We start from the raw sequence: 144,179 nt of genomic DNA on the forward strand, positions 1-144,179 counted from the left end.
GCATAGGTCCCTAACTGCCTAACCCCAGGGATCTACAGCTTCCCCAGAAGTCGGGTTAGGATCAGACAAAAGTCTTTTTCCATTAGCGCCGCCCACCCAGAAGTCAGCCATTTTGGAAAAACTAAAATGACTAAAGGAACTAGTCCTAGCACGTTTAAGCTAGCCCCGGCCCGCCAAACTTAGTACATGTGTTCTAGAAAAGTTAATGATTAAAAGTTGTTCAGGAATTTTCTCTACCTCAAAAGGCATGGCCTCAGTGGTCCAACAAAGTTGACCTTAAATGTGCACTTTTACATTTATTTTCTCCAAATTTGCTCTAATTTTTGAGGGGGTTAACGTGAATAAAAACCCATGAAATGTGGCATGGACGTGGGGTAGGCAAACAATTAGACAGTGGACATAGGGCTCAACAGCGCCCCCAGAAGTCAGGTTATGGTCAGACAAAACTAGTCCGATCGGGATGAAATTTGGTGAGTGTGTTAAGCTTAGCCCAAATTTTCTTGAGGAATTTTTTGGGAATTTTTTAAATGCTAAAATGCAAAAAATGTTGTTTGTCTAAGTCGCACATAGTTGTGCAGTTGTTGCTCTTATGATTCCAAACAAATTTCTAATGTACTTCCATTAGCTCCGCCCACCCAGAAGCCAGCCATTTTGGAAAAACAAAAAATGACTAGTCTTTACATTTGAAGGAACTCCTAGCATGTTTGAGTTAGCCCCGCCAAACTTAGTACATGTGTTCCAGACAGGTTAATGATTAAAAGTTGTTCAATAATTTTCTCTACCTCAAAAGGCGTGGCCTCAGTGGTCCAACAAAGTTTACCTTTAAATTCCTTTTTTATATATATATATATATATTTAAAGGTCACATAGAGTGGTCCTGTTGCACATATATGTTAGTTATGGAGGTCTACTTACATACATGAACTTGTTTTTATGGTCAAAAACCTCCTAGTTGCTGTAAACGAGCCAATAGAAATCTCTCCTTACTGACACTGTCCTCAGCCGCGGTGTTTCAGACTGAACTCTCACACCCAGAAGACAGACTGTGTTGTGATTGGCCAGCCAGCGTAGAGCCTCCCCAACTGTCTTGTGATTGGCCAATACCCGGAAGTGACATAATTAACACACCAGCTCTCAGAAGCGCAGCTCCCCCCTCTGGAACGGTGGATGCACTGCTACTCATTATCAAAACATTGTTTTAACAATGTTTAAAATGTCACGACTCCCCGCCGCAGTCCCTTTCATGACTTTGACCCGGAGTCAGACCCAGAGTCAGAAGACACTGTCGCTCGTGAAACACCTCCACAACGGACGTTATTCTTCTTCTGTGGTTCAATGTACGCAACTGGATGAGCAGGAGGATCTCCTTGTTTTTTTTTTCAGAGATCTCAGCAGTGGCTGAACTGTTTGAACCTTCAGGGCTTCATAAACGAGGATATGGGGCAGATACAGACCCGGCTGCAGAAAAACATTTAAGGGGGGGCATTACATTTTTTCAGGGGGGCAAACTTTTTCAACCTATTTTTTATAGCCTATTTTATTTATTTATTTGCTTCAGGGTGAACAATATGGCTCTGTGACCACTCCTACAGTGTGGAGAAATAATTTTGCTCTTACTAAAAAGGGGCAGTTCATCACAAAATCTACAAAAAAAAAATGTGTCGTGCTGTGTACATTTATCAAATAAAGCATGTATTCAAGAAGATAGCACCATACAGCAGCTTCACTACTGGAAAAAGAAGCACGGATGTCAACCTGAACACTGAAGTAAACATTCATACTGGAAGAAGTAGCTAAAGCAGCTGGGGAGCACAAGGAGCAGCACAAAGCAGTGTTACCCTTCTGCCTACACGTAACCTAAAGTTTGTGAGTGAGTGTGAGTGTAACTCACCTGCATCATGCAGGCGAGTTACACTCACTCAAACTAGGCTCACCTGGAACCTAGTTTTAAGGAGTTTTTTTGGCAAATGGAGCAGAGAAACCAGACAATATTCACATTTAAGAAGACATATCACAAAGTTTGTATTAATTGTAAAAAAAAAAACCTCTCTAAAGATTTATTCATTGTTGCAGCCCTACTGGTTACCTAAATGTTTCACGAATATTACATGATAACAAAAAAATCTAAAAAAATATTTTGGGGCGCTGGGCACTATACGCCGCATGACACGTTTCCATGGCAACTGACCGGAAAAAGATGCGTGTGACGTCATGTTTACGTGCTCCCGATTGTTAAAATGTGTCTCTAAAGTAACGCTAAACTTTAAAAACAGAGGCACACATACGCAGTTACACAGGTACGCTCGTTATTTGTAGCGCTGCTGTTTTCCTTTAATAAACAGACCGCTCCAGTTCCACTGTAGGCGCGCTAAATGACACAAGGAGCTTACGGAGCTAACTGGTGGACAGCGAATGCTGCGAGCGAAACGAAGACTTGTGGCACCCCCTGATGAATGTTTACGCCAGTGTTACTCTTTACTTCAGTGCTTCGGTTTCCAGTAGAAGTGAATGGCGCTGCTAGTAACTAGCGACCATAAACGTCAAGTGCTAACAGCGTACCATCTCATCGGTGACCCGCCCACACCACCTGTGATTGGCCAGCATGTTGCCTTCGTTCGTTGGTTGGATTGGTTGAATTGTATGATCGATAAACCAAGATAGAAATAATAGAGAGCTGGCCACTCCGATGTAAAAAACAAAACCCAAATAAAATAAAAAGCTCCCAGCCATGGACTGTATAAAAAGCCCAGGGGGGGCACGGCTGACTCTGTGGGCGGGCACGGCCCCCCAATGCCCGCCCATGCCGCCGGGACTGGGCAGATACACACCAAAAAATTGGAACTTCCAGTCTAGGTCCGCTTTTAAGTGAACAGAACTACATGATATTTCTCAAGGTCATCAAATATGATGAGTCAGTTGATATTTAATGGTTCATTTTGAATTATTTGCGGTTTTTGCGGGGGGGTGAGGGCCCTTTCATGACCACAAGCGGTCCTAGTTATTATTATTCTTCCGCCAAATGAATTGCATTTTTGAGGCCTTTCCCATGCCCCAAAACTGACGGAGAAAAAGCGAGGAAAATTGGAAGTGGGAGGGGCACATAACTGCTCCGCCTCACAAAAGAGGTTGTCCAGAACATCAGCTTTAAAGTACATGCACAAAACTTGGTACACGCGTTCCTTAAGTCAGATCGGTCTAAAAATCTAGTGAAGACCTATGCTCTAAAACTGTATGACATAGAAAACAGAGTTTGCTCTTATTCCTCACTGTCAGTGTCAGAGCAGTCATCTTTTTCTTCCTCTGTTTCTTTTTATGTGCACAATTTGAGCAAAGACATATATCAGTGCAACAGAGTCCTGCAGAGAAACATGAACATCTCTTTGCAGCTGCACTGTGTAACATTCATAACACTGACAGGGGCTGGATCTCTTGTCATCCAGGTGACGTGTAAGTTCCCATCCTCTATGTGCCAACCATATCCAGCAGGTGATAGAGCATTTATTTTTGCTTTGAGACCTCATTATTGCAGCCTGGTAGGTTGCCATTTTGCAGTGCTTATGGGGAGCATCAGTAGTAGGGGGAATGCTTAATTCTGGCAAGGCCAATGATGCCATACAGAAAGCCTTGTACCTAGCCTCATTTTTTCAGCAGCTGACTGATCACATAATTTAATTGACATACATACTAGCAACTGCAGCTGCCAAGAGGCTGCCTGTGAGAAAGGCAGATGTTCATGTTTCTCTGCAGGACTCTGCTCAAAGTGTGCAAATAAAAAGGAAACGGAGAAAGATGACTGAGTAAATATCAATAGTAAATTAATCAATAGTCATTGGTATATGTAAAATGAATGCCTTTTATTGATCTAAATTACTTAACATAACAAGTTAATCTTCTTGGACGCAGCTATGTATGCAATCAAGTCATGTTTATTTTCAGAGTGCATTTAACGTGTAAAGGGTACAACTCAATGAACAATAACAACAACAGATAGACAGACAAAAAAGACCTCAGTCTAATGCAGGGGTCTGCAACCTTTAGGATGAAAAGAGCGATTTTTGTCGTCTCTCCACCCAAAAATTAATTTGGAGCCGCAAAAAAACCCACAGATGAAGATAATAACACATATAAAGGGCTTTTATACAGACAAACTATATACACTAGTAATAGTCTCTTTCATTGATGACATTTAAGAACTACAACATGTTCAGTTTATATCCAACCTCTAGACTCCATAGACCTGGTTCTTCCATTGTTTCATTGTTTGTAGCAAATTAAAGAAATTAAAATGAACCCACTTTGAAATAAATGAAGCAAATATTTGGATTGTATGTTGTTCGTGTTCAAGAAAAACGGTATGTGGATCCAAAGATGGACAGGAAACATCCAAACATGTACTGAATATTGCATTTTACGTCGACATTGGATGTTGCACAAGATATTAAAACACTTTTATTTGTCGCCTTGATCTCTAAAGCTACAAGGAGCCACTGCAGAGTGGCTGAAGAGCCACAGGTTGCAGACCCCTGGTCTAATGGAATAATCCACAAGCTCAGTCAATAAACCTAGCAATGCGAACATAGTAGTCCAGAATGTTGTCGCTGATAAACTCTGCTGGTCAATGTTGATGGTCAACTCTACTCTCCGTGAAGGGAGTTAGCATGGCAGCTAACGGCAGCCAGGTGGATATCTGACGGGGCAGCAACAGATGTTTCTCATCTCAGGTGCTTCTCCGTTCAGTGTCCCTCATGTCTCAGGAAGGTGGTTTAAGATGAATTCATCTCGATGGCATAATGAGAGACGCTCAAGTTAAACACAAAATAGGACTAGCATCAGCAAACTGACAACGGGATAGTGCTTGTTAACAGTAAAAGTAAAACGGTTTTACTATCAGTATTTGTGAGAGGTTTTACTAAAACCTCTCACAAATACTGCCTGTACAACGCAAATACATATGGACGTAGTGAGGTATTAAATACTTATGACAAAAATGACATAAAACAAGCATACAGCACTGTTTAGAATCCAGTTTTTTTCCGACATCGGTAACCACGGCGGCCGCCATGTTTCAGTTCTGTTGACAAAATACAGCCACCCAATTGGTGTAGAACGATCACGTGACAAACCGTGGCACTACTTTTGCCCAAGATCGTATTACGCCGTGAAGGGACTAGTTCAGTAAAAAACAACGTCGCTAGAAGAATAGCCTGGGAATGTGGCGAATAACATTTTCTTGGTGGATGAGCGTGACTTGTTCTTTTTTATGAACTAAACATTATGTAGTTCCACGCTTGTGGAACGGGATTCATCGATAACAGGGTTCCCCTTGTGGCCATGTGACTTTTACCATGGTCCGTGCTGTTTACATTTACTACCGCCATCTGGTGGTGGGACTCGTGTTTGTCACTGCCAGGAAGTGGCGTAATGAAAGCAAGTGTTGAGGCGCTAAGGCGTGTGGGACACAAATGAATGGACAGCGGGACTCATCATGTCTCATTTAAAGTCTTAAAGAGCGACCCGTATTTTGTCAACTGTCGGAGCGAGTCAGTGATATTCACACAGCAACCAGGCGAATCACTTTGTTGAAATAGGTGAGCGGTTTTTCTGCACGCATCTCTAGTTAACCAGCGTGTTAGCAAGCCTGCTACTATTGTGTTAGCCTAGCCCGGTTAGCTACACGGGTTAGCTTCTGTCTCTCAGTCATTCAAACGCGCCGCCTTTCTTTTCTCAAGTTAACTGCGACACAAATGAAAGATTTAGCCTTGCTTTTTCGTTAACATGCTCGGTTAACATTTCACGCCTGACGTATAATATCGTTTTGAAGTTTAAATAGATTCGAAGTGACAACTGTTAACAGTGGATGAATGTACAGTAAATACGTTCAATTGAAAATTACATTCGCGTTTTTGAAAATGTTCGTGGCCTTGTTGTCACTGTACTTCCAGGATACGTATTTACTTCACTGCAGTTGTTTTGCAGCCTCAGCTTCTTGTTGAGACAATTAATCACTCAGACATTTAGCATTTCTGAAGCGTGCATAAGTTAGCAGGAGGTTTGATATTCGTTTTCGAAAGACATTTTCTCAATCAACAAATAGATATAGACATTTTCTCATTCTGATTGCTGCAGTAGTTACCAATGGTAGACAGCTACTTACTACAGGTGAAGATTTGTTGATATTTGCCATAATTGGCATTAATGACAAAATGTCTATTTGTTGATTTTTGGTGAATTTTTTCAAATATTTAATCTCGTACTATTTCACAATAATGGCAGATATCAACAAAACGTCACCTATAGTAAGTAGCTGTCTGCCATTGGCAACTACTACAGCTATCAAAATGAGAAAACATCTATTTGTTGGTTGAAAAAATCTCTTTCGAAAACGAATATCCAAAAAAAGTGATTATAATTGTCCTGCACTTTCATTTAGGAACAGTGCCTTGAATATCTGGAACACAATGTTTGCAGTTCACACTGTTATTATCATTGTAAAGATATCATCTGTTACAATAGTTGCAATAGGACTTTATGATTTAGATTCCCAAAACAAAAACATTTTACTTTGCAAAATGAAAGGGAACCTGACTGTCACATGATACATTTTAAAATGGAAAAAACATGACTAATAAGGTCATTATAAATCATGAATTCTTTAATTGACTGGGAAGATAAAGTTTACTCCCCCTTGTGGTAGTATAAAATAAATTAATACACAGTATATCTCAGTAGGAGAAATTTGGTTCTATCAATTTGGTGTGAGTGCATTTTATTGCAATGTGTAATGTTTTCCACCCCTAATTTAATCTTGTTTTTTTTTTTTGTTTTTTTTTTTTGTTTTTTTTTTTTTTTGTACGGCGACCTTGAGTGTCTTGAAAGGCGCCTTAAATATAATGCATTATTATTATAATCTTATCAGTAATGACATAAAACTCACAATTATATACTTTCACATAAGTGAAAAATACTTCACAGTATGTCAAAGTGTCACCTTCATCCTGTCCCCCACAGATTTGTGTCGTGATGGCAGCGCCCTTATCCCAGAAGCCGGGGATGACTGGGTTGCCCCCTCAACAGCAGCAGCAGCAGCAGCAGCAGCAGCAGCAGCAGCAGCAGCAGCAGCAGCCCCACCTGAGCGCCAGCACAGCTGCTGCTCAGGGTCAACTTCCTCTGCCACCTCAAGGCGCTCTGAGAGAAATCTCCCCAGTCTTCCTCTGTCGTATCGGACAGGAAACTGTACAGGACATTGTTACTCGCACCATGGAGATCTTCCAGATCACACGAGCCACGCAAGTAAGGGACATTGCCATGTCTTTTTTAATGTTTTATGTTGTAACCCGTGATAAAATAAAGAGCAAATTGTTAATTGTAAATTGTATTTTTTAACAAAATGAAACATATTCATATATCAGTTATAAGCCATATTGCCCAGCCTTAACTGTAAGTCACATGTGTTTCCTTACTTGTTGTGCTGCCAATCTGTGACACCTCCTTTTATGCTAACCGGTTAGTCCGTAGATCTGTTCCTCACTGTCTCATTTAATGAGTAGAACTCAAAATTCCTCCTCACACCGCTTTGCAGATGCTGCTGTGTCTAGTATTAAATAAGCTTATGCTTCTTTCGACTCTGGACTGAAATACAGCGGCAGTGTGATCCTCTGTCAAATATTGAGATTTTCCCTGGTTAATCCACCTTTTTAGCTGAGCCGAGAGACCGCAGTAAAAAGGAAAATAAAATAGATTTTAATTTTTTTAACATCTTCCAAACAAATAAATCCGATAATTGCCCAGCCCTGATGTATTATATTCATGTGTTCAAAATAAAGCCTTCACTCATTCAAATGTGTGTAAATAACTATCGAAACTTGAACTGTGTATGCACATGAAGTAGATGGTTGATGTATTTCCAGTGTACAGGGTCCATCTGTCCTCTGTTTCACTGGCATTCAACTCATCTATAAATCTCTCCAGGCAAAGAGTAATCTGCATATTACGCTGCCACCTGAGCACAAAAAATACAATCCACATGGTGCTGTAACTGATGAGAGGTCCTCTGTGTCTGTGTGATGTATGCAGCTTCCTAATGGTGTGACTCAGAGCCAGGCCATGTACCAGGACCGCTTTGGGAAGCTCCAGGAACACCTACGACAGCTCGCGCTGCTCTTCAGAAAGCTGCGGCTACTGTATGAACGCTGTGTGGAGATGACCTCTGACCTGCAGGAGAGCCCACCAGAGGTCGGGATGAAGCACTGACTTTATTATGTAACATAATGAAATAGAGGAAAGCTATCAAAATAGACCTTTCCTCTCATTTTATTATTTTTATTTTTATTTTATCCATTGTTATACTATCCACTCTAACCACTATCATTCATACAAAGGAAAAACGGTACATATTTATAACTTGTTTCTATTTTATCTTTGTCCCCAGCTTGTGCCATATGTCGGAGATGAGCTGGTCTCTGTCAGAGTGGAGTCCTGCAGTTCTTCTGTTGTTCAGGAGAGGCAACAAGTACTTGAGGTGAGTTTTCTGACCAGATTTGTCTGTTTTTTTTGTTTTTTTTCCCTGACCTTTCCTTAGTATGAAAACTTTCTGGTCAAAAGAGCCTGGTTGGCACAGTAGGTAAAATCAGAGGAGAGCTTCCCCTGTGCAAAGACGCAAATGCTGCTGTTCACCACACAGGTGCTGAAAAGTGACAAGGCATCACTCACCGTTAGGGCTGAACGATATGGACAAAATGTCATATCTCGATATTCATGCCAGATATCTCGATAACGATACGATACGATATGACTACAGGTTTGGTGAAAACCAAGCATTTTTCAGAAAAATAAAAACATAATACAAAAGATTGTAGAAACTTTCCACATGGAAAGTGCAGTTTTATTGACGAGAACTCACTGCCAGTCATCAACATTAACATAAAGTCACCAAAGAATAAATAAAAAATCTAACATTTTACTGCAGCTCCGCTTTAATGTTTGATGTGATCAGTCATCACGCAAACCTGTTGGTCCTCCTTCAAGTCCCAGTGTGCTAACCGTTAGCAGCTAACACACCTCTCATCTCCTGCGCTATATTATCACCTGTATGCTGCCCGGGGAAGAAGGTCTGCAGACAGCGGCTCTTGAGTTTGGAGTTTGTTGTAATAAAATGGATCCACAGGTCCGTGGTTGTGGCGAAATGATCAATGATTTATGTTTTGGCACAAAATCGCCACCGGCCTCATTATCTTCCTCACTCATGTCACTTTTTTCTCTTTTTTTGGTTTTCCCACTGTATGTCGTGTGTGTGAGAGTGTGTCTCAGTCTCCGTCTCCCTCCCGCCCTCCTATGTTTGTCATTGGTTTGCTTCAGCTGTCGATCCACAGCAAGCATGAAAAAAGGTTTGTGGTTGTCTGGCCGTAGTGGTTCATTCAAGGGCAATCGTAAAAAAGGTGTTTATTGTGACTTGTACATGCAGGGCGAGCGCGGGGGGGAATCAATATCGTTTATATCGTCGCTTTTTCGATATTAATATCTTGAATGTTCATATCGCGATATCTATACGATGACGATATATCGTCTAGCCCTACTCACTGTCTACCAGGGCAAACCAAAAGAAAACATTTTGAGCACTGTCCACACAGCTGTGACCATCACAAGTGGGGAAAAGGCTAAACTAGACACTGTTTACAATTGAAACTGCTTTCCCTTCAGTAGCCACTTGCAAATGGCCAGTGGCAGTGTTTTATAATATCCTCAACCTGGCTGCAATAAATGCTTCAGTTCTTTATCAAAAAAAATAATAATAATAGGGATAAACTTCATCATGTGCCTCGCAACTGAGCTGTGTTCTGTCCACACGAGGGCAAAAGCCTGACACGTCATGGTGTGCGATAGTGATGCGCGGGCCGACCCGTAACCCGCGGGTCTCGCGGGTTACCCGCGGATCGGGTTGGGTCGGGTCAAGAAATGTTCACTTTATTGGCGGGGCGGGTGGGGCGGGTCATGAAGGATTAAATATGTCTGGTAAATCCACCTGCGACCTGACGTCACAAAAGCGCCAAGCAGCGGCCACAACAAACCAGTATCAAAAGAAGCGGGGAAGATGGAAGAAGTGAGGGAAAGATTACCGTCGGGAGAATACAAAGTTAAAAGAAAAGAAGGACAAGCTGCTAAATCTCATGTTTGGGACAATTTCTGTGAGGTAATTAGTGCAGTACACGACAGCAGCATTGGTTACATGAAGTGCAATTCTTGTGATACGCTATCCAAGCATGAGAGCCACAAGACGGGTACGTCCAGCATGACACGACATGATTGTGGGGGGTCTCAGAGTAGTGTAACCGGCTTCCTAAAAAGTAACAAAATTCCAACGCAAGTCATTATCATATTATTTTATGATTTATTTAATTATTTATTGTTTATTTTGTATACGTAGGCTATATATATATATTTTATTAAGATTTTAATTTGTCGTTTCCAGTGCCGCTGTGTTCAAGCACATTTGTCAGACAGAATAAAAGCCTTGTTCAATGACATATTTAACGTGTATTTAATAGCAGCGGGGCGGGGTGGGGGCGGGTTGTGAAAACAGATGCGATTGTGCATGCGGGATGGTGCGGGTCAAATGATTAAATAAATGCGGGACCCGCGGGTTGGAAAAAAACCCGACCCGCGCATCACTAGTGTGCGAGGCCTAACTTGAGTGGCAAGAGATGAGGAGAGAAAGCAGGGAAATGCTTTGATATACATGTGTTTATGCATTAATTAATGACACAGTTTTAAGGTTAAAGAAAGAATTCATTTCTATTGAGTTATAAATGAAAATAAAATAATAGGGGATTTGACATTTTAGCTGTGATTTCAAGAGCGGATTCAATTTCGGTTTCACTTAACACATTTTCTCACTTCACATTTTGCTTCCACATACTATCACCTGTATTCACATTACACATCTATTTATTTTCACTTTGTACTTTCATTATTGAAATGATATGCAAATTAATTATGAACAGTCAAAATGACCACAAGGTATATTTAGTAGGTAGTACATCATTTCCAGTAGTTCTAGTGTTAATTGATTACTAAACGAATCGATTAATTTGATGTTTTTTTTTATAATTAAAACAAGCTTTCTGATTTTGATTTGCTTCATTTAACATAGAAATCCTTTAAACCGATGAATTTTGGTTTGTGGTCAAAACAGTCAGACATTTAAGATTTGGGAAACACCGATCAACATTTTCCATTTTCTGACATTTTATGGACCAAACATGTAATAGATAAATGGATTATGAAAATGATGTGGAGTAGATGTAATAAGGTGAGCAGTGGCATGTCCAACCCTTTGTGCTGCAATTTATCTTCACTTTCATAATCAATTAATCTTAATTATCAATTAGTTTCTTTGTTTCAACCCCCAACTAAAAATTAATTAATTAATTAATACTAAGTTTTTTAATACTACGTTTAATATTCAGAAAAACCTGAGTCGTCTTTCTTTACCTTATTTGTTGAAGTGATGAATCAGGTTATGAAAGTAGGTGGCGATTGATTGATTGTAGCTCTACACGTAGCATAAAAAGCAGATTGTCATTGACTGTATGTATTGGTAATACATTGTTTAAAGCTCACATAGTGGTTTATTGCACGAGTTATGGAGGTCTACTTACATACATTATCTTGTTTTTATGGTCAAAAACCTTCAGTTGCTGAAATCTCTCCTCACTGAAGCTCTCGTCAGTCTCGTATGAAATATTAAGGCTGGTCCATGAATCCTTCTCATTATTTATAAAATAAATGAAAAATATATAACAGCAAAATCCTCTAGGTGGCAGCGTTGAGATTGACCAAAGAGGCATGTGCTGGTGTTTGTAGCTTAGGTATGTTTTCAAAATTGGTGTATTTCTTTACTTTTGGGGATGCTGTTTTGAAATTGTTATAAGGGAGTTGTTCCAAAGGAACATTACTAATTTTGTAATGTTCAAAATTAGTAATGCTCTAAACTAAAAAATTAGTTACTCATCTTTTCCAAGCCAGTGAGACATGAATTTACTTTTCAAATTAATTATTGATGTTTGTGTTTTTGTGGTTCACCTGCAGAAGGTACGTCAAAAGAACCAGGAGATGAAGGTTCTGATGGATCAGATGAGGAACCTGCTTTGGGATGTCAACGCCATGCTGACACTCAGGAAATGACTCAAATCATCAAATCAAAGGAGTTTCTGTTGGATGCTGTCGGACATTCCACTCAGCGGCTCCTCCTTTGGATCCAAACTGACACATTACTCACGTCTTGTCCCACAATTGTTATATTGAACCTTTTAAAGGGAAATGACATAGGAGAAGGCTTCCATGAAAGGTAAATAAGAATGAGCATGTTTCAACTCGATACACTCCACCTTTGTTTTTGTACAAATTAGCAGACAACCTGTTTTGTCACTGCCAAGTTTATTTTTTTTTCCTACCGTTTATTCAAACAAGATATAGTCCTGTGCATTCACACTATTTAAATAATGGGTCGAAACTTGTGTTGCCTCAGGTAAATAAAAAAAAAAAAAAAAAGGTAAACACATTTATGGTGTTTTACCCCCAGGTTCTAACTTGACACCAGACAGACTTGATTTCACTGCAGGTTCATTCTTACAAAGCACAGATGCTCATCTGATGACTGTGTTTACAATACAAGCAGTTTTTCCCCCAGACTCGTACCTGTTGTAACACTACACTTTCACAATTCAAATTTGCTCCTTGGCAGCTATGTATCTCAGGTGGTGTGTGTGTGCGTGTGTGTGCGCGTGTGCATGTGTGTGTGTGTGTGTGTGCGTGAATGAGTGGGCACATGTGCTTAATGAGATAAAGCTTCTGGAGTGTCAGACAAGCACCTGTTTGCCCTGAAGCTTTTGAGACTTGCTTCGTTGTGAACTTATTTTTATAAACTAAGGGACAAACATTAAGTCTCTTGGGTTTGTGTTTTGAATAAAATAAACTTTAAAAATAAATAAATGTATTCTCGTGTCCTGCTTCCGAATACAAAATTGGTGTTGGGCATGACTTGAGGGCAGATGTGGAAATATATTCAACAAAAATAAAGATGCACAAACTTGACATGGTGAACAAAAATAGAATGTCATGACATTTGCTCAGATTCTTGATGCATTTGTTTATGGAATGATTTGTTTTGCTCAAACCCAGTAGTCCAGTGTCACTTGGTCACTCCTATTGACTACAATCTCAGATTGAGTATTTCAACTCACCAGAGTCATGGAGCATGACAGAGTGGTGGTAAATATGTGTGACCAGTACACAGACACTCCTTATGGTCTGGTCAATAAAAGGGCACACCAAAATGTGGACTTTTGTCACTTGTCAATATGCCACAGATGTCACAAATCATGAGTGAGCGTGTCATTGGCTCATGCTGAGTGCTGGGTTGAGCGTTACAACTGTGGCAACACAACTGAATGAAGCCGTATTCACCACACGTCACCTATCCAACACCTTTGGGATGTTCTGAATAGGCGTGATCAACCTCCATTGTGTTCTTCCTGCCATTACTCCAGAACTTTTGTTTTGAAATTGATCCTAATGCTCGCAAATGAAAGCCACTTTGTTGATAAAGTTTTTCTTTGTGCGTTTATATTTTTGTTGAGTGTGTACGTTGGTGAGTACAAGGTTCCCACGGGTCCTCGAAATCCTTGAACGTTTGAATTATTTCTTTCCCAAGACCCAAAGTTTTTGAAAATCATAAAAATATAGATAATATAGACGTGTCAGAAAGAAGTTGATATTTAGGTAAATGTCTCCCTTAGTCTGTTATAACACCACCTGTTTCATGCACTGCGTTGCTTGATGTGCATAGACTAGGTCAACAGAGTCGTGAGATTTGGTCCTGGAAAGTCCTTGAATTTGAAGCAGTAAGAACCCAGAGTACGTCAAGACACCTACACATAATCATGCATATTCTCACCTTGTCATTTCATATTCTTCTATCTTCATGCAAGAACTATCATAGCTTCAAAGCTTCAAAAAGCATTTTAATCTCTGGAGTCACAAAATAAATTGTATATTTATCCAAGTGCTTTTGTTGGAATTGTGTTCTACTTATTTAAATTGCTGGGACAAAAAAAGTACCAGGATTTCAACTGTGTTTGTCAGGACATGTTTTATACCATAAATGATCAGTGTATCCATCTTAAATGGGCTAACCTCAGCTGGGTTATGTTTACACAGTAGGTTTTCCCCTGTACTTTGCCTATGTATGGGGAAAATATTGAAAGTACTTGAATTTTTCAGTAATTTTCTGTAGGTTGGTTGGACAAGACCATTTTGAAAATACCTTAGTGATGGACAATAATTCCTTTTCTGGAATTTTGTAGAAAAACTAAATAAATAAAAAATAGTTTAACTGGTTGTGATATGTAATATTATTACTAATATTAGATTAGATTAGATTCAACTTTTATTGTCAAGTGCAAGGTAACGAAATGCAGAATCTATTATTTTAGCCAGTGAAATGTATAAGGATATACAAAGTAGTTACAGTACATACTGCATGTACCCAGGCCCAATGTGACATTCAATGTTTTTATCTTCTGTTATTCGTTTATAAAAGGAGAAAGTCACAAGTAATTTCACTGTACATGGCATAATCACAGTGAAGATGATTCTGATTTGATAATAATGTCAGTCTGGGCAATGCAATGTCAAAGGCAATGGGCAACGTGTTGGTTTTTTTCCTGCTACATTTGGAGGAATAGGATATAAATGTCGAGAAATCATTTTGAAAGGTGTCAGCATCGAGCGATTTGACTTCACCATGAAGAAATGCACATCATTTGGTCTTGGTTCAAATGTGGGGATCGGTCAAGGCCTGATGTGCTGCCTTTGTTCACTACTGATGTGTAATAAGGAAGGGTTACATTGGTGTGTGTGCAAAAATAACACATTCTAATTCTAATCCTTGATTTCTAATGAAGTGTGTGTAGAGTAAGTGGTCTACGGCACAGAGTTTGCATTTACAAATCATTTTTATTGATTTTATACTTATCATTTTGATGTGAAATGATCTGTTTCCATAGCAACTGCCCCCCCCCCCCCCCCCAACACACAGTTACATTGAGACAGATCAACAGCTGGAGGGCATGGCACCACTACAGGTCTACCTTAGGTGTTTTTGGCATGAAACTGCCGATTTCCTTCTTACTGTCACCGTGGCAGCTATGAGAAGTGTTCACACATGTTTCTCTACTTGCTGTGCAGAGGAGATTGTTCTTTCTCTGTAAGACGCCCATTTACAGAGGTGGGAGAAACCTCCCTCCAAACTTCATGGATCATTTTTCTTCATATCTAAACATTCCTAGTCCAGAACAGTCCACCAGGGTCTGTCTGATGATACCAATTTGTCCACATCCTTGAGCATCTCAACTGTCAACCAGTGATTGTTCCAATTGCCTGTCCAAGAGGCCACTGGACGAGACCAGACCATGCAGGGTTTCTGTCCATTTCATGCCCTCTCCAGGTCTTTGTATTTCTTCCGAAGAACTGATACTTGATCTTTGAAGAGCACGGGGTCCAAGCGAAATTGAGAGTGAACCAGAGGCATGTAACCAAACCAGCTGGCGAAGGTGTTGACACACTCTTGGCGTTGGTTGAAATGCTCTGGGTTAGCCCACGGGACACTCTTTGTACCCTGCCATGAAGAAACAAGACACATTGGTGAACCATTCCGTCTACTAAAGCAGCAAAAGCAAACTAAATTGTAAAAGCTGCTTAAGCCGCTGCTTAGGGCCCTGTGACCACTAGAGGGCCCCCAAGAGCAATTAACTCAAAAAAAGAGAGAAAAGTTAGGATTGCTGTAGTTAATTTAGAATTTTTCTTCCCATTTTTACCAAAGCTTTTTCACAGTTTTTACATAGTTTTCAGATGTGATTATTTAACTTTATATTTTATTTATAAACCATTTTTATTACCTTGTTCCGGGTGCTTCTGTTGATTTACATTATTATTTAAGTATTTGTTTATTTTATTTAATGCTGTGTTGTTTACATCTAAAAGTCAAATATTTGTAATACAGGAGTGTATTTTGAATCTCCCCCAAAGATTGTGCACATTTTTAGATTTTCAGACCTCAATATCTTAATATTTTATTTATACACCGTGTGGTTTTATGTATTGATTCTCTGTGTCGCCAGTAGGGGGAGTTGCTGAGTTTGCCAAATATTAATTGAAAGATTTTTCTGTAAGTCTGGTGTCTGCTTCCATGCAACAGAAAGTTCTCACATTTAGTTTTACAAGTGTATTCGTATTCGTGACAGGGTAGAATAAGTAGAATAGCTTTATTATAGTAGGTGTGTGAACGATCAATAATCATTATTATTGGCAGTAACAGAGGGCCCCAAAATCACATTTTGCTTAGGGCCCCACGGAGGCTTGGGCCGGCCCTGTGCCTACCTGTGGACTTGGCAACTCTTTGTACTGTTTCCTTTGAGCCACTTTGATCGGTGGCAGGTGAGTGACGGCAGAGACCAGGAAGTTCATGAGGATGTCCTCACAGTTGGACGTACGATCAACCAGGGTTCGCAGAGACTGGGGCAGGTAGTGGGTGAACAGGTGATGATAGTACCTGTGGGACAGGTGAAGGGTAAGAGCTGGTTAGAGCATATTAGAAGAAAATGAATTAAACGACTCACAGGTTCAAATTCATATGCTTTTAAAGTAACATTAGAAATAAAAAAAAAAATAAACCTATGAGTGAAATATAAAGTTCCTGCCTCATAACTTTATTATACACGATAGACTCTCTTTGAATAGACTGCCATTTAGATTTACTGCAGACTTTTATCACCTCGCCTTCGTACAGCAAGAGGAGAGAATCAGATAAAAGAAAATGTTCACAACGAAGCTTCATAGTGAAGAAAAACGGTCCTTTTTTTAAATAATCACACTGATATTACTGTCAAAGGTTATGTTATTCTCTATTATACACCTCACATTCTGCATCCTTAACATTCATAGTGCTGGCGGAGGTCGAGCGGAGGTGTCAAAAATCAATATAAATGATCTGTCACATAAAGTCTGGAAAGGGCTTCAATTTAAAAGCAATTATCTAGAGGATTATTGGGCATCTCAAATGTCAAATATGTACATGGTGTGGTCTTGTTTGTACTTAAATACTTGTACATTGGCCACAAATTGTCTCTCTATGACACATCATGCTATTCTATCATTGCTCTGGCAGGATTAAATCACCGAAGTGAAAATTCGGAGGCTCTGTCTCACACTATCATTTTTATTATTATTGCACTGAAATCATCATTTTGAAGTCTTGTACATTCCCTAACAAAACAATACATTCTGCCAGAGGAGTGTGCCTTTTAAATAAGAAATATATAAAATACAGATTAAAGAGCTTTGCACATGCATTATCACAGGAGGAGGTTAGAGCAACTGGCACTTTTGTGGTAAGCATCAACAGGGGGGAGGAGGTGGTGTGATGTATGTTGATGATATGTATCTGGAACATTTTAACCATTGTATTACCAGAAGGGTTTGATATTTATAGGGATTGACTCACATGTGGCTCAGTGCACATGTTCCCTAGTCCTCTGGTTTTCAATTTGATGCAGTGTTTGATATAGAGCAGGTAATGTTCCGTTGAATTGAACTGATGTGAGGACAAATACACTACACAGTGTCGGAAATTTGTGTTAAAAACACCACTGGGTCTTAACGTGTGGGCTGTAAGAGCCGTTTTTAAAATACCCAGTCTGTGCAATGAGTGCATTTATATTGTATAAGAACTCACAGCCCTGTGCCGTCACACATATCGACTTGTTGTTCAAAACGAAATGCTGGGAAACACTGTCCGCTATAGCCAACGCCTTACCATACCATCAGAAATAGCCACCTCCACCCTAAAACCAGACCTGCTTATGTGCCGTCTACTTCATAGAGCTGTCAGTAACATGGGAGGATGTTGATGCCAATGTGAGGAAGAGGCTGCGTTATGCTGAATCGCAGTAGTCTGCATCTATAATGGCAACATGCACTGTTAGGTGCTTATCAAGGAGACATCGGGGACTGCTGAGCACTGCAGCCATTTGGAAAGATGCCAACTGGTCTCTATGAGACTCTGATCGGCCTCAACAGAGTGTGTTGTTTACAAAAGGAAAAATAAAAACACACGGGGTACACAATAATGACGTGTCCCTAGTTTTATCGATCTTGTGCAAAGGACTTTCAAAGGCTGTAGGGATTTAATTTCAATGTACTAAATTAAAATAAACATATGTTTAGTTTATTGCAAAAATAGGACAATAGAAGTATTGGTGTACCTGTGATAGAAGGCAGCTCCTGTCAGAACAATGGAGTATTCGTTGGTCCATTTGGAGGTGTAACCCCAAGCACGCTTCAGGGGATCCCAGAAGTGGCTCCTGGGAGGATAACCCACGATGCGTTCAGGGAAACTCCGCCACACCAGGAAGGCAAAGTTCACCTACACATGTGGACATGAAACACATGGATATTGTTCTGATCTTTTCTTTTTTATGTGTGAGCATTGCACATCTACTCTGTGCTGATTATTAACACTAACACTGGGCCCATACCTCACTGGTCAGCAGGACTGTATCCTCGTCCAGACTCAGCACTGCCTCTGTCTCTATGGCAACGTGAGGTAGAAACCGACTGGTGGTCTGAGGGGGGAAACACAGTTATATACCACCGTTCTGATACTCAAACCTGTGTAAAGTCTGGTGTGTAAAGTCTGGTGTGTACAGTCTGGTGTGTACAGTCTGGTGTGTACAGTCTGGTGTGTACAGTCTGGTGTGTACAGTCTGGTGTGTTCTTCGAGCTGATCAAGTTACAGTAAATCATGTTGAGTGACTGTGATGAGTGTGAGCAGTGGTGCAGCATTTGCACTGGTAAGAGGAGGAGAAGGGAGGGGGACAGCGATGGTGAAATGGACACCGAAGAGAAACCAAGAGAGTGAGTGACATTTATGAAAGCAAACGTGTATGAGTGCACGTGTCAGATGTACACAGACGGAGAAAAATAGACATCAAGGAGAAAGAACAGTGAGTAATATATCCAGACAGAAGGACAGACACATACACAAACTGAACAACTGACAGTTCTGTCATGCTGTCACTCAGTTTGAGAGGCTCTAGTCCTCACCTTCCTCCTGCCGTCTGTCACAGTGAGAGGAACAGGCATAGGAGGCCATTTGCTCCGACTGGGCGGCGGCTTCTCGCTGTTCCAGAGAATGATGATCTGCGGCAAAATCAAAGGAACAGAATTGTATATAATGCCTTTGCAGAAGCATTAATCAGAAATATCTGCTGGAATCAACTGAGCAGAAGGTTTGGCAAAGGGATTATTTCCAGAATACTGAGCAAGACACATTGCAGCAACTCCAGGGAAGAGTTTCAAAGACTGCATACGTGTTGAAACAGTGTTTTCTCCTACAGTGATTTCATAAAACCTTGACAAAATATACATTACCTGAAAGCACTTGGTCTTCTCATTGTGTCAGTGCAAACCATTATGGGATTATATAAATGCAACGGCTGAATTGGTTCAGACATGTTGCTATGGCTCCAGAGACCTTTTACGATGAAAGGTACGACATTGGCTTTACATTAATATTCTTTCATTTATATAAAGTCTCTGGCTCTATAACATTAGCTCTGCATCTCTTACATTCATCCTGACATTTATAGTGCACATTTTGAAAAATGATCTTTCAAAAAAGGCTGCAGTTAGAACTTCTGCAATGTATATGGTAGAAATGCCAGAACTTTTTTTTTATTTTAAGTGAGATGGCAAGAAACGAGACTTTGATGTTGGGTTTGTTGATTTACCTGTGAACAGTACTTTGATTTGGAGACCACCTGAAGCAGCTTCATGATTGGCTGAGACTGAGAAACCAATGGGGAGACTGCATGTATGACAGCAGTGAACTCCTGACCTGGACTGACCCCTGAGCCATGTCAAGAAAACAGTAGATGAGAGGAACATGATTAAATAAAGGAATAATCAACATGTTCTAATGCCACTGTGCATAAATTAATTACCAAACATCTCTTAGAAATGATTCGTTGACCATCAATATATTAGTTGTTACAGATATGGCTGTGAATTCATGCAGGAACGTGTCAATTTGTATTATGATTTGGGCCACGATAGGTTGCCATCTTTGAAAAGTGGGTCTTTATATTCTATGTTTGGGAAAAACTGGTCTAAAGATTAAGACACAAATGCACTTTGGGTATGTCCTAACCCAGTTATGCTTAAACAGCCATCACCAATTCCTTCTAAAGACAAGGTGTGCTTGTCAATGCTGATGATGCCTTAGGGAAATGTTTGTTGATCACATATTTACCGCCACAAATCACAAACAGTAGTCACATCACGCCCATTCAAATTGTTTGAATTGTTTGTTGAATCAAGCATGTTTTTACCTAATCCCAGGTAGTAAAAGGGGAAATGAGCGAGGTGAGTCGAGTACTCTGGCAGGACCAGCAGACCTCCAGGCAGGGAGTTCCACATGTACTTGTTCCTCGATATATGGGAGAACACACGGTCCTTAATGATCTGGGAAGAGATGGAATAGATTGAGTTTAGACATGTGCTGTGATGTGAGAACATGTTTTTGTTCTTTCTGCTCTTGGAGCTTAATGTAAACACCACTGCAATTCAAGTGCTGATACAGAACAGCAATCCCTGACATGACATGACTCCGTGTACTTCACATTTTCCACCAAAAGGAGGTACCCAAGCAGCAGCAGCAGCAGCAGCAGCAGCAGCAGCAGCAGCAGCAGCAGCAGCAGCAGCAGCAGCAGGATCCTCCCTACATCCTTCTGCCTCACTGACCTCAGGCTTACTGCACAGCTGGCTCTCTGGGAAAGAGGTTCCCCTTCTGCATGCTGTATGTATATAAGCAGCTTATCACCAACCTCCAGAACCTCTCCTTTATTATCTCTAGCATAAATTCCCAGCAGCAAATACATTAGGGGCTGATAGACTTGCCTTCATACACACAAGTGTGCAAAGCCCATCATCGCTGTGTGATTACCTCAGATTTCACCAAGGTTAAATCTGTTGTTTCGTCACACATTTTATGTGCTAAAATTAACACTGGAATTGTGTGCACAAACTGTTCAGAAGGAGGTTTATTTCTTGTCATCTAACCCAAGGCTTCACCTTCAAATGACTTTCTAGCTTGGGAGTACAGTGTTTCTTCTCATCTTGAAACAAGAGTAAAAGTCAAGCAAGAAAGATAAAGGATGATAGAAAGTTACTCCTGTATAATGCAATCATTCTTTCATATTACACCTTTTCTGAAGCCTACCTGGAAAAAGAAACATCAGATAGCAGCGAGCGGTAATGTAGAAATGGCTGAGACTGATATGCATAATGATATATCATTTCTATCATTTCTCTGAGACTTGAGCGGATGCTCAGAGGACCTAGAGTACGACGAGCACAAAGCTGAGATACTGGACTAAAAGTGAAATGTGGAGCACGGGCCGGAAGCCAAGCCCATAATCATAATGATAGAAGGTTGGTTTGACTTAGATGTGAAAACTCGGTGGAGAGAGAACTGATGATGATAGCGCATGAGACCTGTAATACTGAAGAGAGGTAGCAACTGTGGCCACGTGCTGAACACAAAACCTGTGTTTATAGCTGTGGCTTCTTTTTAGCAGACGTTGGAAAGGATATCGCTGCATATTTCTCAACACAATTGTATGGTATTAGAAACACTGGGTATTCAGGGATATGGAACAATTCAAATTGGTTTCTAGTCGTCGCTCAGCAGCCAAAAGCAACACTGGCCAAAAAGTGTTTTTTATGATGATTTGTCCATTAGAACTGTTAACATTTGTGGAATGGGAAAGACAGAACACAATTCTACAACTCATTTTGGTGAGCTAATTCCTGAACAGGTTAGTATAACTAGTTCTGTGCCCTGACCCACTTCAAATGTCACTCCTCTCTAAAGTCTTTTGATTCCTTACCAGTTACTAAGGTCAAGTCTTGGGAACAAGAACTGGGTCTAAACTTGGAGGATCACTGGTGGAACACTGCTCTTACAAATTATCTTCAAAAAAATAACGTTTAAAGTTCTGTTTAGAGTCCATTTCGACTGTGGCAAATCTACCCCAGTATCACCTACAATTGCGACAAATGTCATGCTTCATCCTGCAGTTTAACCCATATGTTTTACTCTTCTTTACTACTTTCTTGCTTCTGGCAGAATTATTTTATTACCATGTCAAAAATACTTTCAAAGATCATAAAAGTCTCCCCCATGTCGCCATATTTGCGCTCAAATCAGAAGACAATAACCGATTTCCCTCTAATTAATTCAATATTTTAGCGTTTACTTCCTTACTCCTTCTTCACTGAAAGTCACCTAAAGCTGCTTCAATGACACTCTGGCCGTTTCTCAATACCCAAGTATGCCAGTATGTACTTGCTTACTTGGAAAGTACATACTTGAGAAGTACGACTGAAGTACATACTTGCCAAGTACGGGAGTACACGAGCACGATTCTTCAGTTGGAACAGCAGCGTACTTCCTTGTTCTACTGTTTGAATGGCGGGTGGCGCAAAGCACTTAAGCCTCATTACCGCCACCTACAGTGTTGATGAATGAACATATAAAATACTTTTGATAAATGCATATATTGTTGTTATTTTCACATTTTAAATATTTTATACACTATAAAATAGTGTCCATTATATGTAAATACATATACAATGACAGTGTGACTAATATAAATCTAAAATTCAAAGTTACAATAAGTTAAACATTAATATTATACAAAAGTTCACACTTTCAGGTCAAAACGTTTGCATTAAAAACAAAACAACACGTCAACAACAAATCTATAGATCACACCAAGTATGTAATGACGGAGCCGTCTGAACCAGCGGATCATTTCATCAGGACAGGCCGAGGTAACGCTGCCCTCTGCTGGACACTGTGAGCACCGAGCGTCCACAGAGGCGGAGCTGATAACCTCCGACAGCGCCGCTGTTATACTATAAATACGTCATATCTTATTACACAAACCACATGTTTGGATTCTAAATGACTCAAAAGAGGGGACACAGAAAAATATTTATTTCAGGATTATATCTGTATTTTATCCTGCTGTGTTCCGCTGAAATGCATTCTGGGATATGTGGCTACACTCAAGTCACCACCCGATGCATACTTGGTTAAATGGGCGGAGCAAGAACACTTCCTGGTATGAGAACCGTACTCTCTGCTCGCGTTCTTGAGAAATGGAACAGAACTTGGACTGAGGCTGATGACGTTTTCGTCGTACATTATGACTCTCAGAGACGCTCTGATTAATTGACTGTTGACCTGGTAGCACCGGTCACGACGTAATGTTGATGTGAAGTTGTGACAGGCTGTATGACCTGTGTATTGTGTTTTATTTTGAAAGGGGGACGGAAATGTTTTACTTTGATTCTGTGTCGCTTTTCCTGTCTGGTGTGATCTGCTCTGTTGGAATTTACGAGGTTCAGCAGCGGCAACGGCAAAAATAGAACTGCTACCTATCGATAGCGATGTGGCGCGGCGAGCCGCTTCTGGGACGCTGCTGAGATGCGCCACAGGCGTCTGGTGGAAATGCTCACATTGATTAGAATGGAAGCGATTTGCAACGGCGACCGCGGCACGTCAGCGGCGCGGTCGCCGTTGCAAACCGTCACTCACTCAATGAGCAGCGCGAACGTACTGCACTCAGGGAGGACGTGAGTCACGTAGCAGGACACTGGGCTCCTGCTTAGCACTGAACGATTCGGTGAACTAATCTTTTGAACGAATCATTTCAATGAACTGATTCAAGTGATTCAGTACAATAAAAATGAACTGCCGATCCCATCACTATTGTTTTCGTATTTAATATATTTAATTGTTATATTTTATTGTTATTGTATTAATGTTCTAGTAATTTGCACATTTTGTATATTTGTTGCTTTGTTGTATGCTTGGTCTATCTTAAATTGGTTTGCACATTTTGCATTTTTTTGCATTCTTGGTCACTTTGTCATTTATTTGTACATCTTGCATTATTTTAATCTATTATTATGTCACTGCCTATGTGTGGCTAAATGTTGTGTGTTTCTAGTAACATCGCAGATTCAAAAATACCAGATCTGAAATAGTCCTCACTTTTTTTTCAGTTTTCTTGGCGATTTAGCAAAACTGACTCAAGTGACTCACATAACCCGGATCAGTTGAGTGAGTAATCTTTTAGTACTTATATTTGGGACTCAGTGGGCCATACCAGTCCCCAAAATGTGAAAAAACAAGACTCAGTCATGTTTTAGTGGTTCCACTTTGTGTAAGTATAGGCGATAAAACACGCGATGTTTACACCTCCCGACCAAGTGACGACAGTGCGGACATTTCACCGTGAATGTTGGCACCCCACCAGGCAGAGTACTTCACAGAGTACTTCACAGAGTACTTCACAGAGTACTTCACAGAGTACTTCACAGCTCCACCGTAGCTCCTTTGTTGTTGATCGTGTGTGTAAATTCCTATGCTGGAGGGACACCTTGAACGCACCAGTTACGTGCCTGCAGTTAGCGAGTGACATGTGTGGATCAATAATATGAAGAGCACGCGTTTGAAAGCACTGCAGAAAGATGTAGATGTTGTCCTACATTTCTTCTCAACCAAAGGCTGCCTTTCTGTCGTGTTTCCACGTTCTCTCCTCGTGTTGTTGATCCACACACGTCACTTGCAGCCGCAGTAACACTGGTGCATTCAGGGTCTTTTTCTAGCATGGGAAATTACATATACGCCGTGCCGCATTAATCGCTTTTCTTCGATTTTAATGTTTTTATGATCGCGAGAAGCCAAAATCATGGTCACTCTATGCATTACGGTGAAACGCAGTAACAACGGGTAAACGGACATTACTATGGGGTATATGGAGCGGGGGTTGTGACGACGGTGCATGACAATAGGTGATAAGTGGCGAAAGTATGGCTGTGGATAGTAAGTTAGATCAACACTCCCCTGGAAGCAGTGGATGTGTGTTTACCTGGGTCTCATTCACATGTAAATGATCAGGCACAAAACCGAGCGTTCTGAAAAAGAGTTATTGAACTGCTATTGTGCTTCATCCTTATGATATTTTGACTAAAGCATGACACAGACATGTTCATTAGGGCACCAGGACCTAGTTTAACTTGGGTTAATAGGGTATAATATGGGACCTTTAACTCTTCTGTAGTTCGATATTTCCAACTTAAAGACACAGTTGCTCATAATTACAGTCTAAACTATGTGACGTGAACACTGCACAACACCAGTCAAAGCTCTTGAAAATGAATTCTGTTGTTGTCAGTTTGTGGTTTGACGGAGCCTTTGTGCTTAGTTGGCGTGTTGAGACTCACCTCCAGTGTGGTGAGGACTATCTTATCCACTGAGGAAAAGTAGGCTTCCCACAGCATCTGGGTCTTCTGTCGGAGGGCCAGGACTCTTTCATTCCCGACTGCTCTCACTGTGGAGGGCACCTGCAGAGAAAAGATGAGACTTTTGTTTTGTTCTTCAAGTGAGCTATGTCTTTTAAAATAAACCTGAAAAGAGACATAGAAGAAAAAAGCATTCAAGTGGTCAAGTGTGTCTAGCAAATGGATTTGTTTTTTACTCAGAGATTAAAGATCATGTTAACTTCAGAAAGACAGTTGACCCTTCAACAGCTTCACTGTCGAGTCGTTCCTCTGTTCATCTCAAGTATCAGTCCACACTCAGCCGGTTCTGTGAAAGCCTCAAACTCCTTAACCTCAAATCCTGGAAAGTGCGATTATTCACAAGTATGTGTGTTACAGTGTGTGTCTATATTAAACAGTTTTGTAGGTCTCCAGAAATGCCACTACTTTTAGGTCATTCAATTCTAACTCTGCCCATATTTGAGAATGTCTCCCCTGGATGGTCTGCGCTCCTGGAGCTTGTTCCTGTTCATTAACACGATGCCAATTCATGTCCTCTGTTGGTCTGAGATCGACGAGGATCAATGTTGAGGAAACATGATGTAATTCGTGTGAGGGAGAGAGATCATGGTTTCAGTGGAGTGAGTGGGCTTTGCTCTCTCTCTGTGTTTGTTTGTGTGTGTGTACAAAGAGGCAGACACACACACACAGGACGGCTGCTTTTCAACAGAAAATGGATTAAGGCTTCTGCAGGGTTTTAATCTCAAAGAGCCCCAACCTGTATCCACACCGTTTGATGTGGGTAATGCCTTCTTTGTAGCCTTAGTGGATATTTCCCAGTGTTCATGATTACATTTAAACCAACTCAGCTTTTTTTGTTTAGTGCCATTGTAACTGGGAAAATATTGGACTTGGACTGGTGCAAAATAACCTTATTAACATACTTCACTTGTGAACGATGACTCCAGGCAATGTCTTTCTGAAACGCTCTGCACATACTGACATACATCTTTATTGTGTTTATTGTCTTAAAGGGATAGTTCGGAATTTTGGACATAAGACCTATTTTACAACTCAGCCGGTGTGATGGAGACGTCTGGAGACGTTTTCAAGAAATTTCATTCAGTTCTTCTAGTTGCCAAGTTCGCTGATGCTATGGCTAGCGCAAGTCGGGGTCGTACCTATGTTCCCCGGGTCCTATGTTCCCCGTTTTACCCAAAAAAGGTCCACTTTGTATGTGACAGGGGAACATAGGACCCTTTTTTTGAAAAAGGGTAGGGTTAGGGGTAGGGTTAGAGAAAGGGTCCTATGTTCCCCGGTCAAAGCGGGGAACATAGGACCTGGGGAACATAGGTACGGTCCCGCGCAAGTCAATGGTACATGCTAGCATAGCATTAGAAACACTCATACCGACTCCACAGTGCACCCGAGGAAAATCGATTGTAACGGCAGACTATCGATGTACATATCTGTGTTGATAGAATAATATTTGAAACAAAACTAACCTCGCATCGCATGAATTTTTGAGGGACTACTTCAAATAGCACCAGCGAACTCGGCAACTAGAAACTAGTCTCCATCACACCAGCTGAGTTGGAAAATAGGTCTTATGTCCAAAATTCCGAACTATCCCTTTAAGTCTTCCTTTTTAGTTTGCTTTGCAATATAGGCAGTTACTGCATATGCTGCAATAGTGACTTTTCCCCCTGAGGAGGCGCCTTTTCGTTCTGAACTGCCCTGTAATTGGTCACAGTCTCCATCAGGGGGCCACATTTTCCCCAAAATGAAAACAGTCTAGAGAAAGTTCAGAAATTAAACTGACCAGACTAGACATTTGTTGGCCCAAGGTAATTTGAGTTTGAGACTCCTGCTTTAAACTGATCTGCATCTATTTTTCCCAAAAAAATATTTTTCATGGAAACTTTATTTTTTGTTTGTTTAGGCTGCGTTTATACGGCTATTATTGTACAGAAGTTGAACTGTGGACAGTCCAGAATTGTTAGTCGGGTTATCAGTATCTTGTACATACTGTATGACTGTGTGTGTTTGTTTATGTGTGTGTGTGTTTAAAGGCTTGTGTGTGTTACCTGCAGCAGTAATCGTTCGTCTCCCTCGATGACCGCCTGGTTCCACTGAATGATGTCAGAGAACGGCAGCTCCCAGCCGTTACTCAGCAACACGGGGACACACGCCGCCTGCACACACAAACAAACACACACATAATAAGAATTTAGAGACAGACAATGACAGTAGTAACCAATTGATTTTGTATTGAAGGAACTATAATATTTGATTTCTGATCGGCTTAAGTTTCGATGTGTTAATTAATTACAAACCACAACTGCATGAATATATATATATAATATATAATACATTCTGTGTAAGTCCAGTCCCAGCTGCTTGGCTCAGTGATATGACAAGCTGAGCGCCTGGTAATATGATCAATGCTCGTGTGTGTGTGTGTGTGTGTGTGTGTTTGCAGCTGTATGTGTGTGCAAGACCCATATAAGGTGGCTCCAATGAGGAAAACCTCCTACCTCCTCTTTCCTGGGAAGCCTCATAGGTTTGTAAAAGACTGTCACCCGTACATATGCAAACACAGACGTGGCTGACGGGCACTGACTCTGTGAACTAGGTACAACTACTGAGAAACATATGCAGGGGTGCAGCTAAACTGAGGGGGAAGAGAGGAGGTTGTGAGGTGAATATGAAGGAACTGGTTGATACAGGAAGACATCATGCTTTATTGAAGATGATTTTTGATGTTGCCTTATCCCCCTGTTCCCTGACAGGTTTTTGATGGAGCTCCACATTTTCTGCCCCCCCCCCCCCCCCCCTTTGGTCTCCCCCATCTGTGTTCCAACCAGCTTTCCCCTCTGTTCTCCTTTTTCCATTTCTCTCCTCTGTACGTTCATATCCCATCCTGCTGTCTGGGTGTTATTCCACCTCCACACACACACACACTTCTCCCGCATAATTTTACCAACAGAGAACAACATTAACCTCAAAAAGGGTGGAGATCAAACAATATCTGTGGCCCGTCCGTGGACCTCCGCACTTCTATATTTCATCTGAGAACACATCTGCTGAAGGACATTCACACAAACAGGAGGATGTGTGTGTTTGTGGGCATGAGGCACTCAGAGGGTGATGAGTTAGCACATACTCATCCCTGGAGATCAGCTTATAGACCCATGGTTCTCAAACTGTGGTATGTGTACCACCAGTGGTGTGTGAGCTTCCTCTGGTGGTACTGGAGGAAAATCTGAAATACTGTTCAACTGTATAAACCAACAAAAATCTAATATCACTATACCAGTGTGTGAAGTATATGAGGAAGAGGAGGATGATGAGAGATCAAATGATCTTATTGGGAATAAATCTGCTTCCTTTGCTCGGCCTTTTTAGGCCAATGTATTTTAACATTGGTGACAATCGTGTTACTTCAAGAGCTCAATATTTTCTCAGGTGGCACTTGGTCTAAAAAGATTGAGGTCAACCCAGGATTAAGAATATACTGAATAGACATCAGGGGGAAACTCTACTGGCTGCAAAAATGAAGTAAATTTGTAAAGAAGACTGTGGGAACTCCTCCATTTTAATCGGTAAACATTTTCCTGTGGAGTTATTATTATTATTATTATTTGTTTATTTCGGGCATGACAGATAAATCAACATCAGCACACATCATCAGTTTAATTCACATGACCGAAAGGGAAAGCGGGAGAAGCAAAAACTTATCTTGCCCCGCCCCCATAATGGCATTAATGGTCTTAATCGCTAGTTTCAGGTCTTTTCCAATAGAATATAATGTCAAATTTGTGAATTATGTTTCCATTTAGAGTGACATAGACGATAAAGCATGGTACATACTGGACACCAGTGTCATTGACATGGCAACGGCCAAATCCTCAATCTCGAGGCCTCAAAACAGGAGTTCAGATTCTTAAAGGTGACGTCACTAGCAGTTACCACTTGGGTATAATATGAAAGACTATGTTTCCTATCATTGGTTTTGTGCAGCGGTCATGTGACTGTGTATGTGGAGATGGGAGTGCAAATGTGTGTCTATTTGTACACTGGAAAGCTGGCAACAGGTTTACCACCACACACACTGGTGATTGCCAGTTCTTTTGTGGCCTTGGCTGACACGAGGAACAAAATATGCATATATATATATATATATATACAGTGTGTGTATTTGTATATATATATATATATATATATATATATGTACAACCCAAGGGGAAAAAAGTTACCTCAATGAAAAAGAGATAGCAGTAGATAAAGAGAGGACAAAGAGAGAGAGGAGGAGGAAAGAAGCAGGACTCCAGCCATGGGTTGTGTTGTGGATTTGTCCATTCAGCAGGCATCAGCAGTGGGGCAGGCAGCCTGCCACTTCTGTGCATGCTTCCGGACCATTCATGCACACACACACACACGCACGCACGCACTAACACACTTGTAGCCCCTGAGAGCAGTGCAGCCAGGGAACAGAGTATCAGCCAGAGAGTTCAACATTGTGCAAATCTAAAAACAGCCACCACTGCTTCCTGCTCTGGTGTGAGACTGTCGACTTGGGTGGCAGAGGGCGAGCTGCACAGACTGACTTGGTTTAAACTGCTCCCTCACTTGAGCACTTGTGGTTTCTTCATTGTTTTCGGTGAGTTGCACATTTCCCTGATGGACCTAAGTGCAGTGTTTGTGTAAGCGTGTGTGTGTGTGCAGGCCTTGACGTGTGCTAACGGAGCTGTCTCAGTTTAAAAGGCTCTACAAATAGCAAATAAAGCCTCTATGGTGAAATCTACACACAATAGTTTGGGGTGGAAAACACTTGCAGATGTGACCATGATGGTGTCAAAAACCAAATGATTACATACACTGTGGCTCTGGTGATAAAGCATTCTGTGTACAACCACGCTGATTTAACTGTCAGGTGGCAAGTCTAATTTGGGCAGGATGACGACTGAGCACACAAGTGAGATGTATTTGTGAGAAATACAAGTGTAAAGTACGACAATGACACTTCAGTGATGAATACTGTTGGTGGAGCATATTCTCATATGCATTTAGTGCATATACCTGTAGTGACTCGAGGAAGCGGAAGGAGCCCAGACGTCGACCCCGAGGAACCAGACAGAAGGTTGAGTTGTGGAGAAGTTCCTGGTAATCAAACCTAACAAAGTGCACACAACAAAGAACAATTAACAAATACATTTTTCATTTCATACATGTATTGTACATATACATATATATATATATATATATATCGTATACAGTATTCCCCCTATTTATAAAGTACATATATATCTTTTTAGCTGGAAACATTCTGAGGAAGGAAATACACTAATCGACCTCAGAATGAAATCCAGTCATTGGCTTGAATGTGGTTCATCAATGACTGTCTGCAGGGATGCTCCTAAAGACTCTGTGGTCCACAGGACAAAAGGGACCTGAGGAGGCTCCAGCAGGGAACTGAATCAACACAAGCTAGTAGCACTGAATCTTTAAAGAAGAGGTTTTTACTGACTATTACAGTTACATTTAGAGTTATTTTTGCACACACACCAATTAGTGATTGTGAATTTGATCCACACTAGACCCACACAAGATGGGGCAACACTGTGGCTGGGGAGCAATGGAGATGCATTGCTCGGGGGCACCCAGTCCTTGATCCACCCCCAGGATTTGAACTGGCAACCCTTGAGTTACAAGCCCAATTCCTTTCCTCGTGGCCATGGGCAGCTAAGAGGTCACTTATGGTGTCATAGCCAAATATAAAATGTAAGTGCATTATTACACAATCATTGTTGCTGTGAATTAACATAAATCGTAGTTGGGGCCCCCCGGGAGTTGCCTATGTTGCAACGCCCCGGATTATCTGTGTTGAAGATTTAATTCAACTACACCAACTATTAATAGTGTGACGTAAAACTTATTTTGTTAGATCCGTTATTGCGCGTGTCTTTATGACATTAATTAATCGAAAAAATAAACTAATCTGCCACAGCAGTAAAACCAGTTTTAGTGTTGTGGCATGGTATCATTTTTACGATATGACTTTTTTTTCTACTCTGCTTAATTGTCCACGTCTTGTGGAGTGATGTGATCGTAAAACCCCCAAATTAAAAAGGGATACGGTGATTTGGACATGCAGATTGTTAAAAGCTTCATAGAGAAAGACAAAGCAATTAGACTGTGGAAGAGCGTCAATCTTTCAAGTTGTAAAGCAAAGTTCAAGAACTGGTTCAATAAGGTGCTGTGTAGAGTGCAGTATGGATTTATTAGCTCCATAAAGATGAATATAAATACATATTATTCGAATGTGAAAGAATTCATTGAAATGACAGCACGGTAATCTAATAATCAGTGTGTGTGCTGCAACCCACTCACTGGGATATGTGATATTCAACATCTGTCGCCCATAAAACAAGATTTGTGTGGCTTTTCATTTCTGATATTTATCCATAATGGCTCAGATTATGCACAGTCATAAATCTTCCCTCCAAAAAAAGTCTTCTCCTTCTCCTGCAAGTTGGCACCACTACAGATAGATACTGTACATGCTCATAAGTGAATATGCCTTAATCTCTGTTCTCTATTGATTTGCTCTGTAAACAAGAAGTCTGAACTTGTGCCAAACATAATCAAACATAGACATTCTGAGTGCACTACTCCCCTGTCTGCTGTCATTCGTCAAGCACCAGTTCATACTCATATTATACACTTGTGTCATATATATATACATACATATATATATGTGTAAAAAGATGGAAACCTCTGAATCAATGCTCTCCTTCATGTGCTGAGTGGAAGAGCAATGGACGAGTGGTGTAACGGTCTTGTGGTGAAGAAGTGCACAGTGGAGTAAACAGATTAGGTAACAAACGGGCTCTTGTGAGAAAAATTCAACTTTTCCTCCACCACACTACTTCCTGTAAGTCCTTCCATTAACATATTAGAGAAGAGACGGACCATTTACATAGTAGCAAAGCGAGTTAGCCTCAACCCTATTGAGGCTAACTCCGCCCAATGTCAGATTTTGAAAAATACGGAGTGTAAAGCAGTTTTGAGTGTTCATCAAGACTGGAAAAAAAATATCTGGTAAGCTGGTGAGGAAATAGTTGCACTGATTTTTATATCATAGGTAATTTCAATACTTCAATTTGAAACTGGATCAGCAAATAACATTAAGTAGATAAATATACATTTGTTTACACCTGAAAAGGGGGGTTTAATGGTTTAGTCACACTTGGAATTTGTTTAACTAATGTGTATTTGTTAGACTTAATGTCCACTTGAAAGCCTTTATACTACAGTTTTGCCATTCACACCCATTCATCCACTATCACACCTCTCTCATACCAACTGACATGTGCACTGTGGCACCTTCAGGGGCAAATTGGGGTTATCTGTGTTGACACACATTCAGACTCGTCCTTCTCAAATCCAATCATCTGCTTTATAACAAACTCTACATACACTCAAGTGAAAAAAGGTCAAAAAATTTTTTTACCCCCATCTCTAGGATTGAGTGACAAAAAATGGTTGGTGTGGTAAAACCATGTGTGTGGGGAGAACATTTTAAATGCTAATGCTAATGTTTACATACAGTACACTCTATGTATTAATCTCCTCGTTCATTTAAATAGGAGCCTGGTAATTGATGAGCGGAGGTGTTTATCAAAAATTGTTGCATTTTCGTTGAAAGACTTTGCTCCCTCTCTCTGTCTTCTACCCTCCCTCCCCAAAGTTCTGCATCAAACACTCTGCTTGTTTATTTCCAGAAAGGATGTCAGTGTAAAATATGTCGGCCCATTAATATTCTCTGTCACTCAGTGGTTTGTTTAACCCTCAGAGAGTGATGATGAGACGCAGGACTGCTTTTACTCTTATTGGGATTTCACTGCTGATGTTGGCATTGATTAACACCGCTTCTCTCGGTCCTGTCAACCCACATCTGAATGGACTTCACTGTGTGTGTGTGAGAGAGTGTGTGTGTGTGTACATTTCTGGGAGTGATTTTGGGGGTAAACACTTGCTGTACATGAGTGAATGAGTCTGTACATTCCTGCATTTAAACATGTGTCTCCCAGTGACAGTTGCTGCTCTTTGAAGCAGGGGAAGCTCAGTTCAGTCCCAGTTATTTGTACATAAATTCTGCCCTTTGAAAATGCTGTGTGTCCCCTGTGTCTGTGTCGATGCTGCATTTTAAGTCGATTTTTATGTTTTTAGATTGTATGGAGTAAAGATAGTATCGGTGCCCTGACCTATATGTGCTGCTGCAACAGAGATCTCTATGAGTTTTTATTTCTGGTTTTATAAAACAATAAATAAAACAACTCATGTGTGTATTCAGGCATTTTAAAGGGAGTAGATGACAGTGCTGTTTGTGGAAGAATGCATTATTGTTATTATTATTTGTGTATGTGTACACAGGTGTGTGTGTGTGTTTGCATGTATATTACCTTTGTTGCAGATGTAGTGAGACTGAACCATTCTCCCTCTGTTGCTGCTGTGTATGTGTATTTTACCCATGTGCATTTGTGTGTATGTCTAATAATGCATGATACTGCAATTCAGCTTGTGCATGTGGTATCAGGCTCATTTTATGCCAGCACACTGTACTAAAACGCCTTAACCGCGTCGCCTACGCCTGCGTAAAGACTGAAAAAGGCGCGTCCGATACACGTGCATACAGACACGCGTACTGAGGGTACGCCAAATAATGAAGGGTGAATTCATTTTATCTAAATGATTATTGTATGTGCACACTGTCCTGAATTTTTTTTTTTGATATTATTGTGATTTGATTTCCACAAACACTACACTGTGTGTGTGTGTACGCTCATGTAGAATTGTACTCAACAGTCACGCGTGGTCTTCACGTCACGTATTTGAGGCGTAGTTCACCCGTCTGTCCATTGAAAGTGAACGGAATCATCGCATAGGCATATAGTGTGCTGGCATAAAATACCCCTGATAGTGTGTGTGTGTGTGTGTGTGTGTGTGTGTGGCATCTCTGCCTGCTGCTATTCTTTAATGAGGGAATGTACTTAAAGTAAATGCAGGCAACACATAAATGATTTAACAGCACTTTGTTTCCAGCTACAAACTGGTCTCTCCTTCACTCTCCTCCACTCTTCCTGTTTTCTCCTTCTGCTTATTGTCTCAGCACTTTTCCTTTGAGTCTGCAGGTATTTGTTTGTGCGCAGAATCCACAGAGACGCAGAGTTTCAGTGCAGGATTGTCTTATCATATGGATGTATATCCTTGATAATTACACAATGATAAATCTGTTGGTCTATAATATACTGTGTGAATCTGTGTACAAAAATGCCAACATGCTATTTGTCTGCTTTTTTAAGGCCGCAGATCATCACTTATCTACAGTGTGTTGCTGCACTGAAGATGGCATGGGAAACAGATGGGAAACATTTGGAATCTAAAGTGTATGTCACTTAATATTTGTGCATGGTTAATTCAATTCAAAATGATGAAGAGAATGTATTGGACACCCTCTAGAATATGTAGAGTTCATCTTGAAAGTGACCCTGTGTGCTGATAATGGCACTTTAAAACGTCCTGTGTTTCTGTCCCAGAGTTCAAGCATTTTGGAAATTAGGTTATGTCTGTATTCAGAGAATTGTTGGTCAAATGGTCCTTTTCTCTATCTGCTTCTTTTTGCCGGGAGACACATCAATCCTGAAGGACACAATTCTCCCTATTTATAGTGAATGGGTCCAGACTGCAGACGGCTGCTTGTACAACTATGGAAATTTGCTTATGTACCATCTCTTACTGACTGTTTCTACAGTCTGGACAAGATAGGGCATTATTATTCAAAATGAGAAAGGTTTGTATTCTGCCTTAATAGCAGTGGAGATAAACTTATTGGAAAGTCCTCCTCTAAGTTTACCTTTACTGATACAACATGCAGCTGTTCTTTGGACTATAAACGCTGGCTTTCAAATCTAAAGCAGATTACATGAAATCAAAAACAGAAGCCATTGAGAAGTCGCCACTGGGTGATGTGACCAGGAAGGAATCTACCTTCATGGAAAATCAACCTTGTTATTATTATTATTATTATTATTATTACTTATGACGCATGAGGAAATATCATCACACTTATGTAAATTCATAAAACCATCTCATTAATTTGCAACATTAGCATGGAAGATATTTAAGATGAACAAGAAATGGATGAAATATCTTGTAGTGTATGTGTGGTAGTTAGACCACACACACAAACAGTGACTCGTGTTTGTCTTTTCATATTTTGTATGGAACAGAATCCACCAGGCCAGACCTTCTGCATAATAGTGTGGGAAAGGCTGCAAAAATGTATGTGTAATGTACACGCACAGACCTGCACTGGGAGTAAAAATGCCAAGAGGGCTTTAATGAATGTGACAGTTTGCTTTGATCATTATCTGGAAGCTCTCATTGAAATGTGCTCAGAGCTGCACGTGGATTATGGTAGATTACATTACAGTGTGAATGGACTATCACTATACTGTCTGCTGATACTAGTAGACTGATGCTGAGTCCATGTGAACATGAACACCGTGGACATAACTCTCTGTGGTACACTGAAAAAAAGTCAATACCTGACAAACTATTACTTTAGCTGGTAAAACCTAAATCAGAGGCGACATGTGGCCCCCAATCGATTACACGAGGCCCTCCACTTAATATCAAAATGACATGTATATATACATGTGTCACACAGAAATGTGAAATGTGAGAAACGGCCACTGTTTCAATGTTATTCAGCTGCAACAACAACAGTCTTTCTCTCTCTGACGCCATTGCTCACTGTAGCCAAAAGCACAACAACCTTTCGTAGCGACCCCTAGTGATTGGGCGGGAAATTGTAATACGTATCCGGCACCGCGACGGAGAACTGTGAAGGCTTGAAGGGTCTCTGTGGAGAAGTATAATGTGGCCTTAAGTCCGTTTAAGTGTGGGATTATTTTAGATTCAGCGCAAACTACGATGAGAATGGTATCAACAAACAAACCACCGTGTCTAAGCATTATGTTGCAAGCATCGGTTATATACCGAAAACTCTCTCAACCAACATGTTTAGAGAGGGAAACTACTTAAACAAGTTACTAAAACATACAAAAAAATGAAAAAATTTGAGTAAAAAAGTTGAAAAATAGAAGACAGGAAAGATGAAGATATGAAAGATGAGTGATAGAAAAGTGTCTGAATTGAATGGGTGAATGGAAACTGTAGTGTAAAGCAGCTGGAAAAGTGCTATATAAATACAAAACCATTTACCAATCAAATGTTTAGTTCCCTTTGGCATTTATACTGGCAGAGCCAGGGAACAAATCCACAACCTGATCCACCACCATTAAAATAACTTGGTGCGTGAGCTATATCCAATAGTTTCTGTTGTTTTCTTTTCTTTTTTTTTTAGTTGTTAAGTTTCCTCATATCCCTCCAGAGATCTCTGCAGTTTCAATTTACCATGATATAAAAGAGAATTCATAACATTTTTATTATTCCCATAAAGGCTATTCATTTTGAACAAGTGGTGCACACACAACTTAGACAGATACAAGCTTTAATAGAACACAAAGAGCAAATGCTAATCTTTTAGAATGATTAATAAGATTATAGACAATAAAAAAGTCACTGTTTAAAGATGGATTTTTGGAGCAGCAGTTGATATAGTAGCAAAAACATAATAACATTCTGATACTCTGTGTTGTCTGAATAGATTTTCATCTCTTGGATTGTACAAACTTTGATTATATATGCTTGTATCTGTAGTCAGCACTGCTTTGTGTGTGTGTGTTCCAGATATTACTCCTGTTGTGGGGACCTAAATCTGTTTACACACACACATTATTGGGACTTGGCTTCCTTATGGGGACAAAAAGCAGGTCCCCATAATGTAAATGATTACATTTTAATGTGGAATATACGTATGGTTTGGATGAGGTCATGGTCAGGGTAGTAGTAGTTATGGTTAAGTTTAGAGTAGGTCAGGGAAACCAGACTGTGTGTGTGTGTGTGTGTGTGTGTGTGTGTGTGTGTGTGTGTGTGTGTGTGTGTGTGAAACACACTGTCTATACCAGTAGTCGCAGTTAATTAAAGAGATCAGCTCATCTGCTGCATCTGTTATTCCCTTAATTACAGCGCTAAAGCGTCTTCTACACAAAGATTGAGACCACGGAGTGAAAACAATGAAAAGTGCGCTCTTGAGAATCTGTCAACAAGTTTTACTAAGATCTACTCTGATCCCCTGTATTTCATCGTGACTGTACTCGATCCTCGTCATAAAGATCATTATGTATGTGTCATATATGGATGTGTGGATACAACTAGAGGAATGATCCAGTCTGCTGCTGCGCACAATGCAGGAGAGTGAGAAGAGCAGAGTCAGCAGGGGCGGTGCAGATAAAAAAAAGGCCCGCAGCAGATGAGGGGCACCCTATATAATTGCAATGCCTTGACTTTAGTGATGTAAGTACACACAGTCCCAGTAATTCATTTCGTTTTTTCTGTTTTTTTTTTTTTTTTCATTTTGAGTTACTTCAAAAGCCTCAGAATTTTACCACAAATTTGTGGCCCAGCCTCACTTGATGCGGCCCAGCCTCACCCGGACTCTAACTCATGCGGCCCACGGGCAAATTGAAAGAGTTTGAGACCCCTGGTCTATACCCTTTTTACAATCATCCAGTCTCACAGAAAGACAGATGTAGTTCAATATTACACATCCAATATGGTGCCAATCTATGTAAAGACATAAGAGTAGTTGATTGTGACGCACCACACACACACACAGATTAAGGCCTGCTGTCTGAGTGTATTGTGTCTCCCACAGAGACAAAGGTAGGTCTGCTCAATTAATGTCAAAATAATCCAAACTGCAATATGACCAGGTGCTATATCCACATCAAAATCTTTGATGAAGATAAAATATATGGCAGTATGAAATTCATCATATCCCCTCCTCTCTTTGCTTAGTAATAACGCTAAGTACTTTGTCAATGGGTGAATGCTGGGGCGATACCATAAAACATGACTATTCTGATTGGACAATGACAGATAATATGTCTACAACACTGATAGTAACTACGTTGCTGGCAGAGACGGCTGAAAGAAATATTAGTGCTAAGGATATTTGGAATTGCGTTGGAAAAAAACACTGTCCGCCCATGATATTTTTACTGCTGCAATAGTGTCCTCAGAAGAACTCGATCTATGACACACACACACACACACACACACACACACACCTAAACCTAACCTACAGCAGAATGTTTGCGTGTGATTCTCCCACAATCAAAGCTACATTTCCTAAAATGGCACCATTCTGCATTGCTGGTAGTTTGCGTGTGTGTGTATTTGTGTTGTCTGATAAGCAGATCTGCTTCTCCTCATCACTGCCTCATCTCCCTCTCCCTCTCATCAGCCCTGCAGCTTCGCCCTCCCCACCTTCCATTTTGTCTGCGTCTGATTTCATGTTTTGCTGTGATGAAAGCACAAACACTCCTTCTCTTCCCTCGTTTCCTCTCTGCTTCCTCCCTTCATGACCTCTGATGCCTCACATGTACTAAGACACTTACCATTTCATGATTATTGAGGGTTATTGAGTTTGGGTAAAAAGCAGAGTGAGGGTGGTGGCTGAGGTTCTCTTGATTGACACAGGAGCTTCCAGTCAGTTGATCTCCACTCTGCTTCCCGTAAAGATCAAGGTGTCAATAAACCCCCCCCCCCCCCCCCCCCCCATTAACACACTTGTGTGGTTGACCGAGTGTATGGATTAGCTGCCAGAATGCTAACAGGCTAATTTCAATACTGTTTATTTTCATACACATGAGCTCAGTATGACCTGAATGACAGACTGTCCTGTCCTGATAATGTCAACACACACACACACACACACACACACACACACACACACACACACACACACACACACACACACACACACACACACACACACACACACACACACACACACATTCTTGTACTTGCTGCATACTGAGGATCAGCAGTTCCACTTCATAAATCAACACAATTACAAATATCTACTTCATGAATGACATCTATATAGAACTACTGGTTGCAGTAACATAAAATGTTTGCAGGTGGAGCCCCAGAGCAAAAAGGGCTTTTAATTTTTGGTCAAAATTTTTACAAAAACATCATACTTATACTATGTCGACCAAAATGTAAAAAAAAAATTTGACCAAATATTTTTGGTCCAAAATTTGACAGAAACGTCCTACTATACTATTTCATCCAAAATTTGAAAAAAAAATTTGGTCCAAAATTTGACAAAAAAAAATTGGTCCAAAAGTTTACCCAACATTTTTGGTCCAAAATTTTACGAAACATTTTTGGTCCAAAACTAGATTTTCTTTTTTTGACAAATTGAGTATAGCATGTTATAGCAACCCAAGGAAGTGATTTCAATGAAAACAAAGTGAGGATTTTACTCTGTAAAAATTACCTCACTTTGTTGGTTAAAATCCCTCACTGATCCTCAGTATGCCGCAAGTACAAGAACACACACACACACACACACACACACACACACACACACACACACACACACACACACACACACACACTACAACATATATATTATATATATGTTATATTTCTAAAAAAATAAATCGAGAATAAATAGCAATGCTGCTAAGATTTCAGGGATGGATTATGAGCCAGTGGGCCCCTGAGTGGAAAAAGGCCTCCAACAGTGGTACAAAGGTTGCAGTAACATTTTAATTCAATAAACTTTTCACTCAGTTTTCTCTATATTCTGACTTCCAAAATAGCTTAATACCCGCCACTCCATTGTGCATTGATCATTACTCATGAATGACCTGCAGCACCTGCCTTTAAAAAAATGTTTGTAACTCGTGCATTGACAAATCTACTCATTAATCAACTCATTTGCCTATAGCTCAAACCTTTAACGTTTTATATTTTGAACAAAAAGGGCATCTGATTTTTGCCAAAAAAAGATTTGTTTTTTTGGTTTTGGTTGTCATGTAAGGAATTCGGACCACACGGTTGGTGTAGTGGTCAGCGCTCTTGCCTTTGCAGCATGAAGTATGTGGCCCATACAAACAACCAGCCTCAGATCGTTCTTGCATCTCCAGTGGTAACGTCTTTGTGATTCTCTTGTGTTTGCTCAAATCGGACTTCCTGTTTTTTTTGACTCACCATTACGCTGCCTCAGGTCGCCACGTCCATTACCTCATGAGAGCTACAGACACCACAGACTTCGTTACCCTGTAGCTCTGGGTTACCCCAATTAACCATTCCCGTGTTGACTCTGGACTCGGGAAGGGTCCAGAGTCAATGTCTTGACCCTTCCCCAAACATTCACTTTTGCCCTTCCCGGCACAGCTGCATCAGCGTCCTTCCTTAGCCTCCATGCTAGCTCCCTTTATAGCCTCACATCATTCTCTGTTATCTTCAATAAATATTGTTCATAATTCTACTATCGTCTCCTCTGCATTTTCGGGTCCAACTATTTATAACTGCATTGTGTAAACCAAGCTGGTAATAGGCCCTTGGGTAGCTGTGGCCAGGCAGCTGTGGCCTACTGGTTAGGGCTTCGAGCTTGAGACTGCAGGGTAGCCGGTTCAATCCCCGACCAGTCCATGGCTGAAGTGCCCCTGAGCAAGGCACCTAACCCCCTCACTGCTCCCCGAGCGCCGCTCAATGCAGGCAGCTCACCCTTTTTCTTTTCTTTTTTGTGAATTTCTCTGTGAGATGAATAAAGTATCTATCTATCTATCTATCTATCTATCTATCTATCTATCTATCTATCTATCTATCTATCTATCTATCTATCTATCTATCTATCTATCTATCTATCTATCTATCTATCTATCTATCTATCTAAAGCAGCTTATAGTATAGAGTTGAGCTCCAACGTTCCTGTCTTCACAATTACCAGCTCATTTATCCTCGTTGCTCCTTAAAGGTCCCCTATTGTGCAAAATCAACTTTTTAATCTTTTAGTACTTATATTTGGGACTCAGTGGGCCATACCAGTCCCCAAAATGTGAAAAAACAAGACTCAATCATGTTTTAGTGGTTCCACTTTGTGCAAGTATAGGCGATAAAACATGCAATGTTTAAACCTCCCTCGGAATGACGACATAGCGAGCATTTCACCGTGAATGTTGGCACCCCACCAGGCAGAGTACTTCACAGAGTACTTCACAGAGTACTTCACAGAGTACTTCACAGAGTACTTCACAGCTCCACCGTAGCTCCTCCTTGTCCCTGTGAAATATGAGACTGCAGGCGAGGGAGGAAGAGTGGCTGCACAGCGGAGCACAGTGTTTTACACAAACTTCCAGCCTCATAGGATTTTTGTGTCCAGTGGATATATTTTATTTATGAAAAAAATGTTCACAAGCTTCACAAGCCCTTTGTTGTTGATCGTGTATGTAAATTCCTATGCTGGAGGGACACCTTGAACGCAGCAGTTACGTGCCTGCGGTTAGCGAGTGGCGTGTGTGGATCAGTGATATGAGGAGCACGTGTTTGAAAGCACTGCAGAAAGATGTAGATGTTGTCCTACATTTCTTCTCAACCAAAGGCTGCCTTTCTGTCGTGTTTCCACATTCTCTCCTCGTGTTGTTGATCCACACACGTCAGTTGGAGCCGCAGTAACACTGGTGCGTTCAGAGTCTTTTTCTAGCATGGGAATTTAGATACACGCCGCGCGGCACATTAACCGTTTTTCTTCGATTTTAATGTTTTTATGATCGCGAGAAGCCAAAATCGTGGTCACTCACTATGCATTATGGTGAAACGCAGTAACAACGGGTAAACGGACATTACTATGGGGTATATGGAGCGGGGGTTGTTACGACGGTGCATGACAATAGGTGATAAGTGGCGACAGTATGGCTGTGGATAGTAAGTTAGATCAACACTCCCCTGGAAGCAGTGGATGTGTATTTACCTGGGTCTCATTCACATGTAAATGATCAGGCACAAAACCGAGCGTTCTGAAAAAGGCTGTTTTGGCAGAGTTATTGAACTGCTATTGTGCTTCATCCTAATGATATTTTGACTAAAGCATGACACAGACATGTTCATTAGGGCATCAGGACCTAGTTTAACTTGGGTTAATAGGGTATAATATGGGACCTTTAATGTCCAGTCACATAAATTCATCACCAATCACTCATTTATTTCTGTTGTCAGTTTTTACATTTGTGGTCTTTCAATGTCGATATTTGTTCATACATTCGCTCTCTCAGGTGCCAAATGTGGTTTCTTGGTGGGAGCCAGTGATGTCAATTTCTTGCCAAGAACCTTCAGGCGTTGTTGAATTTTACAAGACCAGTGGTTACAAATGCGTCCTTTCATCCACTGTTGTGATTATACTTTCAATCGCTTAGTGTACTAAAAACGTGTGTACATTGCCTATGACGGGTGAACTACGCCTCAAATATGTGACGTGAAGACCACGTGTGACTGCTAAGCACAATTCTACATGAGCATACAGACACTCACTGTGTAGTGTTTGTGGAAATCAGTAAAACAGCTGCAAGTTTTACCAAGTATTACCAATTATTACCAAGTATTACCAATTATTACCAAGTATTACCAAGTATTACCACATTTTACAAGCGCAGCTACTTCCATAGACGCTTCCCACAGCAGCGGACGAGCGGTGCAGGTCGACATAGTGCTGTCCGTGTCTCTCAATTTCTCAATTTCACTCGTCGTATGATACATATACAATGATACACCGCAATCTACTGGCGGGAAATGTAGTTTATGGTCAACGCACGCCTTAAAGCAGCATATACCTATTTTAACACAGATTTTTGAGACCAATTAATCAATTAATTTGTTTTTAAAGAGCCGGCGAACACAAGGTGTGTGGAGCCATATCCATGCTGATGGAAGAAGAGCCAACCACCCACCGAAAACAAACCAGCAACATTGTTCATAAAAATGGGCGAGCAAACACCTCCCCAGGTGCCACACTGCAGTATTGGCTATCTTCCCTGTCAGATGTGGGCTTGTGTGTGGGCCTTTTCCACAGTGCCATTTGGAAAGCAATTCATGAAAATATTAAAAATACAAAAATTATTACAAATAAAATAATTTACATTTTGTCTGGTTATAAAGGATAAGAAAGCATGCAAAGTGTATAATGTATGTAGATCATATATGTCAAACTAAAATGACAAAGATCTTTAGGGAAAAAAACATGTTTTTCAATGACACTGTAACATGTTTAAACTAGGGCTGAACCATTATGGCAAAAATATTATTAATAATATTAATCACAATAATTTTTGACTGATATTGAAATCATGATTAATAGACACGATTATTCATTGATTTCAAAACTTGAGTATTTATTGAACCACCAAAACTCAACTTTAAATATAATTTTAAAAAACAGCCATAAATACATTAGTAACAAGCAAAATATAATAATAATTATAGTAAATTAAAATAATGATAGCAATAAAGACAAAAAATAACCGATCTACTTGCACTTTCTAAGGTGTTTTTCTAGCATAGGAATTTACATACACGCATTAATCGTTTATCTCCAATTATAATGTTTTTATGATCGTGAGAAGCCAAAATCGAAATCATGATTAAAATTCAATTAATCGTCCAGCCCTAGTTAAGACCCCCCTCAAATGTTGCCTTTGAGGCTTTCAGGGGGTCTTGAGTCTTAATCAGGGTGGTCTAACCCCCCCAGACCCCCCTGTATTTCACACAGTGATCCCAAACACACTTGCACATGCGACAGCAGAAATGCTAGGTTGGCATCATTATTCTGTGTTTTCCAGTGTTTTCATTCATGATTTCTCACAAGACCTCCTGATTCTTGAAAGGCTGTTTTCCCTAATAGACAATAGGGGGCGGTGGAGACAGCCCCCCCCCCCAATAGCCCCACAATAATACATTTAATCATCACAATGACTATGAAGTTGTTAACTTAGGGTATAAATCCTGCATAATTCTGCTTTAAGTCTCCATATTTCCCTCCACAGCTATGCAATGACATAACTGCTGAGCTATACAACTGTTTCATTGCAGCTACAGACAGTATTTCATTATTTCATAGTGGGAAGGTGTGTGTGTGTGTGACAGTGAAATATGGGGATGGAGAAAAGTGACAGACAGAGAATCAGACAGAGACACAATAAATGCAGATAAAAATATATATGTGACCAGCTGCTGCCTCTGGAACTCACACACACACACACACACACCACTGCAGCTCTATCTAGAGGTAATGGGTCAGGAGCTGGGCAGAAAAAAAAAAAAAAAAAAATTAAAATTGAATTGAGAGTATGAGAGGAGTGAGCAATATCAAAATATATAGATTGGTGGAGGAGATACTGCCTTTATTAATGTTTATTCTACATTGTTTTATCTTTATATATATATATATATATGTATATATATATATATATCTTTATCTTTTATATTTATCTTTGAATGTTCCATTTTAGTTTAGTATTGTATATTGTAGTATTATACACTGTAGGGGTCGAGGGAAATACTATTGTATGTCACGTCAATGTACAGAAGAAATTGACACTTAATAGTGATTTGAGAAGACTCATACTCATCTTTGTCTTATGGAAGCAGCAAAATGTTTTCCTCTTTTCACCTCATTTTCACATCTTTGCTTATCTTTATTCTCATTTCTGTGTGTGTGTGTGTGAAGGTGTGTCCAGATGTTAAATCCTGTCCTGCAGCTGCTTTATGCACATGCTAGGAACTCTCTCTCTGTCTCCGTCTCTCTCTCTCACACACACACACACACACACACACACACACACACACACACACACACACACACACACACACACACACACACACACACACACACACACACACACACACCTCTCAGGGCCCTGCTGCCTGTCCTTGTAGCAGATGGACAGATAAGTCATCTCCTATAATCACTCCCTCTTATTCCTCTTCTTGTCTCTCCTTCTCTTACTCACTCCCTCTGCTCGGCCTCCTCATCCTTCAATACCTTGACAGTGATGAAGTTTCGCTCATATTACGTTGAACTGCAGCTTCACCTTCACCGTGAAACCCGATGAAAACTTTGTCAGTTTTTAGAAACACTTTCAGACAGAGGTTCCTCAAACTTAAAGTTAAAGGTCTGTTTTTGATATGTATTCATTCATTTTGCATCACATCTGAGTTTTTATTGTGAACTGTGTCACAAGTCATAACACTGGGAGCCGTTTGGGTTTGATGGTCTGTGATGTCCTGACATCGTAGTATCGTACTTTAAAGCTCTCTCTGAGTGAAGCTGACACATGAAGTGATATGTGAATCACTGTCAGGACATTGCTCTCCCTCATGAGGACACAGTGTAACCTCTCCCTTGTGTGTTGCCATGGAGATCCGAGTGGTCGTGTCACGCTCTGCTGTTGACTTGAGATGTTTTATTTATTTGGTTATTATTATTCTAGTGCTAAAATGGTGCCATTCATTTAATAATTTAAAGTAATGTCATGTAAAATACATTGATGTTTTCCCTCACTTTGATTAATGCTCAGCTGATCATTAATATTTAAACTTAATTCATACATTTATTTAAACAAAATTAGGCATGTGCATAAGTTTAGGCACCACAAAAGAAAACTGTTGTGCATCCTTTCTTTTTCCTTCTTTTCCACCATGCATAACGCCCCTCGTTTTGCCCAAATAACCCTATTTTAGTTCCATCAGTCAACATCACCTTATTCCAAATGTGCTTTATCATATGTCAAGTGACTCTGTTTGTGGCGGGTGCAGAGAAAAGGCTTTTTCTGCATTACTCTTCCATACAGCATCTCCTTGTGTAAAGTGCACTGAATAGTTGAACGATGCACAGTGACACCATCTGCAGTAAGATGATGTTGTAGGTCTTTGGAGCTGGTCTGTGGGTTGACTGTGACTGTTCTCACCATCATTGACCTCCTTAAATACTCTTTCTCATTATTGGATTAACCTGTGTATGGAGGTCAAAGGTCACTGAGGTTACCAAACCATGTTTGAGTTCCAATAATTAGTGCTAAAGGTATTGAAATCAGTAAAATGACAAGGGTGCCTAAACATATGCATATGCCTAATTTTGTTTAAATAATTATTGCACACTTTCTGTAAATCATATAAACTTTATTTCACTTCTCAAATATCACTGTGTTTGTCTCATATATGATATATTTAACTGACATTTATTATCCAAAAAAACAATGATTTATAAAGGAAAATCATGAACAATTACAGGGGTCCAAACGTTTGCATACCACTGTGTTTGTGATGCCTCTAGTTCAGTCAGCCTCACTGTATCAAAAGCCTCCAGTTCTCTGTCTCTTAGTTATATAGTAGCTGCAGACACTAATGGATTTTTGTGCCATGCAGCTTTGTCTTCCTCAGTTTCTAAAGAATCATTACTGCTGAAGTGCTCGGCCAAAAAGGAATCATCCTTTTTCCATTTGGATCCAATTGTTTTAATGCACTGTACATTAAGTCTGTCACTTTTCATCTAAAGTGGATAACTTGGATATATAATTTCCTCCATATGGCCTAATGATGTGTTTGAACAATCTCACAAAGGAACTAATTCAAATAACACCTTTATAATTAACACTAATTACATGAACAGGCTGACAACACATGCATCATTAAAATCATCACATACTCAGCTGTTATTAGACTGAAAACGCCAAAATCACAATCATGATCTTTATCTCTTTATCACTATGGACTTGACATAATAATAATAATATATTATTATTAGTTATAAAAAAAGTAGGGGTGAGTTGACAGACTGGACGCAGCTATCGCATTATTCTGCCCCCCACAGTCTGAAGACGTATCTGTATTTAAGGGGTGTCCCATTTCTAAGTGACAATTAACCCTCAACACTTGGTTTTGAGGGCCAGTTAAGATAAGGGTTAAGATTGAGGGTTAAGATAGGAATTGGAATTGGCCCTTATTCTTCTCACCTTATTTTATCTTATCTTATTTAACATATTTTTTTCCACAAATACGCACAAACTCTATTCTATTTTGTTATATCACATATTTTTTTCACATAATGTTCCTCTGAATGTCTGAAACAGTTTTTCTATTAAATATAATAAAAATCTGGTCTTCTTGTAAATATTGGTTAGTTCAAAGGCCTCAAAAGCCAAAGTGGTGGAAAAATACTGAGCTTAAAAATAAAAATCCAGGTTACGGAGTAAAATGAGTTACATCGAATCATATGCTCAAGTTAAAAAAAGTTGTTTGCGTACATGCAGGGGTGTTTTTTTGTTGAGGTTATATTTCAGGTTTTCCACCACTACATTCCTGCCACGGTCCAGTTATTGTCCCTGTTGACATTCTCGAGGTCTTGAACTCTGCCTGACAAACCACTATATCCACACCAAGCCTCTTATATCCTGTTGTTTCTACGATCATCATTTACATAAATATACTGACCGACGTTCACCCTGTCATTAAACTAAATCCCTCCACTGCTGAGTATGTTCCTGTGTGTTGGTTTATTTTAATTCCACTCTCCTTACGCTCCTCTTTATCTTTATCTCTTTCTTTCTTTGCTTCCGTCTCTTCTTAATTACACAAAGATGGGACGACTAAGCTCTCTAATCTGAACAGATATGACCCAGACCACCAGCTGATCCCTTAACACTGTTACTTATACCTCAGTCCAACATTTGCAAAACACACACACATAGAGCGGCAGCAGAGAGGCATGTTAAGATGATACATTAATCATGTAATATAAATATAAATATAAATCCATAATATCAGAGTAGAAAGAGTGAGTTTCTAACTTACAGGGTGCTGTTACAGACCTTGAATCCAAGGATACTGTGAGTGTTTCATAAAAAAGAAGGGAACCTTGTCCTTTTTTATATATATAATTGAGTGAACAAATCAGCTGAAACTAAATTGGTGAGATGGGTAAAAAAAATCTTTTCATTTTGACCTCAACTCATCAGAACAGAACAGAACATGGACAGCATTGTTGATTTATACAGCTTAAGGCTACATTAACAGCCACATCTGTTAAAAGGTAGCTTTAATTTTGCATAAATCCAAGTGTAGCTTAAACGAAAGGATGAAATGAAAAAGCAGTAATTGTTGGAGGTGTTTTGCAAAAAAGGCAGTGGATTAAAAGTAAGGGTATTTAGGCCTCATCTCTAGCCCAAATGAATACCGCACTCCTACGTCAGCTGCATGTTGCAGTGAAAGAGAGAGACGCCTGTGACAAACTTCATCATGAGGGGCTGTTGGTTTATATATAGAAATGGGAGCACAGCTGTCTGTCCATTAGGCTAAAAGCACAGCGGCACTGGAACATGAACTGTGAAGTCGTTTGGCCGCTGCTTGCCTCTGTATGTCAAGACTGAGATGAGAAAAACGGAAAACGGGGAAAGAGATCTCAATATAGCAGCTGAGAGACTCAAGGACCTGTGAAGAGGTAAGGATGAGAACTAAGGGCCCTGGACAAACATGGGTTTGAATTCAAGGTCTATGTCTGAGATGTGGATGGGATGAAATGAATCAAACAAAAAGTGGCAACAAGAGAGGAAATAATACTTGATTTTGTATCATGCATCTTGACAGTTTTAAGAAATAATAGTTGATAAGAAAAAACCTCTCCACTAGCATTCATACTGGGCCTTAAACCAGAGACACTCAAAAGCCACTCTCTTATCGGGGTGTGAATCACAGGTTACCTCAAGATACTATAGGAGATAGATGGTTCACTATACCAATCATATCATGATACAATGATTCTGTGATCATTAATATATTGCAAGGCATTCATATAGCAATACATCATGATATCTGTCTAACACACACAACATAGAGAACAAAGTGCATAAAGAATGCAGATCTCTTAACGTAGCTTCCTCCACCATCATCCCGCTGTAAACTCAGCTTCAGGCCAAGTTTGCTTTAGAGTGCCTTAACTTGTTGACTAAAATATCAATATTTGCCCTGGATGACAAAATATCCCAAAATATTGGTAATTAAACAAACTGGGAATGTACCTTGAGAAGAAAAAGCTGAAATCTGAATATTTTCTAGATTATTTCCAGAAAATAAATGTTGATAACTGAATACATGATTCTTATGCAGCGTTCACAGTGGAGTTTAAGGCAAGGCAAGTTTATTTGTATAGCACCATTCTTTTAAATACAATGCCAAGACACAGACGGCGAGAGATGCAAATTGTGTGAAAATCGCGACATCAATTTTATGACTGAAAGTGGCAGAAAATAAAACACAGCATGCGTCTTTTTTGCAAGACAGGATTGGAGGAAAGCTGCATGTCCACCTCCCACAGCATGATGAAGGTTCTGAGTTGAAATCAGGCAAAGCCTCTGCCACTTCTCCTTTTTTTTCTGCACCATGTGAATACACAGGCAACAATTCTCCTTTCATTTTCCATCATAGTTGGAAACCTAATTCAATATGTCTGTGGCAATGTGAAGGGGGGGGGGAGTCCAGAGACTTTCATTACTTCATAACTAATGACGTTTGGAGGGTTGGACACAGGAGGAGGAGGAGGAGGGAAAGAGAGGCAGGAGCAGCAAAACCCCACGCTAAAGACTTTTGGTGCGAGATGAGAGAGGAAATATTTATCATGAATTTACATCAGCGACTATTTTCTCCCCCTTATGATTTCCGTGCTGCAACCTGAAAATAACACATATCGTATAACAAAGGTCTATATGAAAAAAGATGCAGGTAAACTTTTAAATAATATCTGAATATAATATTTTAAGGCATTGGGATATGAAGCTACACATGAAAAGTTTTCTTTGAAGTGAATATACACACTAAAGACACTAAACTACACTATCGACTGTCTATGATCTGTATTAAAATTAAAACTTTAAAATTGACTGTAAATACAGTCAAATTCAGCTATAACACATTTAGGCTTAAAATTAAATACTTAAATAATAATAATAATTGTATTGATAGCATAGATTTTTTAATGTATACATACATAATGTTTCATTTAAAAATATTTAGTGCATTTCACAAATGTATTGAATATAATGAAACCAGAGAGCCTTGATCCCAATATGTTGATATGAAGCCGTTTTCCAACAGTCCTGCCTTCTGTAATGACACATCCCCTCACATCAGCTGCAGTTCTTTCAAAGCTGAACCACCTTTGGGCCTTTGAGCCAAACAGCCGACAACAACAGACGTTACATCAGCGGCAATACAGACCTGCTTTTAAGAGCGCGGCATCAAACACAGTCATTAAAGCTATTTCAGCTCTGAACAAATACTTCTACATATAGAGCAGCAGCTGAACTCATAGGCAGGACTGAAAAGCCCCAAAACAGGTGGGGCTACAATAGGTATGGTTGTCATGTTGGTGGCTCCTTTTGAAGTCTGAACAAGAGGGAAAGTTTGCAGAGGCTGTGTGATCATATGTAGCTGCACACACACACACACACACACACACACAGAGCACCTTTAATGCTCTCACAAAGCTCCAAATAGCTCCTGTGTTAACATGAAAGCCCTGACGTTGTACGATCCCTGCACTTAAGCACATAAGTAATGTTAAAAACCCAACAGACTTTTCAGGTTCAGGTTAAACAGGAGTCCAGCTTGTTTTCAGACATCATAATATCGCAAAAGACTGAATCCCACTTTGGACTTTAAACGGCACCAACTCCGGGTTTTACGAGCAAACGTAAAACGGTGGACGGCCGCTTATTTTATGGCGCAGTCTCTAAATAGAGCCTCTATTCATAAAGTCTGCCCATTTATCATAAAAATTCACTGCCAAATAAGTGGGATGGACTCTTCCAGGTGGCTCAGCTTGACGTATTTTGAGTGGGTATCGCTTGTCCTGCAAAGACGTTTTAGTTTTCTGGAATAACAATCTGAAAATGTAATTTCAGTCCTGGAATCGAAATGTATCACTTACAGGATATAAATAGGCAACTGTCTGGAAAATCACCTTTATTCAATCATTGGATCGTCTACTGCTTTATCCTCCACATGAGGGTCATGGGCTCACTGTAGACAATCCCAGCTGGCGCAGGGTGAAAGGTTGGGTACACCCTGGATAGGTCATCACAGGGCAAACACACAGAGACGTACAATCATTCACTCACATTCACACCTACAGTCGATTTAGAGTGTCATGTGTTTGGATTGTGGGAGGAAACCTGGGAACCTGAAGAACCCGGAATAAACCCATGTGCACAAGGGGAGAACATGCAAACTCCACGCAGAAGGCCCTCAGTCACAAACCTGGGTCTTGTTGCTGTAAGGCAACAGTGCTAGCCACATTTCCACCATGTGGCCAAATCACCTCTGTAAGATGATATACTAGTATACAGTGGTATGATGTTACAAACACAACATGCTGATAAAAAGCAATCGAAACCTCTATAAAAATATGAGCTAAAATGCTCATATTGTGGAATTTGATTGAAATGGTCAGAATCAAAATCCAAAGAGATGGAGGAAGGTAAATATTCTGAAATTATATCCAGGTTCAGGTCAGTTAAGTCGCACATATAGCACAAAAGTAAGCAAGTAAGTCACACAGAAGGACGTTTTTACAATATGCGTCCTGTCTGATCTCCTGATCCCCAAACATTTACTGAAACACATGTGCAGTGTAATCACATGACATTAACCCAGATTGCGGTAGATTGGGACCACTAAAGATCATTGAGGAAAAATTCTCCTTTGAGACTCCCTGCTGTGAGTATAATCTGCCTCCATGATATTTAATCTTCTATTAATAGGACACAGGGTTTAGAGGGTTTTGCATATTTCAGTGAGCTGCATCCTGTAAAAAAAAAGCCTGGCCTGTAACACCAATCTGTCGCAGCATACACTTATTTATCGTACACATATAACAAACATATTGCACACATACACTGACACAGCCCTTATCTTGGTGAGGGTTTAGAGGATATTGGAGTTTGCATTGACCCTCTCACCTGTGAAGTATATGGAACGGACAAAAGAGGAGAGTCTGGGGCCGGGTTTGTTGCAGACGTGTGCAGACAAGTGGGACAGAGAAGACAGAAGACGAGCAGCGGTGAAACAGACAGTGTGTTCCTCTCTGAGGGTCATAAATGTCAGTCAGCGTGATGGCTGAGAGACAATTGTCGAGGAAAGTGGGAGAAAAGACAGGGAGATATGGGGTAGAAATCACGGCAGAGACAAATCCAACGCTCTGTGATGGAGGGAGAGAGGAAGATGCAGAAGAATTAAGCGGCGAGTGTGAAAGAAAAGACAAAATGGTCTGTTTCCAACCGCAAATGTGCGAGCAGTGAGATCCATCACTGGTGGCGCGGCTGGCAGCTCATCTACACCACAGCCTTTGTTTTAAAGCACTGACACTGGCAACTGCTGCTGTGTTTTCATCAGTCACGGCCCTGACACCAGCCAGGGGAGTCGCATATGAACAGGTATATGTGTGTGTGTGGGCGAGCAGATCATCTGCATATCTGTGTGTGTGTGTGAGCATGTGTTTGTCTCAACATGTTTGTCCCCCAGTGTCAAGAGTGATGTAGTGTGTGTCAAGATCTCACAGATTAGGGTGCGAGAGACACAGCGAGCCCCCATCGGCTGCTGATTAAAACCTTAAAATGCTGACGTAATCTGCATAAGAGCGTCTGCAAAGAAAGTTTCTTCTTCTTCTCCATTGTTGAAGATCATATTTAGGTCTTGAAATTATGAAAAAGGATGAGATTTTTTTAACTCCTCACCGTCTGTTACAACCGATGAAAACTGGGCACATGCATAAATGTGACACATAATTGCTCAGTGGCGCCCCCTCATGTGAAACCTAGTATCAGAACGCCCAAACTGTGATGCACCGCAATTCCATAAAACTTGGTGGAAACGTAACAGCCTAAAATGAACGAGAAAGTCTCTGGGGAACATGGCCTCAACTCAACAGGAAGTCGGCCCTTAATTTCGTAAATGAACAAACTTGTCTAAGCACGTTAAACTTAGAACAATCAGGAAGTGCCATATAACTTTGCATTGACCGATTAACTCAAATTCATACGTGAGACAAGGGATGTCTGTGGATATAATCTCCACCTGCTGTGAGGGCCCACACAATGCTTGCAGCTCTATTTTTCTTTGTGGCATAAACACCCTGAAGCCCCAATTCCTCATGCTCTACAGACAGCAGCAATATTTCCCCAAGCAACTCCCATGGGCAACAAGTGTTAGACCGTGTTGAGCACTTACAACCCTGAAGTTTAAAAAGAAAAAACTCCTCACTCATTGTTTAAAACATGGGCGATAAGTGCTGTTGCTGCAGGTAATCTCACTTGTATTTTTCAAAAACCTGACGCATTCTCGTCTTATCAGGATGCAGAAGAGTATTTCGTGCGAGGGAAACACACATATCACTGCTCCATGGTCTCTTAATCTTATTGATCCAGAAAGTTTCAAACAGGCGGTATATGAAGAAAGAAATATTGATAAAAACTCAAGCAAAACTGCTGTATGTGCTTTAAATCCCCAGTAACAAACACAACAAATTCAATTTATATGAAATACAGTGTTCAAAATGCCAACGTCACAGTTTCTTCTTCTGTATCCTCAGACTATGTGCCCCAAGTTTATTATAGAACTTTCAAGATCATTGCATCTATCGCATCATACATCGATTTTTAATTATTAATGCACTATATAATGTTTTATTGTCATAGGCCACACTATTTCTACTACATCAGCACACCTCTCCATTTTATTCACACAGCAAATGATAAATGACACTACATAAGAGCATCTTCTTAGTCTGTGCCCTTGTGGTTCTTTGAAACATTGCACCCTGCTTATTTGGATAATTGTGTCCACAAATCGCAACAAACAACATTTGTTTTTTTAGATTCTTGATTTAACTTTGTTGCACATGCAATAAATGTTAAATTACTGTCCATGCAATATAACACTGTATTTAATTTGCGTTTCATTACTATAAATGTTGTTTTTTAGTTAGATAGCTGCCTGCAGTAGCTGTGTGAAGCCTCTTTTGCTTTGATCCCCTTGGTTTTCACGCTGAAAGCTAAACCTTGTATTCCTATCATCTGCCTTCCTGCATGTACCCTCAGGTTTCTGAAATGTAAAGCCTTTAATTTAACCTGCTGGACCTAAGTGACTGCACACTGACTGCTCTCTGACCATGTTCAGTGTTTCAGACACAGACCAAAAACAGAATAAGTGAAGAGCTTACTCATGCGCGGTCACTGGTTTATGCATGTGTGCATGCTCCACTCTGTAAGGAGGCATGTTTTCAGACTCAGGTTGTCAGGTTGTGAGGTGATTACCTGAGGTCTTCAGAGGATGAGAGAGGCCGTGGCCTTTAAGGCACAGCTCAGCGTGAGTTGAGGGAAGCTCAGGATTTTCAATTTTTCAATCACCCTGACTGCTGCAGCGGACAATCACTCTGTGATTGAAAAAGTTTGGACTTAAAAGTTGCAGCATTCCTGTTCCCTGTGGTGTGTGTGACCTCTCCCTCGTGGGAGGCTGGAGTTTGTGTTCACGCTTGTTTGTGTCTGACATCGAGGCATTCTTGGAGAGTGAACAAGGATAATTGAAATTCCTGTGTGTGTGTGTGTGTGTGTGTTGATGAGCATGTGTTGTGTGTGTGCAGGTGTACGTATGAGCGTGTGGTTCTGTGTGTGTGTGACACCTGCGTAAACACCGATTGCTCAGATAAATAGCAGACACAAGAGGTCGTGTCAACGGAGCCAGTTGCTTTTCTGTGTGTGTGTGTGTGTGTGTGTATTTATGTGTACTATGGCATGTGCATATGTCATTGACACTCACTCACACAGTTTTACAGCTTCCAGACCCAAAGGCTCAGAAACACTATCGACTGCAGACTCTTGACAGTGACGCCAGCTTATCTGTATCACTACACACACGCACGCACGCACGCACACACACACACACACACACACACACACACACACACACACACACACACAAGGAATATGCTTATTGTTTTCCTAGTTTGATAAGAGTACCAAGATCCCTCTTATGTCAGTGGATAAAATTGACTTAAAAAAAAAAAGGACCGATCCAAAGGACCGATCACATGTCTCTTGTCAGTGTTTTATATTTGAAATAGAACCATGAACTGTTAGCTTAGATTAGCATGGATGTTAAGGGAATTTAGGAAGGTTGGACACTGGACATTAAGCACGTACGAAAATCGAAATAAATTATTTGAAGAAGAAAATCACATTTATTTAATTATTTTTAATCTTGTGTTTTTTTCTTGTTAACTGATGCATCTTTGCTTGACTAGTCATAACCTAAAGAAACATGGAGTCACTGAAAACAGGTCAAATGTGTGATTTATTATAATGAACTGCAAGTCCCCCCCCCCCCCAAAAAAAAATGCCTTCTGCCCTAAGCAATGCCACCTCTGCCACATAGCACACATAACACATGGAAGCTTCTGGTATGCTTGTTTCAGTCGCCTCACCTTCAGCTCGGGGTCACCTTCTGCCACCTGACTGGAGCTACAACCCTTTGTGTGACACAAAGCTACAGAGGGACTCGTGTAAATGTAGTTTAATGATACATTTCCTCCTCCACAATCACTGAGGATCCTCAAAAACACCAAAGGCCATGTTCATATCAGCTCCCTGTTGCGACACAATAACTCTTATAATAAAAAGCTTAGCACTGGCCTGTTGTCTTGTGGAGGAAAGCTAAAGGTCAGCTAAAGGTCAGCTAAACGCTGAGCCTGGTGGTAACAAGACCATATGCTCTCCTTTCTACTCTATGGATGTCTGAGAATAGAAACTAACTTCTTTCCTCAAAAATCATCTGTACTGTGCACCATCTCGCAACCAAATAATTACCTTTGTACAAAAACATCAATTCTCTTGTATAAAGTGGATAGAATTCATTTTTAAATTGAGATATGGTTAAAAAATAATCGACACAATTATACCAGACATGTGCTACATTAAAAGGATTTGTTTCTATATGTTCACAGTGCAATCTTTTGTTCAAGGTCGCAGCAACCTTGAACCTCATTCAGGAGAGTAATGCATGGATGATTGGATGCAAAAAGAAAACTAAAAATATAGCTGTGAGCAGTGACAATTCACATGTGCAGGTGAAGGCAGCTGTACACTGTAGATGAATGTGTGAGCATCAGGACCATTCAATGGGAACACACATGTTCAAACAATATTTAAACATTTTGTTTTTCGTGATCTCACCAATGGATAGGATTACAACTGAGAGCACGGCACATTAAAATATGGTATTTCCTGCCACTAGGTGGTGATCTATTCAAAATCTATTATTTTTTCAAAGAAAAAGTTGCAAATTGCTCTCTCTGAATCTGATTGAACTCTGAATCTCATGTTATTGGATCCTAATACATTTCCTCTATAGCATTTTTAAAAATATGACTCTGCAGAGGTTTGTTGATGGGTCATTAAGACATGACATGACTGAGTTGTAAAATGAATGGTATTTTCCACTTGCAGCGCAATGCAAGATTAGCTTCTGACAAACAACAACAACAACAAGCAAAGATCAGTGTAATGATTTGCTGTTTCCCTCTCTTACATCACACTCTGCCACTGCAGCTCAGGAAAAGTCACACAGCATTTCATGGGCTGCCAAAAACAAGTCTCTGCACATCTATACCTCCAAAACACATTTTCTCATTACACTTGTTCACATGTGCAGCAGCAGAAGTACCGTTAAACAAACACCTGTGCTGTCACTGCTGTGGTTTACAGATAAGGAGTTGGCACTGATTAGCTGATACAGTGAAGTGAATCATTTTGAAATCACCAACTAAACAGATTTTCATTCAATTCCATATAAAATTCTCTGGACACAGAAATGTACTCAGTGACTGTAAAGGTGCAAAACATAAATACTCATTATTTTACTGCAAGATCATTTGTGTTCATATTCAACCATTCTCTTCTCTAAAAGATGCAAGTATGATTCTGCCTGCTTTATGAGGTACACAGCATCTGCTTCAAAGTGTGTCATATTTTTTGGATTTAAAGTTGTTTTCTGCACACCTTGGTTGTACCCGGTGGTTATTGCAGCTATCATTTCAAACCAATCTACTGAGCGCTGTCATTTCCCCCTCACAGAACTGCTGCTCACTGGATGTTTTCTTTTTTTTGGACCATTCTCTATAAACTCTATAGAGATGTTTGGAAAGTCTCAGGTCAACAGTTTGTGAAACTCAGACCAGCCTGTCTGGTGATGCACAGTTTGACCTCCATCAGGTCATCTTTGTTTTTATCCTATAGTCCACATAGGGACCTCCATTGTTTTACCGTTATCTCTACACCATTAGGTCGCAAATGTTCCAGCTAAGCGTTAACCAAAAAATATTTTCAGTAATTTTACCTTTGGTACTTTCAAGTACATGTGGCTGATTTTAAAAATATGCAAATGAGTTGGGTCGGGCCGTGTCTCGGGCTTCCTTTTTTCCGATGATAAAACACATTTCTTGCAGGTTGTAAATTATATGTTGTCCACATGTGGTGAAGAGTAAATCTTTCTGCCTGCCTGATGGAGAGGGACAGACCTGACGCCACTGTGTGCGGACTCTGCATCTTGTGCAGCTTGGGCAGAACAACTCAGACATCACTGCAGCCATGCGTCAACGGCATGCGCACCAGTTGGGGGAAAAACGGACGAGTCCATCACTGATCTCCACAAAGCAGCGACATTCATGTGGCCGAAATTCAACCAGTTGTGGATGCTGACCACTGACCAAAGGGAAAATGTACAACAGAATGTGAAGTCCTGCCTGTTAGCTGAGCAGCAGTCGGTACCGGAGGACCTAGATGACGGGTGCTGTGTCAAAAGCAATTCCCAAATCAATGGAGATAAAAAATGTAAATATAATAAATCCTAATCCTATAAATATTACATGCTTCACTATGTACTATGTTTATTTCTTCTTTATAGAAGAAGAATATGTTTTACACAGTGGAAGAATTATGTGACAAATGTGTCCATAGCTCAATAATTTGAAAGGCCGAAAATGATGGATCTGTATCTGCAGATACTCAAGTCTGTGATATCAGTATCAGACATAAAAAGTGATTATGTCTAATTTGAATGAAACTTACGTGAGCAAATGATCTGGCTCACACAATCCCACACATGCTTGCAAATACACACTTTCATGACCAGTAGTTTTGAAAGATTGATGCTTAGGCCAGCATGGGCACTTCAGGACACACTCACACGCAACCTCTGGCGTCCTTATTGGCCACGCCGGGCTCAGACTGTGCAGCTTTCAGTGCAGTGAGATAGGAGACAGTGGGCGCAGTGTGGAGGAACTGGCCTCTCTCCAGACACTCTCCAGAACATTCCATTGAGAGATTGCCGCCTGGCAGACTGGATGGTTGCTGGTAAACAAGCTAAACAACAAACAACATCACCAACTCCATATAATTCCTACCAAGAGAGATGGGGAAAAACCACTCAGAATGAAGATTAACCCATGCAATGTTATTCAGCTGCTCTGCTGTTGTTATAACACGTTTCCAGTGGTTTTTATTTTTATGCACACATTGCACTTAATGTGATTGTAGCTGCAACGACACAGAAACGCTTGTTAAATGCAGCCACAAAAAAACCCACAAAATATTATCAATGTTTTCCACAAGTGCCAGCTGTCGACCAGACAGCATCTGACATCTTTCCAGTTGGTTTCTTCTTTAATAGTGAGTGTTATTTTATTTTTTTCAATACAAGCCATTCCTGCAGATCTGTTTGATAATTTGATAATCAACCAGCAGGGGGTAAACGAGGTTTTGTAACACGGAAACTGCTCACAGCAGTTTTCAATTGTGGCAGCATATGTGAAACAAAAGCAGGTTCACGCAGCATTAAATGCATCTAACAAGCTTAACACCGCACAAGGTAATTTGTTAACTTCTGAAAATAATCTTCCATCAAAATAACTGATGGTCTGTTTTATGTCGTGTACTCAGCAAACCAGACCCTGTGAGGCTAAGACTAGGATTTCTTAAGCTTACCTTTGCACAGCTCACTGTTGTGACTGATGGGGGAAAACCACACATCAATAATGTCATTATGTGCTGAGAGAGCAAAGAGTGGGTGGAGACTGCTGACGTTTGGTTCAACCTGCAGAAATAATGTGTCTAAAATCAGTATAGGTTTTGTTGCAAGTGTGTAAAAGGCGCTGTTTAGACCTGATGTTAACATCCGTCCTGAGAGATCTGATCACACACTGGAACGACTAGAACGTTTTTCTCATATACTGACAGAACGGTTCATTCATTCAAAATGTGTCCTGGATCTGTATCCTGTTAACACCTGTGAACAGATTGCACTTTCAAGCAGGGTGGGAAAATACACATTATCGTTATTTCAGTTTGCAAAGAACAAAGGATGTTGTATGTAGGTAAGTATGATGTGTGTTATTTGTCAGTGTTTGTCCATGAGTGAGTGTTGAGAGGGGCTGTGTAAACCCTATTAAAGGACTTAAGGGCCATCATTCAACTATAATCAATTTATGTTCATCTGTATTTTGAGACACGCATGTGATTACAGTAGAGTCACAACTAACAATTATTTTCATTATCCATTTGTCTAAATATGTTTGGTTCATAGAATGTCACAAAAATGCTGAAAAATGTAAATTCATATTCCCAAATCTCAAAATGACCATATTCTAAAATGTCATGGACGAGCAAAGAAACTTAAAAAAAAATGTTCATCAAATGTTAAAGTAGTCATATTATATCCTATTTCTACACGTTAACCTAGTTCCCTGGTGTCCTAATGAACATGTCTGTGACAAGCATTGGTCAAAACAAGTCTGAAGCACCATAACAGTTCAATCACCTGCCAAAACAGACCTGTTGTATCCAATGGACACGTAAATCCTCTGAGGCTGGAAGTTTGTGTAGAACTCTGTGCTGCACTGTGCAGCCAAAAATAGAACACTTCCCAGACTTCCGCTCTATTGCCCTCGCCTGCACTCTCATATTTTTTAGGAACAAATATCTCCTGTACTTAGACGGACCACAAAGACATGAGTGAGTCATCTTTTTTCACACTTTGCCTACTCATCTGACCACCAGAGTCCCAAATATAAGTATTACAATGATTAAAAAATGATTTTGCATAATGTATCCCCTTCAAAATGAGAACTATTACACTGCAGAAAAACAACAGGTACTTTACGCATGTAAACGACTGCTTCTCGGCATATCATTTTCCTGAGACACGGTGGCGACAGCATCATCATACGGTCGAAATGAAGCACAAGAGTCACCACAGCAACAGACGACTCTCTGCCCACAAAGATCCAACATCGGCTGAAAGTTGAGAGCAGTTATATCTTATTATTATTGATTCACCAGCCTCTTCAAGCAGGAACAGGCTAATCTGATGCATGTGAGTGTGTGATCACGTTTCTTTCATATCTTCTGTGTATTTCTCTGCTTTTTTCCCCCTTGTTGAATGTAGATGTTTGTACTGTATCTATTTGTATGTGCTTGCATGTGTGTGAACGTGCTGTGGTGGTTGTGTTGCAGGCAAAAGTTTCACATGAATTCACAATGACTTGATAATAATTGATGAGTAAAATGGCCCCACAAAATCACTGTACCCCACTGAGTTTGATGTGGTTAATATACAGCATGTTTGTATGTAAACCTGTGCAGGTTCTCCCACTCAGCATGATGCCTCCATCCTCTACCACAAGCACACATTCATAGACACACACACTCTCTCACTGCAATTAGCACATTTACACATCCCTCTTGTCATCGCTGTCACCACCAAAATATCTGTCCCAGTGAGAACACACACTAATGACAGTAGTGAAATGTGGCGCTGCTTGTGACTGCTAACTGAGCTTTGTGTTGACACTCTAAAAGGTGAAACTGTCGTGTAGGTTTCAGACAACATTTTTTAAATGAATTCCAGTTCGGCTAAGTTTTGGTCACATTGGCTGTGCTGGCTTTAAAAAGGCCTGACTGACAGAAATTAAATAAACCTGTGATAATTAATAATTGTGTAGTATACTTTTTATCCACATTTTTGGGAGCAGTGAAATTCTATTTGTAGAACGGGTTCCAGAGAGGCTACATCTCAAAACACCACCCTTGTGTTTTCATGTGGACCAGCGGTTCTTAAACTTTTTATATCAAGTACCAGTTGAGAAAATATTGAGCCCTGAAATAGCGTCATTATCACAATGTTAAAATACAGTGGTGTAAACAGGCCGAGCAAGGAGGCAGATTTATTCACAATAAGATCGTTTGCCCTCTCATCATCCTCCTCTTCCTCACATAATAACACACTGGTTTAGTGAAATTAGATTAAGATGGAGCGAGAGATAAGGTGACTGTCCAGAATTTTACCGGCTGCTTCTTACAGCTCACTAAACTTCCCTCTGGGAAGGGCGACCAGAACAAGTACGGCGGACAACTCCAGTGTCTTTAAGAGGTTTTATTCTACACACAACTTAATACACTACTTAATAGGTTGTAAATCGACAAAGCATACGAGTTCTGATCAGTTACATATGAAGACAGAAATATAAGGATTAGCTATATACACAAAGTGCTTTAGTCAACAAAGCTTTGATGACATTTACGCTTTCATTTTGCACACGCTCAATAACTGCTAGAATGTTCTTCAGTGACTCCTCGTACACATAACACAGTTTGACAACAACCAATAAGCAACTTTGGGAAAACAGTCCCACCTCTGTCTTGCAATATACTACAGCATTTAGAGTTGATTTGGAGGGTTTTGTGTGAATTAAGACATTTCTTAAAACAAAGCCATGTTGCTGTGAAAGTTTTTAACAAAAAGAAAACGATCTCACACAGTGAAAGTTCAGTTTTTCCGTGTGGATACGGCCTTAGAAAAAGCCTTTTATTTGAATTCACACATTTCTCCCAGAGTACTTTTAATGGAAAAGTCACTTTAAGTTGGAAACTATGGTTTCTAGCAGGGTTTAGGGTACATAAAAGACAGAGAATAGAAGAATATAGAAGATTACTTATGCTTACTTTCCTCTTTCTGGCAGGGAAATAAAAACTGCTTGTGTAGAATTCATCAGTCAATTTTGATAAAAGCAGCTTAAAGGTTTGGTGGTTTGGGCACCAAAGTAAGTTTTGAATGTGTTGCTCCCCATCAGAGTGAAGGTAAACATATGTGTATGAGTGAAACAGATTGAAAGCAGCTTACATTTGTGAGTGTCTGCACCGTCACTATGAAATATGACATCAACACCACACAGAGTAGTGACTGCTCAGCTCTCACTCTCTCCGTGATCACACACACACACACACACACACACACACACACACACACACACACACACACACACACACACACACACACACACACACACACACACACACACACACACACGCACACACACACTCGCCTAGTTTCCCACTGAATCCTCCACCTCCAGTCGTTTTCAGCAGCGACAGTGCAATGCTTTTTTTCACCCCTTTTAAATATCCCTCATTCATTTTCAATAAAACACTCTCATTTTTCATTTTCAGCACTGGAAAAAGGCTGCACGTGTGTGTATGACTCACACCGAAAAAGAGGCGTTAAGTTAATTAGATGTGGAGCCGCAAAGAGAGCGTGTTCCTGCTGTGACACAGTCATCTACTCTGTTCCTCGAGGGGAAAGATGGGTTTGGAGTGTTAGTATACACACACACACCCACACATGAGCATATATATACATCTAAACACACACACATGCATGCAGAGGCAGCATATGTAAATACAGACAAACACAGGGGGAACAAACAGTGGGATTCGATGTCTCGGCCCACGCTCACTGTTGTGAAACAGCCTAAATTATAGTAACGGACGAGTGAGTCCAATCATCCTCAGGGTTTTAGAAAAAAACATGTTTTTCATGCGACTTTCTCCTCCTAAGTTTGGTAAAGAGGAGAAATGTTTAGATGTAACCAATACACACATACACACTCACGCTCCTTCAGAAGTGCCATATCATGATCTTCTTCACCTATTTCTTACCCTCTGCTTTCCCAAGCAGAGTGCAGCCTGCTGTGTTTTTGAATTCTCGGCAGCTTCTTTGCATCCACATACGCCAAATTCAAAGAGGATGACTGAGGGAAAAAAGTTGGTTTGAGGTTCATTTCAAAGATTCCTGCTTCCACCCTAGTGCGGTGGAAACGAATGGATTTTCCCTTTATGCTGCACAAAGCATTGAAATACTATTTCTTTTTTGTTAAACCTCCACAGCGATATATCTATCTTTGTAGAAGTGATACTGTTATTTTCTTCAGGATAACCCAGTCCTCAAAAAATGCATTTGACAGGAAATGTGGCCTTTCTGCATGGAGTTTGCATGTTCTCCCAGTGTGTGTGTGTGTGTGTGTATGTATTTTCTCCAAAAACATGCAATATAAATTGGACACTAAATTGACTGTCCAGGGTGTGACCCCGCCCATCCCCCTATGTCAGCTGAGATTGGAGCAGCACCCTCGCGACCCTCATGTGGTGGATAAAAAGGTATAAAAGGGATGGATGACTGAAAATGTGCTTTATGGAGGTTTTTATCCTCACAGGTTACCTCGACTCTTTCTCAACTCAAGAGATAGATCAACATTGTGATATTAGAATTGCAGCTGAGATGAGAAACAGCCTCAGAAACACAAAAGTTACCTTTGAATGTTGCTTTATTTAACCAACAGTGGATATTGAAATATATTTTGGTTCAAACATTGGTTCAAAATATGATATGTGAAGAGACAATACTCAATAATAACTAAACTATACTACACAATACTAACTATTATAATATATATATATATATATATATATATTACTATATCTATTAAAATATATCCTGACTTTTATTTTGGAAGGAAGGAAACGTTTTGAAGTTATATTTGTGACCTTTTGAGGAGACGGAAGCACAACGCAAAGCATCAGCGCTTTCCTCCCTTCTTCTAAAAGTTGACGTAAAGTTTGCATTTTTGCATTAAAACCTAAATTTCCCCTTCTTCTTTTCCCTAGTCCTCACTTCAAATCACTGTTTATCTGCTGGCATAAACAACAAACAAACCAGTTTTTTATTTTGTAATTTGTAAGAGTATGTAAGTGAATATTTGATGTATTAGTGAGCTGTTTTTCCTTAGTTTCAGTTGAACTGAAGTTGGCTTCAGGCTGGGTGCTACAGCCTGGTTAGTTTGTGGTCTTTTAATGGAGTATGCTGACAACGAGAAAAAATAGAGACTGTGGCCTCATATGTTAAACACTGTAGGCATTTGACACATCTATAATGAAGAGAATACATTGGATACATGGAATGCACATCATCAACAAGCTGACCGAAGATACAAAAACATTACTGATAACAATGAAAAGTGGTTGATGTAACAGTGTAGATATTATATACACAGACTGTTGCCATCTGCTGTCGAGACACTGTTTTTGCTGATGAATTATCTTTGCCTTTTTAATCTCTGTCTCGCTCCTAAAACTTTCCACCGTTGTGAAACTGTTTTCCCTCATTTAACTGTATATATTCATGTCTGCACTGCTGTATTTGTTTGCTACTTAGAAAGAAAGGGAACAATCAGAGGGGACAAATGTTTGTCTTGTCCTTGAGTGAAAATAAAAAATAGTAAGGGGGGGGGGGGCTCAGGAGGGAGACGTCCAAATGTTTGTTTATGCCTAATTGGGCCACAGATGAGCCAGCGGCCAACTCAGATAGTAGTCTGGAAGGAGCCAAGCGGTAGGGGGGGGGGGCAGGAGAGATGGAGAGTAGGTAATGTGGAGGAAAAACCAGCAGCAGTGATGGCGTTTTAAAACAAGAATAGATAGAGGAAATCAGTGGAGGGTGTTTTGACTGTGAGGAGAGAATATCAAGGACATAAGTGAGAGAGAGAATCATTCTGAGCAACTGAGGAGCAGCAGTGTGACCTCAGGGGGAAAGTGATATCCAGTAATTAAACAACAAGACTTATGCAGCATGTGTGGCTGCACTACAAGACTTCTCCTCCTACTCCTCCCTGCTGAGCACAGTCAAATCCACGCATTGGATCTAATTAGAACAACATATTGTAGCTACCATTCTCAATGAACTTGCCTAGTGGGCTCATGGAGGTGCAAGCAGTAAGTGTGCAAGCATACATAAAAGGGCATATCCAACAAATATGCAAATGTGAAGCTGTGACTTGCCCAGAGCTACAGGACTAAAACTAATGCTAACATCAAAGTTGGTGATGAAATAGAAGAAAAAAATAGAGAGAGATAGAGAATTCTTTTTTTAAAAAAAAGCACAAATTAACCTTGTTTACACTGAGTTGCTGCAGATAAAGTTTGTCACATAAAGGCAACACTCACTGCTGTGTACAGTAAATACAGGTTTTGAGAAACTTCTGCTTCTTTTGTGACTTCTGTGGCATGAACAAAAAAAATATCTCTCACAGGCCGTGTGAGCAAACTACTGGTCTACTGAGTATGATTCTGTAGAGGGTGTAGTTACTTCCCACTTCCAGTAGTGGTTTGACGAATAGAAGTAGATGGTGCTTGTTGTAGTTTTCATGAACGATGGCTATCTAGCAATGATGTCTGTTTAACAACCTTTGTCTGGGGAAGCTCCGTGAAGCAAGTCTCTTAAAATGGAAGCAACAACCAAATCGAAAGACAGTTGTTGTGTATATACATGTTGGATGTGTACAAAAGCTGCTTCACGTCACTTCATTACGTTAAGCCCGACTCTAGCACGCCAGGGAATAAACATGTTTGTGTTTGGTTCCCTTATTTTGGAGATTCTGAAGCTGACAAAATCAAATCCTTGGCAGACTTGATTGGGTTAAACTGGCAAAAAAAAATAATTGGAAGAGCTGAAATGGGCCCGGCTTCATAGTACATGTTTAAAATTGGTGGATTTTATGTTTTTACTAGGAATCAACAATGTTATCATCATTAACATCGTAATTCACAAAAATGTATGTACGTCATGGGTATCTGAAATGGTCAAGCACTCTCATCAGCATATTGACAAGAAGTCCAATATCCCTAGTTGACTCCATTCCATTCCTGTGTGAAGTAATTACACAATCAACACACAACAGAGTGTCTAGCTCCTCCCTTTAGGTGGCAGGCCTGGATTAGCAGAAGGAGAAGGGTACGGATCAATTACTTTGGTACCTTGGAATACTTGTGGACAACCAGAAAAATTGCATAGCATACCCAACTGACCCGAACTGCACCAAGACCAGGATGGGAATATGGCATGAGGCAGAAAACCAGTAAAGGAATACAACACTGGTCCACAGGAAAATAGGCAAAGCAGCATAAAAAATAATTGTGGATAACCTGGAGACAAGAAACCCATTAACATTAATGTTATCTGTGACTACACTTGTTTTGGAAACCTTCTCTGAGGCTCCACCCTGAGGAATATCATCGTCACCAGTCTCTATTTGGTGTGAACTCACAACTGCAAAAGACACACATCAATAAATATTATTAAATTAAGACTTGAGGCTTTGACACTCAGCCTGGCAATACATAAAAGGCCTTTGTGTCTCGGTCTGGTCTCATTGCTTTCTCTCAGACACAGTAACCTACTGACAAACCAGTCATTTCCACCAGTGTATGATAATGGCGGAAAGTGCTTGAGGGTCTATATTAAGCTGCTGCTAGCAATACATGTTCATGTCTGCTTTAGTAATCTATTATTCTTATGTACCTTTGTATCATTGTGCTGTTTTACCCTTTAAACTTGAGACCATTTTGCAGGCAAAGACAGGTGATATTCTTTTCATATAAGAGAGAAATGTAGTCACATTGTGCAGAAGCTGCAGATTAATTCCTCATGTAGCAAAACATTCATCTTAAGTAAGAGAATATCTGAGAGAAACCCAAACCCTAGAGGAACAAAATCCTCATGTCAACTTATCTTGTCCCTGAGAGCGATGTGAAGTGGAGAAACAGGAATGTTGTATTTGGATTACATGTGACGTGTGGACTAAAAGAGGGTAAAGACAGAGTAGCTGATGAATCTATTGAAGACTACGGAGACATAAGTGCTGACATCACTTTGTGTCCTCATCCTTCTTCCTCGCCTTGTGAGAGAAATTCATTACATTGCTCCCCAGCAGTCCTTTCTGGCAGCGGTGACTTGTCATGCTGTTTTTTTATTTAACGCGTTAGCATAAAAAAAATCAATTTCCTGTGGTGGGGCTGATGTCTGCTGGCTGTCGAAGCTTGATGAGATCGGGTATTTGATGTCGCCGTTGTCTGGATGGAGTGAGGCGGACTGGGTTGAGGTTTCTGCAAAGGGACCCTAAAGCTCTTGGGAAAAAGTACAGACAGCAGCGGGAGATTGAAGTCACTCCAGCTCCCGCCTCAGAAGCTGACAGCTGAGAGATTAGTGGTTAATTAAGTCAGATGACTTGACTGTCATGCAGGGAACAACCCTCCAGCAAATCAAGGTTTTGTGTGGTCAGGAAAACAAGACAGAAGCTCTCCCAGCCTCTGGTGAGAGCTCTGTGGAAGAAACTTCAGCTGAAGCAGCATGTACTTCCTCACTCCCCAGTTTCTCACACTTCTGCAGAGGCTAGATAACGAACATGTGAGGAAAACAAAACAGTGATTGACACCTAGCTTGCTATGTGCATATGTAAAGCATGTACTTGTACATGTGCATGTGTAGAAGAATATAGAAAAGCAGCTGAGTTTAGAGAGGAGGAAAGGTTCACTGGCTGTGGGCGACCACAACCAGTGTACTATAGTCCTAGGTCCAGATAAATGGGGAGAATTACGTCAAGAAGGGCAATAAACCTTAAAGCCAAATCAAATATGTGGATCATTGAAGGTGAAACAGAAGAGGACACAGGGGATAGGGCAACATGGAGGCAAATGATTTGGTAAAGGGAGAAGCCGAATAAAGAAGAGGACAATAAATCCATCTTGAATTTCTGCTTGTGAAAAATATAAAACAGGTCTTTAGTCAAGATAATGACATAATTACAACCTTGGGTACAATATTCAAGGTGTACCTCACCTGAAGACAGGTCACAATGACAACATTTTGTACTCCAGAGATTTGGGAAACATGATTTCTTGTCAAGGGTCAGATCAGATTAATACCATTACCATAACACCAATACCAAATGTGCATTTGCACTTCAAAATTGAATGATATTATCCATCCATATGTTATCTATACTGCTTCTCATGTGATGATCATTTCAACAGGTTGCAGAGAGCAGAAGCACACGGTTTAAAACAAAAACAGGAAGATGCATTAAGCTCTGCAGCACGAGACACTCACTGCTGCTCTTAAAAATACAAGGTGATGTCAAATGAAGTTGTAACGATGGTGTCATGGTTTGGTTTGTCTGTCATGTTTTGTTATGGTTTTGTTTTCTCCTCCATGTTTCATGTCTTCATGTCTTGGCCCCGCCCCCTTCTCGTCTGTGTCCACCTGCTTCCTGATTGTTCCTGCACACCTGCACCTGCACTTGTCTCTTCATCAGCCTGCTCTTAAACCCTCTGTGTCTCGTTGCCAGTTCGTTTGTAGCCTTGTCTCACGTTCCAGCGCTTTATTCCCACGATCCTTGTCATAGTTTTTGTCTTCCCGTGTTTTCGACCGTTGCCTGTTTTGTCCGACCTTGTCTTCTGCCTCGTGATTCTGATACCTCTGCCTGTTTGGACTGAATAAACGTTTTTGTACCTGCCTGAACCTTGAGTCTCCGCGCTTGTGTCCTAACCTGGGGCGTCACCACATCGTTCTGACAGCTGGTTTTTCCATCCCCTGACGTTGGCCTCGATCCTAATGCCATGTTTAATTTTTGGGGTTATTGCAATAGCTTCAATGACACTATGACATCATCATTTTCCCACAGTAGCGTATTGGTTGTATGTTATATGAAAACAACTTGACTGAAGCACAAACTAACTGTGAGTCTTCTAACTATAAGACACCAGTGCTGACCCCCTCACTGAACTGCTGTGCAGCTAGCCTTTGTGCTACACTGAGGCACTATAAATGTAGAGCCTCATATTTATAGCCAAGGGTGATATCAATCTTCTGGTCTAACTCTTGGGAATAAAGTGTATTTCCAAACTATTCATTTGATGTAATTCTTCAAAGGCAGTTTCACTGTCAGGTCTTCTATGGAAAGTGTTTTATCAAGTCAGGGACATCAGCAACAAAACTACACTCTCCCAAGTCATGATTTACAACAGAGATCCACACATAGACGCTTACACTGAATATTTCTGGTAGACAAGACATATATATATATATATGACTGGCTCTTTATAACAACCCCAGAAATGTGTGTTCACAGCTTAAAAAGAACCAAAATGCCCCAGAATGTAGCCAAGGTGTGTTTTATGTTCTGCAGAGTCACTCCCTTTATATTTGATGAAAAAGAAAGAAAGCCTCTAGCTCTCAGGTAAAAGTTCCTTTTTTTCTTCTTTATAACTCTCTGCCCTTGGCAAAGTTACTACAGGCACAAAGTATAATGGATTTGGTTTAACTGTATCCACAGTGGTGTGTAGGATATGTCTCACCTGGCAGGTATGTGGTGACTGAGGGGAGGAATGAATATCAGTGTGTCTCTGTGTGTGTGTGTGTGTGTGTGTGTGTGTGCATGCTGATATGATGGTCTCGTTCCAAACTGACCTTACCGTGCCGGTTAACTTTGGTATCCCAAGGGAAGGGTGCCAAAGAATGGAACAGTACCAAAGTGGACCATTCCACTCCAGGTACGTCATGACATACTGACATTAGTGACTTAAATTTGCTTGGAAATTTGTTTGGAGCACAATATCTTTTACATAAAACTTTTTCATATGCATCAGGACAATTATATAATCCCACATAGATGTAGTGTCTCATAGTACAATACACAAATGTAAGACAGAATACCAATAACTCATTTGAAAATAAAGTTTATTTTCCCTTTGTTAAAACATCTGGATGTTTCCTTTTAGTTTTGTTTTTTTTATCTATGTAGTGTTTTATTTTCTGTTCCTCATCCTCTGTTTACCATCTGGTTGCTTGCTTTTTTGTTTTTCACTTTCCCCGGGAGAGCCTGGTGCCAAATTAACCTCATTCTGTTACTGTACACTTTTGTGATTTGATGCCTCAGCTACAGCTTTGTTGCAGCTGAGGGATTCTAATCAAGAGCTACCTATGACTTAATGAGGAGCCACATGATTGAACCTAGACCTCATTTGATATTTATACATTTATTCACAGTAAGATTCCCTGGATGAAGGTGTCTGGGCTTTGCGAGGAGGAGGATGTGCTGAATTTCCGAGTCATCGTTAACAATTTCATTTGTATGCAGTTTATCGTTTCTGAAACTTAAAGTACTGCAGAAGTTTTCTCCACAACAACGGTGCACACACGGCTGAGGGCACAGCTGATGGAGTCATCACTTTTGCCAAGTCAGTTCACTGAGCACTTGTGCTCCGGCACAGTCATCATTAGTACCACTTGCTGCACAGTCGCCATTAGCCTTCAGCCGCCCTGCAGCAGTGGAGGACTGACGGGTTAAATGTGTCCAGTTGAGATGCTGGTTAGAGCCGAGGGAGGCCGAGAGCTCAGAGAGTGAGGGAGCCATTAGGGATGAACTAGTGCAATCAGCTCAGGGCACAGTGAAGGCAGAGCAAGGTTCAGTGAATTAGCAATATCTCTTCCCAGCAGAGATCAATAGAGCATTACCGTAAGAAAGAAGGGGCGATGGAGGGGGGGGGGAGTTTGACTCTGCCGTGAGCATGCTCTCTTTTTCTCAGTGTGTGGTTCTCTCCTTCACTTTCAGAATCCAACAGTGATATCTTCAATCAAACAGAGACATCAAAGTTTCAGCAGGGTGTTTTTTCCAGACAATAATCAGGAAGGAAAATCTATTCAATACAAATGTAGACCTGAGTCTAAGCTTAATGAATGAGGAGGCTACCAATAAAACTACTGTACACTACAGTCTCTATTTCTCTCTATTTCTCTCTATTACTACCCAACACCAGTGTTGGGTAGTAACGCGTTATTAGTAACGCCGTTACTTTTTTTAAATTCAGTAACTCAGTTTCCGTTACCAAACGTTACTCCTTTCCTTTTGGTGAGGTTTTACATGGGTTTTACAACGGCACACAGTTCCCATAACATGTTAGCGATCAATAAAGTTTTATAGGATTGAAAAACAAAGCATTTGTCGCCCTGTAGCGTCCCACACGTAAACAAACACGCAGAAGATAAGTTTCTCCTCGTGGAGGTATTTGCATTATTTTAAACTGGAGAGCAGAGGGGAAAACAACATGTCGGTAACTTGTAGACTGTGTCCCGGTTCAAAAGTACTTTCAACGGCGAACAACAGCAACAGCAACCTGCTAAAAGCACCTGTAGAAGCGGCATGCTTCGACAGAGTTAGCAGCTAAGGTAGCTAACGCAGCATCCGGAGTCACACAGCAGCGAGCACACACCCACTCCACCCAAGCAGCAGCGGTTGGAGTTCGAAAGACGGACCCATAGCCAGGCACAAGTTGATAAAGCAATAGCACGGTATGTTTAATTGTTTATTTGGATCTCTTTTAGCAATATCACGCTGCTTTCAGACAGATTATCAGCATGGTGCCGTGTACAGGTAATAATAATGATAATAATAAATGGAATTCGCATGTAAGCAAAACATACGTGTTGCATTGTTTACCAAGCCTCTTGGGCGCCGCTCATGTCTCCACTGCACACGCAAGAGAGGATCAATTTTTAGACAAAATGAAACTGAAGTATGGTCAACTATGTTTATGATTTTCAGCAGCTGGTGGTGTTATGCATCATTATCATATTTCATTGTCTTAAACAGAAGTTCTCAGGTGCTGAGTGAAGACATTCATTTGTCCAACTTATTTCTGAATAATAATTTATATCAGAATGTCTGTATTTGGTTTTAAACCACTTTAATTTTTGCAGTTTGTTTTTGAATACCAAATAAGAATAGATAGGCTTGCAGTTTATAGCCTATGGAAGACTTTATGGCCTGACTGAAATAAATAGTCATTGAAAAAATACTTTGGTGTTTGTGTCAAGGTTTGTGTTGGTGCACAACGGATTATATAGCTTGATGATTAGATTCAGTGATGTGGAAGCAAATGAATTGAAACAGTTGTTTTAATCAACAGTCTGTATAATTCAGTATCAGTACAGAACTGAAATGACGGCAAGAGGGGAACTCAATCAATCAACCTTTATTTAATGGGAGCAAAGGAAAAACGTACAGTAACACATTACATCTTGGTTTAAGTAACTGACTTACTAACTGGGTTACTAACTGAGTTACTTTTTTACAAAGTAACTAGTAACTGTAACTAGTTACTATTTTTCAGTAACTAGCACAACACTGACTAACACTGATATGACTTAAAGACTTTCACTACATCACTGTTGTTTTGAGCTCCATTGACAACATCAGTGCACTCACCTGCTCTGAGTGGAGCCTTAACAGTTTGGATATTATCAGACACAATCATGCTCACTTTCAGTTCACTGGAGAATGCATATGAAAAGAGATGGACTCCATGCTCCCGCAAAGAAAAGTACATTTAAAAGAGCCTGGAACCTGTTTTCTCTATAGAATATTAATCAGAGTGTACTGTAAGTCCATGAGTAATTACCCTACTTCTCACAACATCTGCAAACATTTTCCTGCAGACCCAGTGGTCTCAAACGCTAGTTCCAAATCTCCATTCTGTACATTTTGGTCTCATTTAAACTAAAATACATGATAAAGCATGGTAGACATAAGTGTGTGGCTATGGTGTGATTGGCAACTGGTGTGCTACACATTGACCTGACTGTCACTCTCAGAAGATTCAATCTCACACTTTCTCCCCAGATATGGTCTCTTCTGGTCTCAAAGAAAAGAAGCAGCAGTTATCAAACCAGAGAAGAGTTAAACATTGCCTTACTTTTTATTCCTCTCATTTCAGAATAAAACACCCGCTGCAGACTTCAATGCTGGATAATCCATTACACAGGGAAATAATGTGAATGTTTTATCCTCTTATGTCATTGCTATCCCTGTGGATAGAAGCATAACAGGTTTCATATCAATGTGCAAATGGCATCACACTCAGTGTCATCACTTTACAACCTGAAGAAGGAATCAAACACAACCAGATAGCAAATAATGAACATATTGGAGCCTTGCATTCTGTCAACTGGTGAGAAATCAAAGGAAAAACCTTAAAATGGGTAAACCCTACAGGAAGCCTAGTTGACCTTCATCTTAGCTTAAGAGGTCAAGGGTAAAACATCTAAACCAGAAGTTGCAGTATGACGAAAAATGATGTGTGTAAGCACTTAGTCATAGCTCTGCTCACTTAAACAGCGAAGGAACACCTCTGACCCCTGAGCCAAAATACATTTTTGTTACACCAATCAATACAGCGACACATATTTAATCATCATTACATGGGGCTGAGTGGTGGTGTGGCCATTAGGGTGCGCTCTCACATGAAGTAGTATCTTATAGGACTCTAACGCTGATCTTGTGGCTAATCTGCTGCATTCGCTGTGTCGTAAACCAAAAACTACCTATAGTCTGCTTATAGCTCTGTGTTGCACACATACCTCCACTAAACCATTGGACCTTGTTCTTCACTGGACACACAAAGACCCACTGCACTAGAAAACAGCCCATGTCCCATGGAGTATGGATTGCATTCCGGGGAGGATGTTTCAATAGATCACTGGACGTTTATTGGCTCCATGGATTCCCTTGAGTTCATCAGGCTCCAGAGGAGGAGGATAAATTGCAGAGACGGAATATAGATTCACTCTACCACTGTCTACTGAGCAGGCCTGGATGCTCCGTCAGCCTAAACCCTATTAGAGGCCATGATGGAGTGTGTGTAACAGTATATGGGGATAGTAAGTAAGCAGAGGCTGAGTGGGTGCAGGTAAAGTGAGGCACAGTTGGGGGGGATGTACGAGATATTACAGATAAAGCTGAATTATTCTTGTACAGTGGGACCTCACCAGAGAATTGAAGAAGAATTGCAGAGCAAAAGGGGAAAAAAAGAAAAATTCTAGATGAGGACAATACATGTGAAAAATAAGGGTATAATGACCAGAAATCCAGTTTAAAGCAGTGGTTCCCAAACTTGCACAATCCCGTACCCCATCAGATATTTGACCTCCAGCCATGTTCCCCCTAACCCTGTGCACAGACACACAAATTGTGTGCGTCTGTGCACACAGAAAAAACGTAACATCTCTCAAAGTCAATTATTTTTCACCAAAAAGATATATCTAAATATTACCAGCATGTTCAATGAGCAACACCAGCACACCACCATCAACATATATTTATTTTAAATAAATCTACTGCAATGTCTGAATTTGGCTGTATGTATGTATGTTTGGCTGTATATTTTTTTATGCCTAATTTTGTTTAAATAATTCTTGCTCACTTTCTGTAAATCATATAAACTTTGTATATATATATATATATATATATATATATATATATATATATATATATATATATATATACATATACTGTGTATATATATATATATATATATATATGCCAGTTTCAAAATGTAATCAGGCTCTTTGCAATCATGTTTTCTTTGTTATGTTTTTGTTTATTTTGTCTCCGTGTACCCCCTCCATTACTTTTGTACTCCAGTTTGGGAATCACCGATCTAAAACATAATTAAGTGCTGATTTCTCAAAGACAACTTTGGTCCAATTAAGATGCCATTAGCTGACATAGGACGAAAGGCAGAATACACTCCGGACAGGCTGCCACTCCATCACAGGGCCACACAGAGTCAACCAAACCAAATGTCACCAAAACTTTTTCTAAGGAATCCAGGTCTCCTTCAGTAGCACACAATGTCAATTTGGTAAAAAATGGTCCCATATGGTGGGAAATAGACAATAAAGCACAATGGACAATTGTACCAGCATTTTTTATGCAAAATTGCAGCATGAAAGAATGATTTGTTATGTATTCTTAAACATAAAATGTAGACAACTGCTCTAGTGCCACTAGCAGGATTATTGGCTATTGTTTGCATTTGAGATATTTGGCACAGAAGTGTATCTGTGTGGAAAGTTTGTTCATTTTTATGCATGCTAAAATGGATTTTCTCTTAATTATCCAAACCCTTCAAGATAACAAAGTACAAAATAGAGGGGAATCATGTGGAGACTCATCGGACAGTTAGAAGACAAGAAAGGTCACCAAATAAAAAAAAACTGCTCTGTTTACTGTCACTCGATGGACAGAGAGAGTGAGAGAGTGATAACCAGAGGACAGCTGGACACAAAGAAGGCAGGGCTGAGCGCACAGGGCTCTGCAGGCTGGACACAGCGAGAAACATGAGCAGGGAAGTGTGTGTAACTGTACATATCTTCTGTTGAGAGGACGACCAAGTGCAAGAAATAGCACGAGCAAAGATAGGAAACACAGAGAGCGTGTGTGTGCATGTGTGTGCAATCCTGCTCTTGTAGTTGGGTGAAATGTTGGGAGTGACACTAAATGCTACTCCTGGTCTGTTGGAGGTCACTATAGTAGATGCCAACAGCAAGATCATAGAAGGAATGGTATAAAGATATCGCAGCAGGAAATAAATACAGCAGGGTGAAGATGAATGACTCGAGGAAAAAGTAGTGGAGCGTGATGTCACTTTCATTTTTAGAAATACAGTATAAGTGAGAGGTGTGGCTCCATCAGACTGTTTTTGTTTTTTAGGGTTCTCCCTCTCTAGGGGACACCACAGCGGATTTGATTTAGCAGCTATTTTTAGGCCGGGTACCCTTCCTGACACAACCCTCACATTTCCTGAAATATCCATTTTCCATGGAAAAGTGGAACGGGAACTTGGTTTGTGGAAGGTTGCCAGTTCGAGTCCATGCCAGGTCAAAAGCTCTGAGCAAGGTACCCAATCCCCATTGCTCATTGTTAATTGGTCACTCTAAACTGATACCAGCCATGGGGGCGACATCCAGTGTACTCCAGATAAATGGGTGGGTTGTGTCAGGAAGAAAGAAAAAAAGAAAATCTCTGCCAAATCTAGTATGTGGATCACCGGCTGTGGTGACCTCTAGACAGGGAGAAGCCAAAAGCCAAACAAAAGAAATTTGTATCAGACGATATAGGTATTATAGATTATAATATTAGGTATTGGTTATCGGTCCAAGGACTACAGAAATGTCGACATATGAAGGTCCAATACCAAAATGTAGTATAAATAGTGTTCTGTTAGAATGCTATCACTGCTGTCCTAAGCATCTGTTTTTGTAGCGTACTATCATTAACAACCTATCTCACAGAGATACTGGCATAGCTGCAAATTGTATTATTTCATTTATGTGACTCATTTAGACCTTATCAAATGTTAGACATATCCCTACTGTTGACTAAACTGTTTTTTCCCCCTCTAACCTGCCCTGAAGCACCTGATTGTTGAGGTATTGTGTTGCACCCAGACGGTTGTATCATTAAAAGTATGGGCCAGTGCAATGGCTGGGGTTTGAACTTAATATGCTTAATGGTGTGTATAATGTAAAGGAAATGAGAACTGAAATGAACGATGGATTGGAGTGAGACAGGACCTGCTGTGGTGTGAACACGAGCTCGCTGTGCTGAAGTTTTAATCTACAGCAGAGACTTTTAGGTTGAGCAAGCAAAGACAACACAACGCTCATTTTTCACACGACGCAGAAAACCTGACAAAATATGTCTATATTCGGTGCAGTGCCATTTGGAGGAAGGCTGTTTAAAGTGTGCTGTAGGTGATTGTTCAGTGTAGTAGGCCATATCTGACAAGGATGTGCATCGGGCCATACATCTTGCACACTGAAGTGCCAGCATTGTGCTTTGTGTCTATGGTGCAGTTTCTGAAAGACTCCAGTGCGAAAAAAAAGGACATTTTTGGGGCACGTTTTTGAGTCTTTCTTCCTCAAACAACTTGCTTCTCATTCATCAAAGGTGATGAAGAGGGAGACATGTGAGAGGTACAGAGCAGTCCCTGCATGGCCATCATTAAATAAGAATGCCACACCAGAGCTTATGAGTAATTCATGATTCTACAACACATTCCTCGTTTGCTGGGTAGCAGAATAAAAGCCCATATCTGGGGCACACATCCTGTTTCGGATGCTCTTGGGGTTATAGCAACAGTAACAGAGACTATTTGTTTAAGTGTTTGTGTTTCAGTTTGTTCTGATGGTTCTGTAACCACTTAAAATTGCAGGTTTACATAAACTGACTTCCTGAATTGTTTCAGCACATTGAAGATATTGCACGGCAGTTAGCCAAACATTTCCCCGTTTCCTACAATAGGTGTAGTGTCATTTGATCTTCAAGTGCTCAGAAAATGTCTATCATCTATCCATCCTCTTTGCCAGCTTTCATTTGATGATAACAGGGAGAACTGGAGACAATCCCTGCTGACATTGAGCGAATTGCTGTGTACATACTGGACAGGTCACCAGCCAGACACAATTCACAGGTACAGCCAATATAGATTCTTCATTTCAGCTAACTGCAGCCTGCATCTCTGAGAGGAAACTGGAAAAAAACATGCAACCTCCACATGGAACAGCCTTTGTTATTCCAGGATTAGAAACCTGGGGCCCGTTGCACAAAAGTAGGATTCAGATATCCAGGATAAATGACCAAAGACCAAGCCAGGATGAGCAGACACGGAATCATCAAGCCAGGTGAAACAAATCCTGGATAAGTGTGCACACACGGCTTCCTCAAATAGACCTCGCTGTCGATCACAGATTCTCAGATTCACCATGACAACTGCAGCGTTCTTTTCCTCCTCTGAGGCTGAAATCCTCATGAAGGCGTACGAGGAGGTGAAACACCAAAACAAAAAGAAAGGAAACACGGCCATGATAATAAACCAACGACAAAAATTGTAAAATACACTTTGTGTGTGTGTGTGTGTGCGTATCAGGGGCATTTTATGCCAGCACACTATACTAAAACGCCTTAACCGCGACGTCTACGCCTGCATAAAGACTGAAAAACACGCATCTGATATACGTGCATACAGACATGCGTATTGCGGGTACACCAAATAATGAAGGGTGATGGGTTATATGTGTCACACGCTCTTTTCAATATACCGACACCCAACTTTTAATTTTATTTAAATGATTATTTTACGTGCACACTGTCCTGTAAAAAACAAAAAAAACAAACGGTGGCAGTGTCGAGAGTTGGAGAGATGAGTATTGTCTTTAAGATCTGCTTATTCTTCAAATTTAACCACCTTCACTAATAACGATGTAACGATACACTCAACTCACGACTCGATGCGGTTCACGATGCAATTTTCTCACGATTTTTTTTTTTTTTTTTAATCAAAATTATTACAAATTATGACCAAATAAAATGATCTTTTATTCGTAGGAAAAAAACCTTAGAGGTGCTTTCTTTACAGAAACTCTGTAAAACAGTGTCCTCTTGTAAAAAGTGCAACTGACATGGTCATTTTAAACAACAAAATACATGAAAAACATGTCCTTTCTTTAGAAACACTCTCACGAGTAAAGGCCACATTATACTTCTCCGACTGCGTCACCACGGAGACCCCTCCAGCCTTCATACTTCTCCGTCGTGGTGACGGATACGCACTGCAATTTCCCGCCCAAGCAGTAGGTGTCGCTACGCAAGGTTGTTGTGCTTTTGGCTACAGTGAGCAATGGCTCAGAAAGACTGTGGAAGCGGAATAACATTGAAACAGTTGCTGTTTTTCACTTTTCTGTGTCACGGAACACAGTTCTAAGATAATTTGAGGTGAGAAATTGGCCATTTAGAGTCTAAACATGTGCTGTGTGTGTTAAGATATGACGTATTTATAGTTTGGCAGCTCACGAGGTGGCTGTGTTACTTTGCTTCTCACTGTGGTGGCGGCCAATATGCTGCTGCATGTTGCCCGGGTTGCTGCTATATGTTAGCAGTCTCTTGCTTGCTTGTTTGCACGTGTCTGTCCATTTGTGTATATGGGGAATCCAAAATGTCGCCATGTCTTCCCTCGTTCTGTGCCCCGTACCTATGCAGTGACGTAAGTCACCAACCAGTGACTTTTTTTAAGATAACGTAACCTATTTCTAAAAAAAAGAAAGAAGAAAGAACATAACATCCTACTACTCTCGCAATCGCGATAAATTTTTTTCTGTCAACCGGTGCGAACCATCACGCATTTGTACCGATTTTAATCCTGTCACGATGTATCGTTACATCCCTATTCACTAACCCTTTGACGATTGATGACGTGGTATTCATTTATCATCATCACTACCTCGGCAATGCTGGAAAATAGGAACGAGTTCTAATTCGCTGTTCAGCTGCCAAACCAAGACTCAGTTTATATATCATTATGATCATATAACCTTGAACTGAATTCAATTATTCTGTAATCGTGGTGCTGATCCTCATGTGAGGATCCAGCACGGGCCTGAACGAACCAGGAATCCCGAGTGACGTCATGTGCTCCCAGGAAATCCTTGATGAAATGTTCTCGTTACGATTATGAGTTATACTGTAGGCGTGCACACGCTATAGGCGTCAACACGTGTCACTATTGTACTGAAGCCAACGATTCAGACGCCTTAACGTGTGCATGTGTGACTGAAACAGCCTCTCTCTTGGTAAAACTTGCAGCTGTTAAACTACAGACGAGCGCACAGACGTCTGCTGCGTGTGCAGGTGACACGGCCTGAAATACACAAACACTACACAGCGTGTGTGTGTGTACGCTCATGTAGAATTGTACTTAACAGTCACGCGTGGTCTTCACGTCACGTATTTGAGGCGTAGTTCACCCGTCACGTAGGCGTATGTGCAACAACGCGTGTGCAGCGTCTGCGTGACACATACGTGACGCCCGTCTGTCCATTGAAAGTGAATGGAATTTACACCAGCGCACGTTAGAGGTTTGATGTCATCGCATAGGTGCTGTACACACAGCGTTTTTAGAATAGTGTGCTGGCATAAAATGCCCCTCATAGTGTGCATGTATGTGTGTGTGTGTGTGTAGATGACTGGGCCAAAGCGGACATGGCAGTAAGTCTAAATTAAATACAAGAACATCCTGCGGAATGGTGATTTTTTGTCTTTTTTAAATTGTACTTGATGTGGACATAACAACTACACTGGACAAAGCAGATGCATCATTTGCGTGTTGCAGCACATGTGCAGCAGCCGTTGTAACCTATTCACAAGTGCCCTGACTAATACTTAACAATGCACAAACATACATTATTTTACCTACAGGATGTCTACAAACACATTATCGGTGCTGTCCTTCACCATGTGTCCTGCCTGAGGACAGAGAGGGCTTCAGAGTGCCATCACACATGGACTAAGACAATCCTGACATCCTGACACCTATTTCAGTTAATATGCAATACACATTAATATTTGGCCTCTTATGATGTTTGTGTTGTATACTGTATGCATACAAGCTGCTGGGAGGAATCCATTGATTTGTCTTTTCATTTGTGTATGGATTTGTGCTGCATTCATTTCAGTGTGCAGACATGTGGGGTGTGTATTATATACAGACCTTTGAATGTGCATTTATTCTTATGTTCTATAATAGGATTTGAATTTGTGCTTTCGGTCTTTGTACAGAGTTCAGTTTTGATAGGAGCTGATTTACTTGCTTTGATTTATCCTTATTCAATAAAGCAACATCATGTTACTCTTGGTGTGTTTTTATATTTCTATTGTGTGTATTAATATAAAGTTATTGTAATTAATTAATTATTGTAATCAACAATCATAAATGTTTATATAATGACAGTGGGTATATTTGAATGTGAAAACAGAGTAGTGGGCAGTGGGTTAACTATTGGTTTCCATTTGTGGTGACTGCTGCTGTGATGAGGGATGAGATTTAATAAATCCTGGAACTTAACCTGCTCCAGACCAGGCTAACGCCACATCTCCATGGTAACTTATGTCATCATAACATATAGGTTAAGCAACATAGCCTGGACTTAATACTAGAAGCTTCTTGAGAAATCAGTGCTGACCAACTCACCACCCTGTCTCTCCTCAACCAGATAAGCAGTATAACAGTGGTGCAATGTTCCACTGTGCTGGAGCAGCAAAACACCAGAGAGACAGCAGCATGTTCCAGCTCATGAATTCTGTATTGAGCTACATAAAAACACTAAGGGCTTCTATAAAATCTACATTAATATTCTTACACTACGCTCTGGTAAAACTCACTCAATTGCTAACACTTTACCCTCCACATGAGGATCATACATTCACATCTATGGTCAGTTTAGAGTCCATTTAATCTAATCTGCATGGTTTTGGACTGTGGGAGGATGCTGGAGTACCCACAGAGAACCCACACATACAGGGACAACAATGCTAGCCACTTCACTCCAATATTTGGACCTACTACTAAAATGGACACTAACCAACACCATTTAACAAAGAGGTTGTCGGGTCAACAACACAACAGCAGGAGAACAGCGACTGCAGAACTGTTCAAAGTCTGCCCCAATTTCTCTCTGCTCATCTGTTAATTAAAGAAGAAGCCTGTGTTCTCCTTGAAGACGAGTGTAAGGAGTACATGAAGTGCTCCTCAGATAATAGAGTCTCTGTGAACAATCTCTTATCCACTGATATCATTTCAAACACCTGAAGTGGCAATGAATTGGAATTGAACAACAAGATTGTGAAAGCAGGAGACGGTCTGTACGTGTGCTGTCAGTCCAAATAGATTCTGAAGAAGTACACCATGAACTGAAAACAAGTACAGTATATGCCACTTTACAATGGTGGGGGTAAAGCTGACAATGGCTTTGGCTTAATCTGCTGCTTATTGGTGAAGCAGGATGTTGAAAGCAGATGTTGTCTTATACTCAGGAGCTTTAGTTATGGAGAAAAATACCCACTTCTTCTCAGAGAACAAAACAACATGCTGTGTTGCCTTCACTGCCCACACACATATAAATAATAACCAAGATGGAACACAACTATATCAAGAACCCCCCATGTAACTGGGGGATAGAGTGACCACCTGTCCTGCTTTACATTGTACTGTACAGCAATTATAACCTTTGTCCCGCGTCACGCAAAATTCAGCGTCTGTCCCGATTTTTCATCCTAATTGAAAATGAAAACGTGGATAGTAGGGCTGGACGATTAAGAGAATTTTAATCATGATTTCGATTTTGGCTTCTCACGATCGTAAAAACATCATGTCGCGTCTGCTCCTGAAGGCAACACGACCAACTTATTCAGCCAGTGCCACCGCAACACAGTCCTCTATTAAGGACACTCTTTACAATGCCGCCCCATATCCCACCACGACATCAGGAGATAACGGAGGCTGTGACATTTATTGTAGCGAAGCATCAGTAAGCATCAGTACTGTAAGCAACCCAGGATTCAAGACACTTGAAAAAGCGTTACATACATGCTGATCTGATGGCACATAAATTCAAGGGTCTTGTTGGACGGAATTTTCACCAATAATAATAATAATAAGGTGTGACAGGCTCAAATAAATGCAGATAAAAATTGCCCTTACACTTTAGAAAATAGAAACATTAATAAAACAGCGGTGCTACAAGAACTTCAATATAGGTGATATGAGAGAAATAATTATGTGATATACACCACAGGGTTATGAAATTGTTTCATAAAAAAAGGTTACCGAGTCACAGCTTCTCCCAAACCCCAGTTTAACTCCAATATTCCACTGCTATATTAAAAAACTGGGACTATAGATCATTTTTGCTGATCGTGTGGAACATATTATATAATCCTTTGAACCCTTATCAGTCATTCATCTCAAGACCCACCAATCAAAGTGCTTCATTCTACATCAAAGAGAGAGAGAAAAAAGGAAACTGCCATTAAAACGCCTTTTCATCTTATTGCAAATTTACACTACAAGATATACAAGATTTTGACCTAATTTTGCAGCAAATATCCAAGGCAAATGAGAAATGGCTCTTATTTTTTTGGAGCTATTGCTCAGAAATCATCTGAATCAAACTACAATTACAGAATTGTAGGGCTGTAAGTCATGATTTTACTGCTTAATGGTTTGAATTAAATACTAAAGATGCACTATATGGACAAACATATTTGGCCACACACAAGTATTGAATTCAGGTGTTTCAATCAGGCTTTGGGCTAGGCCTCCAATGATGGTCAATCTTAATGCTTCAGCATACAAGACATTTTGGACAATGCTGACAATTTTGTGGCAACAATTTGTTCAAACAAATTGCCCCAGTGCACAAAGCAAGGACTCAAAGACATGGTTTGGAAGAACTTGACTCGTCCCCACAGAGATTGTGGGCCAGGCCTTCTCATCCAACATCAGAATCTGACCTCATAAATGCTACAGAATGAATGGACACAAATTCCTACAAAATCTTGAGGAAAATCTTCCAAGAAGTGTGGAAGCTGTTATAGCTGCAAATTAGGGACCAACTTCATTAAAGTATGAATATATCATTACAAATCATGTTGGTGTTATGGTCATACTTGTGCACATGCACATGAAAGACTCTCATTGAATGGTGCACCTGTATGTATTGGTCTGGTTTATGCAAATGCAAGATTCTCCTCTTCTTATATTAATTATGACAGAATCAGTTGATCATGTCAAAGTTCAAACTGATGCTATCAAAAAAACGGTTAACAAGTGAAATCGGGGGCACATTTAACTCCTTTAACTGCATAAGAGAAACGTCTTTCTCTGTGTCTCTCTCTTCCAACTGCCGTTGTCATTGTCTACACTTTTATGCTCCAGTTGGCCTCAACAAAAGCGAGCATGGTCGCCAGAGGCTCTGCTATGATCACTGTGGTGTTAGCCTGTGTTGATAAAAGGACTGATTAGAGGGCTGAATGGACACCCATTAAGAGGACATCCACACTACTGACAGAGCCCCGAGGCCAAACGATCAGCCTTAACAAAACTGATAGTCACCTGATGGACTCGTAATCCAACTTCATGTATTCTAAATTTTTAAAGAGAGAACAAAACGGAGGCTACAGAGAGTGAACAATGATGAGCTGATAGAGAAAAGCAGCATTCTAACCAGTGTCAGTCACAGGCAGTGGTTATGCTAGAAAATGATCTCTACAGCTTGGGTGTTCCCTTGTGGTTTGCAGATAGCACAGTGGAACCTCATCCAAACCTCAGACAACAAAACAAGCAGGCGGAATGACTAAACAATGGTACATAGCGGACTGAAGACTGGAAAAATATGAATATTTGGTTCATTTTACACCCGACATGGATTGTTGGTTTTGGAAAGTTACAAAATTAATGTCAAATGCAGCCTGCAACACCATAGCAACAGTCCAGAGATTTGTTCATTACAGCCCTAACATGGTCTGGTTCAGGCCCACAACTGGGGGTTGAATTCTGGTTGAATCTTGGCCTAACAGAATAAATGTCTCTAACAAAGGGCTTTTTGCCCAGATTGCAATCAGTACTTAGGTAATCAAAGGGAGTATTCACAGCCTGGCAAACCAATAAGTTATTTAATCTTAAAACTGCTCTTTAATGCTTTGGCAAATATATGTGTATATCATTTAAAACATGATTAAACCCTCTATAAATAAGGTTTTGCATAAAAATACATAAATACAAATTGTTTTCCCATCAGTGTCAGGGAACTATGGTGGCCTTTGCATACCAGAAAGGATGTATTTTTTGTGTGAAATGAGCTTCCACTTCAAAACTGGTTTTCCATTCGGGGTGTTGTGGAAACAAGGTGGCGCAAGGCTATGAAAACCAAACAATTTGTACTTTTAATAAATTGTACATTTATACAAATATTATGGCTAATATAATATAATGCTAACGAACTCTAAATATTATACACCCGACCTTGTGGTGCAATATTCATTAACACCAGAGAAGAAAATTCCACTCCTCCATCGCTGCTCAATGATTCTCTGTGTTCACCTGCAGGTTTTAACCACAGTATTTAACAGTATTTTATTGTATACACTATTACAGCAGATTTAATGAAACTGGGCTGTACAGTACTGAATCTGGCCACATCGTCAAATTATGCATAAAGGGAAGAGTGTGGGGGGTATGGGAACATGGTGTCAGGGCAGAAATGCACAGATTAGCAAAGACGGGACCATTCATGAGTGTTTGTGAACATGCATATGACCATAAAACTGTGCATGTAACCAACACAATGGCACGTGACAACATTGTGTGCAACACCACGGACGCAGCTGTGCTGTCAAGAAAGTTTGGCCTCCATGGAGAAACAGAGTCTGTTGATAAATTATACACAGGAGCTCAGAGACATGGAAGGAGGCTTTGCAGGGCTGTGCTGTACGTTATGAAAAAAATCAGGGAGAGGAGGAAGAAGATGCTCGAATTAAAGTGATGCAGTTGTAGCAGAGGATGCATCCCAAGTAGATTTGCTTTCGAAGGACTGCTGTGCAGTTCATACTCCACATCCTGCTGTATTTAGGAGTCTAGCTTCTCTTATGAGTTCACCCTAGAGTTTCTTAAATACTGGGTCAGGACCCACAGATGATTATGGGGATTTTTTGGGGGGTCCCCAAAAGAGGCTATAATACATTAACCCAACATTTCCTGGAAATAATTTGTTTACCTATTCCTACCTACCTACTTCATACCTAATAATATTTGGTGTTACAGATATGGCTTTTAATTATCACTGATAATGTGTTTGGGTCACAGTAGTTTTCCATCTTAAGTGGGTCGATATATAGAAAGTTTGGGAAACACATCGATATCAGTTTTTGTGTGACTGATGCCCACGAAAATGCCAGTTGTGACAAATGTTGGGTGAAACTAGGATTCATTTGCTCTGTCGTGTCTTCAGGTCAACCACTGAAATTTTGTTTTGTATTTCTATTTTTAACTTGCCTGCCTTTTTTTTTGTTATCTTTCATACTGGTGATGTACTCCTGCAATGCTGCTGTCTTCTCCCTGTCCTGGTCTCTGATTGGTTGGGGTAGTTGTACCTATCACACATTTGGATCAAACTTACACCAAGCTAGACATCAGATTGGTGTCTGAGCTATATTGGCAAGGTTTTAATGAGCTTCTTTAATCATATCTTTGAATAGTTACTTAAGCCTGACAGTCACATAGCGATCGGGAGGGTTTAAAACTAGAGTTTAAAACTAGAAAACTGGGTGGAAATGTTGTGTACAGTGAACTAGATTAAAGAGAAAGAAAGTACACACATACTGTACATGCATCAATGCTATTAACAGCTGTTTGCAATGCAGGGATTTAAACTATAGCCTGTATGTCGGGTTGACGTGTGCTGATGCCTGTAAAGCACAAGGCCTTTTGAGACCTTTTGATTACCTGTTCTAGTGGTGTGGCTCCAGTTTCTCTGGTTTTACAAGGGTGACATAAGGAAAACAAGAACAAAAAAGGCATCGCCAAAATAAAACTTGATCGATACATTCTAAGCTATTCTGAAAATGGACGGCATGAACTAACAAGACAAGACAAACTGAAACAGCAGCGCTAAAGAAGTAGGAGGCTAACCATAGGATTTAACAGTAAGCATCGGGTGAAATGTTACCTCCAAAATCATCACTGCCAATTTTGTGATCTTGTGAACATGCCTTTTGGAACCCTGTCAACATGTCTCCCTCAATCATAGCTGCGGCTGAAAAATAATAACCTTCGCTGAAATTTTTAGATTAGGACTCAAACCCAGACAAAATATTTCTTGGCCAAACATCTACCAGTTCACTAACAGTCATAAAAACAGGCCACACTGTTCTCTGATTCATAACCACCAGGAGAGATCATGAATTTATGTATGTAATGTTTGAATTTGTCTATCACCCCGTTGGCTGCAGACATTTCATTGTTTGAGGAGAAGATGGAAAAAATATGTTACATATTTTGAGACATTAGCACACAATGCTACTGTCTGAGTTTGGGTTGACTGAATTGGATCGCATTGAATTATCTTCTGGTCTATTCAGACTGGATCTGTCTCTACTCTTTGGATCAGGTCTTTCTTTTTGGAAAAATAATAGGTCAGTAGGAGTCTGATAGAAGTCTCATGGTACTGGTGACTGATGGAAAGAGGAAAAGTATAAAAGTCTTCCCTCAAAAACAGATATTGAAAAGGATGGAACAGTTTTGAGGTACGACAACATGAGGCAATAACAGATCATATTTTGGGTTTCCCAACTGACTGACTGCCTGAGTTTTATTTGAGTTGACAATATGGGTCCGAAGTGGGTTTGTTCATGGTTTCCATGGTGGCCCCATCCCTGTTTGCCCACATGTTACTGAAATCTGCATAATTTGCCCTTGCCCATTTAGTTCCCACAAGGAACCCAGGGTACTAAACGGGCATGGGCCCAAAGTGGGCCACCATGGAAACCATGGACAAATCCTGCTGGGGTCCATATATTGTGCCTTTAGTTAGTTGGAGGCTCCAAACTGACCATAACTGTGAATGTGAGAGTGAATAAACTCTGTATGTTAGAACTAGCAACCTGTCCAGGTTACCTCTCACTAAACTTAATTTGAGATGTGTTCATGTGTTCATCCTACAACAACAAACGGATAAGTGGTATGGATGGGTGATCTCTTTGGAATACAAATCATTTTGCGCCACCATGTTTCCAGAACTGCCCTGAATGGATGTCGGTTTCACATTTTGAAGCCAAAGCTTACAGCAACGATGAAGAAAAGCAGCTCTGCCAAAGAGCATTAACCAATTGAGAAGAAGGAGGAAACTGGAGAGAGAGTTGTGAAAGAGTGTTTACATCCTTTCTGGTACGCAAAGGCCACTGACAGACCCTGACATGCTAAAGGAAAGGAGGGTGAGCGGAGGAGTCCTCTGTTTGTTTCAATCTGCACTCGCCTTCTTACCAACTGGACCTTTATAGAAAAACAAACAAGTCCATGGGCAACAAAGGTTAGTGAGCCAGCAGGTTCAATTCAAGCACTGGGTGTAGCCTTTTCTGCGCTGTGAAGATCTTTGTGACTTCATAAATACTGCATGTCTGACCAGACTTGTCAAAAGCACTGGGGTGGATGAAGACTGATGAGTAGGATTACAAAAGACAAGAGCTGGGAGAGGAGAGGAAAACAGAATGGAGGATGGAGTGAAGAAGTGCCAGAGAATCACAAGGCTGCCTCTCTTTTCCAAGTATTCTAAACAGAGACAGCAGACGTGGGCCACACAAACCACACACACACACACACACACACACACACACACACACACACACACACACACACACACACACACACACACACACACACACACACACACTCAAACCACAGCACCTTCAGAAGTTCAATCTCACAGGCCCTAATTACAGTGGGCTGCAGCATTTCTTATTATGTTCGCCAAATTCTCAAATTGCACACGCCATTGTGCGCTGTTCAAAGATCCAAAAACACACACTACTCTGCGTACACACACACCCACATATTCATTTAAACTGTGCACGTACAGGAGCAGAGACTACACAGCCATGGGAGCCATTCTTTGTTAATGTCTGCCAGCAGATAAGAGTGTCAATGTGTTTCTTTCCAGTGCTGATTCATTTTTGACACACCACACTGAAGTCCTTTGTGGGAATGGTCACACTGCCTTTACATGCACATGAATGCATAAAAGTTAGCAAATGTTCTGTAAAATTACACATGCACGGATGAGAGCACTTCTAAAAGAGTTACTTCCAGCTTTCAGTGTAGTGAATACACGAGGGGGTCCCTGATCATCTGTGGCCAAAGGTAAAGCGGGAAATGCGGCACTGGCACGACCGTGCAGTAACAAGGCCCGTCCAAAATCTGCCGACATTTGAATCACTGTGAAGGCTACAATGGGTGGAACCTTCTCGGCCAAGCATATCCCAAAATGTTCCAGAAGTAACACTTCACAAGAACAATAAAGGCGCAAAAAACCTGGTGACGCAATTTCCATAGACCCAATTTAACAACGTTTTCGACATCCGGTTAGCTGGTGCAGCCAACTAATGCTCCTGACCTTGAATTGAAACACAGCTATTGTCCTTGTGTCTGGAAGTACCTTGAATGGCCATAAATATGCAACTCCACTGTTTGCAAAAAGAACTCTGTTGTTACAGTATGATGTCCTTCATGTAAAATGTGGTCCCATTGAAACGGACCATAAAGCAGGGTTTGCTTTATGGTGTGATTGACAGCAGATATGATGGTAACTGCTCTGTATTTATATAGCACTTTCGTAGTGTTGATGACCTCTTAAAGCTGCTTTGCACTACATTTTTGTTTGCCATTCACACCTGTTCACCCATACATTCACAAATGTTAATAGCCATTCATATGCATGTCACAGCTGTCAGTAGTGGGTGTGGGGTTAAGTGTCTTGCCTACGGGTAGAGACAGAAAATAGTGGTATAGTATAAACTCCTTATACCAGAGGTCATGAAATGATCAATAACCTATTAAACTATTAAATCACTTTTCCTGCAGCCCTTCAGTTCTGATACGTGTGATTCTGCATTCAACCAGAAGTGTTAGTCAGGTTATGAAGTCTGATTGCTCACTCTTCTTCTTTCAACCTTGAGCTGCCTTGAGGAGGGTCATGAATAAAAACCCCTCGGTTTCCAACACTGATGAACGCCAAGGCCAAACAGAGAGTGAGAGTCTTTTGCCATTAAACATCCTCCTGTTCATTTAAATCCCTGCTTTTCTTTTCAGTCCTGTCCATCTCTGTTCAACCAGCATCCATTCCCCTTCACAAACTTCCTCTTTTGCTCGGTCCAATTTGGAACCTGAGATCTTTGTGTGTTCTGTGGCACCTTTTGTGGCTCCTAAACATCCCTCTCTGTCTTCCTCCCCTCTCTTTTCTCCCTTTTTCACACTTTTGCTCATTTACATTCACTGTACAATGCACGTTTCCCTTTCTGCAAGAATTCTCTTAAGTGAGGGAAACTAGGCCATTAGACTGCAGCACAGCTTCTCCCTTGCCTCAATTTGCCTTTCTCCTCCAAATCGTGTTTTTCTCCGTCACCCTCCCTATGGTCCTGTCTCTCTCTCTTTTGCCTTAAGTTATCTGCAGTATCCTTCTGTCTTTTTCCAAGGTTTTAAAAACCTTTCATCTTTCCATCTTTCTGTCCTGCATCTTCTATTCTATTGCCTTGTGTATCAACATGTTCTGACTCTAACTTCTAATCTCTCTGCTATATCCTTTGCTTTCTTTCCTATCATTCGTAATCCATTCACACATGTGCACACTGGGACACTTTGATGGGAGTTTCAGGTATTAGTTACCAACCAATATATAGTTCGTGAAATTATGCTATGCTAGGGTGAAATTATGCGATTAGAAAAGGAAGAGACATGGGTAATTAGTCTGTAAATGTGCATAAATATGTATCTTACAAACCACCTTAGTTGAACAAAGGTTGCACCATGGGCAGACGGTGTATAGGGGTGATTTGGGCGACGCACTAACAACTACGAGAAAGAGATTTTTTTCCTAACCAATTATAAAGATCCTTAATATTACTATTCCTCTCAACTGTCTCTGCCAGCAAAAGTAGTTATTATCAATGATCTAGACATATTATCTGTCATTGTTTTAATAATTTGGTACCTAACAAATCTCAAATGGTGCCAAACTGTGCCAAACTGTGCCAAAAGAGAGAACGCTGAGACACCTCTTTACTGAAACCTCTGCCATTTTACTCTGCTTCACTTCAGCAGCATCATTTTTTCAACATCTTTGCACAACTCATGTCCACATGTTGTTACATGACCTCCATGTGTTTTTAAGCCCCTACTGCATATTTTAAAGGTGATATTTGCTTTAAAATGCACTATTTCTTTTATGCAAGAGAAAAAATCCTTCAGTAATGCTGTGTTCCATGTACATTTACTCTGACACAGTGGCATCTACAGTGAAATTTACACCTCTGGTGGAATCTCACCAGTGTTATTTTGATACCAAGATAATCCACGTAGAGCTTGTAATTGCAGAGGTTTACTCTATTTAGTTTGGGCATGTCATTTTAGAGCAGGGACTCCAAAAAGAGGGTCAGGGAAGAAGAGGTTTCCAGCACAGGATAACCCTAGACCTCACAGTTTTTCATTGGAGCATTTTCAAAGACTTACTGTGTTAATAGTATTGGATCATGCAGGCTTGGAATATGCAGAATAAATGTTGATTGAGGTTTCTCTATTTTGCAATAATTCCCTTCACTGTTGTATTAGGGCAGACATATAGGGTATCAGATGGCTCAAAACAACAAACAACAATAAGAAGAGAAATGAACTAATTTGATTAAAAGTAGGAAGTATATTGAGATTATACATTTTTCAAATTATGGTTTTGACTCTTTGGGAGTTTTTACAATTGACCTTGCTCTGCAACACCTCCACAGGAATATGAATATTAGCAACTCATATATTAGCAAATCCTTTTTGTGTGTGTGTTGTAACTACAACATCAGCTCCTGAGTTAAACGCCAAACTACAAAAATGAGATTTCATGGTTTTAAAAACACAAACGCTGCAGGTTTCAACACCTGTGCACTAATTCCAGCTGAACTTTTTTTGAACCCACGTAAACAATTTAATTGGTTCTGGGAAATATAGGTGTGTTGGGGACGGTAATGAGCCAAGATTAGCATCTCTCATATTTAAGAATTCAGATTAAGCCTTGTCTTATCTAAACTGTTTGTTTTGTTTTGTCTGTTTTAGTATTTAATTATTTTAAATTAATGCTAAACACAATTTAAAGTGTTAACTTTGGAGGCAGTTGTTTTACAGCCCCAAAATGGTGGTGCGTGGTGCATTCAGGTTCAATGATGGTTTGTTCTTCCCTTCGTCTCCGAGCACCCCTCCCTCCCTCCCCTTCCTCCCCCCTCTCTCACCCTTTGTCTGTTGGTCGGCTTCTTGTCCTGGTCTCTGTGGGCTAATCTGCTGGTGGACCAGATGCAACGCGCTCATTAACCTGGTACCACCTTCTAAGAGCCTCACACACACACACGCAAGCTCACGCATGTGTAGCAGTGACAGTCCCTCTCTCTCTCTCTCTCTCTCTCTCTCTCTCTCACACACACACACACACACACACACACACACACACACACACACACACACACACACACACACACACAAAGACATGATTGCTCAGTGACACAGTCATTGTTATTTGTGCAGCAGCTGGAATTCAAATTAAGAGATCTGAAAAACTAGGGTAACATGTAGAGCAGAGGGTTGGACAGATGAGGACTTTGTCTCTACTTGGCTTGAACCAGGTCTCCACACACAGAATGTTCCTTTGTCCTCTTTTTCTTTCATTCATGTTGATGCCACAGACTAAGGCTGAGCAATACACATGATCAACATTACAGTATATCTATATGTTGACATGACAGAAGACATGGTCTTAGATTTTGGATTTAATCATATCGTGATAAGTATGTGTTGACATTGATAACCATCATGTACTTATATTATATATTATATATATATACAGTATATTGATACAAATAGAATGGACAAAATTATATTTAAACTCACTTAATTACACTTATTTGTGTTATAGCAGAATTTGACCATATTAATAGTACATTTCATTGTTTCTAACACATGGAACTGTCCTTTATTTACCATTAAAAAGCCAAGAAATAAAGCAGGTATTATCTGATCAGATCATGTTTTATAGATGATAAACAGTAGATATTTACAGTGCATTTTCACATATATCTTGTGTATTAGGATATACTGTAACAGAAATGTTCACTAAATCCTCCTGAAGAGGCTGAATGTATGAAAGACTTTAGTCTTTTTACCTCAGTATTAAGATGTCAGAGTGAGCCAATGTGAGAATACATCAGGAAAAGCATTCTCCTGCCCTCCTGAAAGTGGTTGACCACACAAATTCCCACTGCGTCCATCATACACTCATCTGCCACTTTATATATTATTATATTTCTATATTATATACCAGGACACTGCTACTGTAGCTCTGCTTGAGGGTTCTATTTGTTGTGCTTTCACAGATGGTCTTCCACTCACTTTGGTAATAATGTTATTGCAATAGTTATACTGTTGCATTTGTATCCTTTTGAACCAGTCCTCATTCTCCTCTAACCTTTGAGCATCAACAAAGCCTTTTCACTGCTGCTCGCTGAGTATTTTCACTTATCTGGATCATTCTTTGTCAACCCAAGATATGGTTGTGTGTGAAATCCCACTAGATCAGCAGTTCCTTAAAATACTCAGCCTGTTTGGCTCCTACAACGATGTTTAAAAGTCACTTAAATTACTTCCTTTTTTTCCTTATTTTGATGCTTGGTTTGACCTTAAACAGGGCGTCTGGACCATTTCTACTTCCCAGAGTTGCTGCCATGTGATTGGCTGATGAGGTATTTATATTAACAAACACTTCTCCCATACCATGTTCAATATCATCAGTCTAATTTACAAAGTGCAAAAGTTCATGTGTAATCCTGTTGACACAATATCAAACTCATGCTCATATTGTGATTACTCACAGTCTATATTGCAAATTCTATTCTATATTGTTTATTATCTTATTAGTTTATATTTTCTATGTACATGTAAATAAAGGATTTTCTTACGTTAATGTATCTAAAGTTGGACAGGTGTACCTAATAAAATGGTGGGTGAATATATGTAACTGGCAATAGCCAGGGAAAAAAATCTGTACTTAATTTTTGAGACATTTTCCAGGGTTCATGTCTGAAAATGGTTTATGAGACCAAAGAAGAAGAAAAAACCCCCTCACACATGCACTCCTAACACAAGACCCCCCTGAAGTACTCACCCTCTCTCTGTCTCTCCAAGACTAACAGCCTCCTGTTTCCAGAGACATACAAAAGGAAACAAAGAAAGAGAGAGGGGGAAAAATCTTCCACCTTTTCCTGAGTGTTGTTCTTACAAACAGCACCTGTCTCTCACATCGCCTCCTCCATTCACACCCTCACACCCTCTGTAGCCAAAACCACCGCAAAATACCACGCGGGACTTCAACACCTCCCCTTCTACCCTCCTCTCCTTGCCTTTGCACACACACCCGCCCACACCCCTCAACTGGACTGTGTGAGATAAATGAGCTTATTCATAGTGTGGAGCTGCTTCTCGCCTTTACTGGACCAGCCCAACGTAAACAAGCCGAAGTTGACTGTAAGCGTAAGATCTGAACGACCATCAAACTTGCTGATGATAATAATATCTGAAATTGTAAAAAGAATGCTTAACTTAAATTGCTAATTATTTGATAAAGAAATTTGGGTCCAATGGAGAAAACGCATTTCACTAGCACACTGTTTAAATGTTTAACAAGATCATGAAGGAACTATTTTCTTTACAGTTTATCAATTTCATTTTAACGTAAATCTAAAGGTCCATTATTTCTTTCTGAAACGCCTTTTTTTCCTCTACATGTCATTTAGACATGTACTAATTGTGTACTGACAACGCATATTCTCGCATTAACGCACTTTAAACCTTTAAAGCTCACATAGACCGGACGTTCCAATTAACGTTGTTTTTTGGGTCTGTGCCATTACCCCATATATGAAGCCCTAAAGTTTCGAAACAGTTCAGCCACTGCTGAGAACGCCGAGTTTTATTGTATTCTCGGGCTCTGCAAGCAGTCTGAAAAAGCCTGGAATCGTGATGTGAGGATCACTTCTCCTAAACAGCCGATCCTCCTGCTCCGGGCACTAGTACGGGGGCACATCCATTTGCGTACATTGAACCACAGAAGAAGAAGAAGAACGTCCGTTGTGGAGGTGTTTCACGAGCGACAGTGTCTTCTGACTCTGTATCCGACTCCGGGTCAAAGTCGTAAAAGGGACTGCCTAGACTAGACGAAGCTATTCTTAAAGGTGCTATCTGTAACAATGTGGCCAAAAACGGTTACTACACTCAAAATCAAAACACTGCAGTGAGTCGTACCCGCCCACCACTCCACCCCTCCCTTCCAGAGTCGAGGTTGCCAGAGCGGTTGACATGTAACTCCGTCAGCAACGAGCAAGGAGCGAGCGTTTTATCATAAATGATAAATGAGTGGCTCTAAGACACACAATTCTGTTCTCTCAGTAAAGATCAAGATGTATAATCATTTATGGTCACATTAGCTGTTGACTAGGGATGGATATATCAGATGGAATAACTTTATGCATGATATTTGACACAACTTTCCTTCATTTTTCCTTCATGTTATAGCAGGGCTGCCAACTTCTGACAAAACCTTAGAGTGAGACATCGTGTCAAATTACCACCACACACCCAATATATTTATTTATGGTAATATTTTATGCATCACAAGCTTATTAATGCTTTATACAATAATAAGGTAAATAATGTTGACACTGAATCAATCCTACAACCTTCCTGACACAAGTCCACCTATTTAACCACTCGACTACCGCTATTATTCTCTCTTTACATGTCAGAAGAAGACTTTAGGTTAGATAAGAAAGAGACTAAAAGACGCATCTCTGTGTCATCTGAACTGACGCTGCAGCCCACGACGAGCTGACTTTTCCTCATTCTTTCATTACTCTGATTCCCTCTTCTCACTATCAGACACTGTGCTCATGGTGTCTGCCCCTGAATGGACAAGCAGAGGCTGAACAATGAGGAGCTCAGTCAGCACTTAAGTCTCACAGATATTTATCACAAAGTGTAAGTTAAGCAAGTCTGAGGGAAGCACATGGGCCCTTTAACGGAGCCTTATTGTTCCTCCATGTGGTTTTATTACTCATATATGAAAACTGAAGATAATGACTTTTGAAAACAACTCTATTTGTGGGCTACAGTTGAATTACTGAATGAGGTATATTGGCAATTTATGGTTTGGCCAAAATGCTTCAAGATGGTCAAACTACAAAAAAAGTCATGTCAAATGTAAATAATGAACGTTTATTGCCAAATATGTGTCTTCTGCTAATAATAGACCAATAACACGAGAATGACTTCGATGCAATAGCTTATGGTTGTGGTGAACACATCTTGGAATATATTGTAATGTTACTTCCGTTATCAGTTATTTGCAGTGGTTCTATACCCATCATCGCTCCACCTCACCACCACCACCAGTGACCTGCGGTGAGCTCTAGGTTAGGCAGGCAGTCACAGACCAAGAAGTACACACACAAATTAGTATTTCATACGTTGCAGACAGTGCACCGTGCAGTCTGAGAATATCAAGATTGTGCTTCTCTTCAATCTAAACACCCATGGTTTGAGGTTTAAGCACTCTGGTGTTACGTGAAGGTGAAGATGGATAGGATAGACATAAGGGCTGTCAACGAATATTCTGTATTCAAATATATTTTCAAATAGTTTTTAAAAACAGATATTCACAGGTGAAAATTAATATTCGAATATGGAAAAACATAACCGCTCAGCCGCGGCGCAGCTGTCTGCTTTGTGAGTGGGCGAGCAACGTTTCATTAATGTTAATATATAATAATATAATATATAAGAGTCGGGACCTTAAATTACTTGCACAAAACTCCGCTGATCACCAGTCGACATTTGTTTATTGTTCATTTAAACCAGTGTGTGCAGAGAGAGTGAGAGAGTGAGTGAGTGAGGTCTACAGTCTTGGTCATTAGTTCATTTACTTATTTTTATGTATAATATGTTGTGAAATAAGTTTAAACTTAAATAAACTACCTAAATATGTAGTAATGTCTGGTTGTATTAGTTTGTCCTGTTATTGACGTAATGCTGTCATCACCTGTGTGAACCTGTGTGGTTATTCTACAGTATTCATGACAGTAAAATAGAGCATCCTAAGTTAACCTACTGCAGTAATTCTGTTCTCAACCAGTAGAAAATTCTGTAAAACATCATATAACGTGAAACCGTTAGAATTTAGAAAAATACCGTGACATATATATTTTTGGTCAAACCGCCCAGTACTATGTTCTCCCCTGTGTGTGTGTGTGTGGGTTTTCCCTCCCACAGTTCGCAAAAACATGAAATGAATGAATGGTTGTTTGTCTCTATATGTGTGTATGAATGATGGTGGTGGTCAGAGGGGCCGTTTGGCAGCCACACTTCAGTCAGTCTGCTCCAGAGCAGCTGTGGCTACACGTAGCTTACAACCACCAGTGAGAATGTGTTAATGTAGAATAATGGGTAATTTTTACGCGCTTTGGGAGTCTACAAAAGTGCTGTAGAAAAATGTAATGAACAATAATAATAATAATAATAGGAGTGATGAATCAGTTTGGGGGAGCTCTGTGGAGCAAGTCGCTTAAAATGGACGCAACAGCCAAATGGAAAGACAGCTGCTCTTCCAGAGCTGCCATATTGAACGTGTACAAAAGCTGCTGGATATCGTGTCATTGTGTTAAACCCACCTTTAATGCCCCAGGGCTTTGTGACTGGTTCCCCAATGAAAACAAGGCAGAGGATGAGGCATGCTTACTTTCTTTTAGCTTTTATTATGTTAAGTTCACAATAGCCCTCACACTCTTTTCTCTGGAAAAGCCCATAGACTGAAGCACTGTAAAATGTGTAATCTATTGTGTAATGTCTTTGTATGTTGTTCTCCAACCACGCAACAAAAAAATGCTGTATGCTGGAAACTTAATTAGATCTGGTCATAAATCATCACACTCGGCTGATGATTGCAATTCCATTTCCCAATGTCTCTTATCCACTCCACACAGCATCTGAACAATAATCTCCAAAATGTAATTTCAACTAAAGTGAAGACGGCAAAGCTTATTCTCCGTGCAACAACAATAACAACAACAGCAGCAATAAAAAAACAAATGAATGGGAAGTGTGATTAAAAAGGCCTCACACACAAAAAGCCCTGTTCTTTGTGTTGACCCAGTTGTAATTAATTATTAGTATTACATTTTTGTCCTAATGTAAGCAATGAATAACAATATATGTATTTGAGCTCAAGGTCAGTTACTATAAAACAAAATCCTGTTAAAGTGAATTTCTAACATGGGAACAAGAGAACTGCTGTTAAACCTGACCAGAGTCTACATGTTCAGAGAGCGACGTCTGTGTCTAGAATCTTTGATCTCAGAAGTAACAGCCAAACATCAAGAACTGGTACAGTAAAAACAGCACTGCAATAAAAGAGAGACAGAAATAACTGTCGGGGTGCATCCATTACCAGTGACACTGTTTGTAGAGAATTTAACATCTGAGCAACCAGTGAAGCGACGTGTGAAGTTCAAACAACACCACATCCTAATTAAAGAAGTAACACTTGACACTTGAAAATCCATGTGCCACTATGACTCACACCTCGTTTTTCTCTTTTTCAACGTCACCTCATTACTGTCTTACCTCTCATATTCCAAGTTGTCATGGTCACAGCGTGAGTCTTTGTGCTTCTCCCAGTCCTTCCCGTGGCGACACGTCGTCAACAACACAATGTCCTTCCCGTTGTGGATGTGATGGAGTGCGTTCCTGGTGTCGGAGCCGATTCCTGTCAGATAACGCTTCCCTTTGAACATCAGCAGGTACTTCCTCCGTGGCGGGATGGTGTTCCTCACCAGCCAGCCTCGCTCGCCACCCTTCTGTGGGTGATCCTTGGAGAATAGCGGAATGGAGATGTCGAAGCCCGGCCTGAAATGTTCAGAGTTGAGGCTGGCTTTGGCCAACATGGCCTGGCCGATGTTGAAGCCCAGGTCCTCTGTGTAGTTGGGCCACGTGCCTGAGTACAGGTTGAAGATCAGGTGGTTCCTCCCATCATTCCACAATGGGTAACCACGAATACGCTCATCCATATTGGGGATGAACTGTCCTGATAGCTGGTCCCGATCTAAGGTGTCTATTCCGAGCACGAACACACATGCTTCACGTGGGTCGGACGTGTAGTACCGTGACTCTGTTATAGAAGTCAGGATCTTCTTGTAGCTCTCCGACACATGGTCATTTTTCTCGGATGGATAAATATAAACCCTGAATCCCTCCCGTCCTCTGCGACGACACCGCGAGAAGTCAAAACAGGTTTCCATGCGACAGCGGCTGTCTTTGTAAACGGCGGACCAAGCCTGTCGCCGCTGGTGCGGCAACTCCACCGTCCCCGGGTCGGTCTGGAGCTCGTCCAGGTGGGCATAGCGGGGCAAGAAGGCCCGGTCTGTCCAGTTGGGCCACGGCCGCATGACCTCGCCCCGCTGGCGTGTCAGCAGCCGCAGCATACGCAGCTGGACTCCTCCACCCCAGTAAAAGAGGACTAGCCAGCAGCACGCACACAAGACCAGCAGGACATACTTCTTACGCGCCTGCATGGAGGCCTGTCACTGTCTCTCTTTTCCGCTCTGTCACTTTTCTCTCCTCCTCTGCCCCTCAGCTCTGTGGCCTCACAGGGGCGTGGGACTGACTTGTGGCTTATAACGAGGAGATTCTAACAGAGGACAATGTGTTAACAAGGACATCGCTGCCTCAGAGTGTGGCCCAGGCCACTCTGCCATTTAGGATGACGCGATGTGAGCTTCTGACTCTCAGTCTCTCTGTGTCTTCCCCATTAGCTCTCCACTGTGCTCTCAGATGTGTGTGTCAGCCCGTCTCTGCCGCTGCTGCTGTTTCTGCTCTCGCTGCTGCTGCTGCTGCTGCTGCTGCTGTGTGCATTTCTTCCGCTGCTCAGCCTGGTTGGGAGTGATGAAGGGTGATTTCTCTGCTCTCTCAGGCCAAGCGCACTGCCTCATGGTGCCTGACGTGACTGCTGTCTGCAGGGCCCCTCCTGGAGAGAAGTAAACAAACAAGAATACAGATCAGTACACAGAGCGAGTCTGCAAGTAACACTGGTTCATGCTCTGGGAAGAGGAGTGAAAACTGTTGTCTTTTGATAGCTCACTGGATATATTTTCATTTGGACAGATTTTCATTGTGTCAATCACATTAAAAAGCAATGAAGCAGAACAGATGGGGGATTGTTCAAGTGAATCCATCTTCAGGTTGAGCTCATAAACCGAAAATTTAAAAAAATGTGACTCTCTCTCCCTCTCAAAAAAAAAAAAAGAATCCAAACCTGATAAGTTACTTACAAATGTGAGTAAAACCTTTCTATTTCAAAGTGCTTTTAACAATGCAGCAGACTGGACTAGATATCATTGCGCGCCCTCAAACTCCAGTTGGACTGAGATACAGTGGAGATGGAGAGGAGAAAAATATGAGAAAAACAGCACCGTTATGTAGCAATGAATCGTCCATTCAACATAAAGATATAGTGAGAAGGCTTTTCCCGACGAGTACAGTATACTGCGTGTGTGTGTGTGTGTGTGTGTAAGGGGGGAGGACACACCTCACAGTGACGGGCAGTGTTCTTAGTGCCAGCCTCCACACAAAGGCAGCTTTCAGGTCTCACCTGGCCGCGCTCACTCGGCATTCCTCATTTCTGCCTCTTCTCCAGCCAAGCAGAAATGATTCCTGCCTCCTCTGTTTGTGAGGAACACAAACAACACACTGCTGATGTGCGTAAACAGAGAATCCTCTCATTTCCTCAGAGCACATAGAAGAAATAGGGACATATTTCTACAACCAGATTTAATGGTTTCAGCACCTTTATGCCTCCACTGACCCACTGAATGTGCACCATTTTATTCCAATATCATGTTTTTGTTGACTTAAAGGGAATTTGACATTCAGGAGGCCAGAAAAAAACACGACCTTCACTGTTGACCTCCAGCCACACACATCTGTTGAGCCTTTAAGTGAATGTTACTGCAAAAAATGCAATGATTCTCTCAACACCTTCTTAAAATAATGCATTCAGGAAGAGCATTTATTTTTCTTTTTTGTTTAAGGTCACAGTGACATTGACCTTTGATCACCAAAGTCTGTTCTGGTCAGAGATCAATGTGTTCTGAGAATATTACAACAAGATATTATGATAAACTCCATTCAGGAATCTTAATGTAAATCATAATAGCGTACTATTTGTCTGTATGTTATTGAGCATCTATATAAGACCTCAGTCAGGTTTGATTCTTTTTTAATTCACATGTGACCCAGAAATGTGTTGCTCAACTGAGCCCAAATATATTTCCTTGTCGCAGCAGCAGCTAACCCTGAGGTTGAGAGGTCAACCAGGCCAAACAAAAACCTAACTAACCTTACTTTCCCGAACACAGGTCAATCATTCCGCAAAACTGACAGCCTCCCCGAAACTCGTCCTTGGGGATCCCTACCCTGCATGTTTTAGACGCTGCCCTCCTCCAACACACCTCATTCAAATGGTCAGCTCGTCATTAAGCTCTGAAAAAGCCTGATAACCACCTATTTATTTGAATCAGTTGTTTGCAGGGATCCCCAAGGACCAGGATTGGGAAACGCTGCCCTAAACAAAAGAAAACCCTCCACAGGACTACTTCCTGTTGTTGAGAAAAGAATTGGCGATGTGACAGATGTGAAGTATTTACAGCCTAAGCGAGGCAAAGCTTTATTTATACTTTCTATGTTACACAGCAGTGATAAAACAGCTCATCTCCAAATCCATTAAGGTCACCGTGTACTTTGGCTCATGTTCATGGTCAAAACATTGTCTGGGAAATATCATCACTTTGGAGACTAGAAAATATTCTTGCTGGATCCAGTGAGTTTGTTCTCTGACCTTTGACCTTTCCCTCTTTTTTTAGCCACACCTGTATCTATGAAATATGATTTGTCATATGTGAGTCAAGTGATATGTAATGTGAAATAATTGTGTGTCAAAAATGAGATGTGATTATTTTACATTAAATAAATTCAAATGAGATGTGCTCTGTGATAACTAAACTCAATGAACACATCATAAAAACGGTCATTTCTCAGAACATAGTATTATTGCAGTAATGTTATTGAAATTCATTATAACATCCAGTCTATTTTGTCATTTTATTACAGGAAAATTCTGATCTCCCTCACTAGGTGATGATCACCCCACAGGCAAGTCCATAGTCTGTTTGGCACATTTCTTCAAGAAAGAACCACAACCATGTTAAAAAAAAGTCATTTTTACTTTAACTTGAGTACATTTTTAGAGCAGTACTTGTATGTCATATCAAAAATAGTGGTACTTTTACTTGAGTGGAATATTTCAGTAATTTTTCCACATCCAGAAATCAGGTTATAATACAGCATCAAAGTGTGTTAATCATTAGCTGTGACTCCTCCTCTGTCTTCTGTCCGGAGAGTCTTTATTTAAATAGATTTCCACAGCACGTGTGTGAACTTGACGGCTTTAGCATCTGTCGTCCTGTGTGTGTGTGCCAGATCATTTAAGGTTAGCTAATCTACTTGTAGAGCTGTAAGTGGACGGATTTTATTCTGAACCTCCCAGCTGATTGTACTGCTGAGCGTAAACTCCCCCAGTAGATACGGACACTTGGGATCCCATTACATATTCCTTATCAATAATTCATTTGCTCTTTTGGTTAAAGCATTGATTTGCCTCTCTTTCTCTTTGGCTCACATGCTCCAACGCATACAATTAGACTTCCATCTCCTTCAGGACACACTCCAGTGAAAGCTGTGTATGAGCCTCGTCCTCGTGATTTGTGGTTTGTGAGGATAATTGATAGTGACGGCAGGAAGGTGTAATAGAAAAGTGATGGAGGGTATCATTATGGTGATAGTAATACTGATGGGCATTATGTATTTATTCCATTGCCTTATCAAATCTAATGCAGTTTCATGAAGACGCCATTGCCTTTGCCCTTCTCCGTCCAGGTGTCTTCTGAGGAGATTTAAGCACACAATGTCCATCACAGTCAGATCAACGACAGCAGCTTCAATTTCCATAACTTACGCTGACATTTCATGAAGACACCATCATGAAACACACTCGTCCTTCCATTTTACTCATCAAACACTTGCAGCTCAAAGCTTGTAAGAGGAACCGACTTCAAAAGTGTTTCTGAGGTAATGGGTTATTGTGGGTTCAGAGTGACATTACAGAATATTAGTGCATGAAATCACCTTTTCTTACAGAACTAACTAGGAAAAAAAAAGGAATTTTAATTTTCTGTTTGAAAGCCTTTTGTGCACAAGCTCTGAATATCACCCTAAATAGACATAGGTCATTGAAAGTGCTTGATTTTTTTGAAAGAAAGAAGTCAAATTGATATTTAGGTAAATGTCTCCCTTGTTTGTTAAAATTCCACCAACTGTTGATGTTGGACAAACGTGAGTCACAAATACCAGCGCTATTGTGGAGAACAATGAGTGAGTTACGTTAAGCAAAAGAAAGCAAATGATGACATGATGCCTAAAAAATAAAAATGTCAAGATCTCTATCTCACCAAAGAAAATGACAAAGACCGACTTGTCTAAGATCCCAAGGACAATCACTTGTCCAGATGCAGAGCTCGCTGCAAATCAATTAAGTGGACGACATGGACGAAGTTGTCCTCCCATCTTAAGTTGTGTCAGCACATTCAAATTTGAGGGAATTGGTCGTGGAAAGTCCTTGAATATTAAATCATCCAAGATGTGGGAACCCTGTCAAACTGTATGTTGTCACTGTGTCCCCATTGACTACCAGCAACAAGGATGAATGCAAGCTGGTGAACCACCGGGACAAGCACAGACCTGACAGACAACATCCTCAGAGAAGAGACACCACACACACACACACACACACACACACACACACACACACACACACACACACACACACACACACACACACACACACACACACACACACACACACACACACACACACACACGCGTTATGTTCGGACGCACACATGTACACATGAAAGCGGCTTTAAGTGGTGAGAGAAGTCCCTCTGTCATGGACCAATGATGGATGATTATTTTGGGCTGGAAAAGGCGACAAGGATCAGTGAATGCAGAGTTCTGTGGGTGAAAAGACATGGTTCAAGGAAAGGTGAAGGCAGGTGTCAGAGCTCTATACCACTCTACTGTTTTCTCATTTGTCATGCATTTGTATACATACATATATATATATATATATATATATATATATATATATATATATATATATATATACACACAACAGTTTGGCCCCGTCTGTGCCATTTGAGATTTCTTAGATCAAATTAATAAAACCATTTAATTTTATTTACATGTCACTATTGATGATTGGTGATTGACAGCTCGTTTTAATCCTCTACACCAGGGGTCTGCAACCTGCGGCTCTAGAGCCTCATGTGGCTCTTCGGCCCCTCTGTAGCGGCTCCTTCTCGCTTTGAAGTAAAAACTTTTCATGTTTTTCATACTTTTTTGTCAAGTTAAAGGCATAAATAAAAGTGTTTTTGATATTTTGTCCGTCACATCCAATTGAAAAATCTCCCCTAAAAGCCATTCAAGTAATGTGTACATGGAGAAGTCCTGTCCATCTTGAGATCCGTGTACTTAGGCCAGGCAGATTTTCTCAGACATAAACTACAGAAAATTGTACAGAAAATGTCATTTCAAAGTCGTTTTTCTACACTTTAGATGTTGGGTATCAACTTGCAACAAACTGTAGTGCTTTAAATATTGTATATATGTGTTAAAAAATATTATTTTATCTTCAAATAGGTTTTGCGGCTCTAGATTAATTTTATTTGGGTGGAGAGGAGACAAAAATTACTCTTTTTATTCTAAAGGTTGCAGACCCCTGCTCTACACCAATAGAATCAGGCTCTGGTTTCTTTCGACGTGAATGTAAATCACTCATCATACGCATTTGACGGACATTCACCCTTCACCAATCAGAACGATCAAAGTCCCAAAGCATGCTGGGAAGTGTAGTTCTTCATTAGAAGTGGTTTTGTTCCGGTGGAAATAACATATTTTGATAAACAGCAAAGGTAAGACGACATTTCTGTCTGTGTTTCTTGAAAGTGAGTTGTTTTTTTTGTGAATCTTGGTCATAGAGTGATAAAAATGTTACCGTTGTAATCTGTGTCTCTGCTGTTTACATAATCACTCTGATTCTTTTCTGATCTTATGAAATGGTTTTGTCTCTGTAACTAATTTGTGCTATTTGTGCTGCGATCTTGACCAGGACTCCCTAGAAGAAGAGATTGGGTATAGCAATGGGATCTTCTTGGCTAAATAAAGATGACATAAATAAATAAAAACACGAAGCTGCTGCCAACTAACAGTAGTAACCACGGCAACTGCTGATTTGGTGGTGACACATCGACCAAACTCAAACCCTTTCCCGTTTCGCTGAACTCTCCGGTGTGGAAATATTTTGTGTTCCCTGTGAGTTTTTGTCAACAATGTCTGTGTTGTCAACATTTTTAATGATTGCAACTATTTTTTCTGGATGAAATATGATTCTGAAGCTGGTAAATATAGAGTCTGGTCTGCAGGACATGGCAAGGTCAGTGCTTTAAAAGCAAAGGAACATGTGGAGGAAAATAAAAAAGGTGAGGCTGAAGAACATTAAAGGAGGATTTAATGAGTGATATTTCACACATATTTATGTGACAGCTGTACTTCCTGCTCTCCAGCCTTCACACCCTTAGGTTTTTCCTCAACGCTTTCTATGTTTCTGCAGCTTTATGAAGTCTTTCAAAAGAATACAATGGGAATTTGTCTTTTCATTATGGCTTCTTATTCTACAGCGCCGTGCCGTTATGCAGGCTCAGATTGAAAATAAAAACTGAAATGGATGTCACTGATGATGGCCTTTCTTGCAGGGAAAATTCTACTTTTGTCTGTTTGTGTTTTTCTCCAAATGGGATCCTGTTAACTGTATTGATTGACTTTTCTCTCATTTGTTTGCTGTTTTTTGGGGGTGGCACAAATGACATTGTAATCACTCACTCAGAAATAAAATCCACCTCCACAGCAGTCATTCTGCAGGTAGCAGAGTCATTACCAGAGTAAGAGAAGCAGCAGCTGCAGGATTATCATTAAATCTGAGAATGACTAAGGTAGTGAGTGACACAGAGCAGGTTGTGAACTGACAGATGTCTGGGCAAATTAAATGTATGCCTCTTTCCGAATGTTTAGCTTGTGTAGAGCATCCAGTTGACTGAAGGAAGCCTCTGACACAAATCTTGGACGATTGCACTGTAAAATGCCCGTGTGTCAACAGGCCTTTATGTGGCTTTTTGTGGCCGCGTGTGAGTGCGTACAGTCGTCTGTCTGAACTATACTTAAACACACATCTGGCATGTGTGTTATTGCTGGCGACATATTAATGCAGGAAAATGAAGCGTTTTGGAGAAAACACAAATCCTGTGGTTCTGCGACAGACCTCAGTGCAGCTAAAATTAAATCTGGGTCTCTGTCATTAGAGGCTTGAAAGATACGGCAGACGGTGGGACCAAAGGGCCAGAGGATACCAGAAGTTAGCTTCTAGGGTGAAACTTTGGGTTTGGATAAAATATGTAATTGCAATTTCTCTGACATACTATGTGTTTGTACAGAAGAGGGGCAAAACTTGAGATTGAAGTCAGAATTTGGAGAAACTTAACTTAAAAGTTACGCATTACAGCTTCTCAAGTTCTCGTTCTTGCAACAGAGTATAGTTTTTAATGTTTGTGATGGGAACTGTGATGTGTAAAAAATAACTCTTGTTTTGTATTCTCCACTGAATTCTAAATTACTGCACAAATCAATCGCACAGAAGAAGAAAAAGACAGACTTCTGAGATTAAAGTGGGAATCCTGACTTTTTTTCCCTCAAAATTCTAAGATTTAAGGGGGAAAAGTCTGAGAAAGAACTCAAAAATCTCACTTTAATCTCAGAATTCAGACTTCTTCCGTAAAACTCTGATTTGAGTTGCAATTTTTAGGTGAAGCATCAGATTATTCATGGTGTTGCAGAATTTAACACAAAATTGCCTATTTAAACATGAGATACCATCAAAATATAACTACTCTGATGCAAGGAGAAGCTGCAGTAAGCAGTAAGTGTCTTTTAGGGTGAATTCCAATTCCTTACTTAATCCTCAATCTTAACCCTCAATCTCAAAAATGCGCTCTCCCGCTCGTGCAAGTGCTGTCCTGATTCTCAAGTTTAAGGGCTGTATCGCCCTTAATATTGAGATTTTCCGAGACCACCCTTGGGAGCAAGGGCTACCCAGAATGCATTGCATGTTTTCACATAACAAAGATGGCGTCGAAAGCAGCGAAGCGAGTGCGATACAAATGAAGTATTTTCTTTGTTAATGCAGGAAATTGCAGCGCCTATCCGTCACCACGACGCAGAAGTATAAAGGCTCGAGTGGTCTACGTGGTGATGCAGACGGATAACGCATTACACAGTCGGAGAAGTATAATGTGGCCTTTAGACGTAATCGATTATGTCGACTACAGACATTCATCGATGATGAAATGTAAGTGTCGATGCGTCGTGTTACTAGCTACAGGAAGTGCTGGGGGCAGTATTGCTCATTGTTTACATCTCGTAAGGAAGCAGAGAAGAAGAACGCACAAATTATGACGGCAACATACAAATAGCCTCAAAAACTCCGACCAAAAGTTTCCAAAGTTTGGGAACATTTCACTAAAAATAATGGTAGCACTACGGTGATGCACGAACACCTTAAACGTCGCAGAGAAGTGAGTTCACATATAACATTGATACCTTCAAGTACTTTTAAAAACAAGTACTTTTACTTAAGTAGACATCTGACTGTAGTACTTTTACATCTACTTGAATAAAATTTAGCAAGGGTTATCTGTACCTTTATTCATGTAATGAAGCTGTGTACTCTGTCCACCTCTAGGGGGACCACCCGTCCCGCGTAGCGCGTGCGCGCACAGCGATTAAAGACCAATGCATGCGTCCCGCAAATTGAGACTGTGTCACGCATAATCAATGCTGGCTCAAAAAAAGTTGGTCGCTCTATATCCTGGAGCCCCAGGCAGCCAAACCAACATTACTTGACAGTTCAGCACGCTACTGTTGCCACACCCAACCAGTCAGTTGAACTGCTGACTCAGTTGTTGTCATGAGTCTGAGGCACCGCCACCATCAATTAAAAAGAGAAGGTGTGGGTACAAGAAAAACTGGGAAAATTAATATTTGTAGCTGAAATGTGTTGAGGGAGATACCGAGAGGGATTTTTGTGACTTTTGCAAAACGTCCTTCTCAATCGGACATGGAGGGTAACACGATGTCAAACGACACAGACTCACGGAGACTCACGGAGACTCACAAGAAACGTGTCCAACAGAAAGAGACATCCAAATCTGTGGATGCTTTCCTCCGACCTAAACACGACTTTCTTGCTGTCAAAGTGACTGCTGCAGAGGTGACGAGTAGGGGTGGGAATCACTTGACACCTCACGATTCGATTAGATTACGATTCAGAGGTCAGCGATTCGATTCTAAACCGATTATCTCGATGCAAAAGTAAAATAAAGCAACATAAATATAAAAGGGGTAGTGCCCCCTCATCTGCCTCATCTGGTGCAGACAAACGGCCCTTTTATTTCTGCGCACCGCCCCCTGCGCTGTTCTCTTCTCCCTCTCCTGCGCCGTTCGTCGCTCCTCTGCGTCTCCAAGCGGTCTCTTCATGTCTAAAGCAGACTGGATCATTTCTCTATGTGTTTTATCCCCACATAAAAATAATGATCTTTATGACAAAGATGGAGTACAGTCACGATGAAGTGCAGGTGATCTGAGTGAAACATGGTGACAGACTCTGAAGAGCAGAGCGCACTTTTCATCGTTTTCACTCCGTGGTCTTAATCTTTGTGAAAGAAGACGCTTTAACGCTGCAATTACGGGAATAACAGATGCATCATATAAGCTGATGTCTTTAGTTAACTGCTCAAAGAGAGAGAATGTTCTCTGGTGCGAAGTCAATGTCGCGGGGAGTTCATAATCTGTGCCGCACGCAGCCAAGTTTCACTTTTGCGCAGAGACTTTCCAGCGTTTAACACGTGCTGTTCCACCGTGCTGTAGCTGTGTTTCGACCGCCGAATTATCGGTGCATTCCTAAATATAATATCTTTATTGACAAGAACGATGTAACCATAATAATGACGCACTTGATAGTGTGACTTGGGTTTCAATCGGCACCTGGACAAGCGTGCGCTGCGCGGATTACATGGTGGAACAGCGCTCTTGTTCCCCGGTATAGAAAAAGCCGAGGTGTATAAAAAAAATCTATTTTAAATAAATAAACAAGCAAAGCCTGGCGACCCGCTAGGTTTATAATACACTGGGGGAAACCCTGGCTCTGCAGCGAGAGAAGCGAACAGAATGTTGCAGCAGGCGAAGTAATTTAATTTTTTTAAATTCCGATTATTAACTTATCCGCATCGATTCGGAATCGTTCTAGAGAGAATCGCGATGCATCGAAGAATCGATTATTTTTCCCATCCCTAGTGACGAGTGTGTATCACACTGTCCAACACGCTACAGTTTTGTTTTCCTGCGCCTGCCTTTACTAACATGCAAGTTCACCATCCTTCATCCACCTTCTCGTTCCGTGAACCTCTGGAGTCGCGAGTTAAGACTTTTTTTAACTGTTCCTGTGGTGTTGAGCAACTACAATTCCTGTTAATCCTATACGTTTACATAGTAGTTTTATTTAAAGTGAATACATTGTAATGAAAAATAAATAAAATTAAATCGTAAGTGGAAGTGCGTCTGTCAATTCATTGAATGTTCAAAGTATTATTTAGAAATAAATACTCGGGCCTATTGGTGGGCCTATTCATGAGCATACATCAGCAATTACACATGTTTAGGGGAATAGGGCATTATTAATATACCATGTAAGCTGGTATGTGCTAGAAATGGGTAAACCACTATCAGTGAGCGCCAGGCGCCAGTGTCCCACATTGTCCCTCAGAAACATACCCCTTGTCCCCCCTTTGTGCTTATTTGCAGGTGGTCACCCTATCCACCTCTGATGTATATGCGAGAGAGAGAGAGAGAGAAATACAATTAAACTGCATTATATGTTGCTATGTTCCCAGTCTACTATATTGGCAGACTCAGTTCTATTGAATAGTAGTTTTAGCATGTTTTGAATACTTACATCCGCTGTTTCATTGTGTATGGTGTTTCTGTTTTTGCATTTGCATATTTTATATCGCTTATTTTATATCTTATTGAAGTGCTCGTCTGCTCCTTGTCTGACCCTGCTGCTGTAACATGAGAATTACCCCAGTGGGATCAATTAAGTCCAATAATGATTTTTAAATAATTCAAAGCCACATTCCATCATATGTTTGTAAAATCCTTTTTTCAAATGCTATTTGTTGAAATCCTTTCAACAAGTACCATACATTCAAATTACGAGTGGGTTTGTAATATCAGTTTGCTCGGGCTAGGGACAGTGGATAACAAATAAAATTAAGCCGCTTAGAAGCCGATTATGTAAGGGCATAAAAAACATATTTAACAACATTTTATGATTTCAAACAAAAAGCACATTTTAAACAGTAAGTTGTCATTGCAGATGGTTGGTGTGTCTTGTAACCCTATATATTCGGGCTGACACTATGGGTCCAAGAGGTTTTGTCTGTGGTTTCTATAGTGGCCCCACTTGTGTTTGCCCACATCAAGACTGTGCCCATTGCAGGGCTACCTGGGTGCTAAGTGGGCCTGGGCTTGAAGTGGGCAATATGCTTTCAGTAAAATGGGCCAAACAAGGGTGGGCCACCATGGAAACCACAGACAAACCCACTTGGGACCCATACTGTCAACCTAAATATAACCTGTATGGGGCCCACATGGACACAAGCAAGGGTCCGTGTGACGTAAATATCATCAACTACCCATATACGCATCAGACTTTTACCGATGCAGGCGAAAGCTGTCACTTTTTATTCAAAATATTATTTCCTACTCGCTTGAAATGCATCAGCGCCGACTTACGTAGTACAGCTTAGAAACCAGCAGAGGGCACGTGCAAGGTTTATATCAGTCTGCGGGTGGACACACCTGTACAAACCATCTCTTAAAGAATACAAGGACATATAAATGTGGGATAAACTACTGGTGAGGAATCACAGCCACTTGAATGTGAGACAGAGTCCACATGCGTTGAAAGCGAGTAATGACTCCCTGCAAACACAGGATGCATCCATATGGTGAGTGTCTATTTACTGTGTGTGCTTTTATTTTATTTTTCGAGAGCCAAAGAAATACTGCTGCGGCAAATATGAATAAATAAATAAATAAATAGAATCTGTCTCCAATGACAGACCTATATTAACAGCTTATAACTGATCCGTGCTCCCTTTTCTGTGCTCGCCCTTTAAAATCGAGCTCTTCTCACACACACATGCACACACACACCATATGCATATAAGCACAGGCATACACACACACATACACACACACTATTTTATGCACAATTTGGTGAGAGCTGAACAAATGGCTTTTTTACTTGCCGTCTCTGTGCAGCTACTCCAGCATTTTTCCATTAGCCGGACCACCTCGGAACCACAATGGCCGTAAACTTAATCAAGCGCTGGTTATTTTTTACGAGGCCATTTTTTATAATATGTACAACAGCGCGTTCCTCCCCACCTTAATAACACCATGCTTTTGCTCGGTGTGGGCTGAGGGACTCTTGACACCGTTAATAAGATGTTTACCTCCAGCTTAACGCCCTGCTAGCACAACCATCTCATCCCGGCCGCGCTCACATTCCAAACCCAGCATAATTACAAGCTGGGTTGATTAATTATGTCTCGACAATATGCTGCACTCCAACGCCACAAGGGCTAATTAACAGGATGAACAAGATGAGGAGGAACAATTATTAGAAGGGTTCAAGCTCTCACACTCTGAATTTGGCAACGCTGTTTACAGAAAGATCACAGTAGCTAACACTGACACACCTCTCTCAGAACAAATGTAGTAAAAAAAAAAAAATCCTACTACTATCCTACTGATATAGCAAGACTGCTGCTCTATGTGGAGGGTGCAGAGCTGTGACACCTGACAACACACACAGAACTGGCAGCGTTTGGCAAAAATCCATACCTGCAACTGGTTTTATCTGTGCAGCCTAGAGGCAGTGCCATCACAGACCACAGATCAGATGGGCTTATAAACAATATGACCTTGACAAGACAAGGGAAGATATATTATCTGACCCTGGGATAAGAAGCAGCTGCACATTCCAGCCGAGGTTCAATTAGAGCTGCGTCCCTGACCACGGAGATTAAAATCATTTTTAAGATTTCTGAACGTGTGTGTGTGTGAGAGAGGAATAACGTTTAATTATTTATGACGCTAATATTATTACACTGTTAAAATGTATATTTGGTTTGTGTCTCTAACAGTAAAACAAAAAATAAATAGAAATTAAGATGTCACAAAATGTCTGAACAACACATGATTTTTGTGAACATTTTAGAGTGAAAAGCACTATCATTTTTAAGTCATGAAGTACTGGAATTACTAGAGAAAGATGCAGGCTCTCTTAGTACTTTAAAGTAAATCACTAAGACTGTATGCTGAGCCAGCATTTTTAAGTCATTCAGGTGAAATATTAACATTTCTCCATTTACAGATAAACTGATAACATAAATTCACAACCATCACTTTATTCTGTGCACGTTTTATCTTGACATGTGATATTAACATTTTGTCCTGGCACTACTCTCCAAATCCGTTTATCCTTGTGTTTTTTTATGTTTTACAAAATTTCAGATTTTTTCTCTCTGTAGGTCAGGTTTTAAGCATCCTTAACATCCAATTTTACATTTAAAGACATGAAAATACTCACACAAATACACAAATTCATACATTCAGTATAATAACTACACACATTTATAAACCATTTGGTCACTTTAACTTATCATTTATTGGTTTAAATTGGTTGCACCACCTGACAAAAAAAAAAGCGTTTTCATATCAAATGTGTTTTAGACATCAGTTAAACCTAAACCTATCCTAACCTAAACCTAAGCCTGGCAGCCCGTCAGGCTTATAAAGCACTGGGGAAACCCTGTAAAAATAATAATAATAACAATTGTAGAACTTTCCAGCAGGTGAAACTGTATGTGTCTGAAGTTTGATTACGAACTGCTCCAAGGACTTCATCATCATCTAATACATACAGTTTCACCTGCTGGAAAGTTCTACAACTGTAAAATTAACTCATGTTGTGTCGAGATGTATTACCTCTCTTTTCTTTTTGCAAGATATGCTTCCCTTGCAGCTGGATCATTGTTAATGCTCGCCCTGTGTCGTGCTAATATTGATAGTGATAGTGGCATCTACAGTGTACAAATTATCATGCAAAATGATTTAAGGTGTGTAATATCTTTAAATTCAAAACTAATAAACATTCTAGAAGTGTCATGGATAACATTAGAGCTTTGAATAGCATTACACAGTGACATTCCTTGTAGTTGTGTCACTTGATTAACGGTTGAACCACCTGACAATTGCAACTAAACTCAAATTAAACAGATTCTGTTTGGATGCAAGCATCATTTTCTACCCTTGTCATGAAGTTCAAACAGAACAAAAAAGACAAAAGTTTTCCAGTTATTTTAGCAGCTTTAAAACTATTGATATTAGGAAAAAAACATTATTGAAAGACTTCAAACATAAAATAATGCCCGAGTATTTTATTTTGAATTTATCATTATTAAAATAACATTTTTAATAGTTTTCTTAGTCTGCTCACATGCTCAGACAGCTGCATCACCTGATATAACATAAAATAATATAATTATTTGAATTTACTGAAAAATGTATGAAAATAAATAGGTTTTATAAAATAATGAGAGATTTAATAGCTTCAAAAAACTTGCTAAATCGTGACCCAATTTCAAAGTCAGTAAACTATCATGACCCATATCACAATATAAATTGTATCAAGAGCAAATTTGATCATCATAATTGATCATAATTGATACAATGATGCACAAATGTGTTGGTTGGTTTCTTTCTTTGGGATTCATTAATAAACAGAGCACTTGTGATGTGAAAGCAGGTCATTTTCAGCTCCTTCCCGAGTTATTAGGTATTACAACTTGAACACAGAGGAAAAAAGAGGCATCTATGACATACTGCAGGCAGAACATCAAGAAGACACAGCCTTGTGCTGCGTTGGGTTTATAAGTGAGATGTTATGCAGCTCTTTCAAAGAAGCTTTCAAGTTAATGGAAACTTCCCCTATACAGCTCTAACAGATACTCTTCATCAAGGCTTACATGTAATAAATGTGTGTCTTTAAAGGGACTCTGATTATTATGCAGAAACAGTCTGACAGGAATAGCTGTTTCAATGGACATTGATGGCCCCAAAAGTAAAGGGGGGCATATAGGAGCACATTTCAGCAAGAAATGTCCTTCATTAATGTGTTACATGTGAAACAGACACAACAGGCGTTGTATTTGTAACACATTATTTAACACAAATTACAGGACAAAAAAAGAATCAGAGCTCATTCTCAAGAAGTGCAGCTTGTGAGACGCTCATGCAAAGACCTCAGACACTAGTTCGGAGCCTTGTTTGTTTTTTTTCTAACAATGTAATAGGTTGCACTATTTCTGCATTTCTGTTGGTCCAGCCCTGATGCAGCCAGAGGCAACACGGCCAACCCACAGTCCATCTGTCCAAAATGTTGTTGCGTTCATTTGTGGTTGTGGTTAACGTTAACGCCGTATAGTGCCCAGCACTAAAAAAAGGTGCTTCTTAAATGTGAATATTGTCTGGTTTCTTTGCTCCATTTGACCAAAAACAATCAAAACTAGGTTCTGATGGATGTGCAAGAAGATCTCCAGCTAATGATGAAATGATCATCCAGGAGGAGGGCACGTCTCTTCTCCCTGAAGTGGGGTGCAATGCGCCGTCAGCGAGTCGAATAAATGACCTACACCTACAATGTAATGAGTGAGGATCAGCGCCATGAGCGCAATGCAAAGCTGTTCTTCCATGTTTATCGGAAGTGGCGCGTTAGTCCGGTTCCCGGTGCCGACGGTCTTTGCGGTCTATTTTGGTTCGTTTAGAACTCTGCATATGTGAAAGCAAACCGTACCCACGTCTGTTTGCTACATTGTAACATTTTTCTGACTGGTGCAGACCAAAGCAATCAAACTGTAGGTGTGAATGCGCCCTTAGAGCAACATCACCAACGCAGACGGATCAGCACTTTCTGAAATGTTATGGACCAAACTGAAGAAGCACATCCATCAATGGCAAAATGGGGTTCCATGTGTTGCCCGAGGACACATCAGCATGTAACAGCGGAGCAGGGAACCAAACCCACGACTTCCAAAAAGAAAACTTGCTCTATCACTGAGCCACTGTTGCCCATGTGTACATTTATGTTTCCAACTTCTCAATTGAAACACCATGAACTCAAGTGGTGACGTCTCTCCCGGTCCCGAGTTCCGATGTAAATGGAATGCGGCATGAGAACCGCATCAACTGGCAAATGGGAGTTTCCAACGCTCACAAAAGCATCATCATTTACAACATGAATGCATCACACTCTTGTCATTGAACGCCACATAATCTAATAATACATGTCACAAAACGACTCCCAGTCTACCTGTCACTGACTCATGCACAGATCCGTTGCAGCCTTGCAGGTGTCAGCAGCAGGTTCACCCAGTTCTGAACACTTGTCACTTCCCCTGGAGCAGTTTCAGCACAGCTCATATAGAGCTTTCTGCTTTAGCTACAGTGCAGGGGACTGAAAAACACCAACTTCTCTCAGTTACCGGGAAAAATTGAAGTCACAACTTCCCAATAAAGCACATACACCGATACCAACTGGATAGTCTGTGGGTATTTAAGCAACTCATATGTCTACATCTGGCTCACATTCACCAAAACACGCAAATAAAGACTGATACTGTCATGATAACCCAGTGAACGACCTCACACACATGGATTCAGTCCATGCTGATGTGAGGGCAGATTATTTACCTTTGATAACGAATAACGAGTAAACACATGATACACATTATAAACAAGCAAAAAAACACTTGATTATAAATAAACAATAAGCTATGGCGGGTTAGGAGAGAGAGAGGGTTTAGCGGCTGCTGATTAAAGGTGAAACAAATAATAACAGTCACAGCCGCAACATGTGCGGTGTCATATGTGCACGGACAATGAAACACTGCTGCTGCTGCTGCGTATGTGAATGAAAGATCCGCCTTTAGAGCAGAGGAGAATGAGATAATCTCTGCTATATTCTCATCACAACCATTGTTACTTGGCTGCATCAACAGAGACAGCGAGCGTTTGGATCAGAAGGCAGTTCAATCCCCGCTGCGCTCCGCATCCACACACACACACCCCTACACACACACACACACACACACACACACACACACACACACGCAGAGAGAGAGAGCTCGACCTTACCGTGTGTCTGTGATCCACGCTCCTCTTTCTGCGTTTCCTCTTCACGCCACGGCCGGACATTTGCGAGTCGATCCAACAGTGCGAGCGCGGCGCCTCATCCTCCTCGCGCTCCTCCTCGTCGTCGTCGTCGTCCGTGTGTGTGTGTAGTGAATGGTGATGAACGTGCGCGTTAAATTGTCCATTTTCCCACATCCACAACACAGTCCGCACGTTCACGACCCGCCCCCGAGCGGCCGTGATTGGCTCAGAGGCTCCTCGACGTAGTCATTACTCGCACTGTAAAGAATATAAAACACACACACACACACACACACACACACACATCTGGATCTGCGACCCCGCAACTGGAGCGCTTTGGAAACGCAGATTTACGCACAGGCGGTGAAGCGACACTTTACCAGCCTCCATGTGCTCTATATCTGCTGATCACTACTGTTTTAGATTTCTATAGCAGTGGGACAGACGGACATCAGGCTGGAGAGATTCACATTATTATCATTATAGTTATAGCAATAATAGACTAGTACAATAGAAATTATAGTATGGTCATATATTAGTTAATATGTTAATTGACTATTTTTCTCTGGTGTTTTATTCATGAATGTGCAAATAAACCAATAACCAATGTAGCACATACTGTACGACTACTACTGTGGATGCATTGCACTGCTCTGTGGATATCCTTTAGTCTCTTTTGTCATGAAATTAAAATAATATTTTTCAAACTCATGTTGCAGCAGATGTGGATATACATTTTCTTCATTGTGCAAAATAAATAAACATAAAAAAGTAAGTCAGGTCACCATTATACAAGACAAGGAGGCAGAGGCTCAACATTTCACCAACAGCTTCATCACTTTCTTGGTCTGTTTGCTCTTCTTCTTCTTCTTCTCTCTCTCTCTCCTCTGCCTCTTGATCCATCTCTAGATCCTCTTGTTCTGTCTGAACTTGCCTGTTGATCTATTTCTCCCTCAGCATCTCCTTCTACCTGACCCTTCAAGATACATAGAAACACAATGAGTTGAACTAATAACTCAACATAGAGGCTAATGTCATGACTTTAGCTCACAACAGTCATTGTTGTTTTGGATGTTTTTTGGATTTTATCACAGTTTTCTGGAAACACTTTTATATAAATATCTTGGCTTTCTCCACTTTCTAATCATTACTCTCCTCAATGAAAGCTTGAGTTAAATAAGTCTTATATGCTGCAGCTTGACTGAAATGTTTCATATTTCATATTCATATTGAGTTCCATAAAATTCCAAGACTGTCTGCATCACAAATGATTCTATCCTGTGTAATCCTTTAGACCAGGGGTTCTCAAAGTTTTGATACCTGAGGGCCAATTTAGGAACCCAACATTGGACTGAGGGCCGCCAAAGGAAAAAAAACAGAAATAAATCCCATTTGTAATCATTTTAATGACCAGTTCTACAGTTTACACGTATTGGTCTGTATCCAGTAATGTCCAATAAACATTTAACAAGCTTAGTAGCTCCTGGATTAAAACTATCAACTGTAATTCATTGCGGGGCCGCCAGAAATGTTTCTGCGGGCCACCATTGGCCCCGGGCCGCACTTTGAGAACCAATGTTTTAGACTCAACTTTCTAGTAGAGGTCTCGCTCCTCTCACTCCCTGTGCTGCTACTGTATATACGGCGCAAAGAAGGGGTTTGATTTTATTTAATTTCTGAACCTCAGGCATTTTGTGATAGAAATGGTTATTTTTAAATCCGTTTCCTGCTTTTTTCTATACAATATAGCCCAAATGTCCGCATTTATTTTTCATATATACAGCAACGTAACACCACGGGTTGTTTTTGTTGTTGTTTTTGTTGTATATTTGTCTTTTTTTCTGCTTTTTAATGTAACGTCAAGCCTGTACATTTGAGAATCCAGGGCTATGTTCTGCATATCGTCCGATATTTACGATCGAGTATTTTTATTATTGTACAAATCTGATATTACTTTAACATTGTTTTTTCTTACTATTATTGTGGAAGTGTGCCGTCGGAAGCAGCTTCTGTATGAAGGTATATTTTTTATACCTTGTTAACACAAAATAGGGGCTACAGGTTCATAAATCCTTGTTACAGGTACACAAATCCTATCCTGTGAATCACAAATTACAACGGTCATGCACTCAACACTTTTGCGCCAATCGTTGCAGTGAAGTTGGTGCAAAACACATTCGCACACCTGTGTTTTATAATCTGAGAAGATACACAACATTTGTGCATTTGTTAAACCCAAATGTGAACTAATGCTAGTGTTGTGTCTGTCATGAATGATTCGTTCGAAAGTACGAATCATTTAAGTGAACGAACTGACTGGGATCACTTAATGAACTGATTCGTTCCTTTCTTAGTTCAGTTGAGCTCAGCAGCGATCGTGGTGGCCAGCAGTGGAACTGTCGCGTTCTGTGAATCACTCCTGAAGTCGTTCGCCGACGCCGTCACTCACTCTTGAATAGTCTGCAAACAGCGCAAGCCGTGTGCACCGAGCGAGGAGGGAGTGACTAGTAAGAAGAACTGTGTCTGTCGTGCTGTTTTGATTCGTTCGCTCTGTCAGTCACTGACTCACTCATGATTCACAAACGGACAGACACACAGAGAGCTGGTGAACTGTGGCTGCGGTATACACTGACACACAGAGAACTGTGGCTGTGGACAAGAATCTCGTCCGCGCTGTCACTCACCCTATGACCTGCGGCGCGAACGTACTGCACTCAGGGAGGACGTGAGTCACGAAGCAGGGCACTGGGCTCCTGCTAAGAACTGAACGATTCGGTGAACGAATCTTTTGAACGAATCATTTTAATGAACGGATTCTAGCGATTCAGTACACTCAAATGAACTGCCGATCCCATCACTAACTAATGCATCAGAAGTTGTGCATCTGTGAAATAATTTCTTATTGATAAAATTCTATAGATGATTGAGCATTTTCTTGCACAACTACAAGTCAATTGATACAAGTGCTCGAATCTGCTCGAAACTTTGTGGAAGCCTGGGTGTGGAGCTCCAGGGTAAAGGTTGGGGTTAGGGTTAGGGTTAGGGTAAGGGTAAGGGGTAAGGTCCTATGTTCCCCGGGTTGGGTTAGGGTTAGGCTAACCCTAACCCAACCCTTTTGGGTGAACAGCGGGGAACATAGAACCCTTTTTTAGAGAAAGGGTCCTAAGTTGCCCGGTCTCATACAAAGCGGGGAACATAGGACCCGGGGAACATAGGACCCGGGGAACATAGGAACTGGGGAACACAGATACGGTCCCCTAGGTAGCAGTGTTCTTTTAGAGCTGGAATGTAACTTTTGACCGCAACACAACAAGCTATAGGTTTTATTATTTTTCTAACAGGGAGCACTTGGTTCATTAATTACTTGGGACTTTCTGCTGTTAGCTGTTAGCTGTTAGCTGTTAGCTGTTAGCTGTTAGCTGTTAGCTGTTAGCTGTTAGCTGGGGGCTGGAGCTAACTAACTGTTACTACCAGCTGCTGATGAATACTTACTTTCTTGAAAAATGTTCTGATATCCATTCTTCCTTCACGTTATTCTGCTAAACTGCTGTTGTCGCTCTTTGTGCTTCAAGGTGCACACACGTTCTAGGAGAAGGTCGTAAAGAAAACGTGGACTGGATTTTCAGGGATGTGGGCGTTCTTTATATGAACAAGTGGAATGGATTGGATAACGACGCACTGAAGGGGCGCTCTCTGCCTTAAGGGAAACTGACAGATTTATGATCATATTTATTTTATTTGTAAAAATAAATAAATAAATAAAAACTCCAAATTATTTAGGGGGCTTAAGAATATTTTAGGGGGGCTTCAGACAGCAGTCTGGAGCCAATAATATTATTATTATCATTATAGTTATAGCAGAAATTTACCAGTACAGTATAAATTATAGTATGATTATATTTTGTCATTTTATGGTTATATTGAAAAACTGGGTCACCGTCCATCACAGGTCCACATAGAGACACACAACAATCCACTCTCAACTACAGTCAATTTAGAGTGTTCAATTTAGCAAGGAAACGAGAACCCAGATGAACCCGCACACACGGAGAACATGCAAACGGCATGCAGAAAGGCCCTGTTCTAACCGAGTCACAAACATGGGTCTTGTTGCTGCAAAGGCAAGAGTGCTAACCAACCACCAACCATTTGGCGACTAAATAATATGTATGATTTTAATATGTATGTGTGTATATATATATATATATATATACACATATATATATATAGTATATATTTTACTTTGCAATGTTATTGTGTTTTATAATTTATAGGTGAGGTCTTACAAACGTGTTTCTATTTTAATTTACTTTTTTAATGTTTTTTTTTTTTTTTATTCATAAATGTCCAAATAAAACCAATAACAAAATGTAGCACGTTACTACTACTACTACTACTAATAATAATAAGGTTGCATGATAATCTTACCAGAGAATGACTTTGGTAGAAGTTGAAGTCACTGTTTATAATAGTACACAATGTGAAATGTGCATTTTTACCCCCAATTGTCATAATAATGGGAAAAATGTTGGTTTCTTAAACGTGAAACCTATTTTATTAGATTCCTTGACCCTCAAAATGTACACTTTGACACCAAATGTGTCATTGTAGCTATAACAGAAGCAAAGATATGGGCTCAAGAGTATTTTCGGCGTATTGGCGGCCATTTTTGTTTTTTTGTTTATTTCCAAAGTGTGATCTCACTTGTGTCTTAGGATAAATGTATTTGTATGACCCTAATGTACTAAAATAAGTAATATTATAAACTACAAGTTTATAGTCTGTCACTACCAAAACAGCCTCCCTCTTGCCCATTCCATTGTGTCCTAATGATAATGCATAATAATAATGCATTAAATTCTAAAACTGCTTCACAATACAAGACCTTCTATGACTCTGTGGTGGCATCGGCCATCTTTTTTGGAGTGGTCTGCTGCAGTGGTATCTTGACAGCAGACAGGAAGAGAACAGACAGACAATGTGGTGATTAAATAAATAATTTAAAAAGCCACCAAGGTCCTGAGATGCTTCCTTGACCGATCAGAGGTGGCGGGAGAGAGAAGAATGATGGCCAAGCTGTCATCTATGATGGACAGCGTGTGTCCCGCCCCCTGCAGGACACCATCGCAGCACTGATCATCATCTTCAGTGACAGACTGAAACACCCTCAATGTTGTACGGTATGATGTAAAGTAGACCACATAAATGTAACTCATCCTATGTATATAGAATATCTGACAAGTGCTATATTAGTATTATTATAACCCTGTCCCCATTGTGGCATTAATAAAGTATTACTGGTTACTTGTAACTGATTAGCATGTATATTAGGACTACTGACCCTTTATTAATCATTATAATGACCATATTCTATTACCGAGACGCCACTTTAGAATGGGAAACATACCCTAACCCACATGCAGTTTGTGTATTGTTGAATCGGTTGTATTTATTAAATATTATTAATGAAGAACAACAGTGTTTGTGCTAACTTGATATTTAACACAGAGGAAGTTCATAAATAGATATACAGTGTAACATATGGTAAAAAGCACACAATTTGATTTTTTTTTAACGTGATATAAAAAGCAAAACTGTCAAATGTGAAAGAAAAGAGGGAGGATCTTCCTTTATCGCCGAAGATATACACAGGTTTTCATATCCACAGAATGTGCACAAATAGGCTGTGTTTTCAGCAGTATTACTCCAAAAGTACGTTCTATTTTGGCCTGTGTGGTTAAATAGGCTGCATTTATTTTGGTAACACTCCACAGCCTGAAAGGATCTGCATGGGGAGGCTCAGAATCACCTATAATGATAGGTTGTTTTTAAAATAGCAGCACCATTTTCATTATATGGCCTTCTTTATACACTGTGTTGATGAGGCGGAGTGTTCCAGCTCATGCGTGCCAGTCTAACAACTGTGCCAATTTGTGCATTTAATGAGGTACAGCAGGAAAATAGCAGCTGAGAGTGACACAACGGCTCGTTTCACCTACCAGGCCTGGTATTTCTGGGACTCTTGCACCACCATGTGTTCGAGTTAAAAACAACTGACAATACAGCTTTTCCTAATTCCCTCAGATTTCTCAATGGCTTACAATGTCGCTGTAATACCAAATGTGTTATTACTACAACAGAAGCAAAGATATGGGCCTCTCAAGTATGGTCGGCGACCATTTTGAAAAAGATTTGCGTATTTTAGATATAAAACGTGATCTCACTTGTGTCTTAATTTATTTCTATGGCCCTAAGGTACTTCCATGCCAAAGGGGACATTTGCATCATGACTTGAAGTCAAAAGTCACTGAACCTCCCTACTATAATGTCCACTATAAACTCAGGCAGATCCCCTCATGCTTTCAGCTCCTGGATGTTGTCGACAGCTTCTTTGTTACACGATTGCAATCTTTCAGGATTGTTTCGCAGCTTGAATGATGAAGAGGGCTCTAATGTTTTCTCCATCTGTAGGGTAACCCTTACCCAAGCTAACTAGTTATTAGTTATATAACATTAAACACATTTTTCTATTCAATGGGTAAATCCTGTGTCCCTCAAAGTGTTAACCTTTCACCTTAGACCTTAAACAGCTGTCACAGCCACTGGTGCAGATGGGATGTGTTGTTGCAGAAACTGATGCACAAGCTACTCCTGACTGGTCCAAATCTCATGCTACTTAGGACAAATGTAATGTACAGAAGTAGCTTCACTGCTTAAAGGGGAAATAAGTAGTTTATAGTGCCATCTAGAGGAGAGGCTGAAATTTACAACAAAGACCTGCTGCTCTGCTCACCCCCTCCCTTCCCTGAGCGCTACGGTATCCTCAGCAGGTCAAATGTCGTCCTCGTCGTCTTTCTCCGTGTCAGCAGATGAGGTTCGTGAGGTGAGGGAGAGGGCGAGCTACCGCGGCCGTAGCAGACGAAGCGAAGAGAGAGGAGGCGGGACTTCAGCTACAAGTAAAGAGACGCTTGATTTGTTCTCTCGCGTTTGTCCTTACAGGCTCCCGTAGAAACATGGCGTCTCGCTGCTAACAGTGGCTATGCAACCGCGGTCCGCGGTCATGTTATTTAACATGACTTTTTGAAACACTACGAAAATGAAACAAAAACTATTATACAGTGATTAGACAATGCAGGAGCACATAATATGTATAAAAAAGTGGATTTTGGGTCATATAAACCCATAAATACTACACATTGTACCTTTAAATACAAAATTAATGTTTTTGAAGGAAAAGATAAATAAAGTCACTTTGATGACACAGTTCGATGACACAATGTGAAATGTGCATTTTTACCCCCAATTGTCATAATAATGGGAACAATGTTGGTTTCTTAAACGTGAAACCTATTTTATTAGATTCCTTGACCCTCAAAATGTACACTTTGACACCAAATGTGTCATTGTAGCTATAACAGAAGCAAAGATATGGGCTCAAGAGTATTTTCGGCGTATTGGCGGCCATTTTTGTTTTTTTGTTTATTTCCGATACAAAGTGTGATCTCACTTGTGTCTTAGGATAAATGTATTTGTATGACCCTAATGTACTTCCATACCAAAGGGGACCTTTGCATCATGACTTGAAGTCAAGGCCTATTTTTTGGCCTTAACCTCCCTACTATAATACAAACTTGATGCATAGACTGCATATGAAGTACTCCATCAGCCTCCTTTATTCATATAATTGTGGACCGCTAGCATGGCTAGCATGGTTAGCATGCCAAAATATGAAATGGGAGGCAATTTGCAACACTACAGATAATCATATCAACTTATATACATGTGTGTATAAGTTCATATAATACAAAGAAACTCAAGAAAAGCTTTATCAGAGGTACTTGTCAGCCTCCTTTTTCATCACATTTTGGACAGATTACGTTTAGCATACCACAATATGAAAGGCAATTTGCAAGACTACATACAACTATATAAACTTTATATAGTTCTTTTACAATTCTGAAGTGAATTTATATATATGTTTATTAGGTGGTTGACATAATAACGTATACGCATGAGAAATTACAGCTTCTTGTATGTACAATTCAGCGAGTATAACCAACTACGACTAGCGGTGATTTTAGAATTTCGTATCTCCCATTATTTTCATGCACTTGAATGCAGCATTAAGCTCCTCCCACACCGGAAATGAAGCTGTGTGTGTTTGGCAATGTTCCGTTGCACTTTATTTATCTCTCGATAATACTTTACATGCATTAGTTTAGACTGACAAAATCATTTATCAGGTGAGTTTTAGCGCATTCATCAACATGTTTGTGATCGTGTGCGTTTGTTACGTTAGCTGTTTCCACTTACGTTTTTAAATATAATTTAACTCGACAAACATGTTAAACTTGAATGTCCTTATGGCTGGTTCTGTTCAAGAATGTTGCTGAGAGAGCGTGGATATGTTTATGTTGTTGTTTGTCGTATAAAATTATGAAATAAATATTTTTTAATATTAAACTAAAGTCTGCGGAGTGAAGCTGTGCTGTCAGAGTTCATTCAACTATTTGACAAATATTTCTAAAATGTATGAAAATGAATGAATGAAAAAAAAATGCATTGCTACTCATTGCTTTATGTTAGTTTTAACCAGATTTATTGCAATATTTGTGAATTTTGTGATATTTACTTCTCTTGTGAAAATATAAAAACAATGTTTTATCTAAATCTAAATGTTAAATATAAATACACATGTTCACACTGCCGGTAACCGGATGTACCAAAAAAAAGCTTGAGGGGGTCAGGCTGTGTTTATACAATCAAATAACGAATTCAAACCACCCTAGTGGGGGAAATAAACTTGGACATACAAAATAATGCGTCAACAACAAATCTATCGATCACACCAACTTAGTATCTGATGACAGAGACGTATACATACACATATATATGTATATATATTTATACATATATATGTGTATGTATATCTATCTATCTATCTATCTATCTATCTATCTATCTATCTATCTATCTATCTATAGATAGATATGTATATCTATATCTATATAGATATAGATATACATATGTATAGCTACTTTAAGAGATGCTCCTTCCAGGTTCAATATATAGACTTTGTTCTCTATGTTGTGTATAAATAGAGAAATCCTGCACATTTAACTTTTCACAGATGTTTTGTTTTCTTCAGTTAGATATATTGTGATATATTGCTATGTGGTTGTCTTATATCTTAATCATGTTAAAATGTCAGGGTCCCAAAAAATCTACTAGCGCCTTATGCGATGCCCTTCTTTCAGTTACACCCGAGGATGACCTTATTCATTCCGACAGAATAAAAGAAACTGATGATAGTTACTCTTACTGATCAAGCGTTTATAACGTTAACAAACTTTTACATTTAAACAGTGCAATATACTGTTAATTTTCATTGGTGTAATATACTGTATATATTTTTATAAGTGCAATATATTGTCATTTTTCACACTGTCAAATTTTTTATACTGTAGTTTTCTCATCAGTGCAATATCCATATCCTTATTTAATATCCTTATTTAATAGCTCAGCCTTGTTTCCTTACACTGTAAATACCATGTGCATACTGTGTATATTCTGCAGACCGGTTATAATGTACATTCTACATTCTATTTTTAAAACCTATTTTTATAGTCAGTGTTTATATCTTTATATATTGTACTTTATATATTCTATTTCTTTTTGGTAATGCATGTTTATTATTTATTATCCTTATCTTTATTGTCTTGCTGCTGTAACACTGGAAATTTCCCCGCTGCAGGACTAATAAAGGACTATCTTATCTTATCTTATCTTATATTAAAACAGGTTCAAATGAACATTGCAGTCCATGTGAACAAAGTCTACATGCAAATTCTAACCCTGTCATTGTCTTTCCTGGTCTTCCCTTCTGTCTCACTGCTCTGCTCTTCCTCTGCAGTAGTTCAGGTCAGAGAAACATCACCAGAATGCTGGCACCACAGGCCAATCGAGTCATGGCATTGGGAGAATGGGAGCAGCGCTGGCGGGAGAACAGGACTGGCTTCCATAACCCGACTGTACACAAGTAAAAATTCATAATAAAATGATATAATACGAGGCAGAATAAGTTCATACCTTTTACAGATGTATCAATGTTAATGCTGTCATTTTAATCCTGTAAACCTTATCAAAAGTGACTTCATTTTTCACAGGATGCTGGAGAAAAATATCGATAAAGTCCTGGCTGGACGGACGGGCGTTCGCATCTTCTTCCCTCTCTGTGGGAAAGCAGTCGATATGAAGTGGTATGAAAAAAAGTTTCATTCAGTTGGATCATTTACTGTACAGAAAATGTGACAGAAATTTTCTGAGCTCCCTCACCTGATGTGTCTGTGTATGTGTGTCTGTGTGTGTGTGTGTGTGTGCATCCCAGGCTGGCAGACATGGGCCATTATGTGGTCGGGGTGGAGATTTCTGAAAACGGGATTAAACAGTTCTTTGCGGAGAACAACCTGAGCTACAGTGAGGAGTCTATTCCTGCCATACCTGGAGCCAAGGTTTACAAGGTACATGGTACACACCACTGTTAACAGCAGTGAGAGAACATGAATGTTACAGAAAATGTAAACGCAACCTACATTTGCCTGCTTATGCTGCTTCACTATAAAAGCTATAAATGGAAAGACTATTTTGAAGCAAGAAATGTGATGAATTTGTCAGTGATTGTCAGTCTAAGTGCTTTAATAGAAATGTTCACTGGGGAAGGAGATGGCGCATCAGTAAAACAATTATTTGTCCACTTAAATTAGTCTTTCTTCTTGTGTAAGTCTATTTACAAATAATGTACTGTATACAATGTTAAGGTACATTTTTAATGTTATTTTATTTCAAGTGGAACTCGACCGGAAGTTCCTATTAATGCTGTTTTTAAGTGTGTATCTGCGTCATTACCTTGTTTATGAAGCCCTGAAGGTTCTAAACAAACAGTTCAGCCACTGCTGAGAACACTGTGTTTTATTGTAATCTCGGGGCTCAACGAGATCACTGAAAATCCCGTAATAGTTACGTAAAAAGCAGTTCTCCTGAACAGCAGATCCTCCTGCTCCGGGCACTAGTCCGGGCACATCCGGTTGCGTACATTGAACCACAGAAGAAGAATAACGTCTGTTGTGGAGGTGTTTCACGAGCGACAGTGTCTTCTGACTCTGGGTCTGACTCTGGGTCAAAGGTCGTCAAAGGGACTGCGGCGGGGAGTCGTGAAGAAGCTATTTTTAAACACTGTTAAAACAATGTTTTGATAATGAGGAGCAGTGCATCCACTGTTCCAGAGGGGGGCGCTGTGCTTCTGAGAACGGAGGTGCTGAATATACTGGCCAATCACAAGACTCTGTCTTCTGGGGGTCAGAGTTCACTCTGAAATATTGCGGCTGACCTCATAAAAGAGGTCAATCGGCTCGTTTCCAGCAACTAGGAGGTTTTTGACCATAAAAACAAGTTAATATATGTAAGTAGACCTCCATAACTAACATATATGTGCAACAGGACCACTCTATGTGAGCTTTATGTTTATAGACCCAACAGCTATTTGTTTAATTGGAAAAAAACAATTAGAACAGATGAACTGATTATGAAAATAATCATTAGTTGCAGCCCCTTCAATCATTTGGTACTTATTTTACATAAGTGCTTCCTGTTGTGTATGAAAGAATATAAAATATACATATATACATATATATATATATATATACAGTATATACAATGTATCACAGAGGACATTTTATATTTTTAACTCAACCACATTTCTAGCTTTAGCTACACGTTTTCATACGAAACTGCTTATCAACGTAAGTGGCATTGGATAAAAGCGTCAGCTAAATGACATGTATTGTATTGTAATGTAATATTTATTCTTTCTTTTGTTCCACAGAGCTCGGAGAAAAATATCTCTCTATATCAGTGTGACCTGTACAAGTTCTCCAGGTGCATAAGCAGTATGTTTCCATTCCCCTTTCTAATGTGCTTTAAATAATACTTGCTTACAATTACCTTTTTAATCGTGCTGCAGCTCCATCGAAGGTCAGTTTGGTGCCATTTGGGATAGAGGATCTCTGGTGGCCATCAACCCGGGAGACAGAGCAAAGTAAGAAGAAAAAAACCTTAAAATTAAATTGAATCCGTTACTGAATAATAGCAATTACTCTAAAAATGTGTTTCATGTGGTCTTGCACAGATATTCCTCTCTCATACTTTCACTCATGGCCAAAGACTGCAGATACCTTTTGGACACTTTACTGTACAATCCAGAGTTTTATGAAGGTGACCGTTCACACACACACACACACACACATATATTTATTTATCAAACACCACTGTATGTGTGTACACATGTGTTTTTTTTTTTTAAATTGCATTTTAAAATCTATGATTTTGGTGAAACATGAGACTCTTAATGGTTTCTTTTTCAGGTCCTCCATTTTTTGTGCCTGATGAGCAAGTGCACAGTCTTTTTGGTGAGTGTTAGCTCAGCATGCTTTTGTACATAATCATGCGCCATTGACTATGTCCTGTCATCCAGAAGGACATGATACTTGGGTATCTGAAGAATTATAAATAGTATTAGAAACACGGGAACTTCTGCTGCCTTGAGTGGAACCTGACATCCATTTGTGCTGTTTTTTTTCCCCCTCAGGGAACAGCTGTGATATCGAGCTGATGGATTCAGTGGACACCTTTGAAGAGAGACATCGAAGCTGGGGACTGGACTACTTGACTGAAAATATATTCCTTATCACTTCAAAAGAGTAAACAATGTCGTAAGATTAGCATAGAGAGCATAGAAACACACATTTGCCCTTGTTATTGCAAAGACAGCTCTTGGATAATATTTTGAAATATCAGACGCCGTGATGATGAGGATAAATTGAAATTAATTAAAAAAAAAACAATTCTGAGTGCAATTCTTTTTCATAATTCTTACATGACAGTTTTTTGGCTCTTTTCTTGAAACAGAAATTACATTCTCAAAACAACATGGACAAATCTCCAAACCGCAGTTGTCCACAACAGTATTGCATTTCTCATTCATTTCATCAAATTCCAATTGTCTTAGTACATCTTTACAAATGATTAATCACAGTTAGCCTACATTTAGCACAGTTTCCAAGTGAATAGATCTAAACTGATTGTCTATTCTCAGTCTAATGGTTGTTCTATGCAAAACATGTCAGCTTCATTTCATTGTGTAAGTCATCACTTGCACAATAGTCTGTTCAATTGTCATCAGTCAAGAATATAATACCATGAATATCATGAATCTCTTGGAACATTTAATGTATCATAATTGACAGAATTGACACAAACTCCTCCTTTGTTAGTAAAGTTCTATTTTCACCTGACCTTGATCAATTACACAGAAGCTCCTCATTTTCTTGGACCACCTTCATTCTGAATTGATCCCTAAAATGAGAGGTCTGTTCAGGCCTCACCTACCAAAGTATGCACTTGTGTGGGACAATGTGAATTTCCTGTTTATCTGACAGTATATTGTGCTGTATACATTTTCTTCGACTTTTTGTTTTTACTCTGATGTATTGAAGTTAGTTTATATCTGTGAAAAAAAGTGCTTACAATTTCCTTGGCAGTATGAGTGCAATGTGTGATGTTAAACCTTGGAGGGCGCTCTTACCATCTAATACTAAAAAAAATCAGTATTCTAAACAATTGTATGACAAAACAAACTAGTAGAGTGACCATTGTCAATGAAGGACTGGGCTAAGACTGAATGATGAATATGATGATATATTAACTCAAACAAAAGATTAAAATAAATCTGAACATTGAATACAGCTAATCTATTCTCAATATTCAACAATAATTGATATTATTTTAAAACCCCATTTTGTAATTATTCATAATGATTTCCTCTAAAATCACAAGACTTGCTTGCAATTGTCCAACATATCATCTCAGGTATGCTGTGATGCAGTATGCGCATGGAACCATAGAGGGCGCCAAAGCACTAGAAAGATCCTCAGCCTCACTTACATTAATAGACAGTTCATTGATGTAGAGAAGAGACCACATGTTGAAGAGAAAGTGTACATATGATGTGATACAGTATAAAGTTAGAAATAGATACACTTGTATCTATTGTATCTACAAATAGAGTCTTGAGCTGGTCATGAAGTCCAGTCCACTGGGAACACAGACACCACTGAGCACTGGTGGCTCTAATGAATTAGTGGAGAGTGGTTGACATAACGCAGGTGCTTAGCTTTGACAGACAGACCCTGACAGATCCTGTATTTAGGCAGGTGGGTGGAGACGGCGGGTGGAGGGGGTGGAGGCGGTGGGGGGGTAGCTCTTGCCTGCTCTGGATTTGACCTTTTTCTGGACAGAAATAGCTGTTGTGTGACCTTTCAGGAACACAGAAGAACAAGTGGTTGCCTGGTTGCTTGAGAGTGCACACACTGAATAATGATTTGGTTAAAAAAAAAAAAAAAAAGTATGTCTGATCAAATTAAAGGACAGAGTGGATTTGAGGACAGATCTTGGCAGGTGTCACTCCTCATTCTGCTCAATCACCTTTTCCCCCAGGGTTTTTCTTCTCCTGTTATGTGGCAACTGAGGGACTTTCAAGAAGAGGTTTGAGCATCTTTTGTGTTCTGACACTCTCAGCCCGACAGTGTTGGAGGTAACTCGTTACAAAGGATATTACTAGTAACGATATTACTTTTTTGGGTAACGAAGTAAAGTAACGCATTACACTAAAAATATTGGTAACTGCACTACCTTTGACAATAGTAACGCGCTTTTCTGTGTTACCCATGCCGTGTTTGCCTGTGTGTAAAGTTCCGATCCGTTTAAGTGATGTGTGTAGGACCACTTTACATTACGCTTTTCGCGACAGCGGGAACCCTGTGTAAAGAGCATTCCCGCTGTCGTAGTCCCGCTGTCTTCAAATTTTCTCCCGACAACTGCGAAGTGGTTGCCCGACAACTCAGCGGGAGTCCCAGACAACTTCAAAATGCGTATAAAGAGAACTCAGTCCTAGTTTATTTATTGTATTAACTTAGTGTAGCATAAACAGTGTATAGGCTTTCAATGAAGTCATAGAAACAGGAACGGAGAACTGCCCACAGTAAAATGATTAGGCTATTATTACTATTATTATTATTAGCCTATTATTATTAGGCTATTTAACAACTCGACTAACGTAATTTTTTATATGCTACATTTTATTCACCAAACCTAGGAATAAACATGCTATTTCAGAAGGGAAAGTATGGCTTTGTTGTGGATTTGCTGTTCAAACTGACTCGTGGACAAATAGCCTACTGCTCTCGTCTGCTAGGAAACAGATCCACTCAATGTAGCCGGCTGATTCACGCGAGTCGCGACTAGACTCAGCTCTGTTTCTGGCTCTGCAGGAAGTTCCTATATCGGAGGGACACACTCGCGCAGATTATGAACTCCCTGTGACAGAATTCTCTTCTCTCTCTCTTTGAGCAGTTAACTTAAGAGATCAGCTCATCTGATGCATCTGTTATTCCCATAATTACAGCGCTAAAGGTCTTCTACATAAAGATTGAGACCATGGAGTGAAAACAATGAAAAGTGCGCTCTTGAGAATCTGTCAACACGTTTTACTAAGATCTACTCTGATCTCCTGTATTTCATTGTGACTGTACTCGATCCTCGTCATAAAGATCATTATGAATGTGTCATACACCGTGTTCCAAATTATTATGCAAATTACATTTTTCTCAGATGTTCCTAAATAGTGCAGCAAATGACAGTCAGAATGTTTCCTCCCAATGATAACCCAATGATATAGTATTTTCTTTCAAAAATAAAAATCTCAAAATGCACTGTTCCAAATTATTATGCACAACAGAGTTTCAAGACATTTTATAGGTTGTAAAGAACTAAAAATGGTCATTTGTTGAATTTGCAGCATTAGGACATAATAGATGAAATCTAACGTTATTCCAATCAAAAACATCTCAACAGACCAAGTTACAGGTTAACATAGGACCCCTTCATTGATATAACCTTCACAATTATTGCATCCATTGAACTTGTGAGTTTTTGGAGAGTTTCTGCTTTAATGCCTTTGCAGGATGTCAGAATAGCCTCCCAGAGCTGCTGCTTGGACTCAAACTGCCTTCCCACCCTCATAGATCTTTTGCTTGATGATGCTCCAAAGGTTCTCAATAGGTTTGCAGTCAGAGGAAGATGTGGGTTAGACCATGAGTTTATCTCCTTTTATGCCCATAGCAGCCAATGACCCAGAGGTCTTCTTTGCAGCATGAGATGGTGCATTGTCATGCATAAAGATGATGTTTCTACCGAAGGCACGGTTCTTCTTTTTTTACCACGGAAGAACGTGGTCAGTCAGAAACTCCACATACTTTGCAGAGATGTCAATTTCACACCAACAGGAAACCTGAAGGGGCCAACCAGCTCTCTCCCCATGATTCCAGCCCAAAACATGACTCTGCCACCTCCTTGCTGATGTCTCATCCTTGTTCGGACATGGTGGCCATTCATCAACCATCCAGTACGCCATCCATCTGGACCATCTCAGGTTGCACGGCACTCATCCATGAACAAAACTGTTTTAAAATGAGTCTTCATGTATTCCTGAGCCCACTGCAACCGTTTCTGCTTGTGAGCATTGTTTAGGGGTGGCCGAATACTTCTTGAGGATCCTACACCTTAAGGTTTGCAGGACTCCAGAGGCACCAGCGGCTTCAAATACGCGTTTGCTGCTTTGCAATGGCATTTTAGCAGCTGCTCTCTTTATCCTATGGAATTGTCTGACAGAAACCATCCTTATTATGCCTTTGTCTGCATGAACCCGCCTGTACTGAATCAGCGACAGATTTATTCACAGTATGATGATCACGCATACGTTTTTGGGAAATATCCAATGTTTTCATACCTTGTCCAAGGTACTGCACGCTTTTCACCAGCAGAGAGATCCTTTTTCTTTTCCCATATTACTTGAAACCTGTGACATGGTTAATAATGTGGAACATCCTTCTTAAAGGGATACTTCACCGTTGAGAAGATGAATCTATTAAAACTAGGTCATCTATGTAGTAGAAATGTGAAATAATATTTGAAGCAAGTGCCTTCTTGGCTGAGAAAGGCAGAACAATTTATTTATCGCTCATGTACACGAATGACAACAACACCCAGAATGCACGGCGCTTGCTTCCTGCGAGAGTTCACACTCCTGCAAGTTACACAGGGTTGTTTTCTATGGTGCTAAATTATACCGGGACGTGCAGTAAAAACAATGAAAGGACGTGCAGTAAGTTCCCATTATTTGCCGGTCAAAGATTCAGAGCTTTGGAGTTTTTGAGAAGACACCGATGACAAACCTGGTGTTTAAACAGAGAGTTCACGGTCTCCATTTCCAGCAGGAAGACGTCACTGGGAGATAAGACTAATATTCCACTCTATTTCTGCTCATAGTATACGATGTGATATAGTTGTCGGCAGTGAACCAACAACGTTGTAAAAGTAACGTTTGATAGACAATTACACACACGTTATATACACGTATTCTGTTAGCAAAGTAAAGTCACCTTGCTTTCGCTGGAGAATAATGTCAGTGTTATTCAAATGTTTTATTCATATTCATGTTTGTTCAAGACGCCTATATAGACAACAGTATAATGCTCACAGCTCACCCAGTTGGTATATTTTGCTGAAAGGTTTGTTTTCCTGAAAAAAAGTAAAATCTTGGTTCATATTTTATGTGTAATTATATTCCTTGTCCTTTACAGCTGAAGCATGGTTTAATCAAGTCTTGGAGAAACTCTTCACATCATCCAGCTCTGCTCCTCTTCACCACTGTGACTCCTCCAGCTGTCCCACATCAGATTCTGACACCGCTCTACATGTTTCATTATTTATTTTTTGTTTGCATATTGTGTTAGACATGCTTTTAGATTTGGATCCTTGTTGATTTTAATTTGTACTCTTGAATATGATGGTAAAACATTTTCCTTTGTGAATAATAAAGTTATTTTTTTCACCTTCACACCCTGCATGCATTTGTACACTTGTGTAAAGTAAAGACTTGTGGAAGGAAGCTGAATAGTGACTGATTTTGTTATATTATTATACTAGACAAGTTAGAGTTACACAATAAAAATGATGTGGTTGTCATCAGTAAACAAAGTAGCTCTAATTCTGAAGTGTTTATCAACTCTTTTCTCCAAATCAAATCACTTTTCATCTAATAATACTGTAATAGAGGAACACTAAGGGTTACAAAAATAAACCACTACATATATGAATTTACATTTTTAATATTAAAAGTCATAAAAAGAAAAATCAGACTTATTATCAACAGTCTTCATAGACACAGTACTGTTTTCAGGAGTTGCGTATGTTCTTCTGAACAACAAAGGCAAGTAAAACAAGACGATCATCTTTCCCCAGTCTGTGGATCCACTTCAGTGATGGTAAGGTGTTTGGTGATATGACTGTCTGTAAAACAATGATTATAGCGTTTATGAATCAAAGTATCTGTTCTTACATGTAAATGAACTGTAAATATGCTAACGTTAGCTCAGCTGAGGTTACATATAAACGTGGATAAATGTGGTGGTAAAAATAAATCTAAAACAAAATACTGCTTTATATTGAGGCGGCCGTTTATCTCGTTTCCTTCATCAGTAGTTTTTAAGCACTGTTTTGTTGTGATAACGACAGTGAGTGAAACAAGAAGTGTGTGTACCGTGTTGTTGTTATGTTGGAAAGCCGCGGCGAGAGTGTGTTACGCTGCATGTTGTTGCTTGGTTATGTTCTACCCCTTCACGAGAGAGTCTCATTGTAACCAGAGAGGCTGTGCGTCACAGTAGCAGTACTGGAAATAAAGTGTGTTCAACGCAGACGAACCAGATAAACAAAAAAAAACAAATTTTCAATGGAAATAAAAGTGTTCAAATTCAATGTAATGAGTCTCAAATATTTTTTTGCATTCAAAAACTTTTTTTCTGTGATTGAAATTTCTATTTTGATTGAAGTGATATTTTTTATTGATTTTTTTGTTGTTCTTTTTTGATTTAATTATAAAGACACAACTGTCCTACCCCATTATATGGCCCAAACACAGAACATTACTTCAATCAAAAAAACCTTCACTTCAATCAAAGAAAAACAGCGTTCAATGCAATTTTTTTGAGTCTCAAATATTTTGTTTGTATTCAAACACTTTTGTTCTTTGATTGAAAAGGTTTTTTTGATTGAAGTGAAGGTTTTTTTTAATTGAAATTATTTTTTTGATTGAATAATAAAGACACAAATCTACCTCCATAGATACAGTAGGTTGTATGCTTGTACCAAAAAGTGCCTGACAAAGTATTAATGTCAATATTGGCCCCCTGACTACTAGCTCAAAAGTGGAGTTCCTTCAAATGCATAGACTCGTCATTGTTCGTTTTTCCAAAATGGCCGACTTCTGGGTGGGCAGAGCTAATGGTAGTACATAGAAACTTGTTTGGAATCATTAGGGCAACAACTGTAACAAGTTTGGTCTAAATTGGAACAACTATGTGTTTAAGAAAAAAACTACAATTTAGCATTTATGGCAAATTTGACCACTTTATCTCCACCAAAAAATCCTCATGAAAATTTGGACTAATCCAAAATGTTGATTTTTGCAAAGTCAGCAATTGTTGCAATCAAATAGTCAAAATATAGATTTTTGAGCTGGATTTTCTCCATAATTCCACAGTAAATATGGACATATAGGGCATCACTGGAAAGGTGAGACATCGTGGCATGCGGGGCAAATGTATGGCTGGCTACCACCACACACCCAATATATTTATTAATGCTTTATACAATATGCTTTATGTTTTAAGAATGCTTAATACTCATAATGCTTAATATAATAAAAAGATAAATGATAACACTGTCAGGATTCAATTCTACAACCTTTCCGGCATTAGTCCACTGATTTACCCACTGGACTATCACTACCAATGACCTCAAAAGTGTCAAAATAGTCACAGTTTACGGGAAACTGAGGGAACAGATTACTAAACTGAGGGAACAGTTTACAAACGATTTTTATTTTTTCCACACCTGACCCTAGCAGGGCTCCGTAGGAATCAGTGCCACTAGTCAGGCAGAAGTAGTCGACTCGAATCAAGCACACTCTTGTAACCAATCATGCTGTTGACTGAGGTTAGGACCTCTTACCTCATTAACATATGGACACAGAAATAAATAAATAAATAAATATTGGTGAACAGAAATGTAGAAATAAATAAATGTAGGTGAATAGAAATGTGTGTGTGTGTGTGTATAAGCACTTACAGCTTAGGCTGTCAGAAAGGTCAAAATCAACATATTAAATATACTTAAATTAGTACAAAAAAAATACATGTTACTTTAACCTGTAAATGTATGTATATCATACATTGTATGTTTTTTTGTGTTATTCCAGTAAGTTTTGATTTTTTTTTATCATTTAATATTACTTTTTGATAGCTCAGAGACGTTGGAGCAATAGCCAGTTGTTTTTACACTTTTAGTCTGCACTGTGAATTTGAAATGTTCCGTTTCTGAATAAAGATGTGGCAATTACAAATGTTTCTTTTTTTTAACCGATTCATCGATTAATCGAAAAAATAATCGACCAATAGACTAATTGATTATTAAAATAATCGTTAGTTGCAGCCCTACATATGATTAATGTGGACATACTGCCCTGCTTTGTCTGATAAGAAGGGCAGTCTGACAGCATGTTTATGCTGCATCTGACGCAAGATTGACATGTGTAAGCTGCCAGAGGCCCAGAGCTCACTTCCCTGCTGTTATGTTCAGTACAAACAGTGGAAAACCAGGGCCTTGAAGCTTGAACCATTCCTGGTGCTGGATGATACACACAACTGTTTCCAGCTGTTTTGCTGTCTATTAGAGTACATATTATTGTATTTGTTCTGGAAAAGACCTGTGAGTTTGGCTAACCAGGCAGCTTATCTATACCAGACGTGATGCTTGTAGTGCTGGTCAGCAGGGAAATGAACTGTACGTGGGGAGAGAGTTCTGTTGTTTAACATTTATTGCCAGGAGATATAAACAATGGAAGATATGATACTTTTTTGTTTTTTTCTTAACCAAACTATCTTTTATGGAGACCTACTGTTTTTTAAAGCTCCTATAGAGTGGTCCTATCGCACATATATGTTAGTTATGGAGGTCTACTTACATACATTAAATTGTTTTTATGGCCAAAAATCTCCTAGTTGCTATAAACGAACCGATAGAAATCTCTCCTCACTGAAGCTCTCGTCAGCCGTGCTGTTTCAGACTAAAATCTCACTCCCAGAAGACAGACTGTGTTGTGATTGGCCAGCCAACGACAGCTTTCCCAATGAAATTGGCCAATACCTGGAAGTGACGTAATTAGCACAGCAGCTCTCAGAAGCGCAGCTCCCCCCTCTGGAACGGTGGATACAAACATTGTTTAAACAATGTTTAAAAATAGCTTCTTCACGACTCCCCACCACAGTCCCTGTTACACCTTTGACCCAGAGTCAGACCCAGAGTCAGAAGACACTGTTGCTCGTGAAACACCTCCACAACGGACGTTATTCTTCTTCTGCGGTTCAATGTACGCAACCGGATGTGCCCGGACTAGTGCCCGGAGCAGGACGATCTGCTGTTCGGTAGAAATGCTGTAACCAGAAAAGGTTTTTTTCAGAGATCTCACTGAGCCTGAGATTACAATAAAACACAGTGTTCTCAGCAGTGACTGAACTGTTTGTTTAGAACTTCATAAACAAGGTAATGACGCAGATACACACTAAAAACCAGCGTTAATTGGAGCTTTAAAAGATGACAGCATCACAATCAAGCAAGAGCAAATTTGTATATAATGCAACATTGATTGCTATCAAAAAAAGATCAATGTTTGATTATAAACTCAATTTAAAACTTAAGCTGCAATATGTAATGATTATGGTTTTTGATGGTTGTTGATGTTATTCTGCCTTTGTTTGGTTTTCATCAAGAGAAACTATGCAACATTATTATTTAACCTCATCTCATCTGTCTGTGTGTGTGTTTTAGCAGTAGATGTTACCCAGAAAATACAATACACAAACACAAATGTTAATGTTGTATTCGATAGAGGTACATTCTTTTGAATGTTTGTGGAGGTGAAACACTCTGTTGAAAATAAATGTGGCACACCCAGTATTTGCTGGTGCACACAATGTCTTTTTTCTGTTGCCCAATCATTTGACTGTCGTGGGTGGAGACAGTCGAGCTCCACTCTGGTAGCCCAAGGGAAAGATGGTAGAAAATGAAACAGCAGAGGCTGGTTATTTTGGTTCAATTGTGAAAAAATGATATAATTCATAGTTCATAGTGTATTTGAATTAGATTTCAAAAAGTAAAAGGCTGGAGAAAATCTCCAAATTGCATTCATGATCAAAATCTCTCAAATGACTTGTTTTTTTTAGACAAGTTTCAGCTGACCTTTGGTGACCAGCAAAGTACACCCTTGGGACAACAGTGGCTCAGTGGTAGAGTGACATCTGTCTGTCAACTGGGAGTTTGACTCCTCGCTCCGCTAGTCTAGACACGTTACTCCTGGTGGCTTGTGAATGACAAACACTGTAGTGTAAAACAGCTTTGAGTGGTCATCAAGCACTATGAATGAAAAGAAGTGCTATATACTGTGTATACAGACCATTTACCATTATTCTGATCAGAGGGTCGACATACCGAAAAGACACATGTAGACACAGGGAAAACAGCAAACTCCATACTGAAAGTGTATGTATACATGTCCCCTGAGTCTGTAAACATTCAGTATGTTCCTCACAGTTTTGGTGACCCAGCTCCTTGAACCACATTTGTACACAGTCCATTTGCAGAGTGTGTGGCTTTCAGCGGTGTAGTTATCCTGCATTCTACACTTGTGTTTGTGTTGCTGTCTGCTAAAGATCAGCGGCGCCATCTGTTCCCCAGCAGTGACTGATCGCTGTGACACTGAGGCCATGGAGCTCAATCAGCAGCACGTGGTGGTGTAAAAACATGACAGGTCGTTAGATGAGGATGTGATTCATCATCATTAAGGATTTCATGTTGCTTTTCCGCTGCTGTGAACAATGAAGTCACACAAACACAGACGCAAGTTGTGACGTTATGTAATACATCGTGATGTATTGGCGCAACCCTGCAGAATCGCGCAGTAGCTCAGAGAGTGAGGCATACGGGAGCAGGTGACACACACTGACTGAACTGATATAGGTACGGTTCATATGTTTAAAACACATATATAGTCGATATATTTAATAAATTGGAAATGTACTTTTAATCTCATATATCTGCGACTTTAATTTCTCATATATTTGACAATTTTAATCTCGTAAATCGGCGACTCCGAGCGTGTGCCCGCCACAAACCAAAAACCACGGAGCAACACTTCAGGGCGCGCAAAGAATGAATGTATTTTTAAACATTAAAATAATATATTTTTGAATAAATCAATTTTTTTTTTTGCCTCTGAAAAAGTGTTGCTTGCTTTTTGAAAAGTGTTGTTTGAAAATATTGACACAAACAATTCCATAGAGGTGCTAATTGTCAATGTGACTTCCAAATAAATGGAGGTGGACTGTTGGCGTCGTCAGTTAATAGCTGGTGTGTGTGTGCAATGTTCTGTGCTGAGAAACACACAAAAAACAGCCTTGGATGAAGTCATGGCTGAAAATCTAAAAGTTAGTCTTCAATATCATACGTATTTAATACTTACGATTTGAATTTGTGAAGACTGATACGTTCAATGATTTTAAAATTGTATCTGTTCATCCCTCACACTTCAGGATAATCTGTTCAAATCAGCCTAAACTCAGAAACACCCACGATTGTCGGAAAGGCCAGATCAGAAGTGAAATCTGGCCAATTCTCCTGTAGTGTGTGTGGCAGGATTTACTCATGGTGTTGTCGTTTCCAGCAGCTATGAACCAACAATCTTCAGAAACACTTCGTCATTGTTTTCATCTTCTTTCATGCTTGACTTCCTTCACCAGCAGCTCATTAGTTTGACCTCTATGGTTTTGTTCTGGACATGCAGCCATGCACCCATCTCACACCTGTCATTTAATTTCATCTTGTGATAGCTGTATCCACAACCACACGGTTCTATTTCACCACACATACACTCGAAGAGCGCAGACCTCCGCCAAGACAGCTCAAAAGTTAAACTAGTAATAGTAGTGTTCCCCTTTGTCTCATTTGTTAGGACCTACATTTCTATTGTAATTTTGACATTTATTTTGAAAATAAACATTACGTTATTTTTGACCTCCGCCAAGGAGGTATATGTTTTCGTCGGAGTTTGTTGACCTCCGGCACTAACATAACTCAAAAAGTCACAGACAGATTTGGATAAAATTTTCAGGAAATGTACGCAATGGGACCAGGACCAAGTGATTAAACTTTGGGCAAGTTTTGGGAGTTTTCTCTCTATATTTTCTAACTTTGTTATTATTATTTTCAGATTATTTTGGATTAGTTGGATTAGTGTTTATTGTTAGTTTGTTGCCGGCTGTCATGTCCACTGTCAGCAGTCACCTGGAGCTGGAGAGGTTAACACAGAAACATGGTGTGAAGTGTCTGCTGGCTGCCGGGTGTTCAGAGGAGGAGGCTGGTTACACTGTGGGAGAAGTTGTGGGGTTTGATGCCATTAAATCGGTGCGCTAATCATTTTTCTGGATGATGTGGAAAAAGTTTTCAAAGTAGTTGAGAGCGGTGTTGTCATCCATTCACACCTGTTCTCCCACTTACCACGCCAGCAACAAAAGTGATTATATATATATATATATATATATATATATAATGTACCACCATTCATTAAAAATGATGACATCGCGAGAGAGTTGTCCTGATTTGGACAACTAGTGTCCCCAATACAGATGCTTCTGCTGTGCAGTAAAACTCCTGAGATGAAGCATGTGGTGTGTCACAGGAGACAGGTGATGATGGGCATTAAAGACAACACCGAGGACCTCAACCTGTTCTCCTCCTTTATAAAAGATGGCTTTAAATATATGATTTTTGTGACTTCAAATAATATGAAGTGTTTTGGGTGTGGTGCAGAGGGACATTTAGTACAAGCTTGTCCAAGAGCCTGGGAACGAGCTGGTCGCGGGACAAAGAGAGACAATACACTGGTCTCACCTGAGGGAAAACCTGGTGTCACTGGCAAGACTTGACCGTTATTATTGTTTTAAGCATCATTTTAGTATTTTTAAAGCTTTTAACATTGTCACTGATCACTGTCTTGTTCACTGCTCAGTTTTTATCCAGAATCTAAAGACACACAGCATGAACTGGCATTTTTATACTGCACTGTTAAAAGATAAGGGTTTTATGGAGTCTGTGAGTTTTTTATGGCTTGAACACAGGAAGAGGATGTGTGAGTTTTTATCAGTGCAGCAGTGTTGGGATTATGGTGAGAGCCATGTCAAACTCTTTAGTCTGCAGTATACACACAATGTCACCAGGCACGTTACCAGGTCTCTCCAAGACCGAGAGAGTCAGGTAATAGAGTTACAGACTTGTGTAAACTCTACTGGAAATCAGGGGCACATTGAGGCCCTGAAAGACAAAAAGGCTGCATTAGCCAACTTGTTGGGCGTCACTGGACAGGGAGCTTTGGTACGCTCCAGATTCATGAGTGTGACGAAGATGGATGCACCGTCACAGTTCTTCTTTGGTCTGGAGATAAAGAATGGACAGAGGAAGATCATCCACTCAGATGAAGGATCCACAGTGGTGGAGAGCGCTGGGATCAGGAGGCATGCCACCTCTTCTACAAGAAACTGTTCACTGCGCACAGAGTATGTGGAAGATGCAGGACTGGCTCAGAGTTTTTATGATGGACTGCCTCGGCTGAATGAGGACAAGAACTCTTCACTGGATGCTGTTCTGTCAAAGAGTGAACTGCATGCAGCTCTGGTGACGTTAGAAAACGGAAAAGCACCAGGCATTGACGGACTGCCTGTACTGTACTTTTACAAGGCCTTCTGGGAGGTCATTATAGAAGATCTAGCGATGGTGGTGAACAACAGCTTCAGCCATGGACAGTTACCACTGAGCTGCAGGAGGGCAGTTGTTGCTTTACTGCCGAAAATGGTGGATCTTCAAGACCTGAAGAACTGGCCGCCAGTCTCTCTGCTATGTGGGGACTACAAGATCCTCTCCAAATCCTTGGCTCTGAGGTTCAGGGAGGTGATCGGGGAGGTCGTCCATGTTGACCAGAGCTACTGTGTTCCCGGGAGGTTAATGAGTGACAATATCACTCTGATCAGGCATGTTTTGGACCTGTCTGGCTCATTAGGTTTAGATACTGATCTGATTTCGATAGACCAAGAAAAGGCTTTTGACCCAGTTGAACACCAGTACCTGTGGAACACACTTAAGGCTTTTGGGTTCAGCTCGAGTTTCATAGCCAAGCTCTAGGTTCTGTACTGTGACATTGTGGGTATACTAAAAATTATATTATTATTGCCTGGCAGCACCTTTTAGTGTACAGAGGGGGGTGAGGCAGGGGTGTTCTCTCTCTGGAATAGAGCTGGTTGAGTCCTGACTCAATCGGATCTTTCACCTGAGTCTCTAGCATCATTAACCTGGATCAGTCGAGTCATAATACAATTAAATTTAAAATGATAAACAGCGGCACACAAAAACATCTTGCAACATTAGCTACTAGTCCCAGCCATCTTAGCTGTCAAAAGTTGTATAACTTACAATTTCGAAGGCAACCACAACTCCACAAGTCAACTCAAGTCCGAGATAGGAACTTCCTGCAGAGCCGGAAAGAGAGCTCTTGACTCAGTCGAGTCGCGCGAATCAGCCGGCAACGTTGTCATGAGTGGATCTGTTTCCTAACAGACGAGAGTAGTAGGCTATTTCTCCACGAGTCAGTTTGAACAGCAAATCCACAAAAAGCCATACTTTCACTTCTGAAATAGCATGTTTATAGGTTAGGTTATAGCCCTCGGTTTGGTGTATAGAATGTAGCATATAAAAATTACGTCAGTCGAGTTGTTAAATAGCCTAATTATAATAATAACTAGCCTACGCTGTCGGGGGCCGACAGCAAGGGGTATATCCGCGAACTTGTCCAATCCTCAACTTTCCAATATACCCAAAGTATACACACTCACACCTGCCACTAACTGTTTTAATTATTATTAATAAATTCAACAAAATAACTGTTAAATATTATGATATAATGCTGACTACACTTTATACATGTTCAAAGTATCCATATAAACTCCATATTGAACACAGAATACCTGAACTCATCAATTTCTCTCTAGTTTTTAATAAAACTAGTTAACCTATTATACCTTGTTAAATATTATGAATATTAAAATGCTAACCACACCTGCCATATCTTCAAAGTGTCCAAAT

General features: G+C 40.2%; 3 protein-coding genes across 4 annotated transcripts; 2 read left to right on the top strand and 1 right to left on the bottom strand.

Annotated features, from left to right (window-relative positions):
- Positions 1 to 7,020: 7,020 nt before the first annotated feature.
- LOC310935895 (mediator of RNA polymerase II transcription subunit 30) lies at positions 7,021 to 12,197 on the top strand (the record flags this gene model as incomplete). The annotated part of the gene is made up of 4 exons (XM_083899891.1): positions 7,021 to 7,290; positions 8,074 to 8,232; positions 8,429 to 8,518; positions 12,085 to 12,197. The coding sequence occupies 4 exons, from the start codon at positions 7,021 to 7,023 to the stop codon at positions 12,178 to 12,180; spliced, it is 615 nt and encodes a 204-aa protein (XP_083756017.1). The 3' UTR covers positions 12,181 to 12,197.
- Positions 12,198 to 15,487: 3,290 nt separating this feature from the next.
- Positions 15,488 to 99,778, bottom strand: ext1c (exostoses (multiple) 1c; the record flags this gene model as incomplete). The annotated part of the gene is made up of 11 exons (XM_083899909.1): positions 15,488 to 15,673; positions 16,435 to 16,606; positions 18,318 to 18,478; positions 18,591 to 18,677; positions 19,159 to 19,254; positions 19,845 to 19,963; positions 20,445 to 20,577; positions 25,414 to 25,533; positions 27,537 to 27,644; positions 30,532 to 30,625; positions 98,832 to 99,778. The coding sequence occupies 11 exons, from the start codon at positions 99,776 to 99,778 to the stop codon at positions 15,488 to 15,490; spliced, it is 2,223 nt and encodes a 740-aa protein (XP_083756035.1).
- A 25,151-nt stretch (positions 99,779 to 124,929) lies between these two features.
- Positions 124,930 to 129,558, top strand: LOC310936201 (putative thiopurine S-methyltransferase). Of its 2 annotated transcripts, none has more exons than XM_083900221.1 (9): positions 124,930 to 125,008; positions 126,682 to 126,804; positions 126,932 to 127,024; positions 127,153 to 127,285; positions 128,647 to 128,699; positions 128,785 to 128,859; positions 128,950 to 129,035; positions 129,185 to 129,229; positions 129,409 to 129,558. In XM_083900221.1, the coding sequence occupies exons 2-9, from the start codon at positions 126,707 to 126,709 to the stop codon at positions 129,522 to 129,524; spliced, it is 699 nt and encodes a 232-aa protein (XP_083756347.1). In that variant the 5' UTR covers positions 124,930 to 125,008; positions 126,682 to 126,706; the 3' UTR covers positions 129,525 to 129,558. The 2 variants fall into 2 exon arrangements, with proteins under 2 accessions (XP_083756347.1, XP_083756346.1); XM_083900220.1 differs by having other exon boundaries at positions 124,968 to 125,008; positions 126,679 to 126,804.
- The last annotated feature ends 14,621 nt before the right edge of the window (positions 129,559 to 144,179 follow it).

This window comes from Microchirus variegatus (assembly GCF_963457635.1).
Source record: "Microchirus variegatus genome assembly, chromosome: 13".
Taxonomy (NCBI): domain Eukaryota; kingdom Metazoa; phylum Chordata; class Actinopteri; order Pleuronectiformes; family Soleidae; genus Microchirus; species Microchirus variegatus.

Bases quoted from the DNA above. Each gene is read 5' to 3' on its own strand.
- LOC310936201 (XM_083900221.1), top strand. From the start codon at position 126,707: ATGCTGGCACCACAGGCCAATCGAGTCATGGCATTGGGAGAATGGGAG. The intron at 128,860-128,949 runs GTAAGAAGAAAA...GGTCTTGCACAG, and splicing joins AACCCGGGAGACAGAGCAAA to ATATTCCTCTCTCATACTTT. The intron at 129,036-129,184 runs GTGACCGTTCAC...TTTCTTTTTCAG, and splicing joins CAATCCAGAGTTTTATGAAG to GTCCTCCATTTTTTGTGCCT.